Genomic DNA, 144,179 nt, shown 5'->3' with positions numbered 1-144,179 from the left:
TAGACTAGCGTAAAAAAATCAAACTGAAAAAAAACCTATCCGGTGTCTGATTTTGCGTAGAAAACAAAAACCTGAAAAAAATATTAAAAAACTAGAAAAAACCCGAAAACAAATTTCCTCCCCATTTTCAATGATTGGACCAAAAATGTGCCAAATTATTTTTATTCAATGATCAAAAAGCTTTTTCCTACTAAAATCTAGCTAAGCCTAGAGCACCTGTTTGATTAATTTTGTATTTTTTGTACTGATGTGGATGGAAAAGGTTAATTTCAAAAACAAACAAATTGCAAAGAATGTAAATCGAAATTGAATGACTTCAAAATTGTTAATTTCTTCTTTTACTTCATTTTTCTTAATTTTTTGAAATGATTGTTGAAAGATTCCTGAAACGTTTCTCTTTAGATTTGGGTGGGTAGTGTTTGAGAAAAGTCGAAAAGTTTCAAAAACGGTCAAAAATTTAAATTTTGACTTTTCCAAGGGGAATAACTCTTTGTTTAGATTATTTTGGGCTTAATCGTTTCTGCAATGAAGCTCTTCGCCTCATGTTTTTTCGATTGAAGCTAAAATCTCAGATCTGGGAGAGTAATTTTTGAGAAAATTCAAAAAGTTTTCAAAAACTGTCAAAAAATTGACTTTTCGGGGGGTCATAACTTTTTTGTAGAAAAAATTAAGCGTAATAATATCAGCAGCCGAGCTCCCCACAATTCTTTTATTCATTGAAAACATAAGCTTTGACATGGGAGGGTAATTTTTTTAATAGTATTCAATTGTCAAAATGTCTAATTCAATTGAACAGTTCAAAGGCTACTTTTAAATGCCGCCGCAGAAATTATCAGTTAAGGTTTAGGTCGGAAAAAAATAGCCCTGTAGTTTAACACTACGCTTCACTTGTATAAAAAGGAATGGACAGAACTTGAAAATAGATCAAAAGTTAAGCCGCGAAAAATCAAAATAAACTTGATTGTTTCCTGGAAAAGATTAGAATAAAATCGACCTATGTAATACAGTGCTGATTTAAATTATCCGGACGAAACGAACAAAACTTGAATTTTCAAACGCATTTTTCTCAAATTGGGTTAAGATTAGACAAGAAGTGAAGAGAACAAAAGTTGCTTAGAATTTCACCAGAATTAATATGGTGCCATTTCTTCTCCAAAATTCTCAACAAAAATTTTACCCCAAAAATGGGTCATTTTGGCTTTTTTCAATTAATCAAAAATTACGCGGAAACTACTTTGTTAATTGATAATAAAATTATATCACAGGAAGCCTTTTACGCAGCTCAACAAAGTTTAAGAGGAAAAAAATCTCCAAAAACCAGTATAAGAGAAAAAATTTTCACTTGATAGTCAATAAATGTGACTTTTACTATATAAAACCCAGAATCTCTGTTTAAAAATAAATTTTAAACAGTTTGCGCAAATTTTTGGAGATTTAACTCCTCTTAAACTTTGTTGAGCTGCGTAAGAGGCTTCCTGTGATATAATTTTATTATCAATTAACAAAGTAGTTTCCGCGTAATTCTTGATTAATTGAAAAAAGCCAAAATGACCCATTTTTGGGGTAAAATTATTGTTGACGCGTTTGAAAATTCAAGTTTTGTTCGTTTTGTCCGGATAATTTAAATCAGCACTGTAGTTTTCAAAACGTTCACCAAGATTGAAAAATTAAATTCCACCTTCGAAATAAAAAAAATTCACGTTTTTTGCCCCATTTTAGTTTGTAATTGGAGAGGAAATCTTGTCTTCTCTAAATCAGATGAATTTGAAAGGAAGTGCAAATATACCTAAATGCATTCATAAATGCTTTTATATGTATGAAAACTTCTGTAGATATTGTTTCAATTAAAACAAATTTCAAGACCTAACTAAAATGAAACCACTTCGTTCTTTTACACTCAAAGATCTATTACCTTTTTGTATACAAAACGTCCAGAAGTAGCTCTTAAAAGTAAACAAGACTGCTCGTATCAGGGCAAAGCCCTGAATGTTCCAACTACCTTCTAAGGTCTATGAAGCAATGATAACATGAAAAAATTAAAAATAACAGAAGAAGAAAAAAATGTATTAAGTTTTTTCTAAATTTAAAATTTTTGTGAAAACCATCCCCCACTCGCCATATACAGTACAAAATGATAAGTTTTGCTCCTTGTAACGAATCAATTATGGCAAATAAGCTTCATTCAACCAATTTGGAACGATTTCTCAGACGGTTTAAATCTCCGAAATATATCGCGCGTTATTTGACCCAAATATATCGCGTGTTATTTGTCTCAAATTGATCAAACTGCCAATCTTTGAACACCAATAACTCTACGAAAAATGATAACAAGTAAAAAAAATTTTTTCAAATCCATGCTCAGAACAACAATATCTTTTGAATGGTTTTTTTTTAATTCCGTCAAAAACGGCTAGTTAAAAAGTCGAAATTTGTCTGAAGAAAAACCCCACCCGAGCACAAATATTTCATTAGTTTCGTTACGAAAGTCGGAACAAAAAGAAACTGATGAAAACAAAAAAAAATGAAAGAAAATCAACCTCACAAAATAACGAGTATCGAAACAAAATCAAAACTTAAGTATTCTAAGGCAATTTTCTGAAAAAAAAGTAAAAATAAAGGTTACAAAACCTAAATAAGAGTCTTCATTTCGCTCATTGAGACTTACAAATTTTTAATAAAAAAGATCTGTCCTAATTCTATTTTTGCTTTAAAGCAATGATTTAGTCACCCCATCAGATGAAGTAGAACTTGAGTCGCTGTCTGGTACAGTCCCTTCGTAGCTGCCGAGAGTTCCTGTGTTTGTTGAGCCTGCGTAGCTGCTTTGAACATCGGCGTTTGGCGGGCGTGGGTCAGTGTCTACGTCGCTTGTAGGGGGCAAAAAGTCGTCCCAGTTTAAAATTCCCTGAAACGATATTTACTCTTATTACTATCAAACGGTGCGCATCAGTTTGCTCTCCTAAGAACCTCCTAGGGAAACCGTTGAGAAGCAAACACAGATAACAGTCAGTTGGTAAGGAATCCATGAGCGCAAACAAACAAGAAAAAATTAAAATAAAAAAAAAGAAAATTTCAAGGCGTTCTACTTTATCAGTAGAGCCAATCTTAGTTGCGAGACTTTTGCATGAGCCCTTAAACATTTTATAATCCCAAAAAATAAGCAGTTTGTATTTGCAACATAAGGTCTTCCTAGAAGAGCTCAAAAAAAATCAGAAAAAATTAGAAAAAAGGTAGACCAAAGTTGTCAGACCAAAAAAAAACAAAAGCGTTTTGGGAGGTGGGGAGAAGATCTTAACTTGGTCTATCTGGGTGGAGGATGTTAAATTGATGCATGGTTTCACCCCAACCTCCTCCCTCCAAACCCACACTTCACCCTGCTCGCCTCATTGGAGGGAATAATTTCAAGTAAATCTGTTAGAATAGTGTCGTATTGAGTAATTTAGTTCATTTCCAAAGCTGTCAATCAAATGTTCACTATTGGTGCTAGACTAATTGATTAGCAGGTGTTTGTCCTTGGATCTGTCTGTCACCCTTGGATATTGTTTCTAACCACTCTTGATGCTAACTTTGCAAGATTAAGTTACTGTATAATTATCTCGGAATTAACAATTGCTCGACGACAGTTTTACCTTCTCGACATGGCGCAGTCAGCAGGATTAGGTGGGGGAAAGAATCCACTGGGCATCACGGGATTTTGGCCAGCAAAATGCACGGAACCGCCAATGATGTGGGAATTCTGGATCAACAGATTCCAATGGGGAATGGTCGCCAAACACTCGCTAAATCCAATGAATTTTTACTTCGCCGCGAATCTCACAGCCGCACAAATTACTGACTTGCCCGCGGAAGTAGACGGAAAAAATCGGCGGGAATCGGAAATGGTGTTAATTTCGAACCTGTACTTGTGTTTGGGGGAGAAGGGGCAGGATGAACTGCACAAACGACGACCACACCTGGACCTTCAGACAATTCGGTACCCACGGATGATAGACGCGCTGGAAGCGGAATTCAAGAAAGAAAGGAACGAAACATATGAAACGTACCAACTCCTTTCTCGTAAGCAGTTTATAAATGAAAGTCTTGAGCAATTCCATTCCGTACTGAGCGGGTTGGCAGCGCGGTGCAATTTTGGAGCACTAGAGGACCGAATATTAAGAGACGTATTCATCGTTAATATGAACAATCGGGATGCACAAAAAGAACTCTGCAGATCGACAAAAACACCTGAGGAGGTGTACCGGATAGCTCTCTCGTACGAAAGGGGTAGCAAGTATGCATCCTCATACGTTGCCACGGGACCAGCGGGGACCCCTGGATCATCATCGGGAGGAATCCAAATAAAATCGGAACCAGTTGGAATAATCCGGGGAGGTTACCGGAACAACCGTTCAAGGGGCCGGGGCTCTTACCAAGGCCGAGGATCATATCGAGGAAGAAATCCCCTAAATAACAACAAATGTTATAATTGCGATCAGCAAAACTTCACCAGGGAACATTTGGACAGATGCCCAGCAAAAGGGGTTACATGCAATTTTTGCCATAAAATAGGCCATTTCGAAAGAACCTGCAGGGGTAAACGTGGAAACCAACGAGGACAGGGAGCCGTAGGAATGATACGGGAGAATGTGGACGATCATCAACTAGAAAACTCTGCGGACGAAGAAACATCACAACACGCAAGTTCCATTGGATGGGTCACGAAAAATCCAGTGGTGCACTCGTGGGACTCCAGCAGTTCTGACGGGGACTATATGGTTATGGCCATAAAACGGAGAGGAGTGACAGAATTGAAAGTTGCTGGGGCACAATTGCCGATCAAAGTCAATGGAAAACCTACTCGCGTGTGGATCGATAGCGGATCCCCAATCTCAATCTTTACGATCGGGGAATTACGGAAAACATTGGGAACATCAGGAGTAAAACTGGACAATCTGACGGAGGAGGATAATGCTTTTCGGGATTATGGAAACAATCCCCTACAAATGATTGGAACAATGGCAGTAACAATCCAATCCAACGGTTGGAAGATCCAGGCAAGGATAAAAGTGATCGGGGGGAACCGACCATCAATAATTGGAAGGGATCTGATGCCCCAACTAGGACTCCAGTTGGTGCAGCAAACACCGGGGGACCAAATCATGTCCATTGGAGAGGGCAGTCAAGACGCACTGGAACTAGAGGAACCAGAGGGGGAGTTGGATTCGTGGCAAACGTACTTCAGTAAGCAGTTTTCAAATCTTTTTAGCAGGGTAGGGAAAATAAGAAACTACAAAGTAGCAGCTGAACACAGATAACAGTCAGTTGGTAAGGAATCCATGAGCGCAAACAAGCAAGAAAAAATTAAAATAAAAAAAAGAAAATTTCAAGGCGTTCTACTTTATCAGTAGAGCCAATCTTAGTTGCGAGACTTTTGCATGAGCCCTTAAACATTTTATAATCCCAAAAAATAAGCAGTTTGTATTTGCAACATAAGGTCTTCCTAGAAGAGCTCAAAAAAAATCAGAAAAAATTAGAAAAAAAGTAGACCAAAGTTGTCAGACCAAAAAAAAACAAAAGCGTTTTGGGAGGTGGGGAGAAGATCTTAACTTGGTCTATCTGGGTGGAGGATGTTAAATTGATGCATGGTTTCACCCCAACCTCCTCCCTCCAAACCCACACTTCACCCTGCTCGCCTCATTGGAGGGAATAATTTCAAGTAAATCTGTTAGAATAGTGTCGTATTGAGTAATTTAGTTCATTTCCAAAGCTGTCAATCAAATGTTCACTATTGGTGCTAGACTAATTGATTAGCAGGTGTTTGTCCTTGGATCTGTCTGTCACCCTTGGATATTGTTTCTAACCACTCTTGATGCTAACTTTGCAAGATTAAGTTACTGTATAATTATCTCGGAATTAACAATTGCTCGACGACAGTTTTACCTTCTCGACATGGCGCAGTCAGCAGGATTAGGTGGGGGAAAGAATCCACTGGGCATCACGGGATTTTGGCCAGCAAAATGCACGGAACCGCCAATGATGTGGGAATTCTGGATCAACAGATTCCAATGGGGAATGGTCGCCAAACACTCGCTAAATCCAATGAATTTTTACTTCGCCGCGAATCTCACAGCCGCACAAATTACTGACTTGCCCGCGGAAGTAGACGGAAAAAATCGGCGGGAATCGGAAATGGTGTTAATTTCGAACCTGTACTTGTGTTTGGGGGAGAAGGGGCAGGATGAACTGCACAAACGACGACCACACCTGGACCTTCAGACAATTCGGTACCCACGGATGATAGACGCGCTGGAAGCGGAATTCAAGAAAGAAAGGAACGAAACATATGAAACGTACCAACTCCTTTCTCGTAAGCAGTTTATAAATGAAAGTCTTGAGCAATTCCATTCCGTACTGAGCGGGTTGGCAGCGCGGTGCAATTTTGGAGCACTAGAGGACCGAATATTAAGAGACGTATTCATCGTTAATATGAACAATCGGGATGCACAAAAAGAACTCTGCAGATCGACAAAAACACCTGAGGAGGTGTACCGGATAGCTCTCTCGTACGAAAGGGGTAGCAAGTATGCATCCTCATACGTTGCCACGGGACCAGCGGGGACCCCTGGATCATCATCGGGAGGAATCCAAATAAAATCGGAACCAGTTGGAATAATCCGGGGAGGTTACCGGAACAACCGTTCAAGGGGCCGGGGCTCTTACCAAGGCCGAGGATCATATCGAGGAAGAAATCCCCTAAATAACAACAAATGTTATAATTGCGATCAGCAAAACTTCACCAGGGAACATTTGGACAGATGCCCAGCAAAAGGGGTTACATGCAATTTTTGCCATAAAATAGGCCATTTCGAAAGAACCTGCAGGGGTAAACGTGGAAACCAACGAGGACAGGGAGCCGTAGGAATGATACGGGAGAATGTGGACGATCATCAACTAGAAAACTCTGCGGACGAAGAAACATCACAACACGCAAGTTCCATTGGATGGGTCACGAAAAATCCAGTGGTGCACTCGTGGGACTCCAGCAGTTCTGACGGGGACTATATGGTTATGGCCATAAAACGGAGAGGAGTGACAGAATTGAAAGTTGCTGGGGCACAATTGCCGATCAAAGTCAATGGAAAACCTACTCGCGTGTGGATCGATAGCGGATCCCCAATCTCAATCTTTACGATCGGGGAATTACGGAAAACATTGGGAACATCAGGAGTAAAACTGGACAATCTGACGGAGGAGGATAATGCTTTTCGGGATTATGGAAACAATCCCCTACAAATGATTGGAACAATGGCAGTAACAATCCAATCCAACGGTTGGAAGATCCAGGCAAGGATAAAAGTGATCGGGGGGAACCGACCATCAATAATTGGAAGGGATCTGATGCCCCAACTAGGACTCCAGTTGGTGCAGCAAACACCGGGGGACCAAATCATGTCCATTGGAGAGGGCAGTCAAGACGCACTGGAACTAGAGGAACCAGAGGGGGAGTTGGATTCGTGGCAAACGTACTTCAGTAAGCAGTTTTCAAATCTTTTTAGCAGGGTAGGGAAAATAAGAAACTACAAAGTAGCAGCTGAATTTTTTGAAAACCTCACCCCAGTACAGCAGAAAGGGCGTCGAGTCCCGATTTCGTTGCAAGAAAAAGTGGATGCGGAAATTGACAAATTATTGAAACAGGTTCATATCGAAAAATTATCTGAATGCTCGGACAAATATTTTGTGTCTCCAATAGTAATAACCGTAAAGAAGGATGGATCGGTAAAACTGGCACTAGAGTCGAGGGAACTAAATAAACAAGTGCATAAGAATAAATACCAGATGCCGAATATCGAGGAACTAATGGACACGGTTGGGCAAACGATTAGCGAAAAAAAACAGGGAGACGTATATTTCACAACAATGGATTTAACATACGCCTATGGCCAATTGCCATTAAATGCGGAGACGAGCGTCCAGTGCAATTTTTCGCTAATTGGAGGTCGTTCGACGGGTACATACCGGTTCAAAACCGGATTCTATGGCCTCACTACAATGCCCGCAGAATTCCAACGCGCAATGGATTGTATACTCGCCGAATACCCGCAAGCGCATGCGTTTATCGATGACATTTTGGTCGTAACCAAGGGAACAGCAATAGACCACATAGCAACGGTGGAGAAAATTTTAAAGAAACTGGATCGGGAAAATATGTCTTTAAAATTGACAAAATGCAAATTCGCCCAACGAGAATGCGAATGGCTAGGACATAAAATAACTCCGACTGGAATTACTCCATTGGTTAGAAAAACAGAACCAATAGAAGCACTAACGCCGCCACGGACTTTGTCGCAATTAAAATCGTTTATGGGGTCGATACATAGTTTTCATAAGTATCTGCCGGCGCTGGCCGAATCATCGGCACCGCTGCGGCCCCTATTAAGCAAAAATAACGAATACATTTGGACACCTGAATGTCAGAACGCGTTCGAAAATCTAAAAAAACAAGTTTCAAACATTGTTGAATTACGGCACTTTGATATCCACAAGGACATACGCATAGTGTGCGATGCAAGCCATAATGGGCTCGGCGCGGTGTTGGAACAGTTGGGAACAGAAGGATGGCGCCCAATTTCGTTCGCGTCGCGATATCTTAACGAGGCGGAAAAGAAATACTCAACAAACGAATTGGAAATGTTGGCAGTTGTGTGGGGGGCTGAATACTTTCGAAATTACATACTGGGCCGAAGTTTTTTGATCGTTACCGATCATAAAGCCCTGATATCCCTTTTGAACGGTAATAACAAGAAAAATAAAACGATGTTTAGTCGTTTAACCCGCTGGTTAGATCGACTAATTCCCTTTGATTTTCAAATTGAGCATAAACCGGGGGCTAAAATTGGTTCGGCGGACTATTTATCACGGCATCCAAGTAAAGAAGCAACGCCAATTAGTACGTATGATAATATGTTCACGGTGGCAAAGATCAACCTAATTCGCACCGCGCTTGGCTTTAATACATCCAGGGGACCCAATACATCCAAGGGACAAAGTTGTACAGCGAATAGAAAGCCTTCTATAAATAGACTGGAAGTTTCGTCATATAACGATTCGGTAGAGGGCGGAAAAACATGTAAGCGGAAATCAACCAATCAGATGCAACCACGTGGTTTAAACCGACGGCCAAGCGACATGCGCGCTGGATTAGTTGGGGCTATTATTCATTCAGAACACAGTTGTTCAAAATTATCCAATTCCAATCTTCAAAATCAGAATATTCTTACATCCAGCCCTCAGAATTTTAAACCGAATAACAACATGGACCAAAACATGCGCAAATGGCAGAAATTTCTCAAACAGCATCCAAGCCTAAATAGTAGTAGCGACGAAATCGAAGAATTGCCCCCAAATGTATCACTAGAAGCCATTACCAAAGAGACAAGATCGATACGCACAAATACAACTCTCTCGTTACCCTCGGAATTCAAAGGAGAAACAGTACCACCAGTGGACCCAAACCTTGTATGTATGTCAATTATCCCGCGAAACTGTAAGATCGTTAATAAAACTACTGCATTACCTGACCTGTTTAACTTAAAATTCATAGAATCAAATTATGTATCGGACCCCCAACTGAGCGCTATTCGCGATCTCATTGTTACACAAGACCCGGAAATACATGAAAAAGTTACTCGAATGAGCCGCTATCACGCTCAATTCGTCAATGATTTCTCAGTGAAGGAAAATGTAGTTTGGATGGACGATAAATTAGCAATCCCAATTAACCTCGAGTCAGCAATCAATAACAGAATACACGCGTACCATCACGGGAAGTCAAATATGTTCGATGCCGCAAAGGACGTCTGGTATCCCTATATCTACCGCTCAATAGCCTCCATTGCCGAGGGGTGCCCTGAATGTACTGCCGCCGGTAAGAACTTAAAGACGCTAATAAGTAAAAATCAACTGGGATCTGTACCAGAACCAAAAGAACCGAATGAATCTGTCCAATTAGATTTTTGGGGCCCCATTAATTACTTAAATGAATCCTCTAAATATGTGCTCGTAGCGGTCGACCGGTTATCTCGTTGGCCATCGGCAATGATCTGTGGAAATAATCGTTCGGACAAAATATTGAAATTCTTGAAGAGTTATATATCAAACCACGGGGTGCCACGGAAAATCCATATCGATCAGGGAACTAATTTCATGTCAAATGCGGTCAAAGCTTTTTGTAATGGGGAAGGCATTGAAATCATTAAATCACCTGTAAACGACCATCGGGCAACCGGGTGTGTCGAGCGTACTATTGGAAGTCTTAAGAATTCAATCCTTACTTTCGCTCACGAAAAAAATCCTGAACCCTTGGAGAAAATGGTCGAACGGGCCCTTGGTGCTCTCAGATTCTCAAAAAACTCAACACTTAGAATTTCGCCTTTTAAAGCTCATCATGGTAGAGAAGCAAACACCGTTTTACGGAATCTTACTAAAAAACCATCGTTGCAGAATCTGGATTGGTCACGGGTACTAAAAACGAAAAATGCTTGTTTAGATAACGACGATCCTAGTGTGCAAGATATGCCCCATCCAGCCGACACAAACTGGGGTGTACGATCAGATCTCGACTATGACATTAAAAACAGAACTCATGCACGACGCCTTACTGTGGATCAAGCTGGGAATCAGGACGACGAACCGTCAATACGCAAAAGCTCAAATCCCGCAGGACAACCGGGACCATCCGGATCATTGTTTCAGCGCACTGGAAACAAAAACTTAAAAAGGTATAGACCAGTTCATTCTAAAATTAGATCTGAGAGTGCACATACACTGACGTTAGATAATGGAGTTGAGCTTAGGAAATCGGGAGTGGCCACGAAACCCATACCGAAGAAAAAAATCAAGAACCGCAGCCAAATCCGTACCACCGGTACCAGTGATCGAAGCGAACAAACGGGCTACTCAAACAACACTACCACCGCCAACCCCGCGCGACGTGAAGGAACGATGGACCAAGCGGACTGCGGAAAAGAATCGAAAGAGGACCGGGCGCCGATTCGAAGAAAATTACTCTGAATCGGAGGACAGTGAGGATCTACCGATTATCTCGGTAAAACGTACTCCACAACAAGTAACGACCACTCCGGAAGCACAAGTAGAACGCTCAGCAACAGCAATACCAGAGGCTGAAGCTGAAACCGACCAGGACACCATTCCGGCACTAGGCGGCGAGTTGGATGCTCCAAATCCAGGGGTGCAAGCAACGGAGAATCCAGGGGCGCAAGACCCAGCAAACCCGAAAACCACCGGCAAGAAAAAGGGAGCCTCATCCAGGAAAGCTCGGCTGGTCTCTTACAGTAGCCAGGGGGACAGCCAAGACGAGACATCATCCACAACGTCTAGAAGAAGTGGGCGGAAAAGAACGGCGGTCACCAAAATGGGGGGCGTAATGATCGACTTTATCAATCAGAACAAGGAAGGGAAAAATTGATCGTCGAATCCTTTAACTTCAAACTTTGTTAAACTGTTCTAACCCAGGGAGAGGGTGAGTCACTACTGGCTTAAAACTCAATCGTTATCACTATCAGTGATCCTTTAGTTATTAACAAAAAGTCGTTATTATAAAGTCTGAGTTGTATACTGTAACATGGAGCTAGTAATTCTTTTCAACTATCTGCAATCAATCAACCATCTATTTTTCTAACCATCTATTTCAGTCATTAAAGTAAACCTGCGAAATTATTCTACTTAACTAAAGTTTTCATTATCGAAGGAGAAGTGTCGTATTGAGTAATTTAGTTCATTTCCAAAGCTGTCAATCAAATGTTCACTATTGGTGCTAGACTAATTGATTAGCAGGTGTTTGTCCTTGGATCTGTCTGTCACCCTTGGATATTGTTTCTAACCACTCTTGATGCTAACTTTGCAAGATTAAGTTACTGTATAATTATCTCGGAATTAACAATTGCTCGACGACAGTTTTACCTTCTCGACAATAGTTTCTGGAGACTTTCGTTCCAATTTATAGAACTCATTTCAATAATTTAAACAAACTAGAAGATTTACATTGAGACAAATCAATCAGTCTGATATTTGTCTCTGACGAAAAAAAAAAACAGAAAGCAAATCTTTAAAGCCAAACACACCTGACCCACAAACGGTCGAGACACGTTGTACGTTGCAATTCCTGATTGTTGATTTATCGCCAAAGACATCTGATTCACTGAGTCATGCGGAATTTTCGTATTCCTTTTAATCTTAATACTTTTTTTGGGCAAAGGATTTGGAACATCATAGGGTTCCATCATGATCCCAGTGGGCTCACAATGCTCAATCGGGTCCTGCATTATTTTTATGTTTTCTTGGGGCAATGGGTTCGGAACATCCTGGGATTGCTCCAAATCGGGCGGGCATTGGCTTGGATGACCTTGAGTTTGAGCAGGGTATTGCTGTGGAGGACATTCTGGTGAACACTCTGGCTGCGGTAAACAATCCTGCTGCGGGTACCCTTGAGGATAACAATCTTGAGGTGTGTACTCTTGAGAAAAAATTTCTTGAGACGGCCACTCCATAGGATTCCATTCTCGAGGCGGACAATCTTCAGGGTTAAAATCTTGAGGTGGGCACTCCTGAGGATAACAACTTTGAAGATAGCGTTCCTGAGCACCGAAACTTTGAGGAGGACGTTGCATGATAGGCAAATTTTCAGTCGGACACTCTTGATTGTTACAATCTTGAGAAAAAAATTCTGGAGACGGCCACTCCATAGGATTCCATTCTCGAGGCGGATAATCTTCAGGGTTACAATCTTGAGGTGGGCACTCCTGAGGATAACAACTTTGAAGATAGAGTTCCTGAGCACCGAAACTTTGAGGAGGACGTTGCATGATAGGCAAATTTTCAGTCGGACACTCTTGCGGGAAACAATCTCGAGGTGGGCACTCCTGAGTATAACAATTTGGAGGATGGCGTTCCTGAGCACCGAAACTTTGAGGAGGACGTTGCATGATAGGCAAATTTTCAGTCGGACACTCTTGATTGTTACAATCTTGAGAAAAAAATTCTGGAGACGGCCACTCCATAGGATTCCATTCTCGAGGCGGACAATCTTCAGGGTTAAAATCTTGAGGTGGGCACTCCTGAGGATAACAATTTTGAAGATAGAGTTCCTGAGCACCGAAACTTTGAGGAGGACGTTGCATGATAGGCAAATTTTCAGTCGGACACTCTTGCGGGAAACAATCTCGAGGTGGGCACTCCTGAGTATAACAATTTGGAGGATGGCGTTCCTCAGCACCAAAACTTTGAGGAGGACGCAGCATGATATGCAAATTTTCAGGCGGACACTCTTGATTGTTACAATCTTGAGAAAAAAATTTTTGAGACGGCCACTCCATAGGATTCCATTCTCGAGGCGGACAATCTTCAGGGTTACAATCTTGAGGTGGTCGATAATCATTAGCGATGTTGCCATCTTCTATTGCACTCAGTACAGCCTGTGGGTCGTAGATCACTTCTTCCTCGGCCTCCTGAGTCGGGCATGTCAGCTGAAGTTCCTAAGCATCATTTTGACTTATAACTCAAGCTACTAGCAAAAAAAGTTATAGCCAACAGAAAGTGTAAACGGATTCAAGGACTCCCATATTAAAAAATGAACCATTTTCAAATGTTTTTGAACTTGCAAATTTCACCAAAATAAAAGAAAATTTTAGTAGTTCTTTAATGTTCGAACACCTTTAATGATTTACAATCATTTCTTCATAAAATTATCTCAGTCAAAAACTGTTGGGCCAATTTTTTTTCGCCGTTTTTCCGAATTATAATAACTAAAGTCGATTTGCCAAACAAAAAAAGTGATCATTATTTCAAATTTAAGCCTAAGACAGCAATACCTTTTGAATGATCAAAAAACTCCGTCAGAAGTTGCTAGTTACAAAGTCGAAATTTGTCTGAAGAAAAATATTCCGCTATTTTCAGTGCAAAAGTCGGATCATTTAGAATTGTATACTTTTCTATTCGGGCAAAAAAAACTTTCGCCATCAACAAATGATAAACTAGCACACATCCAGGGGCTGGGACCACGATACGTGTTGATCAGCTCAAGGCGGAGAGCCGGTTATAACCGTGATTGAAATCTAAGTGAACTTTTATGATCTATCTGCTTAAAGTTTTCTTTCTTGGATTTCTTTTTAGTTATCAAATGAGGAACCTAGATTTGATTTAACCTTGAATGATCTTCCTTTTAGATCAATGAAAAATTACAGCGGTAATTTTCAATTTTTACGTCAACCGATCATCAATTTTTCCGAGTTTCGAAGAAAAATACCGAATTTGTGCTCGGCGAGGGGCATTTTCAGGCAAATTTTGACATTGTAACATCCCATTTTGAGATTAATATTTTAAAATATCGATGTCATCAGCTCAAAAATAAATCTGGAATTTTTTTCTGAAGTTTGGGTGTTTGAAAAATGCTGATTTGGCGATGTTGAGACAATTAATACGTTGGGTAGTTTGCAGATTGCGCTGACAAAATATACAAAAATTTTGAACAAAAATCAAGTTAGTTCTTAGACGTTAATTGTAGTGGAAACTTCCAAAGCTTCGCTCTGTTACGAGCAGTTTTGTTGCCATTTAAACTGAAATGTTGACTAGAATTTTGACCTAAAGATAACGTTCTGTTTTCCTCCGAGTTTTGATCCATTTTTGACCCGAATTTTGTTTTCACTTCTATTTTTGCTGCGAGTTTTGATCAACTTAACTGCTCAAAACATAAACCAGAGGTTTTTTTTGCCTTTCTTCAAGTCACTTCAGTTTTCAATGTTTGACGTTGACAAACTCCAAAAATTATGATGCATAATGTCATGCGCTAAGAACTGAATTTTTTTTTACTTGCAATGGTTTTTGTTATCAATTTTGAGGATTAAAAAGTCGCCAATTAGCTTCAACTGTAAAATTGGTTGCGCGCTGGAAAAAAAATGCATTTCTTGTCTGAAAACCAAACAAAACGGACTCATTTCGTTGATTATTCACTTTTTGTTATTTTGAAAATGAAGAACATTAAGAAATCTGTTGAGGAGTGTTCTTTGATAAAAGAATATCCTTCGAAAACTGTCTCGCTCACACGCCATGGCGGTTACTCAATGATATATTTCGCATCGTTAATATATCAATCTCACAAGTTAGCCTACCCAGTTGTGGATTTAGGGTGGGGGGCGGAGGGGCGGACGCTTTCTCCTCAGGAATGCTACCCCCTGCAGACCCAAAGGGTCCCCCCTTTGTACTATTTTGAGATATCCATTTTTGGCTAACTAACCTTAAAATTTTTTCTTAAGGCGCCTTTGGTGCCAACCTACAGATTTTTTGGTCAAGATTTTCCAAAAAGTGCTTAAAAATGCCTTTTTGGCCTTTTTTCAAAAACATGCCTGCGGCGCACAAGTTTTTCTATATTTTTTGAAACCCCCCTCAATAAATTCCTAGATCCGCGCCTCAATTCAAGCATACCTCAATTCAATTGGACCAACTCTTAGCTGGTTTAATTTACCGCTTGCAAATTAAAAGACCGAACATTGTTTTTCCCAATTTGGCCTAAATGGCAATTCATGAACCCCCATAACCTAGAAAAACTATCACAGGTAAAATATTTTTTGTTTTGGTCTCAGGGCATTAATATATTTCCGCCTGTCCATAAAAATTGTCAAAAGCTGCCAGCTAAAGTTAGGAAAAAAAGAACGAGCTGGGGCACAAATCATTTTCTTGGAACAAGGGAGCAGATAGAACGATTCAGTTCTAAGCAGAAAAATTTTCTACACTAAAACCAATGCTTGTTCCGACTTTCGTAACAAAAGTAACGGAAAATTTGTGCTCGGGGTGGATTTTTTCTTCAGACAAATTTCGAAATTTTAACTATCAATTTTTGACGGATTTTATTAATATCATTCCAAAAGTATTGTTGTCCTGAGCTTAAATTTGAAGAGATATTTTACCTGTAATTAATTTTTGTTCTGTTATAGGGGTTTAAAGATTGCCATTTTGGCCAATTTGGGACAATTAACGCGCGATATCTTTCGCGCTATTAACGCGTAAGCGGAGATTGAATTCGTCTCAAAAATTGTTCAAATTGGTTGAAGGAAGCTTATTTGCCATAATTGATTTGTTACTAGAGAAGAAATGTATCACTTTGTACTTTATATGGCATGTGGGGAGATGACTTTCACAAAAAATCTCAAAATTTGTTTTTAAAAAAAAATCATTTTATTCCATTCTTTTTAATTTTTTATCTTATTACTGCTCCATAGACCTTAAGAGGCAGTCTGAACAATCAGGGCTTCACCCTGATAGGAGCAGTCTTGTTGTTTTCGAAATCAAATTTGAATGTCCTTTTTTGATATGCGAGGCTAAGGAAGCTGATTTTAGTGTATAATGTGATACATTGTAAAAAACTGTAAAAACTGTTGAGATCAGGTTTTGGTAAGTTTTTTTGTTATAACTTTCGAAGAAAACATTATATTTATGCTTGGGGTGGTTTTTTCTAATTCAATCATTTTTCGGCAATCGAAATAAAAGCTTTGAGAAAAAATCGAAATATATCACGAATTGCATCCCAAATTGGCAAAATTCGCAACCTGTTTTAAACCCCCACATTTTTACAAAATTTCTTCTTAAGTTTGAGCTCATGACAACAACACTTTTTGTCTGCAATGAAATAATCCGTCAAAATTGGCTTGCTAAAAAGTCGAAGCTTGTCTGGAAAAAAATCACTCGGAGCACAAAAATCACTCGGAGTACGCCCCTTTTCTCAGGGATTCCACCACATGTCGACCCATAAGTTCCCCCTTTGTGCTACTTTGAGATATCCATTTTTGGAGGCGGACCCTAAAAAAATTCTAATGGCACTTTCGGCGCCAATATATACTAATTTTGAGGGGGAGTGTGGTGGAATTAAAAATTGACAAATCTGATTTTTTTGTCAAATTTTTCCAAAAATTGCCTAAAAATGCCATTTTTTGGCCTGTTTTTTCAAAAGTATGCCTGCGGTGCAGAAATTGTAGTCAAAACAGGGTCTTTGGATTTTTGCAATGCTTTGGGAGAGCTCATAAAATCAATTTGGTCGACCTAAAAAAAAGATCGACACAATTTTCGAAATTTGTTTGAAAATCCTCCCCCCCCCCCCCCCACCGAGAAAATCCTAGATCCACCCCTGGTGATGGGCATTCGGTAAATTATCGTAAAACAAAATTCGTAGCCTCCCAATAGCCACGTCAAAGATAATTTAAGTTTCGATTTACATTTCAATACAAAAAGTTAAATTTCTTAAATGTGGATTGTGGATCAGCTTGCGGCGTGATTTGCTTACCGGTTGCGGGGAAGGGGCGTATTGGACGGGTGCGGAAGCAGCGGGCTGCTGTTGGGGCTGCTGTTGCTGCTGTTCAGGACAGGGACAGCAGTACTTAGGTCCACAGTCATCCTCGCTACTACTGTTGCTACTGCTGCTGGACGATGTATCCTCCTCTTCTGCTTCTTCTGCGAAGAAGTTTTCGGGCTCGCACTGCAAACAATAGCCAACACACAGTCAAAGACTGATTTTTAAAAAATTAGCCAATCGAAGATTGGAAAAGAGTAATGAACGCAAGTAAACATGAAAGAAACAATGACTTTCTTGAAAAAATCTCAATTTTCGAACTTCAAAGAAGAAAATAGATGCCTTTTAAGCTGTTCGAATTTCTAGAATATTTTATGATCGGCGCTTTTTTCATAACATGAACCCACTTAGAGAAAACTGGATCAATAGATAAAGTTTTTATTCCGCTGGAAATCGAACAATTAAATTCCTTTTTCGAAACTAGAAATAGTTCATGTTTTTTGTTTTTTTTGCGCCATTTCCACGTTCGTATTTGGAGAAGGCTTTTTACGTCACTTTCAGAAGATGAATAATAATTGAACTCACAAAATGCATTTTTACCTAAGTGCAATCATAAATGCATCAGCATGTATGAATGCACATATGTAGTTATTAGAGATTTTTAAGACTTTTCCTGAAAAAAAAACAAAAAAAATCAGCAAGACCTACATAAGAGTCTTCACTACGCTTAATACTTTTAATATATTTTTTGTTCTTTCCAATTACAAGAAAAGTTACATCATGTTAGGGATCTTTTAATTTCAGAAATCTTTTACGATTAATTTTTTTTTCATAAAACTAACCCAATTAGAGAAAATTGAATCATTAGTTCAGTTTCCACCGCTGGGAAACTTAGAAGCTAAAATCCAATTTCGATGCAAAAAGTCAGTTGGGTTTTTTTGCAAAAAAAAATCCACATGAACAATTCGAGAGCAACTTTCGCCTTCATTTAGGCATATATAATAAAAATGAAATCTGAAGAAAAAATGTCAAACCTCAAAAGATTACATTCAAGTGCAAACAAATTTCAGACAGTGTTGATCGAACAACAAAAAAGACAAAGAATCATTGGCTAAAGACTGTGAGTCAAAATCAGGGGTGGCCTTCTCATAGAATAATTTCAGATAAAGTACACCGTCTGCTCGTCACGCTACCTTATTTTTGGCCGCGCAACTTCGTGTAACTTCTTAGTCTAATACCAATCCTAATCTTACTGATAATCTAATCTTCTGATAATACTAATCTTCTGCTGATATTCTTACGACGTTAGAGGAGAGAAGAAAGCAACTGATTTCAATCAGTTTTATACTTTCTCTGGCTTAAACTATGAATAGCTTCAGCTTTACTATTTATGGTAAGTTATAGTAATGGACCATGATTGCTTAGTTCTAAATACTTTACAATGATAAAAGTCAAGATAAACAATAAATACTTGTTTTGAACTGGTTTCATCCATCGAGTGTTTAGAAAAAAATTAAATCAAAATTTCTCTTGTGGAGGATGGATGGAGTATCTTCTAAATTCTTTGAGGAGAATGTAGATTGATTTTGTCAGCGAAGTACATAACGATGAGATTCAGAGTGTTGCAAATTCAAAAAGAAGTTGTAGATTTGTGTTAATTAATTTTCGATTTTGTAAGTTCCATACTTGGAATGTCGAGTTTTCATCTCCCTTTTGCTGCTAAATTCTTTCGCTCTGTGAAATCTTTTCATTTCATATATCTGCACTTAGGTGATTCAATTTTAGTTATGATCTTATTAGTACGTTCTAAATAGTTTGCAGTGATAAATGTTAAGATAAATCATAAATATTTCTTCTGAACTGTTTTCAACAGGTCACATATCGCAAAAAATTGTGAAATCTACCGATGAAAACATCGCTTACTGGTACACAAATCAGTACCAAATGACAAGTTGCACAGAGGACTTGGTAAAAAATTACCTAGCATCTTTTGTATTAAATAATTTGAAAGTTTGCTGAATAGCTATTAGGCTAATTAAAAAACTAAATAGCTGATGGGTTGGAAATGTAACCAATCCTAGACATTTTTACAAACGAAGATGATATAAAAATAAGTATTTTCTGCTTTTAAATAGGTTTACTCATTGATTTTATAGTTTTCTTGATTATATGAACGAAAAATTGAGCATGGACTAAGTTCTACATGTTTCTTTTTGGCAGATCTTTGTTTGAACAACAAGGTGATGTTGCGACTAAAATTTTCATCTCAATTTGTGACTTTCAAACTTTCAAAGAATCCTTGGCTAGAGACTGTGAGTCAAAACCAGGAGTGGCCTTCTCTTAGAGTAATTTTAGATAAAGTACGTCACGCTATCTTATTTTTGGCCAATGATTCATAGCTATTTTTTCTATAAGTAGCCAATAGACAAATGAAAAAATAATACTCAGCAGCATTAGATTAAGCCAGCAGAAAAATAACGTAAATTAATGTAGTTTAGCTGCAAATCGATTTCTTCAAATATAGCTGTTTTTCTGATTTTTGCTATTTTTGATGACATGCAGTTTGAGAGAACTAATTTAGGAAGATTTATTCTGCTTTTTTAATTCTTACAACAGATATCTAATAAACTTTTTTAAATTGTTTTTTTTTGCGAATTCCAATTGCTGTATCATATATAGAGCTCGTTATGATTTCATGTTCAAAAAAAGCTTTGATCATGAGCTTCTAAAATCAATTTTTGAGACCGTAAAAATGAGAAAGTGCATTTGAGTTTTTCACTGATACTCAATTGGCCATACAAGGCTGAAAAAGCACAGTTTTAAATATCGTGACAGATGTTCTGCAGATTTCTTCCAAAATTCTTCGTCCAAATTTTAGTTTTTCCTATTTCAAATACCCTTTACCCTCTTCTCTTCTCCCTTTCTCTCTCTCTCTCTCTCTCTCTCTCTCTCTTTCTCTCTCTCTCTCTCTTCTCTCACTCTTTCTTCTCCTCCTTTTTCTCTCCTTCTCTCTCTCAGTCTCTAAACTTACCTCTCTGTCTCCTCTCTCTCTATCTTTTCCTATCATCTCTCTTTCTATCTCCTCTGTATTTCCTTTCTTTCTACTTTCTAATTATCTGGAGGACTTATAAACGTTACTGTATATCTTCTTGGCTGCTGTTATCAGAGTTGATAAATTTTCTTTCAAAATTTTTGTATTGTACTCGGTCTTTGAGCCTGTTTTTGTTCCGACTTTCATAAAAAAAAGAAACGGAATATTTGTGCTCTGGGTGGGTTTTTTTCTTCAGACAAATTTAGACTTTCTAATTAGCCATTTTTGTTGTTCTAAGCTTAAATTTGAAAAAAATATTCTACCTAAGATCTTTTTTGAAGAGTTATGGGGGTTTAAAGATAGCCATTTGGTCCAATTTGGGACAAATAACGCGCAATATAATTTGGGCTATTAACGCGTAAGCGAGATTTATCCGTCTTATAAATCGTTCCAAATTGGTTGAACGAAGCTTATTTGCCATAATTGATTTGTTACAGGGAACGAAATCTCTCTTTTTGTACTTTATATGGCGTGTGGGGGGATGATTTTAAATTTTAGTCTTTTGCAAGAACTACAACATCGTGCGAAACGACGCCTCTTAAATTTTAAAAACAAATTTCAGTTACTGTGATTAGAATTGCAGTTTTAAGAATGACCAAAGAGCGTAACATTCTTCACAAAAAAACATGAATTGTACTGCGCCTACTTACTGATATGAGTTTGTCAAAGATTTCGTAGGTTGTTAAGTTTTAACTTTGAACTGTCTCTTTCAGGGATTCGACCCCTGCCGACCCAAAGGGTCCCCCTTTGGTACTTTTTAAGATATCCATTTTTTGCCGACCGATCGTAAAATTTTTCTAAAGGCACCTTTGCCACCAATCTATACTAACTTGGAGGGGGATTGTCCAAAAAATGCCTAAAAACGCCTTTTTTTGGCCTGTTTTTATCCAAAACTTTGCCTGCGGCGCTGAAGATTTGGCCAAAACAGCGTCTTTTTCGTGCTTTAAGAAATCCCAGATCTGCCCCTGAGTGGAAACAAATCAAATGCATTAAAGATGAGTAAACTTAATACCACTCACGATTCAACCCAATCGGGCAATATTAGCGGAATTTCATAGAGCAAAAAACATAGCTGGGGATTGAAAAAGAGCTCAAATATACAGCAAGAATAGCTTTTACCCAGTTGTTGTTATTCTGCATTGGTGATTGGGTAGGTTGCATCTGTCTTTGCGCATCTGTGTTGTTTAACTAAAAAAAATACAATTAGAAAATTATCAGAAAAAAGCCTAGAAGAAGGCTCATTTTCCCCTTGAATTGGTCGTTTGCGACTTTCTTTGTTTCAAGAGTCAACATTTAAATTATATCAACAGAGTTTTTAATTTATAAATCCTTTCGATCATACCTTTGAATAACTCACCAGTTGCATAGAATTTTACCAGAATTGAAAAAGTGCAACTTATTTTGCGAAACACGGTAACTTTAAGTCAGCCAAAACAACGCAAAAACAGTAACAAAGCAAATTATAGCAGAGTGGTCAGGTATGTATGTATAGCCCAAAAACATTTAAGTACGGGTGCGATAAAAACGTCTATAGAGTTTCTGATTCTTTGACGACGTTTTTGCTTTTGCGTAAAACTTTTATCAGCACAGTGTGTTTGAGCCCAATTCTTGTTGGTTTTGTCGAGAAATTTTTTGCATAGAAAATCGTCCAATTAGTTCAGTAATTGGGATTTCATCGATCCCAAATACTGGTCAGTAATTGGGATTGCATTAATCCCAAAAATTTATCAAGTAAATTCCTATTCTAGTGAAATCGAGTCATGTAATTAAAAGATAAAATTTTAAACGGTACTACATATATACATATATGTAAATGGAATCCGCAATTAAAATGCGTTTTCCATTACAATTTGCGGATTCCACTTACACTTTGCGGATTCCGCTTACAGTTGCGGATTACGCAACAGCTCAATTTAACTAGACACAAGTCTTATTGTTTGTTTGCGGACTCCACGTACTGTTCTTGATTCCGCAAACACGGTTGCGGATTCCGCAAATTCGTCTATTTTTGGAGCAATTTTGAGCTGAACAGTGTTTTAAGTATTAGTTTGCGGAATCCATAACAGCAAAGAAGATCAAAGAAAAGTAACAATTATGTGGATTCCGCGACAAATCTGATTTTGGCCTGTTGTGGAATCCGCACACAATGCACAGAATGCACAGTTTGGCCTCGTAATGTGCAATATATTTTTTTTAAATTTTGTGACCTTCAATTTTCAGAAAATTGAAAAATTATTCTTAATTTTAGAAAAAAAAAGAAAAAATGTATACAAATTGCGCCCAGTTACTCATATTATGGTCATTTTATCTAATTTCATAACCATTTATATTAACTTCTGATCCAAATAGGCTCGAATTGTATAGTATATTGTCAAACGATAAGTTTTCAGGGTCTTCTTTGAAATATCTAAAGTCTGCCCAAAATCTCATCCTACATTATCAAGTTTACATTAAATTTACTACGCAAGTTTTTTTATTTTTCCTGAATTAAATTTAAATTCAAGAAAAAATGTTCTTCTATTATAAAATGGCTGAATAAGTTTCTCCTTTTGCAATTGCGAACTGTTGAAACCCACAAAATTTTGAATTGAAGTGAAAACAGAGATGAAGTTTTAAAAAAAGCTCTTATTCAACGGAAGCATAGATGTGATACTAAGATGAATGTTATAATCTGCCTGCATTTATTTCAATTTCATATTTAGCCATCAGTTTTTCCAGATTTGCACATTCACGAAAAGTTTTACCTTGCACGTCTCCCTTTAAAAGTATCCTTATAGCTACTTGTCTATTGCCTTTGTACTGCAACTCCACAAAATATGAAGCCAATGTAAGATTGACCGCATAGAAAATTAATAAGTAGACTATTTACCCGGGTTGACGTCCATAAAAGGAAAACCCTTATCATATAATTTCAGATATGGCGTCTATGAAAAAAATGCTTCTCACAATTTTCATAAAAAACTTAAAAACTGTTTATAGGATTTTTAACCCAATTTGATTTTTTTCGGCTCATTTGAAATTTTCTGGTCATGTAGAAAATGATTTTAAAAATTTCGATGAAAAAATGCTTATCATACAATTTTCATCGAGCATTTTATATATTTTTTTTTCAAAAATCTCTCCAAAAATATGTTTCGGTAATTACAAATGAGGTTAATGAAAGCTTTCAATGACAAAGAGAAATTTAACTATCAAAAACGTGATTTTAGTTTTGTTCAAAAAAATGCTTATCATATAATTTTCATATATCAAATTGTACGATAAGCACTTCTTTTAGAGAAAAATTTAAAAATTCAAAAATCAATTGCTAGGGCAATTTTCAATAAGTTTAATAGGGGTTTTTTGTTTCATATGCTAAGATAAAGATAATTCTGAAAAAAAAACATAATTCTGGAAAAAATGCTTATCATACAATTTTATAAAACAAAAAATTGCTTTTGCACTTTTTGTAAAGTTTTGTGATAAGAAGTCTATCATAACTCTTCTTATTTATTTCCAGAATGTGGGAAAAATGCTTATTACAATATTTCATAGAATGAAAAAAACAATTATCTTGCTATTTCGTTAGTATTTTTATGTATGAAATAGTATGAAACAGTATGATAAGCATTTTTATATAATATGAAATAGTATGACAAGCATTTTTTGTCAACCCGGGTAGTGTGAAATTCTGAAGAGAAGGAAACAAATACTTTCAAACATTTAACGGTCTCAAGAAAGCGGAAAACACAACAACACAACAGTTGATTATTTGATTTTCACCGAACATTTAGTTTTTCAAACTTTTGGATTACTTCTCAGTGTTTTCTTTTTTGAACAGTTTGAAAATTTCATGAAAAAAGTTCGAGCTTGAGCTGTTGCAACAGTTTATTCTCGGTTTGGTTTTTGCCAGGCAAATTTTCAACTTTCAAATTTTTAGGACTGACAAAAATCATCATGACACCTATATAAGAATCTGAAGAATGTTCACCGATTCATCATAAAACAGAAGAGTAGCCTCATATGCAGAAAAAAAACTAAAATTTTTGTAAAGACGCCTTCGGCGCCAAAATATACTAATTTTGAAGAGGGAGCTTTTTTCGGCCTGTTTTTTTTTTGAAAATGTACCTCCCCTTTACCCCCACCCTTGAGAAAATTCTAGATCCGCCCCTGCTATCAGGTCATCAAAAAATCCAATCTATGATTAAGTCCATCGCCAAGTCTGTAATTAAAAATTTGTGAAATTTTTTCTACAAAAGTCTGCAGCTTGGCTTATACCACTGTTTACCAAACACCCGTTTTTTTGATTGAACAGTAATTTATGACGTAGCAGAGTAGTTTCTCAGAAAAACGGCCTAATTTTCAAATATTGGATCTATCCGAAAACCGCATCGAGTTCTACAAAAATTATGCAAAGTAGTTTTAACCGAGAAAAATCCCAAGCCCTGTTTTTTTAGTGAATCCGGAATCAAAAATTTGGCTGGGTGCTTTTTGAGAGAAAATGAAAAAGTTTTGAAACGACTAAATTTTCAAAAGTTTGGATTTTTCATAAGACCATAACATTTTTCATAAAAAAGGCGTTGCTGCACTACCAGGGAATATTCCTACCACAACAAGGTATTTGATTGAACATTTGGCCTCAGGCTTAGCTTGGACGTTTCCGACAATGGTAAATTTGTTTCCCAAAAAACGGTGAACTATTTTCCACAAAATTTAGCACGTAGCTGCATCTCCAACGAAGATTCTCAAAATCTTTAGTCTTTTCTTCCATATGAAAACTGAATCTCAAACTAGCCGGGGAGTTTCAGCAGCTGAGGAAAATTGATAGAAGTTATTCTTACACATAATTTCAGTCAAACTATCTAAAATTGCACAAAAACTAGGCTAGCCGCTTATGCAGGGATAATCCCATGACTTCTGTTTTATTGAATCCTTAATCTCAGTTATTACGGTTGTTTTTGAATAATTACATATATAAAAAACAAGCCATACTCATAGAAGAGCAGAGCAGTGAACCTTCTCAATGGTCTTTGAATTTTGGGAGCATATTATGATTGCTTTTTCTAATAATCCAATATGAAAAAAATTGGATCAATGAAAAACTTTTTTTGCCGCTGGGAAATTTGAAAATTTAAATCCATTTTTGAAACTAGAGACCCATCACAATTTTTTTAGTTTTCTTTGCTTTAGCTGTTCTATGGTGGTGTTTGCCTTCTTTTCAACATAAGAACTGAAATTACTTGAAAAAAAAATCAGATGTCAAACCGCGCAAAACCAAATTTGAGCTTGAACGATTTTTTAAGAGTTGTCCTGAAAAGAAAAACTATCACGACCATATAAAAAGTCGACTTTTAAGGAAAAAGTGGAGAGGGAGTGAAGCAATCTGCTCCCCGAAATCAAAAATTGGGACAAAAAATGTACACCCGCCACATGAGCGAATCAACATGCTCAGGATTGATGATACTTAATGATAGGTAGCCCGCACCGGAATCCGGAGTTCCATAGATATCATTACCCCCTCACATCCGCATTTAAACAACGCCCCTACTGTTATCCCTACGCCCACCCCCATGTTCATTAACGTTTTTCACAGCCCCTAAAGTTACAATTAACCCCCCTCCACCCACCCTGTCCACAGACCCCCACCCACAGAGAAAACTTAAATAAATAAATTCTTATGTGAAAGGTAAAAATCAATGAAACGTAATAAGTAGCAACTGCGCGAAACATGAAATGAGATAACTTTGAAAAAAATTTACAAAAATTTATAAATTATTCTCAAAAATACATTATAATCGATTATATTCTATTATAATGGATTATATTGGTTGAAAAAATTTTATGGTTGTAATCAATTTTTAATGGATACTGACAATTTAATCAATTATTATCCCTGAAACACCCGTGCGGGAGGATAATATGAAGTCGAAGAAAACCAGACGGTTCAAAAGACACTCGATATTCTGGCCTTTTTCATAACTTTTTTATAACTTATAAAAACAGGAAACTGAATCGGTTTAATTCAAGAGAATCAATAAACGGCGAATTTTAGTAATTTTTATTGCACGGAATTAATAACAATATTACACCTATCAAGTTAAAAAGTGGGCTTGTTCATGCCCTGATTTGTGTGATTTATGTGTTTTTTCACAATGAGTTCATACTTGGTTCACGCAGTTTAATTAACAGAAACTCAATTGCAAACCAATTTTGAACCGACTAAAATATTAGCATTTTATGTTCTGTCAGGTTCGACTCAAATAGGATTCTCAAATGAAACGACTTAGGTGAGAATCGAACCCACGCCGAACTCCCCGGAACGCACTATGTATACGCTGAGCTATATAGCTGATATTGCTAAGCAACTATACTGGCTTTATACTATACTTTCATACTTTAATGCTATGTAGCATAAACATCCTCCACCCCCGAAGGAGCGAGAATCGGAACGAGCTTAACGAGCGGCCGAGTGTAGTTTCCGGAAACGGTCCTTAGGTTTGCGGAGCGGGCGGTGTTGTCTTTGCCGTAGTTTAGCGACATTATGCGTGCTAGTGGGTAGTGGCCCCTAGGGCTAGTGGATTCAACAAACCACACCATATCTGCCGTTTTCAAAGAGTATTCGGGAGGAGCATGCCACCTAACTCTTTTATTGAGTGTAGGGACGTACTCACTTAACCATCGCTGCCAAATTGCGTTTGAGTACGACTGCGCACGGGCATAGCGTTAAGAGTGAGAATAGTTTTCACTCGACCTTAGAGACGGAAACGTTAGACTGTGCTGACCTAAGAGGAAATGGTTCGGCGTCAATCCTCAAGACTATCGGGGTCGTCAGAAACGGGAGTGAGTGGACGGGCGTTTAGTGAACCTTCAACTAGGCACATGGTTGTGTTCAAAATCTCGTCAGTCAACTTTCTTGACTCTAAGATTGCATAAAACACACGCTTACAACTGCGCACCATTCGCTCCCATACTCCACCTTGATGTGGTGCACTTGGCGGATTATACTTCCACTTAATGTTTTTGTGTACGAGCGACAGTGGAGCTTCTGCGTTCCAATTTTTGATGCACAGAAGAATCTCTTTTTCGGCTCCTACTAAGTTTGTTCCATTGTCCGACCAAATTTTTGAGGGTGTTCAGAAAGTATGAACAATGAGTTCATACTTAGTTCACGCAGTTTAATTAACAGAAACTCAATTGCAAACCAATTTTGAACCGATTAAAATATTAGCATTTTATGTTCTGTCAGGTTCGGCTCAAATAGGATTCTCAAATGAAAAGACTTAGGTGAGAATCGAACCCACGCCGAACTCCCCGGAACGCACTATGTATACGCTGAGCTGTATAGCGGATATTTCTAAGCAACTATACTGGCTTTATACTATACTTTCATAGTTTAATGCTATGTAGCATAAACATCCTCCACCCCCGAAGGAGCGAGAACCGGAACGAGCTTAACGAGCGGCCGAGTGTAGTTTCCGGAAACGGTCCTTAGGTTTGCGGAGCGGGCGGTGTTGTCTTTGCCGTAGTTTAGCGACATTATGCGTGCTAGTGGGTAGTGGCCCCTAGGGCTAGTGGATTCAACGAACCACACCATATCTCCCGTTTTCAAAGAGTATTCGGGAGGAGCATGCCACCTAACTCTTTTATTGAGTGTAGGGACGTACTCACTTAACCATCGCTGCCAAATTGCGTTTGAGTACGACTGCGCACGGGCATAGCGTTAAGAGTGAGAATAGTTTTCACTCGACCTTAGAGACGGAAACGTTAGACTGTGCTGACCTAAGAGGAAATGGTTCGGCGTCAAATCCTCAAGACTATCGGGGTCGTCAGAAACGGGAGTGAGTGGACGGGCGTTTAGTGAACCTTCAACTAGGCACATGGTTGTGTTCAAAATCTCGTCAGTCAACTTTCTTGACTCTAAGATTGCATAAAACACACGCTTACAACTGCGCACCATTCGCTCCCATACTCCACCTTGATGTGGTGCACTTGGCGGATTATACTTCCACTGAATGTTTTTGTGTTCGAGCGACAGTGGAGCTTCTGCGTTCCAATTTTTGATGCACAGAAGAATCTCTTTTTCGGCTCCTACAAGGTTTGTTCCGTTGTCCGACCAAATTAACGAGGGTGTTCCTCGCCTAGAAATAAAGCCCTCGATAGCCATCACACACGAACTTGTGTCCCTGGATGGAACCAGCTCAATGTGAATTGCGAGAGTCGTTAATCAAGTAAATAGAAAACCCCAGCGTTTCTCGGAAGATCGACGAATGGTTACATGAAATGGTCCAAAATAATTGTCGCCGCAGTTCGAGAACGGTGGCTGGCGGTAACCTAGACGCTCCGCGGGAAGGTCAGACATCATTGGAGTAACGGTTTTCGCTTTTCGCTTTCTACAGCACACGCAATGTGTTTCAATAGCTCTTAGTGCAGATCTTAAGCGTAGTACAAACAAATTGCTGATGAATGACGGAACGAAGGTAGTCGACTGATTGATGTTAAAGCTTAATGTGATAAAAACGGAGAAACAATCGGGTTAGGCGATGGCGGCTATCCAAAATTATTGGATGGCGAGTTTCAAATGCGGTTGCAGAGAGACGTTGAATACGGCCGGTAGACCTAATTAAACCGTTCGGCCCGATAAAGGGCGAATACGATGATATACGGCTCGATGTTTTCACATATTTTCCAGCTGCTAATTCTTTACTTTCAGCTGGGAATGACTAACTGCGAAAGTTGCAAAAGTTTTTCCTCTGAAATAACAAGTTCTACCGGATCAATTATGGCCTTATCTGGTGATCTGAAATGCCTATGCTTAGGTGAGAGTCTCAACATATATGCGACCAGTCGCATTATCTTGGAGAACGAGCTATACTCTTCCCAAGGGAAGGCAAAGTCAGTCGAAACTGCAGTGCACGGAAAATTGGAAGAGACCTCTTAACCTTCGTTTAGATCGTAGACCGGACCATCCAGGCGAATTTTGTCAGTAACTTTCGTATTTTGATTGAAAGGCCAATCAGAAATTTTCAAAAAAGAAGAGCCGTTTACCCAACTGCTTTGGTTGAGGGAGTCAGCAGTAATACCTCTAGCTCCGGTGTCAGCGGGATTGACTCCACTCAGAACATGGAACCATTGATCAATTGATGTTGACTCCAGAATCTCGGCTACTCGATTGGCTACAAACACGGGCTGTTTGCTTGTCGAGTTCAACCACTGAAGGACTGTTGTGCTGTCAGTCCACATGAACACTTTGGAAATACTCAGTGTCAGAGCTTTCTCGATATCATCCTTCAGGCGACTGGCAAGAAGCGCAGCCTGAAGTTCCAACTTCGGAATTGAAAGCATCTTCATCGGGGCTACTCTTGCTTTACCGAAAATAAACGCTAGTTGACATTTGGAACAGGCGTTTTTCTGAGCTCGAAGGAATGCTACAGAACAGAAAGCGTCCAATGAGCTATCACCGAACATGTGAAGCTCAACCTCATCTACTGAGAAGTCAAAATAGCAACGAGGTATTTTGAGCTGCCCTAAAACTCGCAAGCCAGAGTGCCATTCAGTGAACCTGCGACACAACTCAATTGGCAGTGGGTCGTCCCACTGTTGACCTTTCAATCTCCAGATATCTTTCAGTAGCAAACGTGCGCGTACGGTATACGGGGCGACAAGACCTATGGGGTCGAACACTGAGGACACAAAACTAAGGACCGATCGCTGCGTAATAGAGTCTTTGAGTTCGCGTTTGACCCCTCTGCTCACAACCAAAATATCGGTGACGTGGTCCCATTTGAGACCGAGAACATGCAATGCGGTTTCCGGATTAATCGCAGCGGTAATAATTTCCTTACTGTTGTTAGCGCTGGTCTTAGGGAGATTTAGTTTCGAAGACAAAATGGGAACGTTGCTAATAATTTTTGTAAGACTAAACCCTTCCAACTTAAGCAGTTCAACTAAACTGCGACCTAACATTTAAGCAGTTTCTGGGTTTTTCGCAGACCCAAGGTAGTCATCCATGTAAAAGTTGTTTAGCACGGCGTAAGCGGCATCGGGGTAACGATCTTGGTTATCGACGGCTGTTCGGCGAAGAACATAGTTAGCACATGTCGGAGAATCTTTCGCTCCAAATATATGCCTTGTATATTGAAATACACTCACATCTGATGTGGGGTCCTCCCGCCACAAAAAAAACGCAAGGAACGTTGATCGCTTTCTAGTAAGCCGACCTGCATAAACATGCCTTCGATATCTGCGGAAATTGCGTATTTGTGCTCTCGGAAGCGCATTAAAACGAATAAAAGGTTCTGAAGCAGATCGGGTCCGACGAGAAGGGAGTTATTCAGTGAATTGCCGTGAAACCTAGAAGCACCGTTTAAAACGCGCCGAACTTTGCCGGGTTTGTTCGGATTTAAAACTGGGTGGTGCGGTACGTACCATTCTCGGTCTGAACGGTTTTTTGAGTCGTGAGGGCTAACCGGGACTACGTAACCCTTCTCGACATCACTTCGGATATCTGATGCATATTGAGTTTTCAGGTTTAAATCTTTCTCTAGACGCTTTTCAAGGGATTTAAACTGGATCAACGAAGCGTAAAAGTTATCGGGAAGATGATTGTTGTCATCAGCCCAGAGCATTCCGACAATATAAAGGCTGCCATCATAAATCGTTGTAGAGTCAAGAATTTTTTGTGCACGTTTATCAGCTGAGGAACGGGGATCAGCTTGTTTAAACGTGCCATACGACTCTAGCTCGTACCATTTCTTCACTTTTTCAGCAAGTGCTACGTCCTCAACATTGCACTTGAAAGTGATGGCTCGAACACCAATTGGTGATGGAAGTGGGCCACTGAGAACCCGGCCAATGGGCATACGGACAGCGACAGGAGTGTTTTGATTTCGTCCTTGGAAGTATTCGAGAGGCTTGATTGCAAGAAAGACATCCTGACCTAATATCATCTCAACGTCGGAATAGTTGTAAACAATAGGTTTAATTGGCTGCAGATGTGGAAACTTGTCTTGGAGAATGGTAACGTCAATGCTTTCGGAACCAACGCTCAAACTGTCTTTCACAAACGGCGTAACCCCAAACGAATATTCATGGTGGTCGAATTTGACAAAAACATTCACTTCGACTTGTTGTATGGTAACGGATTCCGTCGAATTGAAGCCGTTTACCAGAATATCTAGCTTTTGGCCAGTTAAATTTAAACGCTGTGCTAGGCCCGCTGAGAACCATGAGTGGGTAAAACAGGAATTGCACATTACAAGAGCAGTGGTCACATCTGTGTGTGAACTTATTTCCAATTGAAGCACAGGAAGGAGTCCCGTTAGTTTCTTGTAATTCGGCGAACCGGCTACGTTCGATGACGAAGTTTGCGGCTTATTCCGATTCGGCGGGGCGGTTTTGTTTGAATTCGAATGGCTTGCATTATTGCTATTGTTTAACTCTTTGTTTGCAGACCTTACGCCGAAAACTTTCTCAGCACCATGTAACAAGACATTATGGGTGCTTTCACAACCAGGCTTAGTGCATTTGCGGGCTTTAGGGCATTTTCGGAACATGTGGTCAGGTTGAAAGCAAGCAAAACACAACCTTTTTTGTGCGGAGAACTGAGCTCGTTGAGTTGAGACCTTTTCCATAAACACAGAACAACTCCAGAGTGGGTGTTTATCCTTGCACTGGAAGCACGAAGCATAAAGCATAAAATGGTTTTTCAACTTTTGAAGCAGCGGCAAAAACTTTTGTAGGTGGTTTATGGAAACCAGTTTTTGGAGTCTCCTCAGGTCGTGACTTATTCTGAATCACACGCATAAGTTCATGTGCCTCAGCCTTGTCGTGGAGCCAATCATTAAAGTCTAAAACGGTTGGCTGTCTCCAACATTTCTTTACAGAGTGGAGAGACCATGACTCTTTCATATTTAGAGGCAATTTTGAAATAACTTGATTCAAAACGGATGTACTCTTCAAGTCATACTCTTATCCTAACGATTTTAAAACTGCGACAAGACTGGATATACAGGAAGCGAAACTGATATTTCTTTCTGAATTGTGCATTTTGAGAGGTGGAAAATTCGAAAGTTTTTCAAGATGAGCTGCCACAATCGTCTGTGGTTGTCCAAATTTCCTCTCTAGAGTTTTCAAAGCGTCCTTGTAGAATAATCCACTGTAAGCGAATTCGTCAATTGCATTCTTCGCTTTGCCTGAAACGAGAGTTTTGAGATATGTCAGTTTGACATCATCACTTAAAACTTTTGCATCGATTGCACTTTTGAACTGACCAAACCATTCAGGCCACTGCAATGGATTTCCGTCGAAGGAAGACATTTTCCATTCAGGCAAGGGACCTTTCTGGCTCAGTGTCAAGATTTCAGCTAGATCTTGATTTGCGATTGGTTTACTGCCCGAGGACGTAAATGGGCCATATTGTTTGTTCTCGTTTGTATAAGGCGCCATCAGCGGTTTTGAAAAGATTGCGGCGTCTAAAGCTTTAGGATCACCGACATAAAAAGTTGTTCCTCCGCTAGAGAGCGGTTGAACATTCGATGGCTGTGTGACATAATATGAGTTAGGGGAGAAGGTGACTGTTGGAGGATTGAGAGAACCAACGTTAGTTGGTAAAAGCGGTTGGTACACAAAATTTGCGGAGTTACTTGGGAAAAAGGTTTGTTGAGGAATGGTCACTGAGCTCGTCCGGATATTAGAATGATGAAAACTACTCTGCATCAAAGGGTTGTAGTTGTATAGGTTGGTCGAAGGTAGCTGTTCCTGTGGCTCATACGTACTGTTTACATTTGGATTTGGCAAGCTGACACTTGTATTTGATGTATGAGGGACGTTAACACTCTGTGAGTTTATACACAAGGTTTCGAAATAATCAGCAAATGGGTGTGAGTTATTAATCATCGTCAGACTTGAAAATAACGGTTCAATACTTGAAAATAACAAGAACTCGGAAGCTGGTTCCAGATTGACACTTTGGACTGGCGCCACGGGCTGAACTATCTCCTGAGTTGGGAATTGAGTGTTCACCCAACTTCTTGTCCTGTCTTCCCCCGTTTGGTTCTCCTGATCGGCTATTGCCAATTTCGATCTGCTACGACGAAATTCACAAATTTCAGAGGCGTCTTCCAGATATTCAGCCTCTTCGATAGTTGCTTCAGCTAGCTTTTGACGGCTTTCCTCTACAACCACATCAAGATCAAGTTGACCCTCCATCGACTGAATCTGGATCTCTTGCTTTTTCAAACGAAGCTTAGCCTCTACTTGGCGTTCAACTTCCTCGCGTCTAATTTTTGCAAAGGCTGCCTCTCTTTGACGCTCACTCGAAGTCATTGATGCAATCTTAGAACGCTGTGAAAGGGGTTTCTTGGAACGGACGGATTCGCTTGGCGTTGGGGTTCGTGCAGTTGCTACCTGGACCTCTTGATGTTTAATTTGAAAATAATTTTTAGCTAGACCTAATACATCGTCATATTTTGCAGTGATAGATCCTAGGTAAAACTCAAGTTGATTTATTGTTTCAGCAGCTTTGTTGCTGTGCATAGACAAAGTATTAAGCTCATCATTTTTCTCTATAAGTTTTTGTAAGCAAATGCTAGATTTTTCTATGTACGTTTCAATTTTAGCTGGTCTATCATTCGCACTTATATATTCCCTAATTTTGGCATGGTAATCGAAAAGATGTGTTTCCAATTCTTTCCTGGCAAGATAAATTTTGTTTAGCTTCTGGCCAAGATCATGCTCCATTTTGAAATATTTGTTTTTAAAAAAGAGCAAAAAAAATAGTGTCGGTTGACGGACTCAAACTAGAGTCAATTCAAGTAGCCGTGTCCTATACCGAACGAGAGGATCCTCGCAAGACCCCTACAATTTTCGTTGCCTACGGAACAGAAGGACAACAAACTACAAGATTGAAAATAAAGAAGAATTTAACTAATGAAAAAAAAAAACAAATCAAGATTTATAATGCCTAACAAATGTTAAATATTCTTCGACTGTTGTCATTTGTGAAATCTTTTGCTTATCTGCTTTTCTGTTCCTTGAACTTGGTCGGCGAATTTAACTTTATTGATAGGTTCGGACAGATTGAGGAAATAACGTCGAATGATTCTCAAATTTTATATTTCTAAAAACGCCGTAGGATGAATTAATTTAAGCTTACAAATCAGTTCTTTATTGCTAGCTTTTCTTTTTGATATTAAATGATTGGTCACCTTAATTGTTAATATTCCTGTTTCAACCAAAAAACTATAAATATTCGGGGTTTTTTGACGGTGTACGTAAATAATGGCTGATATTTTGTTTTTATATTCTTTTAAAATTTTCATCAGACTTTCTGGTGTAAGTGGGTTATCGTTGTTTGATCTATGCTTGCTCAATGAATTATTTATAAAATTGTGCCAAATTATAAAGTTTTTCTCTATCATACATTTTGGGGAATTGCTTAAAAGATATTGAACAGTCTTTCGCCGGTTATTTGCATTCAAATTAAAGCTTAAACCTGGAACTGCTTTAAAAGTGTCGTCGAGGCGTTTTTGTAAAGTTAATGGTAATGTGTTTACGGAGTGATGGAGAAAACTCGCAGCAATGATGAACACCATTGAGAGTGATAAGCAATACGGTTGTTTTAATGGCAATCAATTTAAGGAGTCTGTTGATGTAAAGTCGTCACATTGAAATGAAGAAAAAAAAATTATCACGATAAGAACTTTAAGAACCCTTAGCTGAGGGTTTTGTAAGGTTTTCGATTCAGTACTATTTAAGTTAACGCGTACGCGTGGTTTATTGGTTAAACTCAACGACTTTACGGCGAAACGGTAGTAGTAACGGTCGCGGCGGTATGCGGCCGAAAACGGGGCGAGCCGAGCAAATTTTTAAAAGTTTATCCAACCACTGGAGGAAACCGAGGTAGGGATTCACTCAAAAAACTTGCTCGACACGATTGACGGTTAAAACGGTTGAACGGGCGAGACGAAAACGGTGTTTTCCGATTTTGCTCTAAATTCGGGCAAAAAAAAAATTTTTTTTTCGTCAGTGAAAGTTTTGGGATAAGTTGAATAACCTTTTTTTTTCGAGAAATTTTTTTTTTTGAAAATTTTTATTTATTTTTTTTGCGAACGTTTTTTGAAAAACTTTCTGAATTTTTTTTTCACAAAAATTTTTTGGGTTCGAGACTATCCTGGGGTAATAGGGTACTGGGTATGAACTAGGATTAGGTATCTAGTACGGTCTTAATCGGTTTGCAATTAACAACATCGTATGTAATTGTATAGCACTGTTAATCAAAAAAGTAGCACTTTTTTTTGTTAAAAAACTAGCACAAATTAGAGTCTAAAAGTTAGTTGAAAGCACAGGTTCAATCTTACAGGTTTTTTTGCTGGGACGAAAAGTTCATCGGATTGTAGACCAAAATCCACAAAACTTCGGGTGTTGAGAATTTTTTCTGTGCTGAGAAGGGCTGTCGACACTTCAGTCGTCGAAGTATACACCAAGAACGAGTTTTTTGACGGTTGTACTGATTGCCTTGAAAAGCTTGCAGTTCGTTGATCATGTATTGATAACTGACCAGGCTCTTGGTTATTATCTGGGCTCGAAAAACAATGCCCACTTGTATCGCCTGTTGACTTCGCTTGTCGAGTTTGAAAAGGTTCAACACCCGCTCAAAATATGCAACGAGCAATTTTTGCCGATCAATCAAAAGCCAACTGGGTGTCGAAGGTTTCCGAGTCGCGGCACCAAAATAGTTTCGGCCCTTTTTTATAACTTTTTTATAACTTATAAAAACAGGAAACAGAATCGGTTTAATTCAAGAGAATCAATAAACGGCGAATTTTAGTAATTTTATATTGCACGGAATTAGCAACAACAATACACGTATCAAGTTAAAAAGTGAGCTTGTTCATGCCCTGATTTGTGTGATTTATGTGTTTTTTCACAATGAATTCATACTTAGTTCACGCAGTTTAATTAACAGAAACTCAATTGCAAACCAATTTTGAACCGATTAAAATAATAGCATTGTATGTTCTGTCAGTTTCGGCTCAACTAGGATTCTCAAATGAAACGACTTAGGTGAGATTCGAACCCACGCCGAACTCCCCGGAACGCACTATGTATACGCTCAGCTATATAGCTGATATTGCTAAGCAACTATACTGGCTTTATACTATACTTTCATACTTTAATGCTATGTAGCATTAACACTCGACGTAACGTTTTTCAAACAAATCCCTTACGAAAGCTTCATATAATCTTCTAACTGATAAACATAGACATCAAACAGATGAACAAGCGTTAATTGAATAAAAACAACCAGAAAATTGCTTTGCTTTGATGATTATTTCTCATTATATTAGGATTATTTTGTTTGTTTTTTTTAGAAAACAAAGTTTATTAGAGAAAATTAGATTAATGGTTAATTTTTGATTCCACTGGAACCCTAAAAATCATAATCCACCTTAGAAAAAAGAAATCATTATATTTTTGCGCTATTTGGATACTTGTTAATGGAGAGCGTATTTTGTATTCTTTCTAATCACAGAAATTGAATTGAAAACAATAGCCAACAGACAGTTGAAAAAAATAGGGACGCAAAATAAGAGACTTCCTTTTGAGATAAAAAAAAAACAAAAAAAATATTAGAGCGAAAGCTCTTCGAACTAAAATCCCAAATGTCTTCAGATCAAAAAAGTTTTCTGATTCATGTTGTTATCCGAACATCCTTTAGTAATGATCTACATGTAGGTGCTAAAACTACCAGTTGGTAATGATTACATTTTATAAACATAACTGATTAAGCAATACATATTGAAGTCTGATGATTAAATAAGTACCTATTTATACGTATTGACATATGTACTAGTAATTTCAGTTGTTCTCTTAATCTCTTTATTTCTCTATTATTAGTTAGCGTTCAGCATAGACTTTGATTACATAACATACTTTATACCTCACCTAGTGGTTGAGGGTATAACATGGCGCAGCCAGCAATCACAAAAAACCCCCTAGGAATTTCGCCATTAAGCGGAAAGCCTCGGCGGACCCACCAGTTGAGTGGGAAAAATGGAATCAGCAATTATTCTTGGGTATAATTGCCAAAGACGGAATAGATTTATCAAAACTGCTCCAAAACCCTCCTGCGATTAGACGACCTCAGGAACCTGGATACGAATTTCCCATAAAGGAGAGACCAATGTTCAAATCCGTGACCGGAATCTTCGTAATCAAGAGAGGAAAGTAACATGGAAAAACCAATGTGCACAATTATATCGTTTAGGCCCTACTGTAGACGGCGTTCCATGGGACGAGGCAGACATTAAATGTAGAAGTTACCTTTATCTTTGTCTAGGAGCCAAAGGCCAACGAAGAATATCACAATATTACCCAGATCTCCAAATACAAGAAACAACAACCAGAGATTTCTGGGCAAGGTTAACACGACTCTTTGTGAAAGAACGAAATGTAACATTCGACCGATACGGAACTTTCACACGTAAGCAAGGAAAAACAGAAACACTGGAAGAGTTCCACTGTGGACTTACAGAACTCGTGGTCAAAAGTAATTTCACATGTACCGCATGCAATGATGGGGGACTCGAATCAGAAATAAAACGAGACTTGTTTACGGCAAACATGACGAAGGACGAAGTTCAAAAATATCTGCTAGCGGAAACAAAGACACCCGACCAAGCATTGAATTATGCAATACGACGGGAAAGAGGCCTCGAGAATCAAGTCTACATCAGAAAGCAAGGATCGTCTCATAGCCACACCGGAGTTCCAAACATCAAATCAGAACCGATGAACTTCGTCCAAAGAAGGGGTGGTTATAAATCACAATCCCGGGGGGTCGCAGTCGTGGAGGAACAACGCCGAGAAACAAATCGGAAAGACCGGCAGAAAAAAACAAAAAGCTAAAAACAAAAAGCTACAAAAAGCTGAAACAAAAAAAAACTCCGGCAGAAAAAACAACAAGCTCCCAATTTATCTTGGATAAACCCAAAATGACTGAAGAATCCTTCAGAAAAAACTTCGAGGAGGCAATGAACATACTCCAAGCCATTTCACCAGTAAGAGGAATCTCCATGTCGTTTCAACGAGAACGAGAAGAAGTCACGGACCAAACCGCATCACACACCGCAATCCAACTGGAACAAAACGTACAATCAGAAACTACCAGCCCCACCGAAAAATAGAAAATGAGAAAATAAGTGAAGTTCTCACTTAATCAAAAAGAGGGAAATGTTATCCGTACGGATATTATAGAAAACATCCTTTAGTAATGATCTGCATGTAGGTGCTAAAACTACCAGTTGGTAATGATTACATATTATAAACATAACTGATTAAGCAATACATATAGAAGTCTGATGATTAAATAAGTACCTATTTATACGTATTGACATATGTACTAGTTATTATGAAACTCTGTCTCTCAAGCGATTCGAGGTCAGAGTCAACCAGACGTAAACATAGAGAGTTGAATTTCAGTTGTTCTCTTAATCTCTTTATTTCTCTATTCTTAGTTAGCGTTCAGCATAGACTTTGATTACATAACATACTTTATACCTCACCTAGTGGTTGAGGGTATAACACATGTTTTGAATTTTCCGATATCGTAGTGCTTGGTTATTCGACAATTTTTTCTTATGCGTGTGGAGCGGTAATAACATGTCTCAACGTTCTACTTCAGCTTATTTATGTTAAAATAATTGCTTTGATGCATGTCATTTATTGCATACACATTTGTCACCCACTCAAACGCATTAAAATTTGTTTTTCAAACGAATATAGCGCATTCTTTTCATAATTTCAACTAAACATTACAAAAACCTGTTGTTGTTGTTTCCAATTTGTTGGCGGCAAGGCATTTCCTGTAGCGGCAACTTCTTCCTGCAAGTAGTTCATGTGTTGTTGTTCGTCCTCGTTCAGAAAACTGTTTTGAGGTGGTTGATTGTCATCAGATGTTCGATTATGTCTCCTCTTAAATATAGACACTTTTAAAAGTATACGATCTAGTTTTAATCCTCAAGATTTTAATTATCATGATGAAATTTGTTTCTTTGTATATATAAACTTAAGCAAGGATAGCCAGTTGCTGTGCATGTAGCACAGATTGTTCCACAGTTACTAATGAAACAAACTCCTAGGTGACGATGAAAGTACAAAAAAAACAGAAACATAAAAAATTCAATTTTTCCGTTTTTTTTCGAAAAAATACTGCGCACATACTTGTCAGAAACCTACGTCATAATTCACTCCCACCCTTTGAGAGTGATCGGATTAAAAACTGATAGGATTTGCGTACCCAATTTTCAGGGTCCAATGGTTGTCTGCCAGCGTTCAATTCTTGCTGCAAATATGCCCAAAATTGCTCTCTCTCTGATTTGTCGCTGCCATACTGCCTCTGGTTCTAAGAAAAGTAAATAAATATACTTATGCGCATTCATAAATGCATTAATATGTTTGAATGCACATCTGTAGTTAATACAGACTTTTAAATTTTTTCCTGAAAAAAAAAACAAAAATCAATGTTTTGTTAGTCCTCGGAACTCGTGCTCCTTTGTTGTTGATTTTTTAAGATTCTCCTCGAGCTCCGCAAATTTTCAACAGCCGCAAAAATCAAACTGTTTAAATTAAAGAATGAACGATAAAATTTTTTTGTCTAAAAAAATGGTTCAGCCGAAATGAATGAAATTTCACTCAATTCTCAATACGCTTTTACTCTAACAAGTTTTATGTTACATTTTTAACTTACTTTATTTCGAATTTAACATTTTCTCTGCTAGAAAACTGGAAATAAGAAACATAGCCAAAAGAATCTTAAAAAATTTAAAACCTTACCAATAGTTTTTTGAATATCCAATAGAAAATAAATGGCCTTAGAGCTCTTTAACTTAACCAAATTTTTTATAATTGACTTTTTTGATAAAATTGAACCAATTGAGAAAACTGGATCAATAGAAAAAAGTTTTCATTTTGCTGGAAAATCGATAATTAAACTCCACTTTTTAAACTAGAATCGATGACCTTTTTGGTGATTCTTTTTTATTCTCGGTGTGCAACACTGGAGCTTGCCTTTCTTTAATTAAAGGAAATGAAATGAACTGAAAAAAAATCAAAAGTCAAACCGCGAAAATGTAAACTTGAGCCTGAACAAATTTTCAGGCTTTTCGCGAAGAGATTTTCCACAAGAATTTATATCAAGATTTTCTACAAGAGTCTAAGCTACGTTTATCGACTACAAAAAAAATTCAGAAAAACCAGTGAATTTTAAAAAATATTTGAAAAACAAATGTTCTACACCTTAAAACTTTTGAAAAAAAAATATTAGGTTAAAACTCTTTAATTGTCCAGATCATTTAATAGATAATTTTTGAAAAACAAATCCAATGTAAGAAAACCGGATCAATGGTTAATTTTGTTATTCCGCTCAAAAATATTAAATATAAAAACCACTTTCAAGACTTTTTGTGCCATTTGCGCTTTCGTTGTCGGAGAGCTCAATTTGCTTACCTTTTACGGAAAAAAAACAGTCGCCTTCCTTGATCCGTTTTTTTGTGTATCTCTGTTACGAGATTCAATATTACGCAGGCGAATGTGCTTCATGTCTATGGGATTTTCCTCTGACTAATCAATAGTTCAAAAAAAGAAAATTGATAGATAGTTTTAATGGCATATAACTAGCTGTACAGATTTAGAACCTGGTCAATTTGCTTTCGGGTTTTTCATGAATCTTAGTTTAAATTGAGAAATTGAACAAAATTAGTCTACTCAGAAAAAAAATCCATAAAAAACAATTGCCGCAAAATTACAGCAACAAATGCAGCCATCGACCTAACTGTCTTTATTTTGAGATATTGATCCGATTATCAGGACCTAATTTTTGAATAAACTTGAAGGAATTGAGCTTAAGCGCAACATTTTTCACACTCTAAGATGTTATGTTTGGTTTGAAACTCTAAAACAAACTACAAGACGTCAATTCTGTAATGTAAATCTTAAAAAGGATCCTAATTCTTTGAGACCTGCTAGATGCTAGACTATAATAGACTACACAAAAAACTTGCTAGGCTATAGAAAAACTTGGTAAACCCTGGAAACTCGGTAGATTATTAAAAAAATTTGTTAAGTGACTTGAACCTAGAAAACTTCTTTGGGTCTGCGCATAAAAACAATTTTTAAGAACTGCCATTTTGTTTTCGTTAAATAGTTTAAATCTATCAATTTCCATGAATGTTTTGTGAATATTTTTCCATGAGTAGTTCCCCACTAATTTTCTCTTCTTCAAACGTGTTTCAAGCGAATGCGATTTGCGCTTAAAAATCATCTGACTCAGTTAGTTAATCAAAACTAAGATTACTAGGACATATAATTTGTTCCAGTTTTTTTTCATATCATTGAAATTTTGGGCTATTGAAAGTGAAATGTTGGGCTATTGCTCAGTTATTTGACAAAAGTTTTATCAAAAATCAGCCATAGTTATTTAGGTCATTTTAAATCATCAAAATATTCACAAAACATTCATGGAAATTGATAGATTTAAACTATTTAACGAAAACATAGGCAACAGACATTTAAAGAAGAGACAATGAACGCAAGTAAACAAAAAAAAACACTGACTAGCTTTTCAAAGAGCCTCAGCATTCGAATTTCAAGCAAAATTACTGAAAACTTTTCAGTTATTAGAAAAATTCTTGATTAACATTTATAAAATTAATCAAATTTGAGAAAATTATATCAATAAATAAACTTTACATGTTGTTTGAAAATCTGAACGTAAAATCCAATTTCGAAAGCAAAAGTCATGATTTTTGTGACGTTCACATTTTTGCTGTTTGATAGTGGAATTTACCTTCCTTTAAAAAATCAACAGAACTTATAGAAATAATCAAAATTGAAACCGCAAAAAGTAGATTTGAGCGTGAACAAGTTTTTTAAATATTTTTCTGAAAAGAAAACAAAGAAAAAAACAAAAACAAATACAAGCTAAAAAAGCTAAAAAAAAAAAGAGTATGAGCTGTGTTCATCGACTCTTAGAAAACAAATAAAAAGCAATTTTCAGAAATGATTCAAATTATCCGGACAAAACGATCAAAATTTTAACATTCAAACGCGTTTTTCTCAAATTGGTTTGACAATAGACAAAAAGTAAGGAGATGAAAAAAAGCTCAGAATTCCACCAAAATTAGTTTGTACAACTTTCCCCGAGTTTCTCAACGAATGTTTTACTCCAAAAATGGATCAGTTTGGTTTTCATTATTAATCAAGAGCTACACTGAATTTAACGAGTAAGAAATTGACGAGAAAGTTATATCAAAAAACCTAGAAAGAGAAAACTTGCTCTGCAAAATACAATTTCTAAAATTATATATAACAGAATATAATTTTGATTGATAGCCAAAAAGGTCTTTTTATCAAACATTTTGCTTAAAAACAAATAGCAAACATTTTACGGAAGAATTTTTTTAAAATTTCACCTTCTAGAACTTTGTTGGTCTGTGTAGTGGGCTTCTTTTGATATAACTTTCTAATCAATTAATTTGGTGGTTTTAGTGTAATTCTTGACTTAAAAAAAGAAAATGGACAATTTTTGAGCTGAATTTTTTGTTAAGAATTTCGGTGTAGAATGCACCATAAAAATTCTTGTTATTTTTAAAGCATTTTTGTTGTCATTACTTTTTGCCAAAATTCTTCGCTATGAACTTTCAAATGATTTTTGTTGTTTTCGTTCATTTAAATTAGGTTTGTAGCTGAAAAACACTATTATTATATACGAAGTTAAAGGAACGCCTATGATTCAGTCTACTCGTACTGGTTAAATTTTGTTTAAAGTTTGACAAAGTCCATTGTAACAAAAAATTACTGAATAGTTGTACTCAAATAAATTTATTTTCAGAACAATTTTTTCTTCAACAAAAATTGTTTTCCTTGAAGCGTTTCTATAAGCCACAATGAATATATCAACTGTTAACATTCAACAGTTAACATTCTGTTAACATATGTTGAAAAAGATATTCAAACCAACATATTTTTTTGATATGTTCTCAGCGTTTGGAAAAAAAAACGAAATATCTACTTTAACATTTGTCGCCACAACTGTGTGAGACAAGCTATTAGGCAGTCAAACCATCCAAATTTTTTAAATTATACAAATTAATCTTTCAATTTTTGTTCCGACTTCCAAAGAAGAAAATGAGGAATTTTTTTATTCAGATCGACTTAAGAAAATTTGACTGCATATACTGCAAGTAAGCTTGCACTACATTAAAAGGCGGTTTCGCGGGATGGAAGATTACTTTAATAATTTGTTTCAATATGCGATTTATGCGGGGGAAAATATCCGAACTCATAATCGTTTCAAAATGAATTCATAATCACCCTAAAGTTTATAAATCGTCAATTTTTCATTTACCAAAAACTATTCGCAACCAACCAATTGTTAAGCAATCGGAATATAGTACCAGCAGTCTTGTTATCGATCGGATCACAAAATTCACTTGTTCTGAAAGAATCCCATATTTTCTCTCAGCGTAACAAAAAGCAAGTATTTGTGTTTGTTCGTATCAAAAAATAAGACAATATTTGAAACGAGGATCAGACATTTAAAAATTGAAAAAAAGCTGGAACCAGAACTTACAATGCTTTCTTTTTTGTTCGATTTTCCTCCTGACAATTGGGAAGCATTGAAAATTATCAAAGCAAGGAAAACAAAATCATTGACATACAATTTACCTATAATAAATTTTTCCTAAGAATTGATGATTTGAAACATTTGCGCCAAATTGGGGTCAAGAAAGTGTTATCTTTCATTTTCTACTCTTTTGTCAGTAGCAGCTACTTACTTTAATATAAAATAATGCCAAATAAAATACAGAAAACTAAATTCCAAAAGTTACGCTACTTTTGCGTGTTTTTTGATTGGTTTAATCCGTGTGTTTTTTTCCTTTCTTTTTCCGCTTTTTGTTCGGTGCTTGTATTACGTGTTTTTCCGGGTTTTTTAAAAATTGGATCTGGAATATATTGTTCAGAAATTTAATTTGAGAAAAATCAAATTTGAATTTTTGTTAACGGAGGTGAGCAAAACTTGTCTGCTTTTCAGCAAACCAAATTCAGCAAATCAAAATTCAAACTGTGATAAAAACTGAAGATGATTTGCTTAAAACGTTTTCTTTTTACAAAAACTAAATTTCAAGAACTGAAAAATTGGCTTCACTTCGTTCAATGAGTGACACAAAGAATGCCTAATTGTTTTTGAAAAAACAGCTACTTCAGACGCAAACATTCAAGGCGTTTTTTGGTATCAGCATTCTTGTCTTTTTCTCGCGCGGGTGCCAAGGTGAATGAAAATACAAACGAAAGCTTCTGCGTCATATACGACTTCTTGAAATCCAAATAAAAGAAATACAAAATAAAAGAAGTTGACGAGGAACATAAAAAAAAAACGAGGAACATTTGAAAACTAATACCTTTTGTGCGATTTTTGCAATCCAGCCAGTCTAACTTACTTTCTCTAACGTTATCTCTAATAAAATATGTGACACAATTAGAGGAAATATATACATATGTTCTGGGGTCTATCGGATTCTTTCCAGCAGCCATTTCTTGTCGTATGTACTCCAAAAACTCTTGGTGTTGCCTCTGGGCTGCCTCTGCCTGTAGACTTGATCCAGCTTGTTGACTCTATAAAAAAAGAACACTTTAAAAAAAACGAGGAACTTTTGCTAACACAAGGGGCAACACTAGGAATGTTGGTGGAGGTTTTAAATACTACAAGCGTTTTTAATTTTTGAAGAATATTTGGGTGCTCAAAGTGGGCTAGTTTGGGTGGTCAAAGTCTCTAAAAACACCTACTACCGCTCCTATAGTTACAAAAAAAACGAGGAACATTTGAAAACTAATATCTTTTGTGCAATTTTTGCAATCCAGCCAGTCTAACTTACTTTCTCTAACGTTATCTCTAATAGAATATGTGACACAATTAGAGGAAATATATACATATGTTCTGGGGTCTATCGGATTCTTTCCAGCAGCCATTTCTTGTCGTATGTACTCCAAGTACTCTTGATGTTGCCTCTGGGCTGCCTCTGCCTTTAGACTTGATCCAGCTTGTTGACTCTATAAAAAAAAACCTTTTAAAAAAATGAGGAACATTTGCTAACACAAGGGGCAACACTAGGAATGTTGGTGGAGGTTTTAAATACTACAAGCGTTTTTAATTTTCGAAGATTATTTGGGTGCTCAAAATGGGCTATTTTGGGTGGTCAAAGTCTCCAAATACACCTACTACCGCTCCTTTAGTTACAAAAAAAACGAGGAACATTTGAAAACTAATACTTTTTGTGCGATTTTTGCAATCCAGCCAGTATAATTTACTTTCTCTAACGTTATCTCTAATAAAATATGTGACACAAATAGAGGAAATATATACATATGTTCTAGGGTCTATCGGATTCTTTCCAGCAGCCATTTCTTGTCGTATGTACTCCAAGTACTCTTGGTGTTGCCTCTGGGCTGCTTCTGCCTGTAGACTTGATCCAGCTTGTTGACTCTATAAAAAAAGAACACTTTAAAAAAAACGAGGAACATTTGCTAACACAAGGGGCAACACTAGGAATGTTGGTGGAGGTTTTAAATACTACAAGCGTTTTTAATTTTTGAAGAATATTTGGGTGCTCAAAGTGGGCTATTTTGGGCAGTCAAAGTCTCCAAATACACCTACTACTGCTCCTATAGTTACAAAAAAATGAGGACATTTGAAAACTAATACTTTTTGTGCGTTTTTTGCAATCCAGCCAGTCTAACTTACTTTCTCTAACGTTATCTCTAATAAAATATGTGACACAATTAGAGGAAAAATATACATATGTTCTGGGGTCTATCGGATTCTTTCCAGCAGCCATTTCTTGTCGTATGTACTCCAAGTACTCTTGGTGTTGCCTCTGGGCTGCTTCTGCCTGTAGACTTGATCCAGCTTGTTGACTCTATAAAAAAAGAACACTATAAAATTTTTGGGGAAATTAAACCAAAAGTTTCTTTTCTGATGAGATAAAGTTGAAATAGAAGCAACTGATTCTACCTAATGAATATACAAACAAAAAAATGTGTCGTTTATTAAATCAAAATTTTTCTTTCAAATTGAAATAGGGACTAGCGAATTAGTGAAGAAAAACAAACTTGAGCCTTTCATGAAAACTAACACCAGTGGTTTTAAAAACATGTTTTTTTTTCGATAACAATCTGAAACTAGTTTTTCGAAACAAAGTATTAAATTTCCCTGCCTGCTGCGGTGGCGAAGCCAGCAAGCCGTCATCTTGACTTGGGCCATCAAATTGCATCACTGCTGTCGTCTCTTCACTTGAGTTCTATAAAAAAAAATGTCTTAAATCTTTTAAGTTTTAGTGAACATTGCTTTAGTTCAATTTTTTTATGAAAATATTTTATCCAACAATTGTCCTTTTTTGGTTGCTCGCCTAGTGAGCAGGGTTTTAATCATTGCGCAGAGGCTTTTCATTTTTTTTTTCAGGTTCCAAAAAAGTCAATAATTAAAAAGGATTTAAAATTAAATGGCTATAACGATCCTTTCTGATAAGACAATTTGATATTGACTTTCCAAACATTAACCATTAACCTAATAAGACAAAACTGGGAGAATAGGTAAGGTTTCAATGCCTCTGGGAATTCTAAAAAACAAACTGTTTTTGAAATTTCATGTTTTTCACGTTTTTTGGAACCAGTTGAAAGGAGACTTCTCCTATTTTTTACCATATGAGTTCAACAAAAAAAAATTAAGTTCAAACCGCGGAAAATCAAATTTCATTGTTATCAAATTTTTCAAAATTTTTCCTCAAAAAACGGGTTGAAATCAACGTGATCTTAAATAGATGAAAATCAGAAATCACTTCACTCATTAGCACTATCTGTTGTTGTTTCCAACCGGTTATTGGCAACAGAATTAATAATCATAATAATCATAATCGTAAAAAAAATTATAATTATGATTATGATTATTATGATTATTATGATTATGAGTATTATAATAATTATTACTTTGATCAACTCTACCTGCTGCTGATTCCAACTTGTAGGGGATAAAGCAGTTCCTGTGGCAGCAACTTCATCCTGCAAGTATTTCACGTATTTTTGCTCGTCCTCATTCAGAAATCTGTTTTGACGAGCAGGGCTCTCAGGTTGTTGGTTCTGATTCCTCTGAAGTTTAAATATCTGTACTTTCACAACGTATACGAGTGTTTTCATGTTTAGAATCCGGTATTATCTTTAAAAAATGGTACGCTTTGCAACGATGAAAAAAACTTGAGCTGAGAAGCCAAATTGATTTGCTTACCCAATTTTCAGGGTCCATCGGAGCATTGCCAGCTCCCATCTCCTGCTGCAAATATGTCAAGTATTTCGCTTCCTCTGAGCTGTTTCTTTTACTTTCATACTTCTTGTGTTCCTTAAAACAATTGAACAGTTAAGTAAAAACAAACAGCTAATAGAGGGTTGGAAATTTGTTTAAAAAAACAAGGAAACCGAACAAAAACCATTGAAAATTGTTAAACATTTGTCAATGAGTTTGATCACATTTTTAGACTCCAGTTCCGTTTTCGCAATTTGGAGTGCGCAATTTTTCGCAATGGGGGTGCGCAGCTGGAATATGCACAAAAGCACTTCTGTAACAAATAGGAGCACTGCAAGTATTTTCTTTTAAAAAAAAACGAAAAAAAAAATCACGACCAAGGTTCATCGATTGTTAAAAATAAATCCAAAAGTTTGTTTTCATTATGAGTCCAAACTGTGTGCTGAACAGGCGCACAATTTTTGTGTCGGTGTGTTCCTGAATTCCAGAGACAAGTCTATAAGCATTTTTAAAGTTTGTCGAAACGGTCAAAGAAAATTAAAGAACAAACAAAAACAAAATGAGCGTCTTTGTTGCTGAATCCGCTTAAAACTCACAAAATCTACAGTTTGGCCTCAAATTGCTGGTACGAGTAGTTTTGTCGTCTATTTTGTCGTTTATTCGTACATTTAAATACAGAAATGACAGTTGGTACATTTAGTCACAAAAAATGAATCAGAACACACACACAAACACACACACACACACACACACACACACACACACACAATAATAATAACGTTTTTCAGAAGATTTTGTTTACCCATGTTTTGAAGTCTAATGGCGTTTTTCCGTTTTTGAGTTCTGCTTTCATATAATCCAAGTATAGTTTTTCTCGGCTTCTCCTCCCAGCAGTTACGAGTGCCGGACTTTTGTCTTGCTTGTATTGTTGATGAAAATGTTGCTGAAAGACTTTTTTTTATGTTTTACAATTCCTATAGGCAATTAGTTTTGTTTCAAAATAACCAATCTATGAGTTTTTCAAAAAGAAAACAATTCGAAATCAGAAAATGTTTTGAGTTTGTGTGGTCAATTTATTACCAAAAAAATTACTGTTTCGCTTTTAGTTGCAATTGAAATTTAACTAACTAAGCTAGAACTGCTGAAAAAAAGTTTTTAAAAAATGCTGTTTTGCAAACTAATGGAAAAATTATTTTAAAAGATGTGTTAACTACATTTTTTAAAAAATTTGGCGATTAATCGCTTTTTTTATGCCCCGCCCCCTCACAATATCAAAAACACCTTTGACTTTTTTAGGATAATCAGCCGAAAATAAGTGTCATGAAATATACAACGCAGACCTTTACAGATTTTAGAGACTTGAACTGCCCCACGCCCCATCCGCTTCTATAAAAACCAAGACATGACATTTCAGATAAACGCAAACCAAAATCCACAAAAAAAACATTTTTCAATCTAGCCAGTCCAACCAACTTTCAGTACTATTAAAATAAAAGAAAAACTTTAAGACGAGTTTTACATAAGATCCAGGATCCATAGGAGTTCTTCCTGCATTGATCTCTGCTCGCATATACTCTATGTACTCGTGGTTCTGCCTCCGGATTGCTTCTGCTTGCTGACTTGATTCAGAATCTCGACGCTGAAAAGAAACAAAACATGCAAAATTTTAGTATGCTATACTCATTTATGCTTTGAAAAAAGGACAGGACAAGTTTTGTGTAATCATAGGCTTTGGCTAATAAGTTGATCCATATGAACTAAATTGATGTTACAAAAAAAGTGAACAAGAATACCCCGTGGAGTTGATTATCGATGCCCCCAGTCTAATAACTAAAATATAAACCCCCGGTTGAATTATCATTGTAAATTAGCGATGGAGATGTAATAAAAAAAATCATTGCCATTAATAATTTATCGCTAAATAATAAACCATACTAGCAAAACTCAGCTTTGAATTAGCACTGATTCATAGCTAGAAAACCCTAAAACTTTGTCGATGAATTGGCAATGAAATCATTTTTTTGACGATAGAGCAAATGTTAGAGCTGATTCAGTGCTGATTTAGAGATGGTTTTTAAGTCAAGAAGAACAATAAATTCTCAGTTTAATTTTTCCCTATTAGCAATTTTCACAGCTCAAACAGCAAACCGAAGAACTGGAAAAATCGTTGAAAATTTGCTTTATATCAACTGCAACATCTATTTTCTAAGAGTTTAAGATTTTTCTTTTCCCCCACCTCCCATAAGCATCATTTTCTGGTGTAACGAGGGTTTTCTAAAAGATTAGGATTGAAGACCAAAAATGTTTGTCATCACCTAATTAATTCGCATTCCACTTTTCGTAACATTTGGATGATGTAAACAAAATTTAAAAGTAAAAATTAGCAGGTGGGAGAAAGGAAAAAGAGCCTCGTCGATAAAATTTTTTTAAAAAGACAAAATATTTTTTCAGTTCAAGCGTGATTTCTTTTTACCTTTTTTTATTATAAACTTACTATGTCTTGACGAACCTAATGGACCTTTCTAACGAAAGTGGAGCCTCAACTAAAGAAGGCCATGAGAAGTATTTCAGAGATTAAAAAAAGCGAGTGATGAAAAAATCTTAGAGCTCTTAGAATTGAACAAGGGCAAAAACTTGAAAATTTTAAACAAAAATCAGACTAACTTGGATGATCGACTGCGAGCGCAATAGCGCTGTTCAGTGAAGATTGTTTGGTGGTAATGAACCAACCTATCGGCGCGAGAAATGTTCATGATTTACGGGTGAAACATTGGGATTTTTCAAACGATATTTTGATTGAAAATATCTGACGATAGGAATGAAGCATTTCACATTTTGGCTGGCACAGCTATTGAAGATATGTTACCGAGTGTAATACGTAATTTCATATACTTTGCAGATATAGATGAAGTGTTTCATGCTCGTCGTAAAATACGCCATATATTGACTACGAGAAATCAAAAGTACATATACACAAGTGAGCGTCTGCCCCTATCTGAGGCTGAACTCAGGTTCTCAAAACAAGTTTATCATAAAATTATTGATTGCTTAGGAATAAAAAAGGGAGATGGTGTGGTTCCTAAGTGAAGACTTAAGCCATGAAACTATCCCTAAAACAAACAACAACAATATTCAAGCCATTACCATTAATTTTTTTACCTGACTCTTCGGAGACTTACTTAACATGCGTTTGCAATCAATAAAAAGCCTTTAGATGTCCTACGGTCTCACCTGGAAAACGTTTTTATGTCCCCATCGGCTGTAGAAAAAGTTTGTGGTGATTTCAATATAAGTTATAAAGATTCATCAAAAAATGGTTACGACTCTCAAATGATTTATTGGGCTACAAATTAAATTAAGACATCAACCCCGAAATGGGTGGAAACTAGATCCAAACGCGTTGCAGACTTGTTTGTTTTCTTCAAACGAGGAAAGACACACAAGTGTCATGAAATCAGCAAAAAGTGACCATCAGACGGTAGCTTTAAGCACTAAAAACAAAACCAAATTAATTGGACTGAACCAGTTTAAGAAAATAATTAGGAAAAAACTTGAATACCTTCATTCGCAATGGATCTCAATAAAAGTGTGGGAGAGGAACTGAAGTGTCTTAACAAAGAGTGTTTTCAGTTTATTGCGAAACTGCAGTCAAACAGTTTCAGATTATCTTGACAAGTAAGCTTATTGAGTTTCTCCCTGAGAAAACAGCTAATCAACGATCTTGGATTGATAACCGAACCAAAAATGCTGCTACAAAAAAAATGCACTAAGTTAAATTTCGTTGAAGGCTAACTCCAGTGAAAACAGAGATAATTTTGAAGAACAAAACAAAAAGGTTGAAACACCAAATAAAAAAGAAACAGAGCATTTTTTATAGTTTTCAATGAGTTGACTGGCAACGAATCTATTAAAAAAATCGGAATGAGATAGATGAATCAAAAGTGGATAATTTGAATGATTTTTCTCAACAGTAGGTGAATCTTTTGCTAAGAAAATGGGAAACAAGGAAAATTTATTTACAATGAAACAAAACAAAGGTCTTGCTGCCATTGAAGCAAAAGAGGATGAAAAATTGCTGACTGACTTGAAACCCTAATGTAGTACAGACTGCCTTGAATTGAACTATAATTGTCTAAAAAGGCTTACGCCATCCATTGTCCGGACACTTACGTAGTTGTTTCAAAAAGTTTTTGATGAAAACGATTTTCTTGAATGCCTTAATTTAGCGTTCGCAAAAATCATTCATTTTACAAAGGAGGATGTCAATCTCAGCCACAAATATATAGACCCATTTTGCTTCCTGCACTTGGAAAACTGCTTTAAAAAATTTGTTTTTGACAGAATTATGAGCTTCCTGCAAAATTATGAAGTTTTTAAAAAATAACCAATTTGGACTCAGAGCAAAAAAAAAGCACCTTAGATGCAAATGTGACAATAATTGAACTAATAAATTCCGTTCGGTAGAAACAAAATACTACCCCGCAATGTATATTTTGGATCTAAAAAGCTTTTGACACTGTTGATCATGAATTATCAATTCAAAACTTTTTCTCATATGGCCTGAAAGGTCCCGTGTTTGATATGTTGAAATGATATCTAAAAAACAGGAAACAGTACACAAAAGTGAATAAAAAAACTTCAAAATGAAGGAACGTAAACTTGGTGTCCCGCAAGGGTCTCTGCTATGTCCACTCCTCTTCCTTGTTTTTGTAAAAGTTCTAGATCCTGAACAAAATGATACAAAGACAATTTTGTATTCCAAAGATACTGCAAATTTACCTACCACTCCAGGAAACTTGGTTCAAAAAGAGCGCCAAAAAGCTTTGGACGAGACTAGTAAATAGCTGAAGAGCAATACACTTACTATGAACACTGTCGAAACAAAAACTAGGGCTTAAAAAAACAGAAGTAGTATAAGTTTTGAGTTTGAAATGAATCAAACAGCAATTGAAATCAAAACCGCTCAAAGACGCTTGAAAACGGACCATTTTGTCTAAAGGCGTTCTTTCGGGCTTCACAATATGATATAATTATTACCAATATCTTATAATATTCTAAAATTTTGTGAGCTTGAAAACAGTTCAAAAAAATATTAGATGTGGCAAATAAGACAGTTTGTATGGCCTAGATCTTTTTGATTGACGCCCAAAGGATGCAGTGATTTTTCTTTTAAGTTTTTTTTTCAAATTTTTTGGAGCACACTAAGTTTTTGAGAGAACCACATAATTTTTGCAATGAACAAACCTCCAAATTTTGAAAGTTCAACAAATAATTGAGGAGAAGTCGCCATCCAGAGAAATTTCCTTGCGCTTTTTTTATTGAAAACTTAAATTTAGACAAAACAGGTTGGTTTTTAAGAAAAACTACGAACAAAAAAGGAGGCTTCACCATAATTGGAAGAATCGTCTTAAGAAGGAAAAACAATATCTATTTGATAATTCGATTGCACCCTATACTCTCAGATATGGCAATAGTTTTTTTTTTGCAAAAACCGAAAACTTTCTTGAAAAACTCAACTATTCCAAATATGAAATCCTGATACTTGTTGTCCCTATTGAATCTTAGTCCATATTTCCTGGAATAGTTTCTGAGCTACATCAAAAATTTCACAAAACATGAAAGAGTTCACAGCTTGGTTATTATCCCTGGCCATTATGATTTTCTTCACTATCAAAGCGTTTTTTCGATCGAATCCTTAAACACATATTTGGCAAGGTAATTTTTGAGAAAAGTTTCCGAAAACTGGTCCGATTAAAAAACTGACTGTTTATATGTCCAAGACTATTCTTCTTCAAATATTAGGGCATAGCCGTTTATCAGAGAAAATGTATACCACTTTTTAACTGCACCCGCAAACTCAGGTTTGACCGGGTAACTACCCTGTCAAATGTGGGTATTTTTGCAGTCACCCTCTGTAATTTTTTCTGAAATTCAATAAACGAAAGTCATTTTAAAATGACTTTTCCTTCCATAAAATGAATTTTAATGTGTCAGCGTGAACAGGTGAACAATTTCTACAACATTTTTTTACATGCAAGATGCCGTGTGAACATCTTTTGAACAACTATAATTTGGAATTTTGCGAGGGGGACTGGAAAAACAGCCCATATCTGAAACTACGGGTTTAATAATAAAACCCATAATGGTTCAATGCTTTTTCTAACATGAAAAGTCATTTTAAATATGTATTTATGTAATAATTTTCCGAAAAACTAAAGGAAGAACTGGAGAGAGCCAAAGGGTTGGGTCTTTAAACCCCAAAATTACGGGTTTAATAATAAAAGTGGTGTCTTTTTTCCAGTTTCACTACCCCCACTTTTTGAAGAAACACAAAAATCACACAAATCAGGGCATGAACAAGCCCACTTTTTAACTTGATACGTGTAATGTTGTTGGTAATTCCGAGCAATAAAAATTACTAAAATTCGCCGTTTATTGATTCTCTTGAATTAAATCGATTCTGTTTCCTGTTTTTATTCGAGTTATAAAAAAGGCCAAAATATTTTGGTGCCGCGACTCGGGATATCAGACAATTTCGGTTATATGATCCAACCAAAGCATCCATCGATTGAGGAAAGTAGTACCGCCAAGGATTTTTGTAGTACCTCATCGGAAAAAGACGAACAACCTACTGCATCAACGAGGGGAAAAATCTGGTCGCAATTTATGTTGTTTGGAGCTTTCTTCCGCATTCTAGCTTGAGACAATTGCCAAGTTCTAATCTGAACTTGTGAAGACAATTACAAACTCTGATTCTGAAGTGCTGATGAGCGACAACTGGAACGAAAGCCAACCGAAAAGACGGATACCAAAACCAAGGACCCAAGGATATTTTTGGACGATTAACGAAACCAAAAATGTTCTGGACCGAAATTTAAAAGAAAAAGCTTGATTGGCCGACGACGCAGAGGGCCGACAACTCCAAAAACCAAAACCCAAAAAGTTCTCGGCAACACCCGAAATTTTGTGGATTTTGGTCTACAATCCGATCAACTTTTCGTCCCGACAAGAAACTTGTAAGACCGATCCTTTTTTTTTGTTTTGTCCGTTTCTCAACTCAATTATGCTATAACCTGGCCTATGAGTGCTATGATTCATAGTTTTTTTGTCATTATCTGGATTTACTAGATTTCAAATTTTGCTGTAAAATTACATACGATGTTGTTAATTGCAAACCGATTAAAATCCGTACTAGATACCTAATCCTAGTTCATACCCAATACCCTATTACCCCAGGATAGTCTCAAATCCAAAAAATTTTGAGAAAAAAATCCAGAAAAATTTCCAAAAAATTTTCGCAGTTTTTCAAAAAAAAAATTCTCGAAAAAAAAAGTTTATACCAACTTTTCCCAAAACTTTCACTGACAAAAAAAAATTTTTTTTTCGCCCGAAATTAGAGCAAAATTGGAAAACACCGTTTTCGTCTCGCCCGTTCAACCATTTTAACCGTCAATCGTGTCGAGCAAGTTTTTTGAGTGAATCCCTACCTCGGTTTCCTCCAGTGCTCGGCTTGCCCCGTTTTCGGCCGCATACCGCCGCGACCGTTACTAGTACCGATTCGCCGTAACGTCGTTGAGTTTAACCAACAAACCGTACGCGTTAACTTAGCTAAGGTACGCGCTAACTTAGCTTACGCGAACCCTCAGCTAAGGGTTCTTAAAGTTCTTATCGTGATAATTTTTTTTTTCATTTCTATGTGTCGACTTTACATCAACAGACTCCTTAAATTGATTGCCATTAAAACAACCGTATCGCTTATCACTATCAATGGTGTTCATCATTGCTGTGATTTCTCTCCATCACTCCGTAAATACATTACCATTAACTCTACAAAAACGCCTCAACGACACTTTTAAAGCAGTTCCAGTTTTAAGCTTTAATTTGAATGCAAATAACCGGCAAAAGACTGTTCAATATCTTCTAAGCAATTCCCCCAAATGTATGATAGAGAAAAAATTTATAATTTGGCTTGATGTTATAAATAATTCATTGAGCAAGCATAGATCAAACAACGATAACCCACTTACACCAGAGAGTCTGATTAAAATTTTAAAAGAATATAAAAACAAAATATCAGCCATTATTTACGTACACCGTAAAAATACCCCAATATTTATAGACGTTTGGTTGAAACAGGAATATTAACCATTAATGTGACCAAACGTTTTATCTCAAAAAGAAAAGCTAGCAACAAAGAACTATTTCGTAAGCTTAAATTAATTCATCCTCCGGCGTTTTAAAAAAAAAACATTTGAAAATCATTCGACGTTATTTCCCCAATTTGTCCGAACTTATCAAAAAAGTTAAAAATCGTCGACCAAGTTCAAGGAAAAGAAAAGCAGATAAGCATAAGATTTCAATAATGACAACAGTCGAAGAATATTTAACATTTGTTAGGCATTATAAATCTTTTCCTGAATCGAAAACCTGAATGTCATTTAGAATTATTTATAAAATTCGAGTGAGCATCGAAGAGAGGCAGCCTTTGCAAAAATTAGACTTGAGGAAGTTGAGCGCCAAGTAGAGGCTAAGCTTCGTTTGAAAAAGCAAGAGACCCAGATTCAGTCGATGAAGGGTCAAATTGGTCTTGATGTGGTTGTAGAGTAAAGCCGTCAAAAGCTAGCTGAAGCAACTATCGAAGAGGCTGAATATCTGGAAGACGCCTCTGAAATTTGTGAATTTTGTCGTAGCAGATCGAAACTGGCAATGGCCGGTCAGGAGAACCAAACGGAGGAAGACGGGACAAGAAGTTGGGTGAACACTCAATTCCCAACCCAGTTCAGCCCGTGGTGCCAGTCCAAAGTGTCAATCTGGAACCAACTTCCGAGTTCTTGTCATTTTCAAGTGTTGAACCGCCTTTCAGTAGAAATCTGACGATGATTAAAAACTCTCATCCATTTGCTAATTATTTCGAAACCACGTGTATAAACTCACAGAGTGTTAACGTCCCTCATACATCAATAACAAGTGTCAGCTTGCCAAATTCAAATGTAAACAGTACGTATGAGCCACAGGAACAGCTACTTTTGACCAACCTATGCAACTACAACCCTTTGATGAAGAGTAGTTTTCATCATTCTAATATCCCGACGAGCTCAATGCCCATTGCTCAACACACCTTTTTCCCAAGTAATTCCGCAAATTTTGTGTACCAACCGCTTTTACCAACTAACGTTGGTCCTCTCAATCCTCCAACAGTCACCTTCTCCCCTAACTCATATTATGTCACACAGCCATCGAATGTTCAACCGTTCTCTAGCGGAGGAACACTTTTTTATGTCGGTGATCCTAAAGCTTTAGACGCCGCTATTTATTCAAAACCGCTGATGGCGCCTCTTACAAATGAGAACAAACAATATGGCCCAGTTACGTCCTCGGGCAGTAAACTAGTCACAAATCAAGATCTAGCTGAAATCTTGACACTGAGCAAGAAAGGTCCCTTGCCTGAATGGAAAATGTCTTCTTTCGACGGAAACCCATTGCAGTGGCCTGAATGGTTTGGTCAGTTCAGAAGTGCAATATATGCAAAAGTTTTAAGTGATGATGTCAAACGAAGAATGCAATTGCTGAACTCGCTTACAGTGGAATATTCTACAAGGACGCTTTGAAAACTCTAGAGAGGAAATTTGGACAACCACAGACGATTGTGGCAACTCATCTTGAAAAGTTTTCGAATTTTCAACCTCTCAAAATGCCCAATTCAAAAAGCATTATCAGTTTCGCTTCCTGTATATCCAGTATTGTCGCCGTTTTAAAATCGTTAGGATATGAGTACGACTTGAAGAGTACATCCGTTTTGAATCAAGTTATTTCAAAATTGCCTCTAAATATGAAAGAGTCATGGTCTCTCCACTCTGTAAAGAAATGTTGGAGACAGCCAACCGTTTTAGACTTTAATGATTGGCTCCACGACAAGGCTGAGGCACATGAACTTATGTCTACAACTATTCCAACGTTGAGATGATATTAGAGCAGGATGTCTTTCATGCAATCAAGCCTCTCGAATACTTCCAAGGACGAAATCAAAACACTCCTGTCGCTGTCCGTGTGCCCATTGGCTGGGTTCTCAGTGGCCCACTTCCATCACCAATTGGTGTTCGAGCCACCACTTTCAAGTGCAATTTTGAAGACGTAGCACTTGCTGACCAAGTGAAGAAATGGTACGAGCTAGAGCCGTATGGCACAATTAAACAAGCTGATCCCCGTTCCTCAGCTGATAAACGTGCACAAAAAATTCTTGAATCTACCACGATTCATGATGGCAGCCGTTATGTTGTCGGAATGCTCTGGGCTGATGACAACATTCATCTTCCCGATAACTTTTACGCTTCGTTGGTCCAGTTTAAGTCTCTTGAAAAGCGTCTAGAGAAAGATTTAAACCTGAAAACTCAATACGCATCAGATATCCGAAGTGATGTTGAGAAGGGTTACGTAGTCCCGGTTAGCCCTCACGACTCAAAAAACCGTTCAGACCGAGAATGGTACGTACCGCACCACCCAGTTTTAAATCCGAACAAACCCGGCAAAGTTCGGCGCGTTTCAAACGGTGCTTCTAGGTTTCACTGCAATTCACTGAATAACTCCCTTCTCGTCGGCCCCGATCTGCTTCAGAACCTTTTATTCAGTTTAATGCGCTTCCGAGAGCGCAAATACGCAATTTCCGCAGATATCGAAGGCATGTTAATGGAGGTCGGCTTACCAGAAAGCAATCAACGTTCCTTGCGTTTTTGTGGCGGGAGGACCCCACATCAGATGTGAGTGTATTTCAATATACAAGGCATATAATTGGAGCGAAAGATTCTCCGACATGTGCTAACTATGCTCTTCGCCGAGCAGCCGTCGATAACCAAGATCGTTACCCCGATGCCGCTTACGCCGTGCTAAACAACTTTTACATGGATGGCTACCTTGGGTCTGTAAAAAACCCAGAAACTGCTTTAATGTTAAGTTGCAGTTTAGTTGAACTGCTTAAGTTGGGTGGGTTTGATCTTACAAAATTTATTAGCAACATTCCCAATTTGTCTTCGAAACTAAACCCCCCTAAGACTAGCGCTAACAACAGTAACGAAATTATTACCGCTGCGATTAATCCGGAAACCGCATCGCATGTTCTCGGTCTCAAATGGGACAACGTCACCGATACGTTGGTTGTGAGCAGAGGGGTCAAACGCGAACTCAAAGACTCTGTTACGCAGCGATCGGTCCTTAGTTTTGTGTCCTCAGTGTTCGACCCCATAGGTCTTGTCGCCCCGTATACCGTACGCGCACGTTTGCTACTGAAAGATATCTGGAGATTGAAAGGTCAACAGTGGGACGACCCACTGCCAATTGAGTTGTGCCGCAGATTCACTGAATGGCACTCTGGCTTGCCAATTTTAGGGCAGCTCAAAATACCTCGTTGCTATTTTGACTTCCCAGTAGATGAGGTTGAGCTGCACATGTTCGGTGATAGCTCATTGGACATTTTCTGTTCTGTAGCATTCCTTCGAGCTCAGAAAAACGCCTATTCCAAATTTCAACTAGCGTTTGTCTTCGGTAAAGCAAGAGTAGCCCCGATGAATATGCTATCAATTCCGAAGTTGGAGCTTCAGGCTGCGCTTCATGCTAGTCGCCTAAAGGATGATAGCGAGAAAGCTATGACACTGAGTGTTTCCAAAGTGTTCATGTGGACTGACAGCACAACATTCCTTCAGTGGTTGAGCTCGACAAGCAAACGGCCCGTCTTTGTAGCCAACCGAGTAGCCGAGATTCTGGAGTCAACATCAATTGACCAATGGTTCCATATTTTGAGTGGAGACAACCCCACTGACACCGGAACTAGAGGTATTACTGCTGATTCCCTCAGGCAAAGCAGCTGGGTAAACGGCCCTTCCTTTTTGAAAACTTCTGATTGGCCTTTCAATCCAAATAGGGAAGTTCTTGACAAAATTCGCCTGGATGGTCCGGTCTACGATCTAAATGAGGGTTTAGAGGTCTCTTCCAATTTTCAGTGCACTGCAGTTTCGACTGACTTTGCCTTCCCTTGGGAAGAGTATAGCTCGTTCTCCAAGATAAAGCGACTGGTCGCATATATGTTGAGACTCTCACCTAAGCATAGACATTTCAGATCACCAGATAAGGCCATAAATGATCCAGCAGAACTTGTCATTTCAGAGGAAAATTTTGCAATTTTCGCAGTTAGAGTAATTCCCAGCTGAAAGTAAACAATTTGCAGCTGGATAATATATGAAAATATCAAGCCGTATATCATCGTATTCGCCTTTTATCGGGCCGAACGGTTTAATTAGATCTACCGGCCGTATCCAACGTCTCTCTGCAACCGCATTCGAAACTCGCCATCCAAAAATTTTGGATAGCCGCCATCGCCTAATCCGATTGTTTCTCCGTTTTTATCACATTAAGCACGAACATCAGTCAGTCGACTGCCTTCGTTCCGTCATTCATCAGCAATTTGTTGTACTACGCTTAAGATCTGCACTAAGAGCTATTGAAACACATTGCGTGTGCTGTAGAAAGCGAAAACCGTTACTCCAATGATGTCTGACCTTCCCGCGGAGCGTCTAGGTTACCACCAGCCACCGTTCTCGAACTGCGGCGTCGATTATTTTGGACCATTTCATGTAACCATTCGTCGATCTTCCGAGAAACGCTGGGGTTTTCTATTTACTTGCTTAACGACTCGCGCAATTTACATTGAGTTGGTTCCATCCATGGACACAAGTTCATGAGTGATGGCTATCGAGCGCTTTATTTCTAGGCGAGGAACACCCTCAATAATTTGGTCGGACAACGGAACAAACTTTGTAGGAGCCGAAAAAGAGATTCTTCTGTGCATCAAAAATTGGAACGCAGAAGCTCCACTGTCGCTCGTACACAAAAACATTAAGTGGAAGTATAATCCGCCAAGTGCACCACATCAAGGTGGAGCATGGGAGCGAATGGTGCGCAGTTGTAAGCGTGTGTTTTATGCAATCTTAGAGTCAAGAAAGTTGACTGACGAGGTTTTGAACACAACCATGTGCCTAGTTGAAGTCTCACTAAACGCCCGTCCACTCACTTCCGTTTCTGACGACCCCGATAGTCTTGAGGCTTTGACGCCGAATCATTTCTTCTTAGGTCAGCACAGTCTAACGTTTCCGTCTCTAAGGTCGAGTGAAAACTATTCTCACTCTAAACGCTATGCCGGTGCGCATTTGTACGCAAACATAATTTGGCATCGATGGTTAGGTGATTACGTCCCTACACTCAATAAAAGAGTTAAGTGGCATGCTCCTCCCGAAAACTCTTTGAAAACGGGAGATATGGTGTGGTTTGTTGAATCCACTAGCCCTAGGGGCCACTACCCACTAGCACGCATAATGTCGCTAAACTACGGCAAAGACAACACCGCCCGCTCCGCAAACCTAAGGACCGTTTCCGGAAACTACACTCGGCCGCTCGTTAAGCTCGTTCCGGTTCTCGCTCCTTCGTGGGTGGAGGATGTTAATGCTACATAGCATTAAAGTTGAAAGTATAGTATAAAGCCAGTATAGTTGCTTAGCAATACCAGCTATTTAGCTCAGCGTATACATAGTGCGTTCCGGGGAGTTCGGCGTGGGTTCGATTCTCACCTAAGTCGTTTCATTTGAGAATCCTATTTGAGCCGAACCTGACAGAACATAAAATGCTAATATTTTAATCGGTTCAAAATTGGTTTGCAATTGAGTTTCTGTTAATTAAACTGCGTGAACTAAGTATGAACTCATTGTGAAAAAACACAAAATTCACACAAATCAGGGCATGAACAAGCCCACTTTTTAACTTGATACGTGTAATGTTGTTGCTAATTCCGAGCAATAAAAATTACTAAAATTCGCCGTTTATTGATTCTCTTGAATTAAACCGATTATGTTTCCCGTTTTTATTCGAGTTATAAAAAAAGGCCAGAATACTGATACATTTTAATGCAGTTTATAACATGACAAAATTATTAGGACATTCTTTTAAAAAATCAATGGGGCAACTGGAGAAGAGTAAAAAAATCCCCCACTGAAGTCTTTGTAGGCCATTAAACGTGGAGCAAAAGAAAAAGAGACCAGCGGTCATTTGTTCATTTGGGCTCTTTTTCCTTTTCCCCCCGCCTGCAAATTTTTACATGTAAGTTTGTTGACCACATTGTCCGATTATTATAAAAATTTACATACAGACTAATAAGGCCACGACAAACATATTTGGTCCTCGTAAAACAACTCGTTACACTAATAAGTTGAAGTTGGCGTGAATTGGGGGGGGGGGGGGGGGGGCTTCATTTGTACCAGCATTCTGAAAACTTCAAAAAAAAAAGAGAAAAATCTTGCAAAAAACTTCCAAAACGTTTCAAAATTATTAATAAAAAATACCTAGTTTGGCGATTTTTATTTTCCCCCACCTGCAAACTTTTTTAAGTAAAATTATTGATTGCATTCTCCGACGACTACGAAAATTGACTTGCAGTCTTCTAATTAGGACATGAAAAACATATTTGGTCTTCATCACTAGCCTTGTAAACCACTCGTTACACCAAACTGACGCCCATGTGAGGTGGGGGAGTAGAAAAAGTGCCCAAAACTCGGATGATTCATCTGATTTCACAAAACATGAGCCCAACTGTGGAGGCCCATTTTTACAAAAAATATGAAAATATAACTATATGAAAATGTAACAACTCTTTCCCCCCATGCGAATTTTACCAACTAAGTTTTTGTTCACACTGTCCGATTTTTTCAATAATTGTCATGCTGACTTAATAGAACATAAAAAGGCTCTTTTCCAGTTCCCCCCCCCCTTTCAAAATTATTTTTGAAAAGCTTATTTAACGTTGTCATAATGCAATGAAATTTGGCGTGTTGAACAAATCGATAACTGTGAACAGATTTGTTCTTCAAACTTTACAGCGTAACATCACGCATTTAGCCGCAATAACACGTAAATCAAACATAAAACTCGGTATTTTGAAAAGGGGGGGGGGACTGGAAAAGAGCCCATAAAAAATATATTTGATCTTCATAATTAACCTGGTAAAGCCCCCTGTTACACCATAAAACTTTTGCTTCTCTGAGGTGGGGGCAAGAGCCAAATATAGATATCTTATAAGCCTTATAATAAATCCACCATATTTGTGTAAATGTTTAAGAGCAGCAGGCATACTTGGGAACCACTCGGACTCCGCGTTCTGTGTGACCCGCGTTCTGATGGAGGCATGTTCGGGTGCTAAAACAATCCTGTTCGTCAAATTGCAGTCAAACACAACTGACTAGTATTCCTTTTAAAAATTATTTAAAAATTATTTAAAAATTATTTTAAAAGTTTAACATAGGAGCAGAGGGGGGGAGGACTCAAACAAGTATTTCATACAGCACCAATATGAATGAATTTAAGCGTGGGGGGGAATGAAAGAGAGCCTACTCCCTTTTAGATTTGGTCTTCCTATTTCAAAATAGCGGTTCTTTTCCACCCACATCCCCCACGTTTCAAATTCAACTTTGAACAAGACTGCTCGTATCAAGACTGCTTCACCATGCCAAGTTTTATTGCGTTACGACAATGTTAAAGAAAATTATCGTTCCGACTTCGTAACGAAAGTAACAGAATATTTGTGCTCGGGTTGGATTTTTTCTTCGGAATGTGGCGTATGGTTTTTATATATGGCGTGTGGAGGGATGATTTTTGGAAAAAATTTCAAATTAAAAATATATATATATTTTTTCTAATTTGAGACTTTTGCGAAATTTATCCCCCACACCATTTAAAAGAAACCACAAGCTGTGTTCCGAAGAAAAAACCCACCACGAGTACAAATATTCCGTTACTTTTGTTACTAAAGCTTGGAACAATATATGTTTTTAAAATTGTCGTAACGCAGTAAAACTTGGCATGGTGAAAAAACTAACAATTGTTAACACATTTGTTCTACGCACTTTTCATCTTAACATTCCGCGTTCAGTCATAATTAAACAAAAAACAACTCTAAAAAAGGTGAGACAAAAAGTTGAAAAAAAATGGCTCTTTTCCACTTCCCCCCCTTTCAAAGTACCGAGTTTTGAAACGTGTCAGCGTGAACAAGTGAACAAAATTTTACAGCATTTCTTACACGCAACACTGCGTGTAAACAATTTCTTAACAGTTTGATTTTACAATTTTACGAGGGGGATGGAAAACTGAAAAAAAAAACTACTTTTTTGATGATTTTAGTCCTATTAGGCTCTTTTCCAGTCCCCCCTTTCAAAATACCGAGTTTTATGCTTGTTTTACGTGTTTCCACGGCTAAATGCGTGATTTTACGCTGTAAAGTATGAAGAACAAATCTGTTCAGAATTGTCGATTTGTTCACCACGCCAAATTTCATCGCATTGTGACAACGTTTCAAAATTGAATTTGAAAGGGGGAACTGGAAAAGAGCCAAAAAAATAAATGGTAGCATTATGGACGCATTTGGGCTCTTAGCTCTTTTTCCTTTTCCCCCCCACCTGCAAATTTTTATATTTGAAGTTACTGTTCATTTTGTCCGATTGTCGTGAAAATCGACATGCAGACTAATTAGGCCATAACAAGCATATTTGCTCTTCATAATTAACCTTGTAAAACCACTCGTTAGACCATAAAATTCATGTTTGAATGAGGTGGGGGGGGAAAAGAAAAAGAGCCGGGCTCTTTTTCCTTTCCCCCTACCTGCAAAATTTTACCAAACAAAAAAAATTTTTCACATTGTTCAATTGTTATGAAAATTGACATACGGACTGATAAGGCTTTGAAAAACATATTTGGTCCTCATAACAAACCTTGTAAAATCACTCGTTACACCATACACCGTAAAATTCATGTTTGTGTGAGGTGGGGGGGGGGGAGGAAAAAGAGCCCGCATTTGGTTATAAAAGGCTACAAGTCTTAGCTCTTTTCCAGTCCCCATCTTGATTTTTATCAAACTCAATATCTGAAGATCTATTTTAAATGTTTTTTTTGGGCTCTTTTCCAGTTTCCTCCCTTTCAAAATACCGAGTTTTATGTTTGCTGTACGTGTTATTACGGCTAAATGCATGATGTTACGCTGTAAAGTATGAAGAACAAATCTGTTCACAGTTGTCGATGTGTTCACCATGCCAACTTTCATTGCATTATGACAACGTTAAATAAGCTTTTCAGGCTCTTTTTACTTCCCCCACCTCACACGAGCTTCAATATATATGTGTAACGAGTGGTTTTACGAGGTTGAGTATGAAGACAAAATATGTTTGTCGTGGCTTTAATAGTCCGTATGTAAATTTTCATTACAGTCGGACAATGTGGTCAACAAATTTACATGTAAAAATTTGCAGGTGGAGGAGAAAAGGAAAAAGAGCCGCTTTTCCAAATTGAATTTAAAAAACTGCATTAAAATGTGTCAGCGTGAACAGTGAACAAGATTTTACAGCATTTCTTACACGCAACACTGCGTGTAAACAATTTTTAAACAGTTTGATTTTACAATTTTACGAGATGGGTGGAAAACTGAAAAAAAGCCTGATTTTTTGATAATTTTAGTTGTCCTATTATGCTCTTTTCCAGTCCCCCCTTTCAAAATACCGAGTTAAATGCTTGATTTACGTGTTATTATGGCTAAACGCGTGATGTTACGCTGTAAAGTATGAAGAACAAATCTGTTCAGAATTGTCGATTTGTTCACCACGCCAAATTTCATTGCATTATGAAAACGTTAAAGAGACTTTTCAAAACTGAATTTGAAAGGGGGGAAACTGGAAAAGAGCCGAATTAATGGCTGAATGCGTGATGTAACGAGGTAAGATATGAAAAACAATTGTGTTCACAATATTTAGGTTATTAAGCATGACAAATTTCATTACATTATGCCACCATAGAAATAGTTTTTCAAAACTAGAGTTTAAATGTACAAGAACCTACGTCTTTGTTATACATGAAAAATTAGGCTCTCAAAATATTATATTACCGTGTTCTACTGGTACCAAAATTCCATAGATAATACTCTAACATATGGTCGTTGGCTCTTTACCAGTTCCCCCCTTTCACAGAACCGAGTTTTGTGTTTGTTTTACGTGTTATTACAGCTAAACGCGTGATGTTACGCTGTAAAGCATGAAGAACAAATCTGTTCAAAATTGTCGGTTTGTTCACCACGCCAAATTTCATTGCATTATGACAACGTTAAATAGACTTTTCAAAATTGAATTTGAAAGGGGGGAAACTGGAAAAGAGCCTGGTCAGACAGTCTCTACCAAATAACAAAATAATCAGTTCTAACCTATTAAAAATCGAATATGATATTTTTGTTTCTCTAAGCAGTAAAACCCCTAATGATAAACCCTATAAGGCTATCTTCTGAGGGCGCCTTCAGTGCACAATACTACAACTTTTGAAACTGAACCGCGCTTCAAGAAAACCCAACTCCTTTCTCAAAAATTTCCGAAAAAAGTCAAAACACGCAGAAAATTTAGATCAAAATAGGGTCCTTATAATCCGGGGTGAATCTAGGATTTTCTCGAGTGGGGGACTTTCAACAATTTTTCGAAAATTTTGTCAAATCTTTTTTGGCTTGTTTCCTTATTTCCAGTTTCCTCTCCCCCTTTCAAATTCAGTTTTAGAAAATTTATTTAACGTTGTCATAAAGCAAGGAAAATTGGCATGGTGAACAAATCGACAACTGTGAACAGATATGTTCTTTATACTTTACAGCGTAACATCACGCCTTTAGCCGTAATAACACGTAAAACAAACCTAAAACTCGGTTTTTTGAAAGGGGGGAACTAGAAAAGTGCCATTTTTTAGATTGACTTATTTCATTTTCCCGGCCCCTAGAACACTATAAAGAGCGATTTCTGAAGAAAAATTTAGAGCTGCAGGCAGTTTTTGAAAATTTCGACCAAAAAACTGCGTTTTTCGGCGCGCACTCCCTTTCAAAAATTGTATATATTGGGGCCGAAGGCGCCTTTAGAAAAATTTTAAGGTTGGTTGGCCTAAAATGGATGTCATTACACCTCCCCTAAATCCGCCCCTGCTCATAGTAAGTTGGGAGCGCTCGGAAAATCAAATTGGTCGACTTAAAAATTAATGACAAATCTTTCAAATTTTTTTTGAAAATCCGCCCTCTTCCACATATTGCAATAAAACTCAGCAAAGTGAGCAAAGTAAAAATTCTTGTCACATCTTTTGTTCATTCTTTGCAGATCGTAGCATCACACAGTTAGCCATATTAACACCTAAGACAACGATGGACTGTTAATATTTTTCCTCTCCTCGCATAAGCATCAGTTTCATGGCGTAACGAGGTGCTTGTGGGGGAGATGCATGTGGGGAAACACCAAAAACTCTCAGCTGTGAAAATAAAATATTTGAAAGTTCTAGGAGTGAAAAGTAGCGAAAAAGCAATAACTTAAGATAATTTTAATTTTTTGGAAAAATTGTGCCATGGAAAATTTACATTCAATCCAACTGTCTGCATCAGTACTAATTAATCCATGTAATAGTTGCATTTATTAAAACATTGTCTTACATCAGCCGGAACCTCTGTCCTCTTCACTGTGCGAATAGTGCGTGTGGTCTCCTCTGAAATAAAAAAAAAACAGTTTTTAATTGTGCTGTTTTTCAAGTTTCACCCATTGATAGTCTAGTCTAACAAAAACAAACTAAATTTTTGCTGGTTTGGCAAGCAACTGTTATATTGTTCTCATTGACACGATTTAGGTCTTTCCCTTTATAGCCAAGCCACCAAGCCTAGTAATATATGGGTGTGTAAGTATAATTTGCTGGGTAGCTATGATTATTATCATTCTTGAAAGGATAACTCGTTTTAGCTAAATTCAAAAAACTGAGAGGTCTGTAAAATGAAACTCTCCCTTATATCAACCTATGCTGAAAAAATTTAATTAGTTTCATGGGTGAAAGAATCCAAGTGCGTATAAAAACCAGAGATGTGAAAAATTTGTCACTCGCTGAGAAAGTGTTTACCTAGATAGCACTCTGGTCCGCCTGGAACATCCCCTTGACCCAGACTGGATGACCTCCTATAACCTCCGCGCTCCCCCATCCCATTGCCAGCGACCCTTTGCATCGACTGTCCCCTCCTCCCCATTCGCCCTCTCATTGATCTGGGAAAAGTAGAATAACCTCCCCCTCCTCCCTGCTGGACCATGCTGCCGTATGAGCCCTGCCCAGGTCCTCCTGTCGAGTGCCGACGTCCAAATCGGTCGGCCATTTTATTTAATGAGGGAATTGATTACTGCTTGGTTATTCTATATTTCTTTTAGAGGAATTGGTTCCGTATAATACTAGGTGCTTGGTTTGAATTGTTCCCAAAATTGCTTCGTTACAAACTTTGGCAGTCGCGTGACTTCTGGATAAGCTCCTTAGCCAGAAAATGGCGGGCAATGAGTCATTAATTTAACGAATTTTTCAGTAATCACGTGCTAATCACAAAGGTCATTTAGGTCATTTCTGTCAAATAGTTTTCGAAACAAGACACTAAGCCTTTTCAATTCTTACTCAGTGCTGTTAAGAGGTACTGTTTTTTGCTAGTAATCCGTTGGTGGGCAGCTTTTTGTGCGCGCTGACATAGAGAAACAAATAGTTCACTTCCACTGCATTTTCTCCCCCTCCCTGGCCCACCACCCTCCCTCCTGGGATCAGTTTTTCTTTTTCCATCAGTTTTTCTTTTTCCTCATAATTCAACTATGAAACAGAAAACCTTAAATTGAAGGGGAGTAGAAAAAATACGAAAGCAATTATTAACACATGTTTCGATTATAAACACTAGTTGACTCGCCAAATTAATTTACAAAACAAACCAAAAATCACATGGAGTAATAAAAGAAGACCCATTTTTGGCTCTTTTCCAGTTTCCCACCCCCCTCGTAAAAGAACAAAACAAAGCTGTTCAAAAAGTATTCACACGGCATTTTTCATTTAAGAAATGTAGTAAGAATTTGTTCACCTGTTCACCTGTTCACCTGTTCACGCTGACAAGTTTTGATGCAGTTCACTTCATGAAAATTCATTTTAAATAGACTTTCATGCAGTGAATTTCAGAAAAAAATCAAAGGGGGGAGCTGGAAAAGAGCCCCATTTTTTCTTACTTCAACCTACCTTTCAAAAATTATTTCTGTTTGTGATACTTAGAAAAAATGTTCTCTTTATGCTTCCTCACTTACAAATTGGCGGACTAATTAAGCCATGACAAATATACTTGGTCTCATACTTGGTTGACCTCCATAGAACAAAAATCCTAGTCCTACATTTCCATAAACTAAGTCTTTGAAAATGTAATAATCATACAAATACAATAAGTTTTGATAAATTGATGTCATCGCATTTTCAATGTATTTTTTTGCTTGTTTTGGCAGAATAATCGATGTATCGTCATAAAAAAGAAAAATTTTTTGTCAAAAAAAATGCTTATCATTAAAATTCAATACATGGAAATTGTATGACTAGCATTTTTTAATGTGAAAACAAACATTTTTTCGAAAAATTTTGAAACTGCCCCCAAACAGTTTATTTTTTAACCGCAAAATGAATTAATACCCAAACAAAAAATTTCAAAAAATATTTTTCGCGTGCAAAATTAGTCTGTGTTACTTGCCCAGCAACCAACGCCGATTGCAAAGCAAAACAAGACTTCTTGTATCAACTGAATATTGCTTTTAAGGTATATGGAGCCGTAACAACATGAAAAATCTAAATAAAATAGAATTTTTTTTCACTTGATACTTTTTGTAAAAGCATCCCCCACACGTCACATTAATAGAAACGATAAGTTTTGCTCCTGTTAACATACCATTTATGGCATATAAGCTTCCTCGAACCAATTTGGAGCAATTTTTTAGACGGATTAAATCTCCGCTTACGCGTTCATAGCGAGAAATATATCGCGCGTTAATTGTCCCAAAATGGCAATTTAAAACCCCCAAAATTTTACTAAAAATGATGACAGGTAAAATAATCTTTCAAGTTTAAGATCAAGACAACAATAGCTTTCGAATGAAGGTAAAAAGTCGAAATTTGTCTGAAGAAAAAAACCCACCCCAAGCACAAATATTCCGTTACTTTCGTTACAAAAGTCAGAACAACAAGAAGACTGCTCGTATATCAGAATTCTTTTAGGAAAAGAAAGCATTGAAAATCTGTAAAATATGGACAAAATCAAAGGTTAAAATTTTGAGTCGTACGGAATTAATACGACCAATTAGCTAGGCCCAATTCAATTTGGAACAACTTTGGTGTGCGGGATAGTTTGCCACGCATAAACGCATAAATAATTTGTGTTACGCTCGCAGCAATATGAATAAATTCTTCAAAGCGCGCATAATTTAGTCCAGAACTTAACAAAAATAATTGGAGGTAAGGTATCTTTTTACATTTCAACTCAGAAAGTTGATGTCTTCAATGGGGTAAAAAACAATTTGCCGAAAACTATTATTTCGATCGGCGAAAATTGACTGAATAAAGAAAAACTGCACCGAGAATAAATCTTTCGCTTTATTCGAGTGTCGGAAGAACTAAATAACGTTTCCTTGGAAAAAAGAAAAGTTTATTTTAAGTTCTTAATTCAGAATGTATGGATTCATTTATCATTTAAAGAAATCTACCAGTCGTAATTCGATCGAAGTTATAAAATTTCAAGGAAATGAGTGTTGAAAAAAAATATATTTTGAAGTTTTGCTCTGTAGACAAGACTGGGTCAAAACGTCATCTTCATTGATTTTAAAACCGTGAACGCCTTGAAAGTTCATTTATAATGCGCTTATAAAGTCAAACGTTTTTTTAAAGCTCACTTTCAGTCCTTCCTTCATTTTAAAATTTTTTTTGCAACAAAACTGGTGATATCTTCTGCGATACTTGCACAGAGGCCGACTACTTTTGTTTCCTAATCATTTTAGCGCCTGCAAAAAATTTCTAAATCTAATTTAAATTGAAATATTTGCCATTATAAACCTTCATTGAAAATTTCATTTCTTCTTCGGGAACAGTTTTTTGCTCTTTCCGTTTTCTTGTTTCAAAGTATTGCCACTCTGAGGCGACGATTTATCTGAATCTGAAGAGTATTCGTCGCAGTTTAACAGCAAACAAGTCCTTGAATTCGAAATAGGCGACGAGCTTGGATCGAAGGACGTCGGGCATCGTTTCCAGTCAACATTCACATACACGAGTAATTTTGCGAGAGGAATCGGAACCGAGAACTCGTTTTCCAACTGCACACAACGAATGCCGTTTCGCACACTTGTTAGCGGAATAGTCGCTTGAGCTACAAATGTTGGATCTAAGTCTAATATTATATCTTTGTGGTAAAGAGTGAATCGTAGAAATGAGAGTTCGGCGCTCTGAACAGACCAGAACACACTGGCGTTTTTCCAGATAGGGGTCAATCCGTTTAACCGCTTGCTGGCCTTGAAAGCTTCGAACCGTTTGGATTGGTTTTGGGGGAAAATTTCGACTTCGACTATTGGAATGACTATTGCGTTGGCTATGTTAGGGAGGTTGCGGGCTGCTAGAACTTCCACACTAATTTCACAGCCTCGTGACTTCTTGCTCCCTCGTCGAATCGGAACGGGTGAATCTAAACGAAAACATTTTAGCCTAAGTTTGCCAGTAGCCTTTAATTCTGTGCTTTATAAACACAATGCTGTTAGTTTACCTGACATGAATTTGAATAGAAAACGTTAAAGGATTACATCTTTTAATTGTAGTTTTGTGAAAGTATGGTTAAAGTGTTCTTCTTAATTTCCATCTTGTACTCACAGCTGTATACTTTTGTTAATGTCATCAACTGTTTCAAAGATTAAATACTAGTCTTTTTGTGAAAATCACTTTGTTGTTTTTGAAGCCCATCTATATTTTTTTAGTCAACCCGAAGGTTAATTATTTAAGGTTGACGAAGAGCGCATATAACCAGCGCCCATAGTACGCTATGGCTTACTTACAAGAGCTCACCTTACCAATTGCAGCGCACGTGCGATTTGAACCAGCAATCATATGATTGCTGGGCACCATCACTACCTGAGCGCCACAATGCCACACGTTATGGGTTTAAAAGTTTTACTTGAAAAACCCACCTCGAATGATGCTGCTCCCACTACATCTCACACTCTCTGGCTTCAAATAGTAGCCGCAGTTGCCGTTAGTTCTAAACAGTGCCTGATTGACTTGCATGAACTTGTCCCCCGTTTGGTAGTTCAGGGCCACCAGTTGCACCCCCGCACTCCAGAAGGGGGAGGGGTCAAAGTTGGAACTGCTGATCCGCTGGGCACGGGGGTAGACTCGCACAAAGAAGGTGTTGCTCACAGTTGAGGCAAAGTCATCGTATGAATCCTAAAGAAAAACAGCGATATTTGAAAGTAAGGATGTATCTGATCGAACTTTAGACAAAATACCGATTAATAATTTTAAGAAGTAACAAATATTTGATCAAAGTTATAAATAACTGAATTTCTTCCAGATCAAAAAAGCAACTTTATAAATTAGTATTGTGTATAACAGCGAACAGACAGCTGGAAAAGAGCGCGAAAAAAGATTTGAGAAAACTGGATTAATAGAAAAAGTTTTTTTTCTGCTGGGAAGTCTTAGAGCTGAATTACACCTTCGAAACTAGAAAACGGTTATGTTGTTTTGCGCCAATTCAGCTTTCATAAATGGAGAGTTCATTTTAGTTACCATCTAGCAAATGGACCTGAGTTTGAACCCAAAAAGTGTACACATACTTAAGGTTTACTATTATGTGCATTTGTAAGTATGAATGCACTTCTTTTGTTATTAGAGCATTTTAAGACTTTCTTGAAAAAACTCATCACGGCCTATATAATAGTCTGCGTTCATTGCTTCTTAAAAATTTGTTGAAAAAACGAAAATGATCAAAATTAACTGTAAAAAATTCTTCAGACCATTTAAAAACATTTTGAATTATAGTCACATTGCAGCTTTACTCGGCAGACTTATGCAGTTTTGGTGTTTTAAGTAGTGAACATTAAATCGGTCTCAGTTTTTCCGGTAGTTTTTTTTTGTTGACTTTTGTTCAATATCAGTTTCAAATCAAAGGTTCCTTTATTGATAAGGATGTGAGTTTCAAAAGTACGTTTCAAAAATCTGATTTTGAAACAATTGCGTTTCTAGATTTTTCTCGGCAGGCAAAATCTTAGACGACTTTTTTAGGTCGTCTAAATTGATTTTACAAGCTCTACCTTTAGCTACTTACAAGCTCTACCTTCTGCCATACCCCTCCCCCCCCCCCCCCCCCTAAATGGGCAAGTGTTGTAAAATGATGCTTACTTTTATGATTTTATCCAGTTTTGTCTCTTCAAATGAAAACACTTCAGGTTGCGTCATCTGTTGCGTAATCTCACCATTCACATTCTGGGGACTGAACGAACTCAATGATGTCTGAACTAACGAAGATTTCATAGACGAGAACATCATGGAAGAACTTTCACTTATAACCTTGGAATTGCCACATCTTTGACTGTAGTTATTTGACTGAAAATAGACTACCAGATCGCTTAACTCTTTCGCAATTCCAACTTTCTTTTGTAACTCGAGCGCACTTCGGTTTTTATCACCGGCGCATTTTATGCAGTTTTGGAAAATATCGAATAGATTTGCAGCTTCAGTAGTGTTGTCGCAGACAATGGTCAGTTCTTGTGGCTGATCGGAAGTGGTGTTGTTGACGATACTGCTGGTGGTTCGTAGCCGGAAGTATCGACTCTGATCGTAGCCTAAGATGACTTCTGGGCCGTAAAAGGAGGACCCCATCTCTATTTTAGCGCCAACTAAACATCATCTTTTATCATTGCCAGTTTCTCATCTTGAAGATCTACCTTATTTTAAAATCTTTTGAATTAAGATTGACTCCGAGGCATTGAAACCGTTCTCCTTTCATTCTTTTTTCAAAAAGATGTCTAAAAGAATTCTTAAAGAAAACCTCGCAAGATAAGGAAGCCTTTTTTTTAAAAAAAAGAAAGCTTTCCAAAGAAAAATGTCTTGGAATACCTTCGAAAATTTTGGCTTGTGGCAAACCGTTGCTATGCCCAGAAAAAGCTTTTGGTGCTAATTTCTGAACAAAATAACTCCTGAAAAATGCAGATTCCAAATGTTGACCTCACTTATGATTTGAAAACTGATCAAAATGTGTCTTAAGAAGCTGTCAAATAATTGTGAAATAAGGAAGTAGCTACCAAGTGGCACTCTGTTGCGGAAGAAGTTCTCGAAGCTGAACTGTTCTGCATTCCACTCGAACAGTTCCAAGTCCCTCCTGTGAACATACACCTTCTCACCCGTCCTATGCAGCAGACCACAGAACCAGTTCTCATCTAGAAAATAGAAATGATTCACATGTAGGACAGTTCATACATACAGAGGAGTAAAGTAAGCTTCTGCATAGATGCTTGAAGCGATGCGAAGCTAATAAAGGTCTCATCCGGTCTTAATAAAAGTTATCCGGTCTGCGAAAGTTGTATATTTGGTGCATTTGAAACATTGCGATTAGCGTGAATTTGAAACATGCAATGTGAAACATGCTATTTGAAATATGGCAGAAGGGAGTTAAGAGACGTTCAATTTAAGGAGGACTAATTTTTTAGCGCATTCACGAAGGATTTTTTATAAATTTAGTTTTATAGTTACTCTTTTGATTTTTAATCATTCTTTGTGAAATGTTAACAAATTTTATTTCCAAGAACTCATTTGATCTTTTTTTCCAAAAAAAAACATTTAATCATGCGAACAATTTTTAAAAAAATTCGTAAAATATTGCTAGAATTGATTCCATCAATTCAAAAAAGAAATTGTTCGAGGAATAACTTAATTCAGTTTCTACAGCGTGAATAGTGTTAACTGACATTGGTCATGTTTGGTGACGTTGACCACGATCTCTCCGGTGGTGACTTGTGCCTCCGTCTCTGACACTGGGGAGGGGTGGTTGTTCGCATTCAAGTCCACCTCCTCAGACGCCACTGGCAGAGACAGGGTCCGCTTCACCTAGCACAGACAAAGAAGTGCAGAAATTAATGAATAGTAAATTAACTCCCACTTCATTCTGGATGAACAAACAACCGTTTTCACTCGCTCACGTCATTTGAAACAAATGGTAGGAGATTATCAAGTGTTCGGCTAAAATCGGCTAATTTGAGGCGGAACAAATATTTTTTGCTAAAAAAAAGAGGGACAAAATTTTGCTCTTTACGAAAGAACACGGCAATTTTTCTTTCAAGAAATAAGTTCATACAGATTTGAATATAAATGATCACAATGTTTATTATTAAGGTCTTTTCGTAATTAAAACAATCAAAAGCGCTTTTTGCATCATATTTTTCAGTTTTATGTTTAAAAAATCTCTTTTTTGTCTGCTGGTGGTTCGCAAAAGTTCATTTATAACACTGATTCAATCAACTTATACGAAAGTTATGATTGGCCGTGAAAAGATATCACACCTTTCCGACGACAGCCGACTGCATGATGTTAGTGTCGAGGTACTCGGACGGACAGTACAGACTGACTTGTCTCAGCTGGTCTATCTTCTTCCGACTGGTGGCGTAGTGGCGACTCACAGGGTGAACTAGTTTGGTCTGTCTGTATATCGCATGGTGTGAGTAGTGTCTCAGGAAGTCGTTGATGGAGCGGTAGGTCTCCGAACCGAGAGTGACTGAGAGATCTTCTGCCATTTCTGAACGTGCACATCGAAAAACTGATGATACCAGGGATACAGAAAATTGATTTTTTAGTCACTATCATTTTGTGAAAAGAGCAGAAATGAGTTTTGACAAAAAAATAGTTTTTCCCAACAATAATAATCATAATAAATTGTTTCCAAACGATATCTAGTTACAAAGTTATTTATAAAAATTTATAAATACAAATTAGAATCGTTTGGGAGAACACCATTAAGCCAACAAGGCCCGTTTTCAGGTGTCTCATAAGTGTCTTTAAATCAAAACTTCACCTTAACTAAAAACTAGATGCCTAAAAACATCAAAAATTTAAATAATTTGAGTCAAAATTTTGACTATTATCTTACATGAAAACAGCGCTCAATTATTAAAATCGGTTAAAAACTTTTCAATCTAGTTTCAATAAACGTCCTAGCTTACCTAGATCAGTATGATAAGTGATGATATCTTCAGAGTCAGCGTCCGGCTTGACCGAAAAGGACAAGGCGTATTTGCAGCTGCCCACTGACGAAGTAGGGTCATTCGACCCCAAAATGACCCCTTCTCTGTTCCCATTGGCTTTCATTGGCGACTGAGTTGGTGTTGCGAGGGGGCTCATTGGAGATGTGGCTGTGAGGAGATTGGAGAGCGGGTTATTCGGATTTGTTTTTGGTCGGAACATGAAAGCACCGTCTGAACACAAACCAAGCATTGTTACAATTTTTGCACATCGAAACCATTTGCCGAAAGGCCGGTGGATCGCGGCCCACCATGGTCCAATCGCGTTGCTTGATGTTGAGGTTACATTGACCACCCGCACTCAGTAAAAAAAGAAAATAATCGATTTTATTATAATTATAATAGTACTTTTAGCAAACTTATATTTAATTATAAGCGCCAGTTTTAGATATTTAAACGATTTATAATCAATTATAATGATAACATTTCTGGTGACAATTTAATAATATATAATAAGTTATAATTAATTATAGTTGATTATATTTTTTCCGAAAATCTCTTATAATCTATTATAATCTATTATAATAGATTATAATCCCCCTTTTTCTATCAAAATATTATCTGTCAAGAAAAATGAAACACAATGGATTATAATTTAGCTATTCTGCACGAAAATACAGTATAAATCAGAACGAAGTAAGAAATCAGTAAACCAGGGGCGGATATGAGATTTTCTCGAAGAGTGGAGGTGGATTTTCATAAAATTTCTAAAAATTTTATCGACCTTTTTTTAGGTCGACCAAATTAATTTTCCGATCTCTCCCAAAGCTTTTAAAAGACCCTGTTTTGGCCAAATTTTGTGCGCCGCGCTTTTTTTGGCGCGCGCTCCCCTCAAAATTAGTTTTTAGCGCCAAAGGCTAAAGGGTCCGTCACCAAATATGGATATCTCAAAACAGTACAAAAGGGGAACCCTTTGGGTAGGCAGGGGGTCGAATCCCTAAAAAAAGGCGTCAGCCCCCCTCTAAATCCGTCCTTGCAGTAAACAGTAAGAAAATAAACAGTAAACAGTAAACAGTAAGAGAAGAAACCAACTGAAAAGCACACAAAACAAAACAAAAATAAAACGAAATGAAGCGATGACGTTTTTCGAATAAAAAAGGATTATAATCAATTAAAATGGATTGTAATTCAATAAAATTTCAGAAATAAATCTTTTCAAAAAATAATTGATTATAATCGGTTATAATAGATTATAATGGGTTTTATTGTTTTCGAAAAATAGTAACATTATAATCCATTTTTAATCGATCATAATCTTTTTTTTTGAAATTTCCATTATTATCTATTATTTTTTTTTTACTGAGTGCAGGCAGTGCAAAACAGTAACCAAAAAAATTAAGAAAATAGCCTAGTCAAGGGCACAAACGCGGTATTCAACAGCTTATATGTTGGTTGTTTCCCTCGTGAAAAAAGTCTAAACTTAGCTAAACTGCTTAAAAATATATAAGTTAAAATAAAATTGAAAACTAATAGTTTTTTGTGCATCTAGTTAATTAAAAACCAGTCAATTGATTGTTTCGTGATACCGCAACTTCATAGTCACTCAGGGTTATTTGAACCGAGAAATTTGAAAAAAAAATGAAAATCGGAATCTTGATTCAGCACTTAGTGATTAGCGAATAATTCCAAATTAATGCCAATATTTACTCGGTCAACAAATCTGAACACAATTGGTTAACTTCAAACTGTTCATTTAGAGGTCAAAAATGGTTTCGCTTTTTTTTTTTCAGTACGTACAACTGCTGTGAAAATTATCATAAGAAAAACAGTTTTTGTCAAATTTAGTTGTTCAAGGTCCGGGATATTGTCAGCAATAGGATATTAACTATAACAAGACTGCTCGTATATCAGGACGAAACCCTGAATGTTCTGACTGCTTTTTAAGGCTAATTTAAAATTGAAAAAAATCATTAGTGCTCCGCAATATTTGAAAAATGAGGAGAAACTGTGTATTCGAGTGTGTTTTAGTTTTTTTTTTTCAACGCAAAATCAACTACCACAAATAATCATCTGAGAGAGTTCAGTGAAAAATCATATTAAGGCCTATTCATTGTGATTGAAACCACATTAAATTATTCTGGAAAAGTTTTACCAGTGTCAAGGAAAACCGGTTTGAATTTTTGATTTTCCGTCTAAATTCGAGCGAGTAAATCGAGCGAGCACGCTTCTTTATGCTGAATTTAGGCCCTTTATAATAGCTAAATTGTGCTTAACTTTAAATTGACTTTCGTTCTTAGTTTTAGTTTTTGGAGGTATTTAATGGCATATGGGAATTCAAAAGTGTGTTAAAATTGATTATTTTTTGTAAATCTCTTCAAAAACTGTTGTCCTGGTTGCCTATATTAATATGATGGTCGAATATGCCCAAAATATAGTTATACGTTATATCTTTTTATCATACCACGCTGGAAAAACTACACTAATTGGAAAAAAATGCTTCGTTTTTTGGAGACTATGGTCGGAACATTCTGTGCCACTTGCACAGTAACCGGCTGTCCTAATTTTTTGTATTATTTCTTCATTTTATAAGAAAAGGATATATATTTAGCCTGTCTTTTTGATAAAAAGACCAAATATTTGCCTGAGTTCATTTGGATTGATTTAATCTCGCTTAGACGCAACTTATCGAGCGTTATTTATCCCAAAATGACCAAACTAGTCACTTCAAAACTCCCATAAAACTATATCAAGACTGCTCGTATATCAGGGCAAAGCCCTGAATGTTCCGACTGCCCTTTATTTATATTTTTAATTTTAGCTTTTGGAGGTATTTAATGGCATATGGGAATTCAAAAGTTCAAAGATGCAAAAAGTTTTTGCAAATAATTTTTTCTTTACATTGAATATATATTTTTTGTAAATCTCGACCAATTAGACAGCCTTAATTCAATTTGGAATTATTTCGTTGTGTGGGATAATTCGCTACTCATAAATAATTTGCGTTACGCTTCAGCATTGTGAATAAACGCATAATTTAGTTCAGAACATGGCAAATTTAGAAATTTTCAAACCCCCAGAACTTTACAAAAACAATCGGAGGTGAAACATCTTTTTTATTTGAACTCAAGAAGTCGATATCTTTATTGGGGTATAAAAGATTTCTGTTGAAAATTATTATTTTGATCGGTGAAAATTGCCTGAATAAAAAACCACACCGAGCATAAATATTCCGTTTTCTTCGAAAGTTGGAACAAAACCATCAAAAATGAATTTTTTTCTATGATTGCGCTCGCGGCAGCAAACATTTTCAAATGGTGTTTAAATTGGTTGTCAATTAAAATCACTACATGCATAATTTTTCCGTTTTCTTAAAGTTTGAACAAATATAAGTCTGTTTTTCTATTTTCAGCGCCTAAAAACTGGATCATATAAATCAATTTACAAGAAAAGTACCGTTTTTCGGCCAATTAACTATAATTAGAGGTTGTAACTCAAATCAATTTTCTATGTTTCTGTGAGTAACAATTGTGCCGTAAAACTTAGTTAACCTAAAAACACCGTTTTTGGTCATTTAAGTTATTCAAGACAACCAATATTGTCAAAAGTTTGCTGTGTCAAAAGTTTTTTCGAAAAATGGCTGAAGAGACCAATGCTGTAAGTGAAAACTTTTTTTTCTTTTTTTTTTCAATATTTAAATACTGGGTCATAAAAATCAATTAATTTGAGAAGCACCGTTTTTTGGCCAATTAATTTGCTCGAGACCATTAAAAAGCTGGTATAAACTAAAACTTAAGTGCGTTGAACGCTTTTTTAAGTGCGTTAAAATTGTCAAAAAGTCAATTACCATAGTTTTAAGTTGTAACTGAAATCAAATTTCCTTTTTATCAGTGCGTAGAAAACGTGTCATAAAAATAAATTAGCCTAAAATGCACCGTTTTTTGGCCAATTAAGTTCTAGTCAAAGCCATTCAACAGTTTTTTGGCACTATAATTATAAGTTGTGCCTGGTTTAACTGGTGCTTACCCTGGCAGCAGGACTTGAGTATCTTCTCTGCCTCTGTCTTGGAGCAGGTGGGGTGGAATGTGGAGTGGGTGGTGATGAAGTGTGCGTAGGGTCTCCCTAGAAGGAACTCCCTCTTGTCCGCACTCATGAAGGGCGAGTCCATGTAGTTCTTCGCCAGCTCAGTCAGAGAGACAAACATGTTCTGGCTGAAATCACACTCTCTCGAATTAGTTTGCAATAAAAACGATGTTATAAAGCCCTCCAAAGATTTTGGTGAATGACAAGGAGACGGGTTTGATCCAAACAGTGAGGTTTATAGGCAATTATGAGAGAAGTACAGCGACCAAAGTGGAAGCAAGGCACCCAATTAGAAGAACATTTTAGCCGAGTATTGAATCACTATTTATTACAGCAGTTAGTCCTTTTTCTCCGAGTTGAATTTTCAAGAACAAAAAAATTGTCGGCTTTTCCAAAATATGCATTCAAGAATGAAAATGAGTTTTTTCTAAACTTGCAAACTTTGTTCAAACAAAATTTGTAAAATTTACCCTTTCTACCACAAAAATGACTGATTGTGGTTCATTAACTTGGGAAACCTTTAATGAATATTTTCTAATAAACCTTATCACCTATTTGTGTTGCAACTAAAACTAGTATGAGAGCTTAGTTTTCAGAATATGGATATTTTTAAGATGAAACTTGAGCTGAAGAAAAACTTACTCATGAAGAAAATATCTCCCCGTCATTTCCTCCTGGTACACTGGCACGTGATGTATGGTGCGATTGTTATTCGCTTCATTCTGATTGGTCACCGAGAATGAAATGGTGAACGCCTGACTCGAACTGTCTCGTATCAGAAACACATTGCAATTCGCCCTCAGGTCTCGTAGCAACTGCTCGGCTTTGGTACGAGCGCAGTTCGGAATGTAAATGTCGTCCCAGTAGAGAGTGTCGGAGGCGAGTTCGGTGTCGTGAGAGTCGGAATCGGCGGACAGTTCTGCGTGTGTTCCGATCTCCCACATGAATAGTGTATCTGTTAGAGTCGCATAATGCTCGAGTAGTTCTTTCCTTCCTTGAAAAATAGTATTTTGTAACTTAGAGCCTAATGATATACCCTGAGGGCGAAAAAACTCGAGGGACTACGGAAATGCCACCCGACACGCTATGATGCCTTTTTGGTATTTCTAACAAGCCGAATTAAATCATAAACGTACAATTTCATAAAATGTTCGGTAATAAGTTTCAGGTTTAAAAACAAAATTATTATTATTATATAAAACACAATGTCGTTTTTATGGTAGCAAGGATTTCAGAAATTCAATTTTGAAAACTCTGAGGATTGAGTAAAGTGGTAAATTTCGAATAGTAGACAACAACTCGCTTTAAAGTCACATTTTTACAGCACAGTCCATTTTTCCAAATTAAGTAAAGTGATACTTAGTGTCACTTTACTTAATTTGGAAAAATCTATCCAACGTGAAGGAACCCAGCAAAGTTCAGTATGGTCAAAATCCCCTTCTTTTATAATCCCTTATTTGGTAATTGGCTCAATGGTTTCTGCTACAAAATATTGTTTAATTTAGCGCAGATGTTTCAAAATACCTAAGAGTGAACGATGGGTTTTCGTGATGAATCTGGGTAAGAAAACTGCCCTTTTAAGATGAATTATCTACGAGAGAAGGAAAAAATACGAACTTTTCAGCTCTTTACGGAATACCACTTTTTAAACACTGATGATACTTCCAAAAACTTTGATTCATAAAACTCTTTGCTGGTAGATCCCATCTTTATATTTTCGCTCAGGTGTGAACAAAACTTTTATTATAAGCAATCATAAATAATCAGAATTAAACTGCACTAACCGTAGTCGTAGAACTTGAGCACGCCACTCCACACAAACGCCTGCTCGGCACAGTCTGCATTCTCGCTCGTCTCGTCCGCGCCTTCCTTCAACTTCTTGTGCTTAATCAACACCTTATTGGCCAGCTGTCTCGGACTGGGCACGCCCTCGACCCCACTCAATGGCTCAGTCACCAACGAATTCTTCAGGACGTCCTTCAAAAGGGATTACATATGTAAGTTAGCTGTTAGGATACAAATCGCCTAGGCTTTGAGTCTCATTGAAGAAAATCATCGTTTCAGCGGGTAAAATAAAGCGAGGAGTTTTTCTTAAAATTTGTGCCTTTAAAAATAGGAGTAATCTAAAATCGAATTATTTTTTCACTCTTTTCTTGCCTTTTAAAATACTCATAATGCTATTCATGGTAAAATTTGTTATTTAAAGTTTATTAAAATAATGATTACTCATTGTAAGCTTGGAAAGGTAATGGGCTGAAAAGTTGATTGTTCTCAAGTTACCTTCAAAATGCTGGCCAGTCGTCTCTGCTGTGGTAGACTGCAATGGTTCTCGATCGACAGAATGACAGGGAATTCAGAGGTCCTGAATGAGTACTCGCGAATCACTTGGACGATGTCATAGAACTTGATCTTACTCGTCATTGTGTATCCGTGGTAGACCTAAAACATTAAAAGAGACTTTGAAACATTCAAGTGAAAATTTGCTTTCTGCTTTGACTTGCTTGTTGCTTGAACAATCAAACCTTTCAAAATTTTTCAAGGGATATTAAAGAGGTTTTGCAGAAATGAAATTTTGCAGAAATGAAATTTTTCAGAAATAAAGTTAAATCAGCCTGTAAGTCAGACTGAGTGAAAACAAGCAAGTTATTTCCAGAAAATCTTGGAAAAATTGGTATGCATCAAACATGCAATTTCGTGCACAGAATTAAGGAAACATACTCATTGGGCAACTCGAATCTAACCCATTTATCTTTCAATTCTAAATTGTTTTGCGTAATAGAACCATTGATTTGGTGCTATCAGAAAACCCATTTTGAGTTGCGGTTCTAGCATGAAAATAGGACTTTCCATTTTCTTCTAGTTTCTCAGATATTGTTGCAACTTTTAACAAAATCTTAAAAATTTTGGAAATTGATTTTGCTATTTCTTTTTCTTCGCGGGTTGTTAGCTAACTTGTGGCGCACTCTCGTATCCTGTAAGATCTAAAAAACCTGGTTCAACATCTGTAAATTATCGGCAATTTAAACAGATAATATGAAAATATAAAGATAATATAAAATAAGGCAAACATCTTCCGGTTAACATGTTATCAAACGGTTTTTCAACAATCACAAAAATCTATAAACATTTTGATGGCAAACTGACCTTAATCGAACAAACCAGTAGTTTTCAAGGCCTTTTGTCTAAGCAAATCTAATTTTAGCTTTTTCACTTTCGCGCTATAATGACGTCATTAATTTAAGCGCGAACATCTTCCGCGCCCAAAGGAGCAAAAACGGGTGCGAGTTTTACGGCCGGTCGAGTTTTATACGAGCCAGAGGGTAGTGTCCCCTTGGGTTGCGTTCGTCAACAATCCACACTAAATCCCCTGTTTTTAAAATAACGTCACTATCGGAGTGCCACTTACTGCGTTTATTCAGCGCTGGCACATAATCTCGCAGCCAACGACTCCAAATTGCGTTGGCGTAGCTTTGCGCTCGGATATATTGCTTTCGATGGTCGAAGTGCTCCTGGAAAGAGAGAGAAGGAAAGCTAGTACCATTTCGGCCTAACAAAAAATGATTAGGAGTTAACACCTCGAAACCATCCGGACTTGCACTTACTGATGTTATAGGTCGAACGTTCAGTGATTGTTCTACAAGACAGAAAGTTGTTTCAAGGACTTCGGGAGTGAGCTTTCTACTTCCTATTATTGCGTAGAATACCCTTTTACAACACCGAACGAGACGTTCCCAAGAACCACCGTGATGCGGGGCTGCCGGGGGGTTAAATTTCCACTTAATACCCTTTTTCGCCAGCTCTGGGGGTGCTTGATCGTTCCACGACTGAATACAATTTAAGAGTTCTTTCTCGGCTCCCACAAAATTGGTGCCGTTATCAGATCAAATGACTGATGGAGTGCCGCGACGGCCAATGAATCTTTCGATTCCCATTACACACGAACTCGTGTCCATGGATGAGACAATCTCAATATGTACAGCTCTGGTGGTCATACATGTAAAAAGGAAGCACCATCGTTTTTCAGAACTCCTCCTGATTGAGACGTAAAAGGGTCCAAAGTAATCAACACCACAGTTTGTGAAGGGAGGCTGGCGGTAACCAAGCCTTTCAACTGGAAGCTCTGCCATCATAGGTGTGACAGTTTTGGCTTTGCGCTTCCTACAAATAAGGCAGTGGACTTCAATGGACTTCAATAAAGAGCGAAGGTTCAAGATTGCGAACTCTAAGTGAATTACAGCTCGCAGGTAGTCTAAGAACTGGTGCTGATAGCGATAATGAATATCACTTACGAACAATTTCACCAAAGAATGCCTTCCATCAAGGATTATGGGGTGTATTGTGTCATATTCAGTTTCAACTAGGCGGCGAATTCGCCCAGTTGAACGAATGAGGAATGCAGGACCCATAAACGGTGCATACTGTGCAATACGACTAGACTTTTTGACGGTTTTGTTGCAGGACAAGAGTAAATATTCCGCTTCAAAAGATTCCTTTTGGGAAATCAACAAAAGTCGTTGTTTGGCGGTTTCTAATTCAACCGGATTGGTTATTTCCTTGACTTTAGTGCGGTAGTGCCGGTGTTTCGGACTAAGTCTGAGCATGAAGGCAACCACTCGCTGGAGTTTACGAAACGAGCTGAACTTTTCCCATGCAAATAAAATGGGTTGTTTTTGTTTTTGTGCAACGTTTGAAAATTAGAGGCTGCTGTAAATCTTCATTAAGGTCACAAGCGGGACCAGCCAGGCGGATTTTCTTAAGTATTTTTATGCTCGGCTTGAGACGCCACTCGCCACTTTTCAGCAGACTTGGTCCGTTCACCCAGCTGCTTGTTTTTAAGGACTCCGCTGAGATTCCTCTGGTTCCCGTATCAGCAGGGTTGTCTCCACTTAAGACATGAAACCACTGATCAACGGTCGTACTTTCTAGAATCTCTCCAATCCGGTTTGCCACGAACGTGGGTTGCTTACTACCTGAGTTTAACCACTGGAGCACAGTGGTGCTGTCAGTCCACATGAACGTGTTTGACACAGGAATAGTTAGAGCTTTGAGGACATCTTCCTTCAAGCGGGTAGCGAGTAACGCGGCCTGCAGTTCAAGCTTCGGGATGGAAAGCGCTTTCATGGGCGCCACTCTTGCTTTTCCAAAGACGAAGGCAACTTGTGTTTCGAGTGAAGTTTTCACACGGGCGCGAAGAAAAGCTACAGCACAAAAAACTTCTTCTGAGCTGTCACCGAACATGTGTAACTCAACCCAATCGACTGGTGCGGAGAAGTAGCTGCGCTTTATACTCATTTTCCCTAGAGATGGCAAACCAGAGTGCCAGGCAAGAAATTTTGTCTTGATATCAACGGGTAGCTGATCATCCCATTGTTGACCATGAATGCGCCAGATTTCTCTCAACAATAATCGGGCTCTTACGGTATAGGGCGCTACGAGACCTATGGGGTCGAAAACGGAAGAAACAAAACTTAACACTGTTCGCTGTGTTATCGAATTTTTAAGTTCACGGTTGACACCACGGCTTACGACCAAAGTGTCGTCAATATGGTCCCACTTCAGCCCAAGAACATGAGAAGACTTATCCCCACAAGTTACAATATTTTTACTTTCCTGTTGCGGCGCGCTTTGGGGCGGGTTTAACTTTTTATTAATTTTAGTTACGTTACTTATGAATTTAGTTAATTTAAAACCACCTAGAGCTAACAGAGTAATCAACTCTTGACTCATTTTAAATGCAACATCAGGGTCCTCAAAGGAGTCAAGGTAGTCGTCCATATAAAGTTTCTCTAGAACTGCGGATGCTGCGTCAGGGAACATCGCCTGATTATCCATTGCAGTCCGTTGCAATGCATAATTTGCACACGTTGGCGAATCTCTCGCTCCAAAGATATGTCTGGTGTACTGGTGTACAACCACATCGGCTGTGGGGTCCTCCCGCCACAGAAAACGAAGAGATGGTTGGTCCTCTGGAAGGACGCCGACTTGTAGGAACATCCCTTCAATGTCAGCCGGTACGGCCAAATGATGTTGACGAAAACGGAGGAGAACGAACACAAGGTTTTGCAGTAGGTCGGGTCCTACTAGCAACGATTTGTTCAATGACGTACCGTGGAATTTAGACGCTCCGTTAAGGACACGCCTCACTTTACCAGGTTTGTTTGGGTTCACCACGGGATGGTGAGGAAGATACCACTCGCGTATGCTGCGGTTCGAAAAATTATGGGGAGGAACTTGAATCACGTATCCTTTACTCAAATCATCTTCGATAGTTTTTGAGTATTGATCCCTTAAGTGAGGATCTTTCGCTAAACGTTTTTCCAACGATTTTAACTGAACCAATGAGGAATAGTAATTGTCTGGTAACATGATAGATTCTTCTGCCCAAAGCATACCTACAGCGTATCTTGATCCATCGTGGACGGTGGAGGAATCAAGTATTTTAGCCGCCCTTTTGTCTTCGGCTGAACGGGAATCGACCTGTTTGTAGGCTCCGTATGACTCTATTTCATACCAGCGTTTGATTTGACAAGCTAGTTCGGTATCATCCGTATTGCACTTGAAACAAGTAGATGTCGGCATTGGGCCGCTCAAGACCCAGCCTATTGGAAGGCGAACCGCGACGGGCGATGTGTTTGGATCGGCCTCACTCTTGAAATACTCCTCAGGCCGAATAGCATGGAAGGAGTCTTGACCAATTATTAAGTCTAAATCGCCGTAGCTATACACAATTGGTTTGATTGGAGCAAGGTACGGATACTTGCTCTGTAATGCAGGGATGTTGACGGTATCGGTACCGACTTTAAGTTCATCCTTGACAAATGCGGTTAATTCGAATATGTATTCGAATCCATCGAAGTTAGAAGATACCTTCATCTGAACTTGTTTCGTTTTAACAACAGTCGTTGTGTTAATACCATTTACTGTGAGATCCAAATCTCTTCCTGAGAGATTCAGACATTTGACTAAATTAGCCGATATCCAGGAATGACTAGATGCTGAGTCACACAATGGTTAACAATCAGCACTCTGGAAATCGGTGGAAACTTGGAGCTTGATTATGGGCAGTAACCCTTTCGATGTTATGATTGATGATTGGTCGTTCGAGATTGCGCAACTTACATCCAACGGAACGGGATTAATGTCTGCATGATTCGAACTTGCGTTTGGTATATTCTTGCTGAATGATTTTCGATCAGCGTTTGTGCTCGCTTTATCCGGCTCTGCATTAGATCTTGGTTGACGAGCGTTGGGTCTTGTATGGCTATCATTTTCGTCCGGTTTTCGACTAGGAAAAACACGTTAAGCCCCATGGAGAAGTACACTATGGGTGCTAGTGCAACCTGGTTTGGTGCATTTCTTTGCTCTGGGACATTGCCGGAATGCGTGGTTCCCTTGTAAGCAGGAGAAGCACAATTTGTTTTCCGCAGAGAATTTCGCACGTTGTGTTGGAGTTTTCTCCTTAAACACAGAACACTTCCACAAGGCATGTTTCCCCTTGCAGAGGATACAAGAAGGATATTCAAACTTTTTCTCAACTGTACTTGTCGAGGCAAAAACTCTCGTTACAGCTTTAGTTTTGGATGGCTCTTCGACTTTGGGCTTTCCAGGCATATTTTTCATTTGCTCATGAGCTTCTGCTTTATCTTTTAACCAATTGTTAAAGTCAATTAGGTTGGGGCGTGACCAATTACGTTTCACGACAAAAAGTGACCACGATTCTCTCATGTTTGGTGGAATTTTCGAAAGAGCTTGATTTAACAAAGAGACGCTTTTCAAATCTTCTTCATAATCAAGAGACCTAAAGACAGCCACTAGACTTGAAATGGTCATCGAGAAGCTAATGATGTTCTCAGAGTTGTGCATTCGAAGCTGCGGGAAACTGGACAACTTATCAAGGTGGGCCGTAATTACGTTTTGTGGCTGGCCAAACTTTCTTTCTAGAGTTTTCAGAGCATCTTTATACATTCTTCCACTGTATACGAACTCTGCTATGGCTGACTTAGCTTTTCCCGTGACTAATGTTTTTAAATAAGTCAACTTCACATCATCGCTTAGGGACGCTGCGTCTACAGTACTGCAAAATTGGCCAAACCATTCGTGCCATTGGAGCGGGTTGCCATCGTACTGGGCCAGCTTCCATTCTGGAAGGGGATCCTTCTTTGAGACTGACAGAGCTTGGACTAAGTCATTCAGTGTCACGGCTTGCGGTTGGGGAACTGGTTGCAACGACGGCAATATGTTGCTAGGATCAGCTGCAAAAGGTTGCTGCTGATATATGTAAGTGTTTTCAGCCGATGCGTCGTGATTGGGAAACCCATAGTAAACGGTACCACCACTTGATACGTGGGGGAATTGTTGCTGAGATATTGGCGTTACGGATGAAAAAACACCAACTGATGGGTTTGTGTTACCATCACTTGTTACCCCAGTGATGCATTGGGTGACTGCGGGTGTCCACTGCGACATTAGTGGCAAGTTGGGCTGACTAATAACGGCAGACTGTCCGCTAAACGCATTGTTCACTGACGCAGGGTTGCTATACACGTTATGTGATAGCAAGTTTTGATTTCTGCAGATTAAATTTGCAGGTGGTTGTGACACAATGGCATGGGGGGTGTATCCAGAGTATTGATTGGAGATGGTGGGCATGTTTCCAACAACTCGGGAATCGTTATTGAAGTTGTTGACGGGGATATGTTGAATGGAAGACGAAGGATGAGGTACAGAGAAGTAACAGCATACCGGAGTATTGGTAGCTGCTGTTCCAGCTGGATTAAAAAATGATGATGTATTGTTTTTGCAAAGTGTAGCGTTATTGGAAATAAGCAACGACTGCGTTTCGTGCTCAGGATTAGTGGATACAGCGTGCTTGATTCCATCGCCATCGCTGAAGGAGACGGTTGGTTGATAGGGATAACATTGTTGATCACAATCAAAAGTCCGATTCGGCAACGATCGCCGAGGTGAAGCTTCCGCTGTGGACACATTTCTGTGTTGATGCGAACCACTTTCTATATTTATACAGTTTTCAAACTTTGAAGAAGACGGAACTACCTTGGGTCCTTTTTGGTTTTCTAATGCATGATCAACCCAATCGTTTACCCTGTCAGAACGACGATCAACCGAAGACGCCAGCTCAAGATGCTGATCTATTTCAGACTCTTCGAGGTATTCAGTTTCAACCATTTTTGCTTCAGCTACTTTAATACGATTTTCTTCGCTTAATAGTTCCATTTCAAGCCGACTTTTTTCGATTCGTAAACGATGTTCTTGCTCTTTACGGTCAATTTCAAATTTAATTTCTTGTTGTTTTCGTTCCATCTCAATCAGATGCTGTTGCTCTTCGATGATGGCTTCCTGTTGTTTCAGTCTTAAGGTTGCTTCGTGTTGTTTTTCCAACTCTTCTCGCTTCATCTTCGCTAGGAGCAGCTCTTTGCGGCGCTCACTGGGGGTCAATGATTTCATTGAGCTTTGCTTACTCGACCCGGGTTTTGCCGATTTTGATGAAACTTTTGATCGACTAGTTTCACTGACGCAAACCTCTGAAGCTTGATTAGATTCCATATGAGCGCGAGCCTTACCAGTTACTTCATCGTTAACTTTAACTATCCTATCCCACCATGCAGCCAACTCCGTTAATAATTTGCTATGGTTATCGGTTTTATTAGCTAATATCACAAGTTCATCATTTTTAGCTAATGCTTTTTCGAGAATACTCTTGCAAGATTCAATTAAGGCGTTTATTTTTGTTTTCCGAATTGGTCCCTCTAAACTCTCAGTTATGCGACTGTGAACTACGGAAAGCTCATTTTCTAGTGATGTTCGACCATTCATCAATCGTCGATATTTTAACTCAATTTGTTCTGTCATTTTGATTACTTTTAAACTTGTTCACTTCTACTCAACCGCTCAACTGCTCAGTTTGAGAGAAAAAAAAAGGAATAATTAATTTAAGACCTTGTATTTAGTATTAATAAATTATATTCTGACTCATTAAACAATATCACACCTTAGAGAAGCAATTTATTTAACTCCTAGTGCTGCTCAGCATTTCTTCTGTTTCGATTAGCTTGCCGCTTGCGTTTTCCTGGCTTAGGAGTATTTTTCTTTGAAATAATATACTTCAAATTCTTGCTATAACGCCTAAGGATCGTAAACGTTTTCAGTTCTAGAGAGGGATCCTGGTGTAGTTCTAAGTAATTTTGCCCTAACTCAGTGAGGTTCTGCTTCCTTCTAGATATCAGGTCTGTTACTATATTAATAACTAATATACCTGACTCTTTCAACTTACTATATATATCTTCCGTGCCTACACGTTTACAGTAAACGATTGCATAAATATTGCGTTTATAGTTTAAAAGAATCTTCTTAAGCTGGTTAGGAGTTAGTGCGTTAAAGTTATTACTACGGTGTCGACTAATAGAGTTATTAACAGCGTCGTGCCAAATAACAATGTCGGTTCGTTTTAAGAGATAGTGATCAAGTTGATACTGACAAGTTTTACGGACGTTCACTGCGTTATGGTTGAAACTTAACCCGGGAATGGCTAAGCACGATTGAGATACACGCTTTTGCGAAGCGGGGGAAAGTTTTTTCAAAGCGTGGTGCAGCGAGCTAGCAGCTAGTATGAACATTTAGTGATTTAAATCAACTTAAGAGGGAGGGAATCAAGCAAACCGCGACCTGACCTCCCCCAACACCCTGAGCTAACAAGGTTGTAGCAAAAGGTAAGACGAATTGCTTAATAATACGCTACGGGTCTCGACTACGGCTACTTTTATCCAATTGAACTAGTTTAGTTAGCTGCTTCACGTTTCAAGAATAAACACGGCGTTTTTTCAGAAATTTTTTTTTTTTTTTTCGAAAATTTCGGATTTTTTCCGAAAATTTTCCAAAATTTTTTTTTTTCGATTTTTTTTCCGAAAATTTTTTCCACGTTTTCACCCAACGGTTCAAGTTCCAACAATAACCTGATGCGTTTGCGAAATTTTGAATTTTTTTTTTTTAAAGTCCAAAACTTGGGGCAAAAAACTCGACTCGGTCGTTTAAATTAAATTATTATGAAACTAGGCGCTTTGCTGAATAATTTGCAAAACTTTAAAATTTTGGAAAATAAAATCAAAAATTTTCAATTTATTTTTTTTCAAAATTTTTGGTCTTTTTTTTCGATACGGTGTTGAGCTTACAAACAAGGTGTTAGGAAAACGTAATTAAGGTTTATGAGGCCGGTTTTTTCCTAAACCCACAGAAAATTTTCTGATCAGGTTTTGGTATCGAGAAAAATTGGGGGCTACGATTTTGCCATCAAAAAACTTCGTATCAGAATTTAAAGCATCAGATCAGCAAGTTAGCACAGATGGATAAAGTTTTGGTTTTTTAGTCTTACAAGTTTTGTAGAGGCGTTCACCGGTAGAATCCAAATTCCACAGAAACTTCGGGTGTCGAGAAAAAATGGGTCCACAATCCACAATCAGGATACCTGAAAAGGTCTCCGTTAACAGTAGTAATTTCAAGTTCGTAACATGGATACAATTTATCGTCAATTAGTGGTGCTGCATCAGTCGACTAAGTGATCAGCTCAGAGCCTTGAGTTTCGTGAATTAATCTATGTCCCAGCTTGCGAGTAAATGTGCTCGTGGTTCAACTGTTGTGTGTCAGCATCTAGTTGTAATAATCCGCTCCAGTTTCGCTCACAAAGTGAACAAGATCAAGGATGCAACCAGGAGACAAAATAATCCCATAGCCTCGGACAAGGCGAATCCCAGAATAGCAAATGAGAACAACTGTTGTTTCATTGAGGGGTACCTAGCGTAGGCGATGAACATAGATCCAAAGATGCTTCCGATTCCTGCTCCAGATCCGGCTACTCCTGCTGCGCTAGCTCCAGATCCGAATTACTTGGCGGCCGAGTCGATGTCTCGTCTAACTGCAGGGAGTCTTTGGCAATATCTTCCGGGATATCGTTCAGAATACTGTCCAGAATATCTAACGTCCAGAATACGGTCCGAAATATTGTCCTCTGGAATATCGTCCGGAATACGGTCCGGGTCGGCGGACCAAAATGTGGCGCACTCTCGTATCCTGTAAGATCTAAAAAACCTGGTTCAACATCTGTAAATTATCGGCAATTTAAACAGATAATATGACAATATAAAGATAATATAAAATAAGGCAAACATCTTCCGGTTAACATGTTATCAAACGGTTTTTCAACAATCACAAAAATCTATAAACTTTTTGATGGCAAACTGACCTTAATCGAACAAACCAGTAGTTTTCGAGGCCTTTTGTCTAAGCAAATCTAATTTTAGCTTTTTCACTTTCGCGCTATAATGACGTCATTAATTTAAGCGCGAACATAACTACTTCCATTGAAGTCGAAAGTTCACATCAAAAATTGACAATTCAAATTTTGTCTAGTTTTTGATTATTGGGGTTTTCTAAAGCGAAAAAAAAATGTAAAATAACAGAAAAATTTGTAGGATGAAGAAGAAAAATAGCTAAGCTATTTTTTATATTTCATTAAGCTTATTGTTGGGTTTTATCAGACTATAGTATCGAATTGCAATTTCAATCCAAAAAAAATGACTTTCCAACTATTTCTAGGTTTCGAGATATCGCAACTTTTCTGAAAACTTTTCAAAAACTTCAGTTTAGCATAGAAATTCGTTTTTACGTGTGCAATAATGTGTCATAGGAAAAATAGTGACACTTTTCACTTAACTCGGAGTTATTTTATAAATAAAATGCGGATGATAAATTATGTTTTTGTTTGGTTTTTGACAAAGGGTAGACTCTCAGCGGGCATAAATTATGACTTTTTTCGTTTTCTCTATAGTCCAAAAACATAGGTCTGATGAGTGTTTAGTATAATTTTGTATAGTAATTTTATATTTTGGAAAAAGTTTTTCTCAAAGTAGAAATAAGAGATTATTTTTTTCATGTTACTCGTTTAAACAGATGAAAAAATTGACCTGTGGCTCCCCATCGTTTCCGTCCCAGCAGTCTAACTCAATGCAGCGTCCCCCCAACTCCAGCACCCTGGCGTAGGCGTGGAGGGATGAGTCACTGAACAGCTGGTCCCCCGTGAGATATGTGTTGTGGGAGGAGGCTATGAAGTATTTGGTCAGGGGATGACTCATGTCGTGGTGCACAGCGTCGAAGTGGGGGTGGTTCTTGATGTCATTAGAGTCCCTGCAACAATTTCAAATACATTCAAGAACTCAAATCCTGATTTCATTCCTCAGAACACTGTAAGATTCTTTTTTAAAGAATTATAAATTAGACCTGGTGAAATTAATATTGATAATGGATGGATAAAGAAAAAAAATTGTGCGGCAAAGAAAGAAACCAAGCAGAAGTGACGTTGTGCGTCTTTTGTTTTCCTCGGATTTGCGTCTTTTGTTTTAGATTCTCTAAAATTTTGTCATAAACCTCACAGATTAATACATTTTTCATTAACTCTACAAAAAACACGTAACAAAATATTTCGATAATCGCTTCACAATTTTTGCTGCCTCCCTCCTCAATTTTTTGAAAAAATTTACAAAAAGTGTTGAAAAATTGTTTACATGAAAGCGTCCCTTATGTTTTGAACTCCAATCTGCAAAGTGAGTTTGTTCATGTCAAACAGTTTCTGTTCATCAAGCAGTGTCGAGATTATTCCAGAATATTCTTCAAACGACAGTGGCATTTTGTTCACGTCTGCCATGAATATCTTGCCCTGTTCTACACTCTCCGTGGGATCGGGAGGGTACACGCGGAAGGGCACTATGCGTCCTTTATGGACCGACTTCGAATTCATGGGAGACACTTTCATTTGGATTCCAAGTTTGCGGATTGACCCTTGAAGAGATCTTCCTGGAAAACACATAAATCACCAAAGGAACTTTTTTGTTTTCTTTTCTATCGAAAATATTCTGATTCTGATGTTCTTGATGCCAAACTGTCTCTAAACTTATTGGGGGGAACTATTTGTTCTTGTAAGCAGAGGTGGTCAAAAACAAACTGATTCCAAAAACCATTGGTTACATAAAAATCAATGATTTTTGTATGAAATCAATTGGTTGCCAAATTGAATAATTTGTTGCAGAATTCATTGACAAATTTTTGGGAACACGAATGTATTGTACATTTGTACATGTGGTTTCTGTGCAAATTTTAACACCAATTTTAAGACAAAAACGTTTGCTCAAACTATCAACTCGAGTGGATTTTTCTTTAAAACAACTTAATAATTTGACTTTAAAACTCTCTCTTAGAACGAAGGTGCATAGTTGCAATAATCGATTGCTAAGCTTAACTGAGAAGCAATAATAATTGATAGCGACCAAACTAAAAAGTATGCGCTAATTTCTTGTCAAGGGTTCTTCCAAGTTAGAATTAAATTCGGATTGAAAAACCTGTCAAGGTAAAGTCGAGGCGAAGCTGGGACCAGACGAGACATAATTAAACTGCTTTTGATTGGAAATAACAGCCGCGCAGATAACCAAGAAAATCGCATCGCCAAGCAAGCGAAATACGCAAGATCGAATCTGTTACAAACAGCCCGCACTGGAGATTCATGTGAAATAATTGATTATACTGGATTATATCGGCGAAAAACTTAACGCATATAATGGATTTTCATGGCCCATCCAACCATGAAAATGGATTTTTAGGGGATTATAATCGAATATTTTCGGTTTTTAAAAATCCATTATAATCGATTATTTTAACAATATAATCGAATTTTTAGGCCACAAAAGTCCATGAAAGTCAATTTTTTTCTGCAGAAAATTGTTTACAGCTAGTTAAACTTTTGAAACATTTGGAAACATTCTGCAAATTTATAACCCGAACAAACATGTTCAACCTCAACCTAAATAAGTCAAAAAAAAGTTTTACCCCCACCACCTCCCCTGCCCCATCACCTACTTTACCGCCACCACCTCCTGTTACCCGCAACCGCCCCCCCCCCCCCCCACACACAGTGGCGGTGGCCTAAACAGTGGGGGGGGGGGGAGTTAATTGCACACCCAAGTAGGGGGGGGGGAGGTGTTCAACCAATTAAATATCCCCTTCATTCAAGTGAGGAAAGAGAGTTAGTGGGCGGGGTACGTGCAGTGGGCGAATGGTAATTTTTACTATGGCAATGGTAAAAAAAAACAATTTAAATGTTAAACTGCCAAATTGAAAAAGTAGAAAAATTTAAATGTAAAAAATCTTTTGTGAAAAACTTAAGTTTATGAAACGTAATCCGTAGGAACTGCCCTAAACAGGAAATGAGATAACTTGCAAAATTTGCAAAGTTCGCCAATAACCCCTCGAAAAATCCATTTCAATCGATTATAATCGATTATAATGGATTAGATTGATATAAAAATAGGATTATAATCCATTTTAATGGATTCTAATCGATTACTTCGTTATTTTATGGATACTGACTATAAAATGACAACATAATCAATTATTATCCCTGAAACTCCAGTGCGGGTGGGCCTTCAGTTAATTAGGCTTTCGAGTTAAATTGGGCCTTCACAATAAAAAACAATTTTTTGCATTTTTTTAAAGTTTTATCGAAGTTTTAAAAACAAAAGTTCCATAACAAAAGTTTAGTGGCAACATCTTGGACAGCTAAATTGTTCAAACCCTGAGCAATCTGTAAAAAAATTCAAACTTTGAGAACTTAGCTAACTTGAAACTAAACTGTAACTGTACAAGTTCTTAACAAACTGGAAATCTTGCGCTGATTTCTTGTCTAGTGGGATCTAGGAGACAATTGCTCACATGCTTTTTAAGATCATCTGATTGAAAATTATGCGTGACGTCTCGTCTTTGAGCTATTCTAATGACAAGAGAGGTCGGATCTAAAAAAATTATGAAACACTGTCTGACCTGAGACATTACCAGACTTCATATGATGTTGAATGAGCACTGTGGAGTTCTGAATCATGTCTCGAAACGCCCTTTTTAACTTCACATTCGAATGCAGCGAGTCAGTATGCGAACCAATTTGAACAACCTTCTCAACCAACTGAACAAATCTTTCGCATTCCGAAGTCGTCATGAAAATTAAAGACAGAAACTTGTCTGTAAATCTTCGACCGTAATGTATGCAAACTGATCTGTTGAGTCCTTCGTTGTGAAACTGACAGTTGGTACCGGGTTGTATTGGGCTAATAGGGGAGGTGTTTAGAGCCGCGTAAGTTCCAACGCAGGAGCAGGGTATGGCGAACTCTTTCATGCAGAACTTTAGTTTTCGCTTGTCTCGGATTGATGTTATTTCGAGCATGTCGATGACTATTTGCAGCTTACTCGTGTCTGGAATAGAAACAATTCAATTTTTTTTTTAATAAAAATCTTTTTTCATACTTCACTGTGTCAAATTTTTTGAGGTGAAACAAACGGCCAGTTTTATAACCTTCTTGCTTCCAAGATTTATACTAAAAATAAATTTGTTTTCAGAATTACATTTTAAAGGCTTAAAAAATTCTGTTCATTGATGAAAGAAAACAAAACAAATTGACCAATAGTACCGGGCGTTCCATGCGGGTGTGGTGTTACAGTCATTTCATTCAATTACCGTCCGTTTGAAATGAACCAAACCCTGATCCGATTTCATTAGATACGTTAGATACGCTCCGCTTGTCTTAAGCCTTGCAAATTATTAGTTTTAGTTGGCGTGTTCACGAAGATCATAGTGATTTCTTGGGTCGAGAAATAACGCCCAATTTGAAGCAAAATTTGAACAGTTAGTGCATCAGTATCATCAAGTTTGAAAGTTTGTTTTTTTTTTGTTAAAAAAAACATATCAAGAAAGGGTAATCTTCACGGAGTTTCCAAAAACTAGTTTTTGCCAAATCATTTGCGAACAGGAGGCTCAAATGTTGTACTAACTTGTCTTGAGGTCTAGTTTGAATACTGATAGCTCCAGGAAGTCCTCGGACAACATGACCTCCCCTGACTCTGCCTTGGGCTGCAGTCGCACTGAGAAGGTGTTGGACTCCATCAGGGGACTTATGGCAACCTCCTTCCCACTCCTCAGAGCTCTAAATATACATAATTGGCCCTAATTTTAGACATACATGACCATACATATAGAAAATCATGGCCCAACATAAAGTCATACATAGTCATACATACAGACACAGATGGCCATACATATAAACCTAGGTTGCAATAGTTACAACTTACAGTGATACAATTTCTTACATATGGACACATACATGGCCATACATATGGACAAAAAAGGTCATACATATGATCATGGACATATATCGTTTTATCTATAAAAATACTTATGGACATAAACGCTTTTACATATGGACATACATGGCCATACTCAAGTACATACATGTTAATAAGTTTGGCATTATGTGGCCATATTTATCGAGTTACATGGTCAAGCAAATGGGCAAACACGGCGATACATATAGACATACGTGGTCCTACTTGTGAAAATTTTGTGGACATATATGACCATACATATTGACCTCTAAGACCATACCATCGGACATGTATGACCATATTTGTGGACATGAAAAGAAAAACAACTGATAATAGAGAAAGGCAGAAGGGTTGAGAGATAATCCAGAGTTTCTGATCAACCCTACCAAATTGAAGTCTAGTAACTCCGTGATTATTTAAGAAATATGCTGTTACTGAGGAAGATTCAGAATGCGAAAAGAAAGGGCATAATCTTTGAAAAGTTATATGGAGCTGAAAATAATTTCGGACAAGAATTACAAAGGTTTTTTGATGAAAAGAGGTCATCAAAGCAATATGCAGTTCACAAAAAAATGCATGCACTAGCAGGGGCGGATTTAGGGGGGGGGGGGGTTTGGCGGATGCCCCCCTTCTCTGGGATTCGTCCTCCTGCCGATCCTGTGTACTATTTTAAGATATCCATTTTTGGTGACGGACCTTAAAATTTTTCTGAAGGCGCCGTCGGCGTCAATATATATTAATTTTGAGGGGGGAGCGCGCGCCAAAAAAAAACGCAACTTTTTGGTCATTTCGGCCTGTTTTTTTTTCAAAACTTTGTCTACGGCGCAGAAATTTTGGCCAAAACAGGGTCTTTGTATTGCTTTGAGAGAGCTCAGAAAATCAATTTGGTTTACATAAAAAAATCGACAAAATTTTTGAATTTTTTTTGAAACTCCGCCCCCCCCCCCTCGAGAAAATCATAGATCCGCCCCTGTTCACTAGTCAGAAGTCGGACTGAGGTTGCTTTATCAAAATTAATTTTGGAAAACAAAAGAAATTTTTCATCTCAATTTTCGGAAATCTTCAGGAAAGTTTAAATAGATTGAAGATGACATACGAGGAGTGTATTTGTAGGCTGTGTCGCTTCTGACTCATTGATGCTCAAACTTATGAATACTAAGCCAGAGAAACGAAATTAAAAAATCAAAGAATAAATTTATTAATGAATTTGAATAAACTTATCAAATGAAACGCTTCTGAGCGGCAAAAAAATTGTAAGCTTAGAAAAAGTAACTTCTGTAATCTTCGATATGCTGCAGTTTAATATGTTCCAGAAGAAACTGACAGTTTTCAGTTAGGAAAATATGCTCGGGCGACGGAGGATTTGATCTAAATCAAGAGCACATTTTGTTAGGTTGGCATTTGATTGTGAAGCAAACCACAACGTTGATCTTGAAGTGAAAGTTCGAAAATGCAAATATTTAGACCTTCATTGTCGCACAACAATAAATGCGTTTTCCAAGGTGTAATGTTATAAAATAGCCAGCATGGTTTGAAGAAGTAATAAATTAGTAATAACTTCAAATGGCAAGTTAAATGTGTTCAGGTAGTTAGACTGGATTTGATTTCTCAGTAGTTCCACCTCTATTTTGGGGGCCAACAATTGGGCTAAAAAGAGGGGTATCAACTAGAATAAACTCCAATTAACATTATAAGTCCGAACTTTCTCGATTGGCATTGCTTTCAAAATTCGTTCAAAGTTAAAATAAATAACCAAAAAAAATGAAAAACGTGCGCTAAAATGGATTTTATTCAAAATGATCTAATCAACCGGATAATTTATGGAATATTTTCAGTTCTTAGTCCACAATTTTGTAACCTACGCAGTTGATCAAATTAATCTTGTGCCAGTGAATTCCTATGCTAAGTGCGCATTATGCTAATTAGCCAAAAATGGAAAGCAAATAGACTAGAAAATTGAAGTCGCAACTTGTCTTGGTAGAAAACTAACCTCAATTTAGCAACCTACCAGAGTTGTAAATAGTCTACTTCAGATTTAAAAGCTCCTCCAAATACCTGGGCTCCGTTTTGAATCAAAGCCACAATATGAGTCGAATGTTCCAAATAATAAAATCTGAAAAATTGTCCGACTGCGTATAAATTAAACCAAGCCAAAAATTAAACAGTCAGTAACGGGCGTAGGTTTGTTTTTTTTGTTCCGACTTTTTTATATTAAAATAGTTCTCAAACACGGTTAAGTTTAACAAGAAACTTCAGTTGTTTGAGAAAGAGGTTAGCATTTGAAGTTTGACCTCTAAAGAGTGTGGGTCACAACAGGAGGCAAAACACTCAGTTGCTTATCAAAGATCAGTTCAGAAAGAACAGTCCGCAAATAGAAATTGACTATACAAAATGTGTTAATTAACTGGCTGTAGAAATAACTATTTTTACTTACACGGCCAAGGTGAAATTACGACTCCTGAAATTAAAAGTATGGTAAGGCATAACATCTGGATTTGTAATTCGAGCCATACATTTATACCATAAACTCAATTTGGTTTTAGTCTCTTTTGAACTCTCTAAAAAGGGGATAAAAAGGCAATTTTGTAAAAAAAAAATTGGGAAATTAGAAATCGTTTAAAGTTGTTGTAGATTTTAGAATCGATTTTGATTTCTTTTTTCGAAACTGTTCTGACCAGATTTCATTTCGAGTAGAACGTTTTGTTCTAACTTTGTAAGAAAAGTATAGAATTTGGCTGTGTCTTCGGAACTTGAAAGAAACTTCAATACAGACGAGTGGGAATCATATCTGTACATTTTCAGTGCTTGAAAAAACTTGAAAAAATTTATCTTGAACTAAATAATATATAGCATCAAAATTTTGTCGAAGTTTCGATAAATGTCTTGGCAACTTCTTAGCAGACAGAGACAATATATTTCAGGGGCGGATTTAGGGGGGGGGGGGGGCGGACGCCCCCCCTCAGGGATTCGACCCCCTGCCGACCCAAAGGGTCCCCCCTTTGATACTTTTTCAGAAATCCATTTTTGGCCGACCGACCCTAAAATTTTTCTAAAGGCGCCTTCGGCGCCAATATATACTAACTTTGAGGGGGAGCGCGCGCCAAAAAAACGCAATTTTTTTGTCAAAATTTTTCAAAAAGCGCCCAAAAACGGCTTTTTTGACTGTTTTTTTTTTTAAATTTGCCTGCGGCGCAGAAAATTTGGCCAAAATAGGGGCAAAGCAGTGCTTTGGGAGAGCTTGAAAAATCAATTTGGTTGACCTAAAAAAAAAAAAAAGGTCGTCAAAATTTTCGAATTTTTTTTGAAAATCCGCCCCCCCCTCGAGAAAATCCTAGATCCGCCCCTGATATATTTTACTTTAAAACGTGAGAAAGCCAATCATAATAACTTTTTTAGTTAACCAGCCAGCGGCTCAACCTGAAGGTTAATTATTTACTGTTAACTAAGCTATGACAATCTTACAAGAGCTCACCTTGTAAATTGCAGATTTGAACCCGCAATCCATGACCAGCAGATGGCAACATTAAAAACTTTGCACACATTTTCATTTTGCTCTATCGAATTTCAAAAATTGCCCATTTCTAAACTCTGATTGTTTGTTGCTGATTTATTATAGCTCAACTACTGGTAAAAAGCCATTGGAACTAACTTGTTTTAATGCTGAAGGAAAGCGCACGCCCAAAAAATTCAAATATTGCTCAATGACGCTGTTTTTGAGCTCAATTTTGCTGAAAAAATTGATGCCGAGCAAAAATGTTTGTGTACATTGTTTTTTTTTCGTTTTTTGGTCATTCATTTTATTTGGTCGACTTTATTTTTTCAGAATTCAGTTTGTTTTTGATGAAATGTATATAAATTAGTTTTGAGAGATGCGTGAATGAGCTTCACTTGCAATCAACTATTTATTGATGTTTTAACCATAGACAAAATTATTTTTCAAGGTAACTGATCTTTAAAAAAAATTAAACATTGGTGAGAACAAAGCATGAGAGAAGAAAAACGGAAAAGTCTCTGCTTGAAAATATTTTGCTTTGAAAAATGATTTTTAAGATGGTGTTTTTTATTGTCTCAGAGAAACTACTTTTGTACAAACCGTCACACGGTATAAAAATGGTCTCTTTAATAAACAGGTGGAAGCCAATATATATTTTTTATTTTAAAAGTATTACTTACAAATTTTTTAATTGATAATTTTTTAAATCAATCAAAAGTGCGTCATGAATTTAAATCCGTTAAGTAAAACTGAATATTAAAAAGTCTGAGCTTGAATATTTAATTGCTTCTTCTTTTTCTTCTTTTCAATTACCACGGACAAGCCATCGGTAGGAGGGCCTTTTTTGTTCAATATGTAGCCATTTGAAATATGGTATTTTTAAATGGAAGTCAATATTGATAGCTTTTGAAACGATAATAATGGTTGTGAAAACAAACTCGAATATAAATGAAATTCTTCTGCTTAATATGTCCGTTTGCTGAACAGTAGAAGGAATATTAAGAAAACTTGGGTTATTATGTCCGTTTTCAGACAAAACGACCGTTTTTTTAATGTTTTATAATTTTTGTGCAAAGAATCAGGCAGCTGAATTTGACACGAAAGGCTCCGTTTTTCACCTGAACATTTTTTGAGACAGCAATTTTAAAAAAGCAGACGAGAATAAGAATACGAAGACATCTGAAAATGACAACTGCGAGCTATTAACTCTTGTTTATGTCACATCGTGCAAATGTGAACAAGTTGGAAGAAAAAACAACACTCGACAGATGATTGACTGTTCCTCTTTCTATAAAAATTATGTAAAAGAATCGCCCAATTTTCGACACAAAAATTAATAAAGCAAATTCGTCATCATCAGCTTACTTTAATATATTTTCCATTCTATGATTTTTCTTTGTTCTCCAAGAACTAAATAAGCAAAAAAGATGGTGTTCGTTACATTTAAAATAACTGCTTTTATATTTTGGTTACTCAAGTTGGAAATGTTATTGGTAAAATAAAATAACAATAGGAAAGCAATACACTTTTTCCTTGAATCAAAAAATATACCGAAACTGGTCTAGATGAACTGGTCTTCTAAAATGGTAACTTAATTAGACTGAGACCCGCAGTAAATGTCACAACCGATTAAGTAGAGTTAATGTCAGGTACAATTTGTCACCTGTTGTCAATTTAGCCTCAGCAAATCCATCTAGTTTGTTGATTTTATGGCTAAGCATGGCTGTTTAGATTCTGTTTTAAATTGACAAGTTGACTCGAAATGAGTAATCCATAGTAATTGGAGTTTTATTTTAAGCTCTGACTTTGTATTCTGAGATGGATTATATTTTTTCCCGACTGACTCTTCTTTCATAGTAAAATGTGCCCCCCCATAAATTTGCCCGTTTACAGCCTACCTAGGGATATAAACAGGCCAAAGGGTTTGATTTTATGTCCCTGCGCAACATTATCAACATCAATTTAATAAAGGACGAATTATACAAAACGAAAGCCTTAAAAACTTAATCAATGGAATTATTTAAATAATTGTATTTAAAATCTATACCCTAACAAGACTGCTCGTATCAGGGCGAAGCCCTGAATATCCGACTGCCTTTTAAGGTTTTATGGAGCAGTAATAACATCAAAAAATTAAATGTAATAAAAATAAAATGAAAATTTTTATTTCTAAAATTTGAAATTTTTTATGAAAATCATCCCATCCACACGCCAAATAAAGTACAAAAGGATAGATTTTGCTCCTTGTAACAAACCAATTATGGCAAATAAGCTCCTTTCAACTCCGAAAGCCTTAAAAACTTAATCAATGGAATTACTTTAATATTTTTATTTAAAATCTATACACTAACAAGACTGCTCGTATCGATTTTAAGACGGATTAACTCTCCGCTTACGCGTTAATAGCGCGAATTATATCGCGAGTTAATTGTCCCAAATTGGCCAAAATGGCAATCTTTAAACCCCCATAACTTTACGAAAAATGGCTAGTTAAGAAGTCGAAATTTGTCTGAAGAAAAAAAAAACCCACCCCGAGCACAAATGTTCCGTTACTTTTGTATCGAAAGTCGGAACAATAAAAAGCAACAAAACTGCTTGTATGTGAGGGCAAAGCCTTGATTGTTCCGTCTGCCCCTTAATCCATATCATATAGTGTTTTGGGAAGAGATAAAATTGAAAAACAAAAAATTATGGACAAAATCAAATATCAAGTGTGAAATTTAGAGTCCTACGAAATCAATACGACCGACTAGCTAGCCTAAATTCAGTTTGGAACAATTTTTTTAGGCGGGATAAATCGCCACGCATAAATATTTGCGTTACGCTTTCAGGATTATGGGTGAAATCTTCAAAGTGCAAATAAATTAGTGCAGAGCGTAACGAAATTGGCCATTTTCAAGCTCCCACAACTTTTCAAAAATTAATCGGAAAATATCTTTTTAAGGTTGATTTTAGATTTTAGGAAAACTATTTTTTCGATCGAAAAAAATTGACTTTTTAAAAAAAGCACAGCAAGCATAAGTATTCCATTTTTTCGAAAACTGGAACAAGAAGAAAGCAACCAATGTGGACAAAAAAGAGACATCTCAATTTTTACGCTAAATCAGTTTTCGTTTTTCTTAAATTCAATTCTTTCTTAAAATAGTTTAAAATACACTACAAAGGGAACTTTTCTACAGTTACATATACAGATTTTTTGAATTTGAAAGCATAAGACAAGACTGCTCGTATCAAGGCGAGGCCCTGAATGTTCCGACTGCCTTTTATGGTTTTTGAACAGTGTTTAGTGCATAAAAAAGGATGAATTTTTCAATCGAAATTGGAAAAAATGAAAAAAAATAATTCTCCCTCACGCTATATCTGGTACAAAATGATAGATATCGCTCATAGCAACGTAAAAAGTATGACTCATAGTCTGCTTCAACCCATTTGGAACAATTTTTAGGCAATGTATCGACTAGCCGAGAGCTCGAATACCATAAAGGTTTTAACATCGCATCGAGTGGCTTAAAAATTGTCCTTATTAAAATCATTAATCACAAAAAAGTGAAAACCACAGTTTTCCATACATTTCACTTTTTACGCGGCAATCAGTATTCGGTTAACGCCACTACAGACCGTGGCAGGGACGGATTTAGGATTTTTTAAAGGAGGGTTTGGCGAATTTTTAAAAACTGTGTTTACGTTTGCCCAAATTCTTTTTGGGCAAACTTAAACACATTTTTTGTGTTTATGTTTACATTGCCCAAATTCTTTTAAGCTCTCTTAAAACCCCATAAAATCTTTTTTGATAGATTTTTCTGCACCACATACAAATTGTTATAAAAACAGGCAAAAAGAGACGTTTTTGAGCTCATTTTAAAAGTATTCAACCAAAAATTCAATCCACCATCAAAACGGAATTATTTAAGCGCCACATGAAATTCAAAAAATTATTCTTATTTTTGTGTTTTCTCGCCGTTATTCTTATTTTTTGTGTGTTTTTTTCAGTTATATATAAAGCCATAAAATTTGGGACAAAAGTTGGTTCAAAATTTGACGAACTGAAATTGGTCAGCAGTCATTAAATATTTTGTTCATTGATGTCAAGTATCAAAGAGTGGACTACTCTTTGGTACTGTGTTACGACATTCTTTTTTGATCGAGTGATACAATAATTTTGACCCAATAATTTTTCAAAGGCGCTTTTGGAAAAATGAACGCCGCAAAACTCATGATTTTGGGTCAACACTCTCCAAAAAGTTCCTTAAAACGGTAGTTTCGACTGGTTTTTAAACAATTTTCTGCGTGGAAAAAAGAAAAATATTTGGCAACAAATGGTTTCAACACAGTTTTGGAAAAGATAAAAATTACATTGTGCCGAATTATAAAAAATAATAAGATCGACAGAAAGACCCATTGGGCAAAATCCACCAGTATAAACCAAGATCGGCTTCTGCAAAGGCCCTCAAATTTTATACACTCTTTAAATCTTAAGTTTTTTGCGCTTTTTCATATCGGCATGATTGCAGAGAAAAAGAAACTTAATGAACTTTATGCTTTGAGAAATGAGTGATTTGAAAAATTCTTCATCGAGTTACGTCACTTTGATAACTCGGCAAAAACAATGTGCGGATTATTCTCTCGACACCAGGGCCGAGTTTCGAGTTCTCAAAAAATCTCAATCCGTTATAATCTTTTAGAATGGTCTAAAACTGAATGTTTTTCAAATTTGATTTTTTCAATTTTCTGAACTCCAAATTCGGAATGGCTGACATAGTGTCCCGGGAATTCAGTTTTTCGAAAGGTATCTTTTGTAATATTTACGCTACTAGTGGTAAAATAAAAAACTAATAATTTTGTTGAACCCCCGCTCATAGGAAAAATAAACGAAAAAACATAGAAAAAGATATATATATATATATATATATATATATATATATATATATATATATATATATAGTGTTTTTATTTTAAATTTCTTATTTTGCAAAAAAGGCCGAGGCCAGAATTATTTTTATAAATTCTATATCAAGTCGCTTTTTCATAAGAAAAATTTGAAAATTTTGTTTACCTTCAGTTTCCACAAGTCTAACAATTGGAAAGCATAGAAGTGAAGAAAAACTTTTAACAGTCAGAGGAGATTTAAAATCGACCAAATCATTCAAAAAAGAACAAAGCATATATAACAGTGTTTAATGTATACCATTTATGGTATCATAAAGCAGGCGTGTATTGAGCAAGCTTAGTTGATTTCAGAAAGCATTTGGTGGTACAGAAAATACAATTAAAAGGGATTAGAAAATGTTTTCTCTTTTTCTCAAAGCCGGTCAAAAACGCAAGACAACAAGACTGACTGTTTTTAATTAGGCCCGTCACCTAATTTGTAGTTTGTTCAAAGTCTAGTCAGGGCATCCAATAATGCTTTATTTAATTTTGGGGCAAACTATGGAGTCTTCAGACTGGAATTTTTTTCACAGACGAGAAACGTATCATTTGTTTATCAAACCAATTTTTTTTGCAGGCATTTTGACTAGCTAGGAGCTAAATTAGTCAACGAATATCAAAATAAATAAATAATTGGTTTTTCAATTGGCAAATGCCTCAAAAAACTACAATTTTCTCCGCAATATACGTTTTTTCTAGCCCTTTATTTCATTGGACATTTCCGTAGACGATAGTTTTGCTTCATAACAAAGGAAATCTCGCTGAAATAATGAGAGAAGATAACTTTCAAATGTGATGGTACATGTAATGGAAATTCTTGCCAACAATGATAGTGTTTGAAGCTCAAATAATGTTGCTTTCCTGCAAAAATTACCAGGCGCAGCTTTATGATTTCTAATAAAGGAGCGGTTTTTCTTAATTCACTAAATCTAGCACCAAAAAAAGATACTCTAAAGTTGATTCAATTTGATTTCAACGAGTACTGATTTTCGTATAAACCCTCTGGAAAAAAACGATTGCTTTTGAAAAAAAGTCATCAAGATAAATTAGGACGGACGCGTTTTTTTTCAATTTTGTGGCACTTCAGGACACTTCTGAAAATGCTTAATTTTGATTTAGTTTGCACAACAAAGCATTGCTTGGAAAAATAGATTTTAAGATAAATTTTCGGAGAGTTTCGCGCTTTTTCTTTTTAAGAGTAATTTATCTAAAAAATATTTTTTGGCGCTCACTCTTCATGTTCGTAACATATTGGTCCGCAATACGCGCTCAAAAAAGTGAACAACCAAAAGTGAATATTGTGTAAAGTAAACAACACAGGTGTTTTTTTTCGGATGGCGAATGGTTCACATATTTGTACATGACTTATATGCTATTTAATAATCGAGAACATCAAATACTACCATCATCTGCGCAATTGGAGTCGTTGAACGCAACATTTTATTTTTCCGACTTTCGAAATTTTTTTTCAGATAAATTTGAACTTCTGAACAAAAAATTTTTGACCGTATTTTTTTCTACCATCTGACCAAACTTGAGACCCTGGTAGCGGATTTAGGGGGGCCGGGTGTGGCGGGGTCTCCCCTTTGTACTATTTTGAGAAACCAATTTTTAGCTGACGGACCTTCAAATTTGGCGCCGATCTATACTAATTTTGAGGGGGGAGCGCGCGCCGAAAAAACGCAATTTTTTGGCCTTTTTTTCAAAAATTTGCCAGCAGCGCAGAAAATTTTGTCGAATTAGGGTCTCTATAGTGGTTTGAAAGAGCTCAGGAAATCAATTTGGTCGAACTAAAAAAAAAGGTCGACAAATTTTCAAAATTTTTTGAAAATCCGCCCCCTCGAGAAATTCCTAGATACGCGCCTGACCTTGAGTCTAATTCACGTTTTAGTTAGCCTGTTTTTGTATTAATGATCTGTTATTAACCTTGTAAAAATGACAATATGAAAAGCCTTTTTTTATAACCCGTGTTTTGTCCATTAATCATCTTAAAAATCAATTCAAACTGAACTGAGGCAAGCTAATTGACCTAAAAAGTACTTTGATAAATAAGAGTTTGTCTTTTTGTGCCTGACTTTACCTTACCTGCAGGGGAGATTTTACTGAAAATGTTTAAAGCAATTTAAAAAGCAGTTGTCAGTTTTGACAACGGGTTGCTAATATTGATAGGATAACTGAAAAGTTGGCCATTTCAGGATAAGTAATGAGCAGTAACATTATATTTCTGTATTAGCTCTTTCTCAATTGAAAATCCTTGGAACAAAAATATTCGCTTTTCTTCAGTTACTTTTCAGGAGGGAAAACTCAACACCACAAGGGATACGACCTCCTGTCCAACCAAAGGGTCCGGCATTTGGCCTTATTTTCAAACGCCAATTTTTGGCTAACCGATCCTAAAATTTTGTCAAAACATTCCAAAATGAGCATAAAGACATTTTTCTGGTCTGTAATATTTCAAAAATTTGCCAGCCGCGCATTAAATTTGGTCAAAAAACGGATTTTATAGTAGTTTGGTAGAGCACTGAAAATTAATTTGGTGGGCTTAAAAAAAGTCAACGAGTTTTGTTAACTTTTTTTTGAAAAGGCCACCCTTGAGGTAAAACCTAGAACTGCCCCTGTTCCAAACTAAGAATTTCAGCACAAAAAAATCAACGGATTTGAGTTAAATGATACAATTTATGGTTATCAAATGATTTATTCGATGAACAATTCCGAAAGACCGAGAGTTCGTACGACAGTTATAAAAAGTTACCTAAAAATTGCTGATTAAAAAGAAGCGCTTTTAATCAACTAACTTAAGCTATAGTTATTCATTTTTGACTTTTAGTTAGTGCTTTTCAATTAAACAATTTTTGAAAAAACATAGAAGAGCAATCGCAACTTTCAGTAAAGTTCCGTGGTGCAATTCTATTTTTCAACATTATGATTTATTTAGGTGTTACCAGTAATATTGAATGTTTTTTTTTCAGTAACGCTGATCAAAGTTTTGAATTTATAAGAATGTTTGCAGTGGTGATTGTTTAGTTTGAATATAAAAAGGGTTCCATTCAAAACGTTTTTGAAGACAAAATGGTTGAAATAACTTTTTTTAGACTTACCTTGTTAAAATGAGCTTTTTAATGATATCAACATAATTACATCTCAATGCCATTTAAGTGTGAAAAGAGACAAACCAAAACTATTTTTTCTTAAATTAACCTAGAGTTACTAAACAACTTTTGCGGCAGAGTTTCAGTCCCGCTCCATTAAAAAAATCGAACTTCAAAATTTGCATTTAAAAAAAAAATTTTCCCAAGGTTTTATTCCTCCGATTTGCAGAAAAATGCGGAATGTTTATGTCTGGGAATTTTTTATTCAGTCAACTTTTCATGTTTTAATTGAGCGTTTTTGGTAATTTTTTTATGCTATCTGAAGCAGGTTGTTTCCTGGAGCTTGACTGTATAACGATATTTTACCTGTGACTATTTTTCAGCAATTTGCTCTTAATGATACATTAATGACACGTTAAAAATAAATGACTTGGTACTTTAAGTAGCTTTTGGGGAGGGTGCCTAAAATTATGAAACCTCAAGTTTTGAAATTAAGAGAATTATAATTTATTTTGGCTCTTTCCCCCTTTCCCACATTCGAATTTCACTTAGGAAAAAATAATTTTTCTTTATTCTAAAATGATCCAAATTTGCGTGGTGAACAAATTAATTATCGTGAACACATTTATTCTTCATAGCTATCATCGTATGATCATGCATTGAGCGATAATAAGCGTGGGACAATTACGAAATCGAGAGTTTGAAATGTGGGCGTGGAGTTGAAAAGAGCCGATTATTCAAACCAAACAAATTTTGATCGACGATCGAGGGCAATTGGAACATTCAGCTTTTTTGCTTTTATAAACGAGCAATTTTGTTGCCCTAAACTATGAAAGGATCAATCGAAAAAACTTATCGAACAATCTCCTAATGGAAAAATCACAACACTTTTCTATTAAACACAAAGCTGCACGTAAATCTGGGCAAACCCCTGTATTTGCCGACTGCCTTCTATCATCGATCACAAGCGTTTGATTTTAGAAATCTTACAAAATGTTCGCAAGCAAGTTTTGAACAATAAAAAAAGTTGATTTTGGCTTGATACACGTTGAGACGAACCGAGATTTGATTTGGCCCAAAAACATTTTTTTTTTTCGTGTTTTCAAGTTTTTGTTTCACATTTTTCTCAAATCTTAATTTTCTCGTTTTTTTTCTGATTTTTATATTTGCTCTTCAATCCAAGTTACCTCTCTTTATCCCTTGTCGTCCCTCTTTCTCCTTCCCCCCATGCTTGCACCCAGCCTCCACCCTTCTCCGCTTGAACCTCCTCTTTTACATACCCCCCACACATAGAGTATACGCGAAGGGAGGGGGGGGGGTAAATTCGGAGGAGGAGTAAGTAGAGGGGGGTAACTGGGGGGTTTAAACTCTAATAATTTCATTCCGATAAAAAAGCATCATACGATGTTACCTGAAAAGCATAAAATATAACTTTCAAATTTGGATAATTCATGTTGGAAAGTAGAAACATATCCTGCTTAGGTCGAGGACGGTTGATCACTTTTTTTTCGGTCGAGCACGGTCGAAACGTACCAAATTTCAATCGAGCACGGTCGGAACATATCTGCCTTGGGTCGAGCACATTTGTTTCGGTCGCGCACGGTCAAAACGTACCGAATTTTGGTCGAGCACGTTTAAAACATAAAGTAGCATCTCGACCCGGGCTGGTATTGTTTTAGTGCATCCACATTTGGCTGAATAAGCAAGAACTTTTTGTTACCAGTGATCAACGCGCATTTGGTACCAAAATACATTCGGTTTTCAGGGGGTGCGCACGTTAAAAAACTTGAGCTTTCAGTCTGAACATTTTAGAATGCTCTCAACGGGCTTTTATATTGCGTCCGGAGTATCGTGAGAGCTCAAAAAATCAAAATAGTTGACCAAAAAATACGGAAACTAATTTTTCAACGCCGCTGCTTGCATCTTTTTTGATGGTAATGTCTAATTGTTGAGTTTCAGATCAAAATTTGAGTAATCAATCTATTGTATCGGCTACGACCAACATCAAACTCACCCCATGATGTTGTTCATGTTAGTTCCTTTTTTCGCCATAACTGACCACCAATTCCAGGAGGATATTTCTATGTTTTATTCGACCAAACTGCAGTAATAGTAGGATTATAACTATTCAACTTCTATCAATTCAAAAATCTTACGGTTCGAATCACAGGCAAATTTGAAGTCTATCTGACTTAACTGTTTTCAGGTTGATTTATTGAATGGATTACGAAAGAATTAAGTTACGCTCAGTAAAGCTGCGAAAACTTCAGTTAATTCTTTAATGGCTAAATGAAGGTTTTCGCAGACCAACGTTGTTGCAAACTCTCTGTTATGGTTTCCTAACGCCATCAGATGAAAGGTAAACGAGCCTATAAAACTTGTTTGTTATTTTACTCATTGAAACATGAAAGTTAGTTTGACATCTCAACGCTGTCTCTATATTTCGAAAGCAAAGTTTGAACAAATAGCTGAGCATTGATTGATAATTGAACGATAGTCAGATGAACTGCGCCTCATTTACCGTCACCATCCCCACACCAAATATATACATTAGTTTCCTGTGTGTAGTAGCCGTTGATTTCACGAGGTTGTATCAAAGACAGCAGGTGTTGGTAATTCTGTAAAAATAAACTGCCTACCAATTTTATGCCAATTAGACCACATGAACAAAAGTTGAACCAAAATAAAAAAAAAACCAGGTGACCAGCGGGGGTTAATCCTGTCAAGTTATCTTAACCCATTTTTGCAATCGAGGACCAGGGGCGGATCTAGGTTTTTCTCGCGCGGCGGGAGCGGATTTTCAAAAAATGTTCAAAAATTTTGTTGATCTTTTTTGGGTTGACCAAATTGAGTTTCCGAGTGGTGCCAGAACACTAGCAGACCGTAACTTGACAAAAAAATGGATTTTGGACCGCAGGCAATTTTTTTTTTAAAAGCAGGTCACAAAAGCCCTTTATGGGCACTTTTTGGGCACAAAAAGAGCAAGGCAGAGGAAAAAAGGATTGGCAAGGGGGAGAGATTTAGAGAAAGAGATTGAGAGAGAGAGAGAGAGAGAGAGAAGAGCGAGTTTCCGACACGAGATCTGAGCCGGCAATGAAAAAAACTGACAAGAGCAAGAACTTTGGGAGCTCGCTATTAATGCAGCGGTTGGGAGAGTTGACTTGATGCTGACCCAACTTTGTCACTTGCACGTAAAAGTTGGGCAATTACTGTTTTTCCTCGCCAACATCCTATTATGCAACTGAACTTCTAATGTTCCGACCATTGAAAATGGAGAGGAACTTTGTATTTGGTTGTGTTTTCAGCTCAAAATCAAGTACCATAACTAATGATCGGATTGGTTTGGGTGATATAAATGATTCAAACCCTTTCAGTCGTGAATCGAACGACATTCAAAAATTTCAAAAAAAAAAACATTTCAAGAAAAATGGATTGGAATTTTTGAGATTTAGTCTAAGTTCGTGACCGTAACGCGATCGAGTAACAATTCTAATAAAAAAGTTGGTTATTTACTCTCAGAAAACTATATTTTTCTAGGTGAAAAAAAAAATTTAAAAAATTCCTCTTGTGCTTCTTTGGCCAAAAAAAATTTCTTATAGACTTGAAAAATTAATGTGCAAAAACTTATTCTGGAAAATTGTTTTGAAACTTTTTCTAAATACAATTTTTCGCCTGCTTTTCACTTTTTGAAGCCAATTTTTGACGATTATGCCTAAGTGGCTAACTTTCTGTGGTTTTTTTGAAGTTCTGTTATCACACCATGGACAAAAAAAAACAGCACATAAATGAAAAAACAAACGGAAAAATTTAAGAGGAGCGAAACGTACAATAAAAATGCTTCATTCTTCAGAATTGATGTTCAGTATTCTGCCTTCCCCCGACTCTCCCGTTTCATTTACAGATAAAATTATCTAATTCAAAATTCTGCTCATAACAACTCAGTAATGATCAGACACTTCCGGATTTTTATCTTATTTCTTCAATACCTCTCCAATTTAAAATTCCACTCCAAGTTATTAACGAAAAAAGCACCGTTCATTTCGCACTTTTCCTCGATTATACGAGCAGATTCATCCCAATCAAATATCTGATCAATGTTATCCATAAAAAGATCAATATCTGATCAATTTTATCCAATGCTATCCAAGATTGCCCGAGCTTTCTGCCCTATCTTCAATATTCATTTTAAGAGTCTGTATATAACGACAAATTGCGTTTACGATTGGTGTTTGTGTAATCAACCAACATGCACATTTTCATGATTATTGGTTCATTTGAGTTCAATTAGTATTACAGAAAATCAAGAGTAAAGGAAACGATAGAGCCTTAACTTTTTGCTGAAAAATCAAGAAGTCTTACTGTGATAGAGTGGTCCCTCAAAAAATAACTATAATAGACAGGTCCTGCTTGCATTTTGCATGTAATAATTTGAATACTAATTTGTGTATAATTTATTCATTTTAAAAATCTCGCAAAATATCTTATGTCGGATACTTTTCAGATCAAAAATTGAAAAAACTATATTGTTTTATCAAGAAAATGCTCGCTGCAACTCGTTAAAGTATTTGTCATTCAAACTCAATTTGGTTTTTTTTGTGAGTTTTCCACCTTAAATTGGGGAGGAGGAGTTTTCTACGAAATTACGAAAGCTAGAATTTGTTTGAAACGATTAATGAGCTCTTGGTGTCTTATCCTCAAGGGAGTTGGATATGTTCAAGGGACCATTCTATCATAATAGAACTTATCCTGGCTGGTCAAAAAAAATTCAATAAAATAAACTGATTGCCATTCTTGACCAATTGCAATTATTTGATTGCGCTATGCGAATTAATTGCAACCATTTTTATCAAACAAATTTCTGATAAACATCCACACTTTTACTCAGAACAAAAAATACTTCCATTCCGACTGCTCTCAGGTTATTTGCAATGCCGCAGCAGGACCTTAAGTCAAATATTATGAAACAATATTCTATGATAATTTGACAAAAACGCCAAATGGGAAAAATGAAGAGTCTTAATTATCGGAAAAACTTCGCTAAATGACTCAATTTAGACACATGGAGAAAATTACATCGCTGGTTGATGTGTTTTCAAATGCTTGAACGTTTTCTCCTCCGACTTTCGACGAAAATGACGGATTATCTGTGCTCCGGATGGTTTTTCTTCCAGACAATTTTCGACGTTTTAACTAGCAAATTTCGGCGGATTTTTTCTATCATTCTAAAGGTATTGATGTCTTTAGTTCAACTTGATTAGCAATACTTTTACTGTGATAATTTTTTGAAAAATTATGGGATTTAAATTTTGGTAATTTGGAACAATCAACGCGCGATATATTTAGCACTACTAGCGGAGGTTTAATCCCTCTTAGAAATCGTCCCAAACTAGACTGAGGCATATTATTTGGACTATTGAAAACTTTGCTATAAGCAAAATATACTTTTTGCATTTATTATAGCGTGTGGGGGATGATTAAAAAAAGCAAAAAAAAAGTTATTTGAAAATTTCCCCGAGAAATTTTCCAAATTCAAAAAATTTTCAACGAAAGGAAAAACTAGATTACGTTAGCTCTTTCGACTTCAAATTTTCTTGACTAATCAGGATTGATGCTTGGTGTTTGATTAGTTTGTGGGTCGTGCCAATTAATTGATAATCGATTTTTAGCATTCCAATTAAATGCATTTTTAGTTGTTGAATCATCCTTTTTTGACCTGCCCTGGTACCAATCGAGGTGCTATTCGTAATTTCCTTTTTTGTAGACATTTTTGTATGCCATCTTAGTTTTGTTTTCTCAAAATTTTTGTGAAGGGAAGCTTAAAGTAATTCGTAGATAAAACAAAATTGTCTAGAAACTATCTGTATGTTGGCGTCAAAAATGGAACGTTCACCTAAAAACTCTGAGTAAAAACAGCAAATAGACACCTGCTCACTCTGATCAGAACTTTTTGTTAAAAATAAAGGTAATTTGCCGAGAAAATTTTTCTAAAAAAATTTGGCTCCGGAACAAAAACAAAAGTTTTGAACTCACCGTCTTTTCCTGTATGCAATAGCAGGGCATGAATAACTATGAGGAAACATTTTCTTAAGATAGACGTGAGCAATATGTCGTTTTTTGGAATTCAAGTTCTTAATATCTTTCCTGAATAAAAAAAACGGATTTGGTAATTGATGGGATTTAAATGCAAAATTGAATTATTCTATTTGACAAAGCGAGCAAATGAAAGTGGAGTTGATTTTTAATGACATGCAAATAACAAAGTAAGACCCGCAATCGTTTTTCCCTCAGCTATTTTTTGTGTTTGAAATTAACATTATGATGCCCAAAGAACCGCTGAATACAATAATGACGTTTTATCTTGCAAAAAAAGCTTTAATTTTTAATCCAAGAAAGAAAATTTTTGAAGATTCACTTTCACTGCTTTTGCGTGAGATGAGAAAACACCAAATAGGAATGTGAAAAACGAGCTTAAAGACCATCAGTTAAATTTTAATCTGATAAAATGCGAGGTGTCCTTATATGGTCATTTCTGTCTCGGCAAGTCTCAAGGGTGTTGATTGACACAATGGGAGTCAATGGAAGACATAACGGGGTGAAGATCAAAAGACTGACAGGGCATCGTAATTTGTATGAAGTGAAAATACGCCTGCTAATTCCTGTATTTAACCTGGGATCTGATCTGATTTTGAATGACCGATATACCCGCCAGATGTCTGGTCATAAAGCTCTACTTATGGAAAATTAGTTACTGATTTAAATACTGGGCAAATGCTTATAATCCAGAAACTTTTTTCTCGTTAAAAATCATAGCCGTAAATAAAGTTTCACGCAACATTAGAAAACAAAAGAAAAACGGAAAAAATACTCGGCTGAAAAAAAAATCAAAATAATCAAAAAAATAAATGGGATATTCGAGGGATATTAAGAAATTCCCTGAGTTGATTCGTTGAATGTGAAATAGAATGTGTAATGAGTTCACAATATCAAATTGCTTAGTTTAGAGGAATTAAATTAGGCTTTGCATTTTATCCGGCAATTAGTTTGCGTCATCAAGGCAAAATGCAGATGTCATCATTTCATCAGGAACGGGACCAAACACATTGACGTGGCTTAGCTTGATAATTTTTTCCCACAACACCATTAAATTAATGAAAACTTGAGTCAATCAGACTACTTTTTTCTTGGTCATAAAAGCGTTTCATTAGATATTACGAAGAAAGTGGGAAATCCGTGCCAGGATTGATCTGCCAGTGAAAATTTATAGGGTTTCAGTATTTCAACAGTAGACAACAAAAGTGTACAGTACTCTGCCACATCATTTTAACTATATTCAGAAGAGAGAGAGAGAGAGAGAGAGAGAGAGAAAGAAGTTAGGAAAAAGTACCGAATAATGTTTCAAAACCAAATCAGAACCGTTCCAGTGCTAATTTCGCTTCGCTTTGATTGATTGTTCTGATCATAAAAAATCAGAGACAAAAGAGAGATCATGAATTTCGCAACAAAAGCGTAGGTGGACTCAAATTATAGCTGTCGTCGCTACCACATTTCTTGACCAAAGGGTTGACCGGATTGACCAAAGCTTCTAATCATGCAAATTTTATATATGAAAATTTTCTTGTCTTACAATTCCGTATAGTTCCTTACGACAGAACATTATTTGAAATCTCTATTATAAACAATTTTCAAAATACCGCACAACAAAATACCATATTGAATGAGTGATATGCTGCTTGATTGATGATACTTTAACATAACCCGACAATTTTCTAGTTTTTGCAATTATTCTTCTGTTAACGCTAATTAGTTCTGATGCAGTCAATATTCTCATTAAAAGTTAGATTGAATTCCGTGAAATTTACTAATTCTTTCTAAGACAGCTCTGAAGATAGGTTTCTACTGCAAAAACTAAAAAATTTAAAAGAAGAGCTTTTCTTCGCTTTTTTCAATTGAGTCGTTTTTTTCATATTAGGAGATAGTCTATTTGCTAAAAACAAATTGGCTACGCTATTAACGTCGCAGCATAACCAGAGATCTGCCGAGTCGCATTTACTGAAGCATCATCAGCAAGAAATATGAGTTTTATTGTTGAGAAAAAGCGAGGGTCCTAAAACTGGACCCTGCAGTACTCCGCAAGATACATTTTGAGAACTAAAACAAAATACTTTCATTTACACATCTTAGTTGTGATTTGATAAACAGTTTTGTGTCCAATCTAAGTAAATATTTGTAATTCCGTGGTATGGAAGCTTCGTCGTAAAATTTATGCTCGTTAGCTTCAAATAATTTTTCAAATTGATGAAAAAAGTAGGGTTATCTTTTTTGTTCGATTTGAAAATTTTTTTGGTTACCTCTGCAATGGCATCATTTGTACCCACATTGAACTGAAGATCACTCTTTCGAAAATTTTACTCATTGAGGAAAGCAATGCTATAGATCGATAATGATTGATTTCTAGCTTAGAACCTTCTTTATGCTTTGGCAGAGTTTTTGCTTCAAGAGCTCTGAGGCGTAAGCAGTTTGTTTCCTTGCATCGTTGACAATTTTTGTCGGTGCGTGAGTAATTGTATCGCAGCTGGACTTGATAGTTTTGTTACTGATTTTGTCTACACTAGAAGAAGACTTATTTTTCATATTTATAATTAAAGAGAAGATTTCGTTGTTTGTGACTTGATAAATGAAAGATGACATCAAAATTTCGGGTGAGTTAGTTCTAAATCCTCAATTGGAATACTTGCACTAAGCATTTCGGCTACGTTTACAAACAGATGTTGAAAATATCTGCAATGATTTCTAATGTTTCTTCCAAAACTTCATTTTCAAAAATTGTCTCACCGACACAAAAATTTTCACCGACTTCTTTTCAGTAATTTTAAAAAGTAGTAGAACTGTCTTGAGTCACTATTGCATGTCTTGAATATATTCAGATGATAATGTCTCTATGACACCTTAATATCCTTCTGTACTTTATTTCTGACCTCAGTTTACCTCATTTTAAGCAAGTTGTTTGTCCGGTTCTGGCATGAATTACAGTGCACCCCTTTTCTTTTGCTATTTAAATTTTTAATTTTTTTGGTTAGTTAAGGTGGATATTTTTTTTGACGGCATTCTGCCATGGGAGCAAATTCATCTACAACTTTGATCAAAACTGCAAAAAAAATTTGATTTGATTAGTTTAGTTTTTAGTACTGGTAGGTTGCAGCTTTTTTAATTTGTAATCTTAACAACGTCGTGTGATAAAACCTTTTTCAAGCAATTCGGTGACTTGTTCACTAAAAATAATCTAAACAGAAATATATTTTTTAAAAATGCGTCTAAATACTTAGATGTTGCGTTGTTGTTGTTTGTTTTCAATATTTCGATATCAATTTCTCCGCGTACAATAACTGGGTATTTACGATTTTGCAATTTCTCTACAACTTGATCTAGTTTCTTAATAAACTGTATTTTTTCATTTCCATAGGATTTTGATGAGGGGTTTTTCCTTTCGTTCTCAAATCATTTTTTATTTTTTTTTGAACTTTCGGATAGTTTAATTTCAAAATTACATTGCAACAGAACACTTCTTCCTCGAGTTGGTCGTAGTCAAGAGACATATTTATACACAGCTATTTTGTATGAGGATACAATGCCGTCCTTACTTAACCAAGTTTCTGTTATTGCTATTGTGTTTAGTGGTCACTCAAGAATGTACAAAAACGCTTTTAAATTTTCGCTTTGTTGTACTTAAAATCTTGCATTCACAAATAGCACGTTAACGGATAATGTTTCAGATGTAATATGCTCATTTTTTGCGAATTGCTTGTCATATAATTTTTATATATGGAAACAATATATAAACATTTTTTCCGGATTTTCCTTGTATTGAATTCTATGATATTTTATGTTGATCACAGGGTACCTGTAATTTTCTTGAAAAAAAAGAAGCAATATTGCTAACAATTCATGGAACCGTCAATGATCCAGTAACTCAAAAAACAAAAAAACGAATCAAAAATGTTTTAAGGCTGTAGCTTTGCGACGTAAATTCGATTGTTTTGGCAGCTGAATTTTGTTTCGAAGCAATTTCCCCTCCTTGCAGTATTTTTTTGAAAAAATGGCTAATACGTATCTTAAAGTACTCCACATCAAATGCTAAAAATCCTAGCTTTAAAATTTGTGATATAATGGGGTTAGAAAACTTCCAACTTTTATAATTAGCCCGGGTTGACCTCCATACACCGAAAATGCTTATCATACAATTCCATACATTAAGTGTGTGGGAAAATGCTTGTCATACAGTTTTCATACAATTTCTAAAAATGGTTGAAAACTGGTATAAACTCGTTTCTGTGGCTGTTTGATTCTAATAAAACAGTCTGGTGATAAAAACTGAGGTTTTCGTTTTTTGAAAAAAAATGCTTATCATACAATTCCCATATATGGAAATTGTATGACTGGCATTTTTTTTGATGGCGACAAAAAGTAATTTTGAAATTTTGGCCCAAAAATTTTTTTGTTTTTTTTTTCAATCGCAAATCGAATTTCGTACGCAAACAAACATTTTTCGAAAAAAATTTTTTACATGCAAAATTGAATATTTTGTGTGCATAACGTAGTCCAGGATACGATAAAATTGGCTTCTATTTTCTTTTCACTCAAATTTTTTTTCAAAAACGCGGAAAATTCCTATTTCTTCTGTATGGGGTGTTAATGTATGCCTTGATCAATGTCTCATAATTTGAAAATTCAAAAATTTAAAATAATCATCATTAAAAAATTTAAAAATGTACTACCCAAATCACTCGGTGAAATAGTGCACCTCAAATACATCACTTAAAAAAGCAGACCAGCTTATTAAAAAAAAACAGGCCATTTCTTCCTGGCGAACTGTCATTAGGTGTAAGCTAAATAGCCATTTATTTATTACCGCTTGTAGAAAATGGCTATTAAAATTTTCAAAGTTTTTTTAATTTGGACATGCTTTTCGCCAAAACTAAAACCTGCAACAAATTAAAAAGCAGTTGATTTATTCAGTAACTTTTTACGTACACATAAAATTATTCAAGACAATGTCCTGATACAAAAAAAATGAATATAGATCTTTTCAAATTTCTCGAGTGAAATTTTTAGTTAAAATTTATAGTGAAATGTGTTATTATAGGGGCGGTTTGGGGGGGGGGGGGGGGGTGCTTTCTTTTTTAGGAATTCGACCCCCTCACCAACCAAAAAGCTAACAATCCGGTTTCAAAATTGTTAGCTTTTGTTATAGTTTCTGCTAAAGGGGAGCAAAAAAATATCAGTAAAATTGGAATTTCAAGCAATTATCAGATAAAAACTGAAATAAAAAAGACGCATTCACAAGCATTGTAACTTGAAAAAATGAATTTTTTTTGAGATTTTTTTCAATACGAGCACTGTAGTTAGACTAAATTGCAGCAAAAGCGGGAAAATTAAAAACAGTTTGATTGTGTCAGAATGAGCTATTATAATAGAAATATTGAGCACTATTTGAACTTTTAATTTAAGCAATCAAAGTTTTCATCTTTTTATTGAAAATTGACTGTGACCATGATTTTTTGTGCAGTTTACGCGGTTGATGTAGAGCTAACGGATGTAAAAAACTACAATAGAGCGTCTGCTGGAGCATTTTAAATAACTATTAAATAAATTGTTTCAGATATTTGGCCATAGGAGCCGAAGCATTTTGAAAAGCTTGTAACATAAATTTGAGATGAATCTTATCTACCCTCTGCTAGGCTAACGGTAAATTAAAAACTGTTATCTGAATAACACATTTTTGAGACCGTTTCTTTTTCAAATTGGGAAAGTTTTTTCCAAATATCTTCTTGGCATATGATAACATACTTTTCCCTCATTGGCTTTTTGAAGGTGTTTTTGATTGTGCAGACAAAAACCCCTATGTCGTAGTTATTTACCACTCTTTGTGAGTTCTGTACCAAAAAATTATTGATACTTTTGAAAAGAAAAACTTTATCGAAACAAAAAACAGCCAGGGGGGTTTGGGGGGGGGGTGCTTTCTTTTTTTAGGGATTCGACCCCCTCACCAACCAAAGAGTCCCCTTTGGTTTTATCTTATAAACTTCATTTTCGGCCAAGCATTCCTAAAATTTTTCTAAAGGTTCAATTAGCGCCATCATTTACTAATTTTGAAGGGCAGCGCGTCGCAAAACGCAATTTTTCGGTCAAAATTATCCAAAATGGACCTAAAAACGGCACTTTTTACTGTTTTTTTATTCAAAGTTTGTCTGCGGAACACAATGTTCTGTCAAAATATGGCCTGGAAGCGCTCGGAAAATACTTTTGGTCATCCTTTTCTATTTATTTTGGGAGTGCTCAGAAAATCATTTTGGTCAACTTTTTCTATTTATTTTAGATGAGATGTTTTTCAATCCTGCAAAAAATCACTTTTAGATCAATTGCAAATTTTCTAATGTAACGATATCTTTTAAGGTAACTTACGCATGCTTAATTTTATTTTATTTTGCCAACACTCAACATAGATTCAATATGGATTTGCCAGAGTTTGGCCATTTTACAGTTTTGAATCGTAATTTTTGGTCTGCCGAAATGCCCAAAAAATAGTGAAATTATACCAGTTTGAGCCGAAAACAGAGGAATCCCAAAATTGCGAAAAAAACGCAAAAGGGCGGAATTTTTCAGTTTTGAATGTAAATAACAATGATTCAGATAATTTTACGTTTGTCTAAACAAACTAGCCATAGTACTTGTCTTTTTGATTGCTTTGTAATTTAGGGTCTTAAGCACAAAACGGCCCAAAATCAAAATCTTTATACCTTTTATCTAAAATTAATGCGGCAGATGCATGTCAGTCAACTGTTCCAGCAGAAAAAAAAACATTAACCGAAGTAATTGAGAATTTGAATCTTAGTCAAATAATAAATTTAATTCCTAGTTTTTTTGTGAAATTATACCCAAAGAAAAAAATTCAATAAAATAGTATCAACGCGAAAAAAATTCTATGGTTTTGATCATTTCGGTCAATAATTTAATCTGCTTTAAATTTTAATTGAAATGCCGGACCATAAGGTTTGCATTTGGATTGCTAATGAACCAATCAGATTAACCATATATTGATTTAAGATCAAGATGTAGAAATACTTATTTTGGGTCGTTTTGCACATAAGACCCGTAATTTGGACTAGTTTTTAGGCGAACTGTTTTTATGTCTTACTTGACCATATTTTTTATTTTGAACCGTCCTCACATTTTGTAGGAGAGCGTTAACCTAACTGATGTTTGACAAGCACAACTTTGAGACAATCTGGAGGAAAACTGATGATGGCCGAAAAACACGCTTTTGTTGGCGAAAACGCAGTTTTTCCTCCAGAATGGGCACGGAAAGTCAGCTAAAATACGCCAAAAATTACGGTTCCTGTTTAAAATAGCTTTAGATTATTGTTCCGGCTTTCGAAGAAAACGGAATATTTATGCTCGTTGTGATTTTTTTCTTCTCTTAATTTTCTTCGATCGAAATAATAGTTTTCAACAAAAAATTTTTATACCCCATTGAACATATCAACTTCCTGAGTTCAAATGTAAAAAGATATTTCACCTCAGATAATTTTTTGGAAACTTCTGGGGTTTGAAAATTGCCAAATTTGCCAAGTTCTGGGCTAAAGTATGCGCGCTTTGAAGAGTTAATTCATAATTCTGAGAGCGTAAGGCGAATAATTTATGCGTGGCAAATAATCCCGCATAAGCAAATCGTTCCAAAATTGAATTGAGGCTAGCTAATTGGTCGTATTAATTTCGTACGACTCAAAATTTTACACTTTAAATTGTGCAAAATGAATAGGTTTTCAATGATTTCTTTTCCCAAAAACTATTCGATATGAATTAAGGGACAGTCAGAACATTCAGAGCTTTGCCCTGATTTACGAGCAGTCTTGTTATAAATAGGGAAAGTGCTTTGTCATAAAAGTGAGATTTATAATGGTGAAAGAGTTTTTCACGCAGCAAATCCTCGATATGTCGCAAAAGCATCAATCGCTTCGTCTGCCTTCTCTGCGTTGAATTGCTCGAAAGTGAAAGCTGAGCAATTCAACCATAACCATAACTCTGGAAAGTCAAATTCCTGTTACGTGATTTTCGAATTTAGAACTGAACAATTATGGATCTTAGGAGCCACTTAAAAATATCCTCCACCGTTCAAAGTTTAACAACAGATTATTTAATTGACTGAAGTTTGCTGAAACTACCTTGCGAGAACCGAAGAAAAAGAATGCAAAATTCAATACAAGGAATCAGTTTCTGTGATTTAACTGAATCAGTTCCCACCACAATGATTTAAGAAGTAAAACTCAAATACAGAGAAAAAGTTTTGAAGTAACAAACCAAACTATTCGTTTCCAGTTACATATTGAAATACAGAGAAAATTTTTTGCAAATAGCGACAAAAGCTTTCTAATTTTTTGTTCAAAAACGTGTTTCAATTTTTTTTCTAAACTTCTGTTCTTTCAAATTTTTTAAAAGAGGCAACTGAATTAGGAGAAAAACTGAAAGAATGAGAAGTTACAGTAACTAAATTGACGTTAAAAGTTCAGGCTTTCATCAACTTTTGTCTGATTTAGTCTTAAAAACAAAAATATTCAAAATTTTGGAGGTTTTTTGAAAACCGAATCACGGCTAAAAAGCCTTTAAATGATACCAGTCTTGACCTCTACAAGCTTTTTGAGGTAGTCAAAATCCGCCGGAAAAAAACAGACCATATTCCATAGATCCTTCCCACCTCTTGAAGTGCTCGGAACAATTGGCTATCCAATATGCAAAAAAAAACATGTTATTTTTGATGTCATATAGAAAAAAGCAAACATTTTCCGCAAAGCAATTTGATCGTGTTTAATATGCAATTTGATCAATTTTAATAGGCTACCCTATCCAGGGAACTTTCCAATTTGAATCTTACGAATCGTTCTCGCAAATAGTTTTTCTATGTGCTCGTAAGGGCAAATTTAATCAAATTTGATTCGAAAACTTCAAACTGAGACGACGATGAAACAATTAATTCTCTTGCAATCTTTTTCATCAATTTTCTTTTCAATGTAAACATGGCGGTTTTAAACGTGTTTGAATTGGACTTACCGTTTTTTCATTGGATTAACCATTTGTTATAACCTCGAAATTACAGCTGATCATAACAAGCTTCTGTGAATCCCAACAAAGCTGCCCACTTAAACAAAAGGTAGGCGGAAAAACTCAAAATAAAGGAAGTTTATTTAGAAAATAAATCTGCTCAAACCAGAACTTTTTATCAAATGGCCGTGAAAGGAACAGCCGATAAAAGTCTCAAATTTCCTCAAAGTTTCAGTCTATAAACATGTAATCACCTTTCAGTTATGTAGACGATTATTAGGTCAAGTTGTGACACCTAAACAGGTATTTAGGTCAGTAAACTTCAAAACCTACTTTGATAAAATAAACTTCTGAAGTGTCTTTTGATATAACTGTCTGCGATTACTGGTAACAATGAGTACTGAAGTCGTAAATGTCATTGGCTATTTTAATAATAGTAATTCAAAGGAATCCAGAGAACTATGTCTATATTTTATCTCAAGGTAGCTATCTAATCCCATTTCCGCTCTGTAATTTTATAATTTGAGCTCATATTTAAATAGCAAGGTGTTTTTGTTTTGTTACGTCACCGTTAAATATCTGATTGATGAAGAGGTAAAAGAGAGTATACAGAATTAATGAACTTCAGTCGCGCAGAAGCAAAAAAGAAGAGACTGTGAAGTTATTTTTATCCTCTCTACAAGGCCTGAATTTATTTTAGCCCCACACTCTAGAAGGCTAAAAAGCCATCTTGTTCAAAATCAATAAGGCTGACATTAACTCGGGCCTTGACACGACATTATACATATGTCTATTTGGTTTATGAGAAAGACTTTCTTTGTCAGATGGTAAGACTGAACTAAAGTGTAAGCGGTGTTTTATTAGCTCACCAGTCCAGGACATATTTGGAATTGATTCTGTGATATGATAAGAGATCAGATTTTCTGCTCTACAAGATTTAATATTGCAAATTGCGTATGAGCCTTCAAGAAAAGGTCAGTTTAAATTAGTTTATGATCATTTTTTTGGGACATCAATTTTGATCAATGAAGAGCTCTTGTAGAATCACAGCTATGTGCTTGATATGACCACATTTGGAATTACTCCAGCCTTCAAGTTATTAAAAATTAAATTAAATTTTCAAGATTAATTTTAAAAAAGCGAAATCTTAATTCAATTTTGTGATCAACAACCACCGTATGTTCTTGATTAGAAACATAACCGTAAAAACTTATGTTTTGAAAGCAAACTATCTTCCTGCAAATTATACCCATGATAAGATAACGATTCCCCAGCTAACTTTCATATAAGATTGGCAATTTCAGTACATATGATTTGGCTAACTCTTTATTGTTGAACCACATTGCTTTTTTCTGCTTGAGATTAGATTAAGGCATCAGCAGCTGATAATAACGAGACTGCTACTACATCATGGCAAAACCCAGAATGTCCCGACAACCCCATAAAGTCTAAAGAACAAGTCACTCTTTGAAAATTTCACAAATTAAAAAAAAATGTAAGAAAAAAAACTAAAGAAAAATTAGTTTTGAAAAAACCCCACATAATTAATATTCCCAAGATTTTGTCTCAAATCATTTTGGAACAATTTTTGAGCCGGACTACATCGCCAGTTACTTTCAATAGAATATATTGTAGCTACTTTCTACGTGATTTTGAATAAATAATTTCTTCTTTTTCTTCTTTTAAGTATACCGTTCGTTAATTTTCCCAAATTTTCCAAATTGACGACATTTTTAAAACCGCCATGTTGTGATGATTTGTTTTATGTCTATCTTAATGACCTTCGGTTTTTATTAAATACCTGTTAACTCTGCATGATTCGAAAATCGGTCGATCAGTGTGTGTTGGTTCTAGTTTTAATTTAGAACGTTTTAAATTCACATTTTACTTAACTTGTTTTTTTTTCTTTTAAGTAATGGTACATTAACTGTACATACCTACGTAAATTAAAAAAACACTTTGATATGACGCACTCAAATGAATCGAACGTGGAATCCGCCCCCCCCCCTTTTTGGCCGAACCATACACATAGATAGTCTCAACGGTACCGGAAATGCAAATTCTTATTTGGAGCAAACCACTGGAAGCGAGTCGGAAACAGACAGCGCAGTAGAGAGACGAGGAACAAGAACGCGATGAAACAAAACGAAGCCACCGAGGAAAAGCGGATAAACGAAGAAAAGAGAAAATTCAATAGGATGAAATGGGCTGAAACTGACAAAAATTTCCGCTCGATTTTGTTTTTAGCACTTAGGAGCGAAGGAAAAAGGGTCTTTGCTCAAAAAAACCTTCAGGTAAAGATTTTAGCTATCTCATTCACAGAACTCTGAACATTTCTTGCCACCGCATTTACTAAACCTCCTAATACAACGTTCGAGAGGTACAAACTACTAAAACGTAAGTAAAAAGATCGGGAATCATTCGAACAATTCTGGGGAGCACTGACGGACTTGTCGAGTACATGCAACATAAGGGAGAACGACGAAGCCGAATGGATAAGAGATATCTTCATTTGTAGCATGAAGAATACGGAAACTCAAAGGAAAAATACTCGCAGCCACGATAAGCCTATCGGAAGCGCTCAACCAGGCCTTGATTGTTGAACAAGGCTGTTTTAACCACCGAAACTTGACAAACATAGCGAGATCCTCGACCAATGGGCCAACTTCTAAAGCTTTTAAATCACATAACCGAATCAATAAAGAACTAAGCATCAAGATAGAAAGAAAAGTAATGCGTGCATGAAATGTGGGAACCCATTTACGAAAGGACATCTAAACGTATACTCAGCGAAGGACATAACATGTAAGAACTTTAATTACAAAGGACCCTTCGCTAAGCTATGTAAATCCCGTAACAAACGTTCCACTGTAAATACTGAATCTGATAATTATCAAAACACTGAGACTTGTACACACGTCCGACCCGAAAGTTCGTGGAGTGAAAATCAAGAAATGTGCGGAGTTATAAACACCTGGAACAAATCAAATGCAGACAGAGTGACGACGACGAATTCTCGGTATTGAGCGTTAGAACAATATACGATGAAAATGGACTCGAAACCAAGAAACTTTAAAATATAGGATTGGGATGGGAAATGATCGTGAACAATAACGAGACTGCTACTACATCATGGCAAAACCCAGGATGTCCCGACAACCCCATAAACAAAAATTCATTTTGAAAATAACCCACATAATTAATATTCCCAAGATCTTCTCTCAAATCATGTTAGAACAATTTTTGAGCCGGATTACATCGCCAGTTACTTTCAATAGAATATATTGTAGGTACTTTCTACGTAATTTTGAATAAATAAATTCTTCTTTTTCTTCTTTTAAGTATACCGTTTGTTAATTTTCCCAAATTTTTTAATTTGACGACATTTTTCAAACCGCCATGTTGTGATTTGTTTTATGTCTATCTTAATGACCTTCGGTTTTTATTAAATACCTGTTAACTCTGCATGATTCGACCATCGGTCGATCAGTTTGTGTTGGTTCTAGTTTTAATTTAGAACGTTTTAAATTCACACTTTATTTAACTTGTTTTTTTTCTTTTAAGTAATGGTAAATTAACTGTACATACCTACGTAAATTAAAAGAACATTTTGATATGACGCAATCAAATGAATCGAACGTGCGTGGAATCCTCCCCCCCCCATTTGGCCGAACCATACTCCAGAGCCACCGCATTCCTGGACCCAATGGAGCGACCAATTACAGTTAGCGATAAATGCTAAACAAAATCTGGACACAGATAGTCTCAACGGTACCAGAAACGCAAATTCCTATATTGGAGCAAACCACTGGAAGCGAGTCGGAAACAAACAGAGCCAGTAGAGAGACGAGGAACAAAAACGCGATGAAACAAAACGAAGCCGCCGAGGAAAAGCGGATAAACGAAGAAAAGAGAAAATTCGATGGGATAAGATGGGCTGAAGCTGACAAGAATTTCCGCTCGATTTTGTTGTTTTTAGCACTTAGGAGCGAAGGAAAAAGGTTTTTTGCTCAAAAAAACCCTCGGGTAAGGATTTTAGCTATCTCATTCATGGAATTCTGGACATTTCTTGACACCGCATTTACTAAACCTCCTAATACAACGTTCGAGAGGTACAAACTACTAAAACGTAAGTAAAAAAATCGGGAATCATTCGAACAATTCTGGAGAGCACTGACGGACTTGTCGAGTACATGCAACATAAGGGAGAACGACGAAGCCGAATGGATAAGAGATATCTTCATTTGTAACATGAAGAATACGGAAACTCAAAGGAAAATACTCTCAGCCACGATTAGCCTATCGGAAGAGCTCAACCAGGCCTTGATTGTTGAACACGGCCGTTTAAACCACCAAAATGTGACTAACATAGCGAGATCCTCGACCAATGGGCCAACTTTTAAAGCTTTTAACTCACATAATCGGATCAAGAAAGAACCAAGCATCAACATAGAAAGAAAAGTAATGCGTGGATGAAATGTGGGAAACCATTTACGAAAGGACATCTAAACGTATACCCAGGGAGGAAATAACATGTAAAAAATTTAATTACAAAGGACCCTTCGCTAAGCTATGTAAATTCCGTAACAAACGTTCCACTGTAAATACTGAATCTGATAATTATCAAAACACTGAGACTTGTACACACGTCCGACCCGAAAGTTCGTGGAGTGAAAATCAAGAAATGTGCGGAGTTATAAACACATGGAACAAATTCAGACAGAGTGACGACAACGATTTCCCGGTATTGAGCGATAGAAAAATCTACGATGAAAATAGACTCGAAACCAAGAAACTTTAAAGTATAGGATTGGGATGAGAAATGATTGTGAACATGAACATTCTGGTAAACTCAGAGAGCCCTGTTAGCTTTATAAACAAAACGTGTTGCACGAATTTAGGCTGAGATATCCCAACCTTAAAATTTATCCTGTATTGTGGTTTTACTGATGATACCATCAACATTCTGGAGAGATCATTGTTAGGACGCAATCCAACGGGTGGATTAGTGAAGAAACGCCATTCTTTATCACTGATGGTCACGAACGCAAAATACTGGGGAACGATAACTTACCAAGGTTAGCATCGAAGTGAGTTAGAAGAAATGCCGCAAGCCAATTTGCTCAGTCAGTCAAACACCATTCGAGAGTAATTGGAATAAACCATACTTACCACCTGATAGGTTTTTTATTAGGTTGAAAGAACTAACGATCGCAAGAGATCCTCTACACTTACTTGCGGGAGTTAACGAACAATTAGGAAGAATGGAGACCGAGGGTCACATTATAGAACTTGAAAAGTTTTACAAAGATTGTTTTTTAACCCGATTGTTATAATCAAGACGAAAAACGGTTCAATTGATTTGGCATAAGATTCTAAATTGGTAAATGACCAGAAATTAAAAAATAATTACCAAATGCCAAACATCCACGAACTCATAGATAACGTGGCCTTAAAAATCTCAGAAAAACCTACCGGGCAGGTTTGGTTTGGCAACTTGGATCTGAAAAATGCATACAGCCAACTTAAATTGTGGGAAAAAACGAGTAAGCAATGTAACTTCACTATTGTGGGCGGTGAAACAACGGGAACGTATCGGTTTTTAACTGGATTTTACGGACTGGATGATATGCTCAACGAGTTTTACCGGGTCATGGACTCACTTTTACAGAACATACCGTTCGCAAATTGTTATGTAGACGATATACTGGTGGCATTGAAGGAGTCACTGGAGGAACATGAAGCAATTGTAAAAAAAACTCTAACAATTTTGGACAAGAACAAAATGGCGGTGAAATGTGTGAAATGGGTGAAATGTGCATTCTTTGAATCAGAAATTGAGTGGCTATGCTTCAAATTTAGTCGGTAAAGCAGACGCCATCAAGAACCTCCCAATCCCTAAAAACATTTCGGAACTGCAATCCTTCTTTGACTCCATAAGTCAATATGTAAAATTTTTCCCAAATTCATCAATCTTAAGCTCCCCAATTCGCCCCCTGTATAACAAAAATCAGTATATGAATGGGCAATAACCATTCGTTAGCCTTCTAAAAATTTAAAAATAGAAACTGTGAATGTTACGGAAAACAGTCACTTCGATATAAAAGAAAAAACGAGATAAAATAGGACGCCTCTCATAGTGGTCTGGGCGCAACTTCAGGACAATTCCAAGTGGAGCAGTGAAAAACGATTGCATTTGCCTCAAGATTTTTAAAAAACCATATAATGAATTACTCCACAAACAACTTGGAGCTGCAGGACGTGGTGTGAGCCCCAGAACTCTTTATAAAATACCTTTACGGGGTAGAATTCGAAATCTTAACGGACCATAAAGCTCTAATTTCAGCTCTTTCAGCAAATCATAGTAATAAGACTATGCATAGTCAAGTGACCCGTTGGGTAAACAGATTGTTAACTTTTAACTTTAAAATTTGCCATATAACAGGAAAAGATATGAATTCTACCGACCTTTTACCTAGATTACCTTCGGGCAAAGCCTTCCACCTTATTATTACGACGAAAAAAATTTGTAATCGATTCAATCGACAAAATTGAGAATATTTTATCCAATAGATACCATTTTAACCTTGTACATAAAAATTCTGTAGGTCTACCGTCGGTCGCTGCACTTACAAAAAAACTCGTTATTAGTACTATCCCATCGGGAGTAGAAAATTCAAGCAATCTGATTGGTTAGGATCTTTTTAACAGCTCTTTAGCTTATCTTAATCTTAAAAATATTGCCGCTATCATATCTTGTATTGTTCAGTCAAAAAAAATTGCAATAATTCTCATTTCCGAGCAGAAATTGTTCTTCCAGGTGTTTACCTCTTGACAATTGTAAATATAATTACCGGAGCATTATTCAAGGTCCTTTTTTATTTTATCATTAAAAATAAATACTTAATTCCATAGATCAAGAAAACTGTCGCTACAAAAAAATGGACGAGGTTGCCGGCCCATTACTTATTATTGAAGATGAACACAATATTTCTTTAAATTTCAAAGATGACCACCTCCCGGACGATCACGCAAATCTTCTGAAGAGATTCAAATCCGACTTAAACTTTTCCAATTCTCCGTTATTTCCCGAAGACCACTGCTCCAAGAAATTACTACAGCTGATGACAAGAAGAGACAAAGGGATTTGGGACCTAATAGACACTTTAAAAACCGGACTACGCAAAGGACCTTCACGTGAAAGAAGACTCATTATTGTTAGATAATAAATTAGTCGTACCGGCAACCATCAGGGGAACCTTCAGCTCAATGCTTCACGAGATCCATCCAGGCCAATTCGGGATGAAGTTTTCAGCAGAATATATTTGGGGGCCCCATTACTACCGATAGATATACCATCATGGGAAGTCATGTATGTACCAACGCCTGAAAGCCGGTAAGAACCTCAAAGTTTTACTTGGTACGAACCATACTACGGAACTACCTATGTTGTCGTTCGCAAAACAGGATATAAACCTGGACTTCGCAAGACCTTTGGACACTTTTTGGGGAACAAAAAAAATATCTTGTAATTCGACCGTTTTACTAAGTTTCCATCGGCGAAGGTGGTCAACAATACCACTTCAAACTCCGTTATCTCATTTTTAAACGATTTGTGACATCTTCACGGATTTCCAAGAAGATGGTCGTGTTTTTTATCACTTGGTTTTATATCATTCTGTGATAAATATAACATCGATATCATTTACTGTACCGTCGGCGACCATAGATCCAATTGGTTTGTGGAAAGACTTGTAAATCCTATAAAGTCTAAATTATTAGCCATGTCTTTTGATTTACCAAAACATTCTTTAAGTTCCTCGATTGAAAAAATTATCCGGAACCTCAGAAATACAAAACAAGCTTCAATGGCTTGTACTCCAGTCGAGAAAAATTTTAATAGAATGGCTAACACCAGTTAGAAAAATCTGTTTTCCATTGATAACTGTTTAGATAAAGGAAAATCAATTCTATCCGACCAACGGGCCAGAAATTGGGAGATGCACAACGGCGCGGAAGACGACTATCTGGACATTGACATGGACGCTTAAACCGACTCCGAAGACAACCTGCCGCTAGTTTTCACAATCCCAAGGACTCCCGTACCAGAAGCTCATAATCCGGACAAAGGCTCAAAATCGACGAAAAAAGTAGTCTCTGGAGATAAAAACTTTAGAAGGGCGGCCAGCAGAAAAAATGGGGAACCTTGTCTCAATTTTGTAAAAAAGAATGTCGTCAACTCATCTGAGCATACCAGAACACTTGATAACGGCCAAATTTTACGGAAATTGAATCTAGCCTACAAAAGAAAACTACTCCCCAGAAAATTGTTGTGAATCAGTCACCCACCGGGCATAATCTAACTGTTCCTTCGAGTTTAGCAGAAAAGAAGAAACTATCTAGACCGAAGAAGACAATTGGGACAGATCAAACCCAGCTACATCAAGGCACATCAAGAGCGGATAGGCCTACACAAGTGTCTGGACCGTCGACAGATCCATTATCTACACGCTATCTTTCTCGAAACACGTCAGGTTCCTCGTCAATTTTAAGTTTTAACTCTAGGGATGGAATGATAGACGACTTTTTCGATGATATGACAAAAAAAATATACCGCTTAGCCAACAAGCCGACTCGGGATCTAACCAAGGGTTAAATTTTACAGGTGACGACCACACTCAATCAACCAGGCCTAACCTCACTGGATCCACAGAACACCCTGCAGTCGTGGACGCGCCAGACGCAGCGACAATAGAGGGTTCTGAAAAACACCCAATTCTGTTGGACAGTACCCCAGAAGAAGCTTCCCCAGTGGAACAACAACAGAGGCCGTCTAGACCTCGCAGAAACATGGGAACCCCGAAATTTTTCGGAAAACGAACATACATCGACATTGTTTTAGAAAATGAAGACCTGACCACTGAAGTGTTTACGCTACAGGACGACACTCTTAACTCACCGAGGGTTTTTTTCACCGTCACTTCACCATCAGACCTCCTAACAACACTCGCGGAGGAACATCCAAAAACCACCCTCGTTGCAGAAACTACCTTATACTGGTCATTACAGAAATCTATCACATCGGGACGAGCAAGACACACCCCGATTCACCCCAACCTACAACATACGACACAACTGACGATATAGAAGGAATCAGTGATGCAGACCTGAAACACAGACTAGACGATTTCTATGCAAGATTTAATTAAAAACTGCGAACATATTTTCAATTGTTTTCTCACTTATTTGCACTTTTATAAAGTTCATTTTAACTGAAATTGTTAATGTAAAAAATTTTGTACATGTTAAATGTACATCTTGTAGATTAGCGTTGTTTCATTTAGTTTTTTTAATTGTACAACGGTAATATTTGTATATTCACCCACCCTTTGTACATTTGTACTTTCGAAGTTTCATTTGTAGATTCCTTTTTGCTTGCTGTACTATTATTTGGTGCAGTTTGTAAAAAATTTTTCCTACTTTAAAGGGGGAAACGAGTGTATATAGAATTAATTTTAGTCATTTGTAGTTTTAAATTTTTCCCGGTGGGAAATGTTGTGATTTGTTTTATGTCTATCTTGATGGCCTTCGGTATTGATTAAATACCTGTTTTCTCTGCATGATTAACAGTTTCTAGTTTTACCTTAGAACGTTTTAAATTCACACTTTATTTTACTTAATTTATTCTTTCAATTAATTGTACATTAACTGTACATACCTACATAGATTAATAGAACATTTATGAAAGTAATAGATTAATAGAACACATAAAAAACGATTTATGCTTTCATCGTTATAAAATATTTTGACAGCGCGCATAAGTTAGTCCGAAGTACGGCCAAAATAACATTTTTAAAATCGCCAGACCTTTACAAAATAAAACAAAAGTAAATTGTCATTGTTTTTTGAACTTAGCGTTTCATGAATTTTTTGATGGAACAAAATATTTCGGATAAAAAATATATTTTTGATCGCCGAAGTTTGACATATTCCGCTTTTCTTCAACAGTAGGAACAAAAAAATTGTTTTTAACAAGGGAACAGCTCATTTTTTTGCCAAGTGTATCCCAAAAATCTTGGAGAAAGCTGAAAAAGCATGTTACCTGGTTTTTAAATGGTGTATTCAAATGCAAGTTAACTGAAAAAAGCTCTATTCGATAAAGTACAACCACCTTTCAAGATATTTCAAAACTCAAGCTAGTTAAATTTATAGCAGGGGCGGATCTGGGATTTTCGCCAGGGAGAGAGGGGGCTATTTAAAAAAAATCGGTATTTATCAGTACGCCCTCCCCCCTCAAAATGACTATATGTTGGCACCAAAGATAAAAAGCGCTGTCAGAAAAACATTAGTGTCGGTCAGTGGTCGAATCCCTGAGTAAGAAGAAGGGGCGTCCCCCTAAACCTTCCCCTGGTTTATATTGTACGATTTTGAAAAATGAAAAAATATCCAAGTGTAGTTAGTTTTTGCTCTTATATGATTTTCTTTAACTACGAATTTTTGAGGAAATTTTTTCACATTATTGGACACAGGTAAGTTTTTGTTCACATTGTCAAATTGTAACAATGCGCATAAACTATTTGGGCTATGACAAGCATATTCCGTCTTCCAATTTAACCTTGTAAAAGCCCTTGTTACCCGGTAAAATTGATGAGGTGAGGAAAGGAAAAAGAGCCGGTGTTTTTGTACATGAGACCAAAATCGGCTTTTGAAACATTTTTATGACAGAATAATTGTATCATAATATCTGGAAAATTTTGTTGCGCGGGGACTAAATTTGAACAAGGACTCCTCGGAACAAGGCGAAACACTGATTATATTGACTGCCTTTTAAAGAATCTGATTTAGATTTCGGAAAAATCACTAACAAGTTTTTCAAACTCTTTTTTTTTGCTAGCAATTTATTTTTTTTTCATAAAAACTTTCATCTACGCGCAAAGTTAAGCACGATCGATTTAAATATAGGTCAAATGGCTGTCTTCAAGCATCCATATCGAGCACGTATATTTCATCATCTAAAACCACTCATCTGCGATAACTCTTGCGTAAATGTGGGGACTTAAACTATCAATTTGGTTATTTTGGGATACACAATGCGAGCTATAGTTCCACTTTCTCTAATAAAAGTGTATTATAGGCGGTTCGATTGATGCTTATCCAAAGCGAATTAACCCGGCTTCAGTTTTAATTTGATCCAAATTGAATTGAGGCCGCGGCTAACTGAATTTTTTTCCTTAGTTAGTTTTTCTAATTAAAAACTAGTTGAGATACAACCGGAACAAGCTTATACAAAAAGTCTGTTTTCATGAAATCATAATTTTTTTATGGTTTATTTTGAATATATGGCAAAACTTATTTCAGATTCAACCTGTTTGATTGTTTGATAGAAAAGTTGGAACTTTTCAGCTAACACTCGAATTTTAAGATAGGTTTAAAACGTTTGCAATCGAAGCTGAAAGTACAATTTACAACGTGTTTCAGATAGATTTAGAAAAATAAAACCTCACTTGGTTTCACGATGACTCACGAAAAAACTTTGTTCGGGAAAACCTGAGTAATAAGAGTAATTATAAAACTTGAGAACTCTGATAATTAAAAAAAACTAATGATGCACGGCCCAATTACTCTGAAAAGTCAAACTCGATGGCGGGTTTTTGCCTGTTTTTATGTAGTGTCACTATCTCTGTTTTGGATATTTGAATGCTAATAAAGACGTTTCTTTGCCTGAAAATATTGAGTTTTTGCTCAACAGTTGTCACTATGGGTTTTCTAATTTCGCTAAGTTGGTTAAAAATCTTATAATTTGGTTGATAGAGCTAACAAGGATTTCAGTTCTTTGATATTTCTCAAAGTTTTGCAAATTTTATTGGCCAGCGTTTTATCTTCCAACGGAAGTTTTATACAATTTTTTTCAAGTAGTTATAATTAAACTATTAAAAACTTCATCGCAACATTTGAAATGTTTCAAATTTTGTCAGAAAACGAAATCAGCAATGCCGTTCTTACTGTTTATTCTCATTAACAATTATTAGTGTCTATTTCGAATTCTGATAAATTGGTTAAGTGGACTTTATAAATGTGTAATTTTTGATTATCTGTGAAACTTTTACATTCCTCGAAAGACGTTTTGTACGTAAATTTTTTGTAAAAACTAGGTCTAAACCATCAATCAATAGGGTTTACCGTAGGCGTTGACTTAACTCCTGATTTGAACAAAAGCATCCGTCTCACCAGATTGAGATTTCAATCATTCCGACGGTTTTCATCACCTCATCAAATAAACGGCAGTTTAAGTCTTTTGTGGCTTGATTTACTGACAAAATATATACTTTTGTTTTGCGTTATTTGGCATACTTTTTCATGTTTTTGATGAAAATGTCTCGGATCCACTCTTCTTATCCTGTGATAATGTCCCAAAACGTTTGCTATTTCTGCAAACGCTCTCCAAACTGGCCTTAGGTTCTCTTTTTTTCTTGACTTCGTTTTAAGAGGTTGTGGTTTTTAGATTGTCTTTTTAGGCTATCTGAAAACGCTACAATTAGGTATTCTCTGCTGCTTCGGTTGTCTCTTTTTTTGTCAGCTGCTTCGAATCTCAACTTCCATTTTATTATCTCTGTTTCTATTAGAGCCTTTCTTCATTTTCAGCTCTTTTTCTTTCATCTAGGTTTATCTTCAGTCTTGCTGCTCTGTCCAGTGAATTTTCGTTCTTAAAAACTTCTTCAATTTTTGCTCGTGTTGCTGTTTTCCGGTCTGATTGATTTTTTTTGATGTTCAATGTTCATATTCTTGTTGGCAATCAGAGCAAAATTAAACATGTTGCCTCAGTCTTCCCATGCAGTTGTTAGTTCAACCGAGTGAATGTGCCAGATCCAGGATACTCTCCCAATGACAGATTCGTTAAAATTTGATTGCGCCCGTGAATATGAAGATTTTATAATAGAATATCCTTAAATAGCTAAATATGATATCTGAAAATTTGAAAATTTGGTTAAAAACAATCATGGGTTGATTATTTCGACAAAATGAATATTGTCGAGGTCAAACAAAAGTAAAAAAACATATAAATTACAGTAGCTGAGCAATAACAACAACGTGAAAGATAAAGTTCGCACCACTAAGTTCTTTGTAATATATCTGTCTGTTTCTTCCAGATAGGAATCTAGTGTTAAATTTTGTTGGGATAAAAACAAAAGTACAGTTCTAATCATTGATTTTTTTTATCAATGACTTGAAAATCAAACAAACAAAAGTTTTGAAATCAATGAAAGTGCTCCAGGATATTATGAAGCAAAACCAAAAAGCAAAAAAGAACAAATACTCAGATCGCTTGTTCCCGTTAATTTTTTGCCCTTACAAAAACTAATCTTAGATTCCTAACTGGAAGATACAGACTAGATATTACAAAGCGCTTGGTAATGCAAACTTTTTGTTGTACGTTGTTGTGATTGCTCAAATACAAAAATAACGGTAAACGATCAACAAAATAAACATTTTCAGATGAAAGAGTTAGAAAAACAATCAGCAAGAGTTCACTGCTCGTTTTTTAGAGTAACCAAATTTGGTATGCTTCTGAATCAAAGTCTATTAAGATATTTAAAAACCCGACTGCAGAACAATCGAGTTTCTAGTTTCATGCGAGAAGTCTAATTTTGATTCGCAATCAGTTTTTTTCTTTTTCAATGGCTAAACCAACACGCAAAATTATTCCTCTTTGAACTTATGCATTTTTTTGTTATAAAAGAAAATATTTCTCAGTAGCAAAGATTTTGCAGAAAAAAAAACAAATTTCAAAAAATTTGCAGAAAAATTTTTAAAAATATGTTTCAAATTCCACAAATTTATCAGGTCAAAATAATCAGGTCAAATAACAACATATGAAACACAGTAGTTGATCACCTTTTTAAAATTTCAGTCGTTTTAAATTGACCATGATACAAACAGTTTTATGAAATATACTGCAGAAAACAATTCAATGACTTTTTTTTCAAAATGACAATGATACAAACAAATTTTAATTAAGGTTAAAAATAGTGCTCTGATCTGTTTGAAATTTAACAGCCTTCATTCTTCTCCACCAAGTGTTCTAGGTACACTCAGATACTTTTTTTACTTTACAATATCCTGGAGTATATTAAAATTCGTATTGATACTTTTAACTTCCTGAGAGGGTCTCAAGATTCTTAATGCTTGATTTTTTTTTTACCTCGGGAACAAATTACAATTTACATAAATTACACTAATTTACAATTTATTCTTCTTCTCTCATGTGTTTCTCTTCTTAAAAATAGTCATTACTCTGAATCCAGAATGTAAGTGAAGTTTTTTGAAACGATTTCACCTTCTGTCCAACAAATATACACATTTCCAAAATCGAACCAACTAGAATCTTGGGAATTTTTTTTTCGGAAAGCAATTATACCAAATTGTTAGGCTGCATGAAGATCAATGCCTTGATCAAGATCGAGTTCTATTTTTTTTCGGAAAATCACACAGATATGAAGAAATAGTCTAGAAAAAATATCAGGCAAACATAGATGCCTGGAGCACTAAAAAAACAGATTTTGAAAAATTTCAACCTGATAATCGGAATAAACTTTATTCAAACAAAAAAAAATAAAATAAAAGAAGTATAATATCATTGAATAATTTAAATTTATGGATCAAAACAAAATTATACTCAAAATCATATTTATAGTCAGCTCAGCAGGATTACTTCCGGATAAGGTCAGCAGAAAAACAGTGTTGTCATGGTTCAGAGTTTCAATGCGTGATACCGAAACAACAATGATTTTGGTTCTGGAATTATTTATTAGTTAGTATTATACACAATTGACATCACACTTTTGAGCTTCTAAGTATTTTGCACTGGAAAATAGCCATGGACGGAACTCCTGACCTTGATAGTTCTTTTGCTCAATTATTTATAGAAAAAAAACATGAGATTTTTCCTCGACGGTTGAGGGGCAGCGCAATACCTCCAAGACAGCGATCGCAACTCGGAATTGAGAAAGCAACTGAGATCATGTCGGACCTAAATCATTTGGCAAAGAAAGCATATCCTGTCGGTTCGCATGAGGTAATACATCGTCTCGATCATTACAAAGGATTTTGGAAGGTTTGCGTGAACAATATGCTAGAGTCGAGCTGCGAAAAGACAAGCCTTGTACTTTGGCGGACTTGCTTGCAAAATTACTCATTTGGGTAGGCTTTTCGCTGGGAGATTTATGATTCTGATACAAACAGGCCACGGCGTCCATAAATTTTCCTTTACGGTCACTTGATGAGTTCCAAATGACTTCGATATTGAGAGAAACTGCAAACAACGGTTCCATTACGAGGCCAAACTTTGAACTGGATAGTCGTATAATTTTGTGTCTGCGTGTTCCTCGATTCCATAGACAAACCTTTAAACATGTTCCAAAATGTCAATGGTTTCCACTTACAAAACTTCCGTGGATTCCGCGTACAATAACCTGTAAGGTAAATTTTGTCGGCACATTTGTTGTGCCGCGGATTCCGCAACAAGCGAATGTAGCTAGTTGTTTTGAATTCTGCAACTGTAAGTGGATTCCGCAAAATGTAAGTGGAATCCGCAAATGTAAGTGGAATCTGCAATATTTGTAAGCGGAATCCGCAAATGTCAGCGGATTCTGAATTTTGTCTATTACTGAACTTGCATATGAACAATTGAAAGCTAGAGCTGGAGTTTTTATCTCTAGCAATGGGGAATTTAAAGGAAAGGATTTAATCATTGTCAGCGGAATCCACGAACAAATCTCAAAACATTTGTTAACTAAATTGGTGGATGTCAGCTTTTAGTATTTTGGAAACACAACACCGAATAAGTTCAATTTTTTAAGTCAATGGGTTGAGAGTGTATGGAAATACAACACTCAGCATATCGCCAATTTAGGTTAGTATTTGGGATTGCGTCAATACCAAATACTGATTTTGAAAGCATAACGCCGAATAAATTCAATATTTGTAAAAATTGGGTTGAGATTGTATGGAAAAACAACACACAGCATATCGCCAATTTAGTTCAGTATTTGGGATTGCGTCAATCCCAAATACTGATTTTGGAAACATAACGCCGAATAAATTAAATATTTGTAGTCCATGCCTTGAGAGTGTTTGGAAACATAACGCACAGCATATCGCCGAATTAGGTCAGTATTTGGGATTGCTTCAGTATTTGGGGCGAAGTTCAGATCGAAGTACGTAAGTATATGGGATCGGTAGGTCAGTATTTGGGATCGAAGTTCAGTAGGTCAGTATTTGGGATCGAAGTTGAGATCGAAGTTGACAGGATTTGAGATCGAAGTTGGGTTGACAGGAACTTGATCAATGTAGTAATTGAGATTGATTTTTTCTGTTGACCAGTACTTAAAAGATATAATTTGAAACGCTATACTACACATACATAAATGTAAACGGAATCCGCAAACAAAATGTGGATTCCACCTAATATTTGGATTCCGCTTGCAGTTGCTGAATCCGCAACAGCTCAATTTAATTATACAAATGTCTTATTATTTGTTTGTGGATTCCACAAACTGTTCTGGATTCCGCAAGTAGGGTTGCCGATTCCGTAAAGTCGCCTATTTTCGGAGCAATTTTGAGCGGTACAGTGTTTTAGGTATTTTTTTGTGGAATCCAAAACAGCGAAGAAGATCAAAGAAAAGTAGCAATGTTGCGGATTCTGCGACAAATCTGATTTTGGTCTGTTGCGGAATCCGCTTACAATGCACAGAAGGCGTAGTTTGGCCTCGTAATGTCTCGTTCTTCGTTTGGTAGACATCAATCATTCATTGACAGATCTCATAACCGCGGAAAATTCTCAAGCAGCAATTGTCGTGCATTGTTCTGAAACCCAGCGCCATCTTGCTCGCCCAGGGATCATCGCTACAATTAGTACGTGTCGACTCCAGAGTTTGATTTAGTAACTATTTATATATTTTATCGAATGTCTACCGCTGCCAGCGCTCACTCAACCTCGGATGTTAACAACACTTAGGCTGAAAAGCTTGGCTCGGTGCCAGACAAAAACCCTGTTATATCTCTCGACTTCGACTCCATCGAGTTTGGAAACTCAGGCCGGATACTGCCCAAAGCTGGATAGAGGTGGTTGAAGCTGAGAAGAGGGAGAGAGCTGTCGTTCCAGAAATAATTGCTCCCTCATAGGCTGCTGCAACCCCGGTTCGGACAACTTGCACTATTTTCAAATCAACCGCAACGGAAACTAACCCAGTTACTTCTTCGATCATTGCCCACAATGTTTCAGTTGCGATCGGCTTTAACGTTACCTGCGGACATGAAGGAACCAACTGAAATCATAATTTCACAGTAGCATAAATCTAGGAAGGTAAAAATAAACCCACTACCGCACAATTTTTCAAGTAAACCTGTTGGTGACATTAATTATGTTCAATGACAGTTGTCAAAAACATCATAAATGGAAAAAATTGGAGCCTTGCAAATACTCAAAAATCAAGACCTAAAATTCGTCTTCATAATCATCTGTTGCTCTTAAACTTACCTGGCTACATGAACCCTCAAAAAGCCAGAATTTGACGCAATAGCACAAAACGCCTGATGGAGAGCTGTAATTTGTTTCAAAATAACATGCACAAGATAGGTTAACGCACTGGGAAGAAGTTAAAAATAGTAGTCAACGTGAAGCCTTGGTGGCACCTCCCCGCGTGGAAAAGCAGTTTGTTGGAAAAAAATGAAAATTCTAGAAGCTAAGTTGGAATGCGAGACTGACGCATTATGTCAAAGTCTAAAATGCGTCACTGTGCAACTAAACAAAATGGATAGCTCCCCCAACCAAAAACTCTCAGCGGGAAACACTCAAATAGCGGATAGTAAGTCAAGAAAAAGTACGGCGCGTTGTTGCCACTGAAAGGAAATATCAGAAACAGTACAACGTTCTCTGGCTAGACAAAAACCATTTGACAAGTAAAAACAAACAAAAAAACAATTACAAGATCATAAGAGTGATTTGTCATGAGAACCACCTTTTTTATTATCACTTAATACTCGACATAAATCACAGTTTTTTGGCTTGTTGGTAAACCTTCTTCTTGAGAAAGGAGAAATATAGCAGTCATTTTTCTCTTCCACCAAATGTACTCAATTTACAAATAAGCTATTTATTTTTACTTTATAAAAATCTGGAGGATATTAATTTTCGTTTTGATGCTTTTATTTTCCTGGGAGGATCTCAAAATCGTAAATTATAAAAGCCAGAAGATTGTTACTTTTTTTAGCTCGGTGGTGGACTGTCAATAGTTCACTCTTTTACAATTTAGTCTTTATCAATCTTTTCCTTTCTTAAAAACAGTCCATATTCTGAATCCAGTTAATGTTAGTAAGTTTCTCCTTAACGATTTCGTCTTCCGTCTAACAAGTATTCTATCCCAATAATCGAACCCACTAGGATCAATATATCAGGTACTGGTAGGTATGCTACAAAAGTATTAAGTGAAACACGAAAAATTCTATACACTGATTTCGCCAAAAAATATTTCTACTATTCATTTTGAGCCTCTAACAAGTTTTAAAAAAATTGATATCTTCTGAAAAATAAATAAAAGTTTTATAGCATAAATTTTGTCGATGAGAAATTTCCAATCTTGCTACTGGTTGAATTTTTATGAAAGTTTTTCTGTAAAATCTAGATTAGCTGATCCCAAATCCTTTCTACTTCCTTGTTAAAATCGAAAATGAAGATGCTAATCAATTTTAAAGATGTTTCAAATGCTGCATAAATTTCCCCGCGGACGATTATGGTAAACTAACTGTTCAAGAACATCCATAAAGGCGGGTGGGAAAGCGAGTGAATGCTTTTTACCTCAGAACTCGGGCACCCTAGCCAAGCCAACCAACAGACCCTTTTTGGCAATACTTCACAACATCGATTTTCTGCCAAGTAGGTTTTGAGATCAAAGACAGCCTTCGTTTATCAGAAAAACTTTATAGTTGATTTGGCAAAGTCGAGCCAATTTGTCCGCTGTTTTTATTAAGTTTGAAACAAGTAACATAGTTTTCTATTGGTAATATAAATTGGGCAATCGGATTAAATTAAACTAACCGTTACAGTTGATGTTTCTGGAAAATGCCGTCCTTGAAATCATTAAAATGCAATAACTAAATAGGCAATTGGGGTGTTTCAATATAGTAGGATTTTTTGAATTTTCTGAAATTGCAAATGGGATTTGCTTATTCAAATGCATTAAAGTTTCAGCAAAATTGGAAAAATAAAGATAAGGTTAAGGAAAATTGCGAAGAAAAATACCGATGATTTTGTTGATTGATTGCTTTTTCGGACAACCAAATCGGTTTTACGAGCAGTCTTTAGATACACTGCAGAATAGATTTTCCTAAAATTTAGCGTCACTGGATGAAATTTTAAAAATGTGACTCGAACACCCTTTTTTTCAGAAAACCCCTCTTAAGAATATGACTTAACTGCCGAAAGCGCCCCCAGAGAAAAATTTAGTTTCACTCAGCCAAAAAACTAAATGGCACAAAATACTACTATATAGAGGAAACTTTTGAAATAGGAGGTGGTGCAACAGGTGGCAGCGGAGATGTCTCCATTTAAAAACATCAGTTTTCTGCAAATTTTTAGTATGCTGACTAATTTAATTTGATAAGTCGTAGTTGTTTTCAATTTTTGTTAACTTAATTTTTGTAATCTTATCTTAAAAACAAAGTTATTTTTAATCTACTTTAAGAGTTCATGAAGTTAATCTACGACGCAAATTTACTAGATTAAAAGCATTCAATCGACATAACTTGAAAACTCGTTGTCCTGTACTGGTTTCAAGTGTAATTCGCCTACAAATTTCATCTATGCTACAAAAACTATGTCTCCGTCCTGGAGATCGAAGAGAAATTTTTCATTTCGAATACGTCAATGCGCAGAAAAAATGAAAAAAAATTAATTGACATTTCTCCAGTTTCCTTCTCACAGCTTCAAGTTCCTCTGCCTCCCTGAAAAACTGAATAATTATCAAATGGTGGAATTGGAAGCTTGTCTAATCATATTAAAAAAGAGAAAACTATGTCTTTATTTTTCAAATTTAGTCTGAATTTAGACTACCTTAATTAGCTATCTAGAGCTTCAATTTTTATATCTTCATTTTGCTTATCAAAGACGACAATTGAAGCTACAGTCACGGTAAATAAGTGATTTTCGATCCGATATGAACCTACGAACTTTCTAAAAAAAACCTACGCACTTTTTTCCCCAGAAAAAACCTACGCATTTTTTTCTAAAGTTAATTAACGAAAAAATTTACCCAAACATTCAAAATTAGGCCCTGGCGCGGTGAAACGGAAACGGTTAATGGAAAATTGGTGTCAGGACAAAAGATACCATACCAAAAGCTCCCATGACAAAAGATACCATACCAAAAGATC

General features: G+C 36.6%; 1 protein-coding gene across 10 annotated transcripts; it reads right to left on the bottom strand.

Annotated features, from left to right (window-relative positions):
• Positions 1–70,675: 70,675 nt before the first annotated feature.
• On the bottom strand, positions 70,676–142,932 carry LOC134840057 (1-phosphatidylinositol 4,5-bisphosphate phosphodiesterase gamma-2-like). Of its 10 annotated transcripts, none has more exons than XM_063855699.1 (17): positions 123,762–124,612; positions 99,586–99,609; positions 96,822–96,973; positions 95,820–96,245; positions 93,515–93,803; positions 92,918–93,137; positions 82,224–82,382; positions 81,728–81,920; positions 80,586–80,937; positions 79,887–80,071; positions 75,846–76,097; positions 75,189–75,421; positions 74,598–74,736; positions 73,935–74,069; positions 73,033–73,529; positions 71,823–72,078; positions 70,676–71,326 (listed from the first exon to the last, which is right to left on the bottom strand). In XM_063855699.1, the coding sequence occupies exons 1-17, from the start codon at positions 123,782–123,784 to the stop codon at positions 70,719–70,721; spliced, it is 4,143 nt and encodes a 1,380-aa protein (XP_063711769.1). In that variant the 5' UTR covers positions 123,785–124,612; the 3' UTR covers positions 70,676–70,718. The 10 variants fall into 10 exon arrangements, with proteins under 10 accessions (XP_063711769.1, XP_063711774.1, XP_063711778.1 ...); XM_063855704.1 differs by lacking the exon at positions 123,762–124,612 and adding an exon at positions 105,698–105,831; XM_063855708.1 differs by lacking the exons at positions 99,586–99,609; positions 123,762–124,612 and adding an exon at positions 142,846–142,932.
• Positions 142,933–144,179: the final 1,247 nt, after the last annotated feature.

Source organism: Symsagittifera roscoffensis, chromosome 2 (assembly GCF_963678635.1).
Source record: "Symsagittifera roscoffensis chromosome 2, txSymRosc1.1, whole genome shotgun sequence".
NCBI lineage: Eukaryota > Metazoa > Xenacoelomorpha > Acoela > Convolutidae > Symsagittifera > Symsagittifera roscoffensis.
This window is presented reverse-complemented; position numbering and strand designations above follow the sequence as displayed.

Bases quoted from the DNA above. Each gene is read 5' to 3' on its own strand.
- LOC134840057 (XM_063855699.1), bottom strand. From the start codon at position 123,784: ATGGTTAATCCAATGAAAAAACG. The intron at 99,610-123,761 runs GTAAGTCCAATT...TTTTAATTTCAG, and splicing joins GTTAATCCAATGAAAAAACG to GAGTCGTAATTTCACCTTGG. The intron at 76,098-79,886 runs GTAAGCACCAGT...GTTTGTGTTCAG, and splicing joins ACTCAAGTCCTGCTGCCAGG to ACGGTGCTTTCATGTTCCGA.